At 46.3% G+C, this 144,179-nt stretch overlaps 2 protein-coding genes across 2 annotated transcripts in view; both read left to right on the top strand.

The window, feature by feature from the left end:
• Window positions 1–63,281, top strand: part of LOC8033096 (potassium channel subfamily K member 18) — a 66,890-nt gene extending 3,609 nt beyond the window's left edge. Inside the window, exon 2 of the mRNA XM_029993651.4 lies at window positions 55,166–63,281. Within this exon, the coding sequence (XP_029849511.1) occupies window positions 55,166–55,878 (713 nt within the window). The 3' untranslated portion in view covers window positions 55,879–63,281. The remainder of the gene's footprint in view (window positions 1–55,165) is intronic.
• Window positions 63,282–83,537: 20,256 nt separating this feature from the next.
• LOC8033098 (TWiK family of potassium channels protein 7) lies at window positions 83,538–138,392 on the top strand. Its single transcript, XM_029993650.3, has 3 exons — window positions 83,538–84,197; window positions 135,132–135,451; window positions 137,593–138,392. The coding sequence occupies exons 1-3, from the start codon at window positions 83,753–83,755 to the stop codon at window positions 137,995–137,997; spliced, it is 1,170 nt and encodes a 389-aa protein (XP_029849510.2). The 5' UTR covers window positions 83,538–83,752; the 3' UTR covers window positions 137,998–138,392.
• Window positions 138,393–144,179: the final 5,787 nt, after the last annotated feature.

Genomic DNA, 144,179 nt, shown 5'->3' with positions numbered 1-144,179 from the left:
CCTGGTGCCGTCGGTATGTGGAAAAGGTCCATCCACAGTTTTTTATTGCCCACTTCGTCGTGGCCGCGGCCGCGAGTGCAGTCACAAGAAAGTTTGAGTACGTTCTGAATGTCGCAGTGACGACAACGTCACGCGTGCGTTGCCCTCTCAGCTACGAAGAGTCGCAAATATCAACTCTAGCATGCTGAAATGAAATACTTGAATACATCGTTACCTTGAAATTCTTACTGGAGGATATTTTTTAAGCTCATTGCCTCCGCTAGGGGAATATATGAGGCTAGTGGTTGGTCACAATCACTGTATTGCTCTGGTCACAAGAGCTGTCAGTCATCGCGGCCAAGGTCATTGAAACCATTTCGGCCATTGACGTTCTCTTATTATCGCCCTATTCTTACCAATACGGTTCTGGGCCGAAGATCCCTGCCACGGTCGCCGTTGCCGCCCCAGCTCCTCTGGTTGTTCGGCGGCCTGCGCTGCTGGGCGATAGAGTACGCGGAGTTCGGACTTTAGCGTGGTTTCGCTGACTTTCGCCAGGCCGGGCCAAACGTCGGAGCGCGCGTCGTTCCATCACAGCGGCCTTTTACGTCCCGTATGGCGGAGAGAACAAAACGCGGAAATTTAACGACGCACTTTTACTGTGTATATACCACGGCGCCTGGCACGCGCCTCGAACCGGTGCTTTTACGACGCCTTTATTTCTGCTAACTCCATTTCCGGCTTGGTGAACGTCAGAATTGCGCAGTTCCCGCGCACCGCAGCTCGATCCGCGTTTGCTGGCCTTCTTCGTCGGTGCCTCTACGACACTGTATGTAGACGTGGAAACACCGCCCACACAAACGACATTCTGCAAACACTGCCTGAGATCTGTTCCTTTCTTGTATGTGCCGCATTGGTCGTGCAAGAACTGTCTACAGGCATATGAGCGAAGCGTACCCACTTATGAAGCAAACGTACTTCCAACCTGCTCCGCATATAATTGTTTTCGTCGTGTCTGCAGTAAACAGCGTCTCTTCTTTTGTGGAATTTTTCCGTGCCGAGGGACTGCGGCGTATACCGACAAGTCGCGCGGCAACAACTCCGAGCAGCATTGCACACCGGCTCCTGTGACGCATTCTGTTTCCGCTTGGGGGACACTCTGAGACACGCCGGCCGAAGTCGTGTTCCAGGTGCCACAGTTGGGGCTAAGGAATATTTCCGCCCAACTTTGTTTGGTGTGGCCGTATACACCTCTTTCCACCAGGGGCGCAGCCATCTTTGACGCCGTCACTTCTGGTACGCGGTGAAACATCGTTTTCATTTCTCCACGCCGCTGGAAGGTGTTTACGAAAAATGCGGGATTTTCACGCATTCTTGTTTTGCCTCGCCTATTTTTTCTCGCGTATTCCAGGTTGAAACGTTTTGATTTTTTCGTCCCGCATACCAGATACGGAACTCACGAGACATGAGAACAACAGGAAACAGGAAACATCTATAAGAAAGGTTCGAAAGCGAGCAAAGCACCCGCCGTGCGTCTAACCGCTGAAAACGGCACCACGGTAGGGAGCTCATGGGCTCACCACTCGTACAGGCTCGCGTCTAAATAGTGAATTATGCGGAACACAAGTTTGTCTGCCTCTTGCACGGGGATGGCGACGATGTCAGAACGCCAAGCTCTTATTGGCTCATTGAAAAAAACATAGTGGGTAGACCTCGAGGCATCTAGCATTGAGCTGTATACCCACTATTCTTTCAATCAGAGCCAATCATAGCTCGGCATCGCTCTGACGTCATCGCAATCCCTACGCAAGAGAATAGACGGCTCGCTCTCCGCATAACGCAGTCGGGTATTCGTTGACACCAAACGTCATGCGACAAACGAGCGAGGATCGCCGCCGAAACCAATACATGATGTCAAGGCGTCAGTTCCGTGGGCGATTCTTTTCGCGCAAAAATGACGCACTTGCAAACGATGAAAGCCCGAGTGGACTACGGACATACAACAACGTCAGCAAATAGGGTGTTCGCAAAATACGTTCGAACGGTTCGAATGTTGGTCCCAACTTCGGAGCCAGTCGGAAATCAGAGCCATGTCTTCGATCATATTGCTCGTGCCCCGCGACGGTCGTTGGCCCCGTATATAGTTGTGGACGCCGGGAGAAACAAAATGCAGCTCGCCTAGATCGGTGGCCAAGAGCCCGTAGACCGAGCCCGCATCGAGCGCCCGACCTGCATGCGCAGCTGCGAGAAACTCGTTGGTTTTAGAAAAAGATATACGCCATCTCTGAGGAAAAGGGTACAAATTAGTCGCGGGTGAATCCCGCTTTGAGGGCGCGCCCTGCCGTCACGGTATCACCCGGGCGCGCGCTTAACTGAAGCATGCTTCAAAGGGTCCTGTAGGGCGGTGCGCGGAAAGGTGTGCTAACAGTCCCCATTAACGGACCCAGCTAATATAAAACGTGTCTACAACATCCTTGAAGTCTTCATCCTTGTATACGAAACCATACAATTAAAAAAAAGAAGACGTTGATTTACCGAGTGTTTTATAAGCGAGGGATGAATGCATAGTTTCCCCACACTCCATCGTATCACCGAAAACGTTTTAATGACACACTAACCCCTCCCCCCTCCTTCCCCGTATCAAAGCAGAAAAAAAAAAGGTGTGGCGTGACACGTCTGCGCGCATGCGCGCAGACGTGTCACTTGACGCGGATCTGGTTCGTACGAACGCACAAAGCCCAGACGCGGTATGAGCAAACGCTGTGTTTCTATAGGGTCCTGCACTCAAGAAACGTGCGAAGTCTAAGCAAAACGAGGGGACCAGCGAGGAGGAACATGACAGACTCCTGATGTCACGGGTGTTGTATAGCTCCTCGTTAGACTGTGCGATCAAGATATATATATTTTTTTTTAAATCACGGGATTAACGTTGTTTCTTTTTTTTCTTTTGTAGTCATAAAAATCGCATTTGATGGATTTTAACGTCTTGCTATCAGTGAAGACATCGGACAGCTTATGCGAATAGCTTCTGGAACACTCCGAATGTTGCGTCGTCATCGCACATAACTCAGAAAGAAAAATGGGAAGGGGGAGGGAAAGGGAGGGGGGGGGGGGGGGGGGCGCGGATACAATGAGGAGCCTTTCTTGACCGGCGATCTTTCCCGCGGAGAAGAAACGCGATATTTGGGCCGCAAATATTCCCTCGAGAGTCAGTCCCATGCAGTCACGGGCACGTTGCTGCTAAAAAAAAGTAACTGTATTGCAGTTACAGTTACTCAAGGGGGAAAGAAAACAACCATATCTTTAAGTGGTGAATGATGTTGATTGAGGCGAAGTTCTGGTGGTGCTTGTCTGCGTAGACGCTGAACCGCAGCATGCCGAGCCTTACGCTCATTTTCATCCATGCGGTCAAATGCTCAAATGCGTATATAACCACGTTCCATAGCACACATTCTCTTTCTGACATGGATGAAAACGAACGAAAGGCTCGGCATGCTGCGGCTCACCGTCTACGCAGACAAGCACCACCAGAGCTTCGCCTCAATCAACATCATTCACCACGTGAAGATGCGGTTGTTTTTTTGTTTTTTGTTTTCGCCCTACACGAGAACGGGAGCACGTGCTCACGTGCTCGTGACCCGACATCGGACGGACATACGGACATGGCTAGCCGATAAGGAGCTTCGCCCCTAAAAGTAACCCTGTTACATTTACAGGTAAAGTGATTGAAAGGGTACCTTGTTACAGTTACAGTTGCTAAAAAAATGTTGCGCCGCTGGTTTTTTTTGCTTATGAAAAATGATTAAAACCTTACAAATATAATTCCATTATTATGTTTTTAAGATAGTGTAGACTGTAGATTGTTGGTAAAACTGTATGCTCTTCGTGCTAATAAATCACTTCTCTCTTTTTTTTTTCGGAAACAGAGTTTCCTTTTTATAATCAATATTTGCACGTTTAATTTCTACTGTTTCATTTTTTTACCGCAAATAAAACCCTGATTCAGATCTTCCCGGTAAATTCACTGCGTGACTAGACGTCGTAAAGCATTTCTAGTTCTTTTCTTTGGCAAAATTACGAACGACTTTAATTCTTCGCAATGATGGTTGATGATCCAGGATGCATCAAAATCCACCGAGCAAACCTCTCCATCTTTCCATCATCTCTATCACTCACGCATGAAAGCAAATTTTAAATAAGCGCGACCACCGTAAGGATGCACCTGTGACCGAAATATATGCTTGGGCTTATCCAAATGTGACAGTGTACAGGCAGTCAGTGAATAATAAGTGCGGATTTCATCAGTGAGAATATGTTAAACGAAAACAATACAAATCTTGCAAATCTGAGGTAAAAATATAATGTAAGCGTAAGTCATTGCGATCAAGCCACCCCGACCCATTCATTGGTCGGATCGTTTTCTACTGCGTGAATAAAATTTTTCATGAAACACGGAGCTTCTCTTGAAAACTAGGAAGTTTAAAGTTGCGTCAGTACTGCTCCCTCAAACACGCGTAAAGGAAGCACTTGTCATGCTACAGACGGTCAGTACGTGTAGAACTCTGCGATCTGGCTTGACACAATTTCCTCCACCAGTTCCTAACCAGGTCGGACACTTTAATTTGCACTCCATTCCAGCCCCCCCCCCCCCCCCCCCCCCCCCCCCCCCCCCCCAACTAGAGTAGACCACCAGGCTTACCCAGAACGCAGACATCTGTAAATCGGACTGGTTCCAAATGCTTCTGGTCCCGGCTAAAGGCGGTCTTTCATCTACGAAGAAACACGAGAAAGCAGGATGACTTGCGTGTCAAGCGAAGGCTTTTTCTCGAGTGACAGGACCTGGGAAGCAAATAAATGGGTTTGAGTCGGTGGCATACGGGAGAAGAGATGAGGCCGGTAATTGGCTAGGGGAAAAAAAGAAAAAAAAGAAAAGAGGAAGGTGGGTGGGGTGGGGTTAGAATAAGGCCGGAAGTCGTGATTCGTGAAAGCGCGTCTGGGAGTTGGGCACATCAAAATAGAGGGAAATATATGCTTAGTGGCAAAGGAATCTGTCCGTCTGTGCTTAGACCTCCGTCTGTTTTATTATTTCCACTGGGCCATACGCCACGGGCGTGTAAACAACGATAAAAAAAATTATTTTCAGGAAAAACATTTGCTCCCTCGGTCGGAAAAAAAGAAAAGATTTAAAGATGCCGCGTTTTGTTCCATCTTTGCGCGGCATCTTTAAAGCCTCTATCCATATCGTTGGTTTTTCAAAGATAATATAAAAAATAGATATGTCAAATAAAAGACTACCACGGCAGGAAAAAAAACAATTTTACCACAAACATGTTCCACACATCAATCATTTCTCTAACCAATGAGAGCCTAGAAACGGAGCGTAGCTAGCTAAGCACCTTTCGGTAATGGGCGGGACTTAGAGCAGAGCTACCTCCGCCTAATTGACGTCTGGCGGCGTAAATAATACGACATGCTGTATTTAATTTTATTTGCTTCGAATCTTCTTTATACAGAATACGTGTCTTACTTAAACCCTTCAATTTTTTTTAAAAGTTGCAGTCACACACGCTTGTACGTCGTAAAAAACAGGAAGAAAAAAAAATTGGTGTTTGTAGCCGACATTATGATAGTATTACCCGCAAACACGCCTCAAGTATGTTCAAAGCAAATTCAAATTAAAATTCATATTTAAATTCCGACTCATATTCTTTATTTTTCTTCCAAAGTGAAGAGAGGAGGGGGAGAAAAAAATCAATTTAGTATAGTTGCTTGGCAAAGCCTCTGCCTCCACCAACAACAGCAACAACAGCATATGAGAAAAGTAAGAAAACGCACAGTTTGACAGAATCGTAGACAGAAAGTATAAGAAAACAAATGAACATTGAATAGTAACGTGCATTCTGTTTGCATCATACTTCGGTAGTAATTCAATTACAGCAATTAAATCACTGTAATTTAATTACTTTTTTTGGTTATTTGTAATTGTACTTAATTACTTTGGGTTAAAGGGAATTGTAATTGTAATTTAATTACTTCCAAGCGCCAGTAATTGCAAAATGTCAGGCACAATTACAATTACTATCGCAAAACGTTGAGGCGCCAACGGAACCTCCCTGAAAGCCTCAGTGCCCGCACAAGCGGCCTAGCTCTAGGTGAACAACTCGCTTAAAGAGAGGCACTCACACACACGCACAACATAACCAGTGTCGCATTGTTTTTTTTTTGTTTTTTTTTTTGTTACTTACACTGCGGGCTGAGAAACAATCCTCTTTGGAGCCTACCTCAACGGCGCCGTGTAGCGCCGTCTGCTGTGCGAGCAGAAAACATTAGCGCAAACATGCCAAAATATTGAAAAAAAAAAAATTGAGCTTCAGCTTTTAGCCGAGGTTGGGATTTTTAATTGTCTATGTACTTACTTTTCTTTACTCTTTGCCAGATTTTTACGTCCCTCTTTTAGTGCTGTCGCATATTTGAATCTTTGTATTATTTTCAAGCTTATTTCCTGTTTGTTTTACTTTGTTTTTGGATACTATTTGCATAAGCATTTTGGAGACTGACCTCGCACCTGTAAATATTGTCACCCATGATTCGGGAGTGCCGATTCGTTTCCTATGTATTTCTGAGCTATTATAATTTCAATTCAATGTACACTCTGAAAAAATCCCGTGCGTCTTCTTTTCCGCGCAACACTCGGGGAGCCAATCACCGCAACCTACGGAGACAGCTCAGACAATGACGATACCGAAACATATGTTTAGACCAGAAAACGCCGTCTGAGTTGTGACATTAAGCAGTGCAAAACGTCACGCTTGCATTGCTTAATGTCACAACTCAGACTGCGTTTTTTGGTCTAACCATATGTTTCGGCATCGCAATTCGCTGAGCTGCCTCCGTAAGTTGCGCTGACTGGCTCTCCGAGTGTTGTGCGGGAAAGTATACGCACAGACTTTTTTAGAGTGATATGCAACTTGTTTAGTTATATGGCCTAAGTCGGGTCGCTCTCAGAAACAATTGTAAGTGTAAAGACATTGCATTACTTTTTAAAATTAATTTCTGTAGTTATAATTAATTACTTTTCACGTAGTAGTAATTGTAATTGTAGTTTAACTACTTTGTGAAGCCGAGTAATTGTAATTGTAATTAAATTACATTTTGAAAGTAATTTACCCTCGCATGGTTTGCATACAAGTACTTTTAACACTGGCAGATCCCTAGATGAATTGCGTGCGCGTAATTACAGACGTAAAATATAAGAAAACTAATTAACGTATAATCCTAGTAACACGTACATTCAGTTTGCATTCGAGTATTTAAACACTGACAGCCGTCCTAAATAAATAGCGTGCGTACATTTTTTCCTAGTTGCAGAAATGTTGTCTATGTTCGGTTTGTTCAGACGATTTAAAAGAATAAGGGTAGTGTTTATCTTAGCATTTCAATTGCAAAGTTTGTCCTGGAGGACGGCACTATTCATTTTTATGCACAGCGCGGGATTCGTAAACCAGTTCTCTTCGCTGAGGGCTGGCTATTGTTAAATAAACATTGTCGTTGTTTCGAAAGGTGTTTTTTTTTTTTTTTTTTTTTTTTTGTAAAAAAAAGAAAACGGCAAGGTTGTAATCGTAATTAGGGCTGGGCGTCGATTAAAAATGTTAACCGGATGAATCGCCCCCTTTTAGTCGATTAATCAACCTATGAATCGGTCTCATTCATTTCCAAGCAAAATATTTATTTTTAAAAGACAAAATTACACTTTTTTTTTTTGCTTCTGCTGAATATGCGATAAAGGGCGCAATATACAATTTTGATTATGAATCAACTTCGATACGTCGTTGAGACCAGTTAAAAACACTCTCACACATACAAATAATTAGATCAGCTGCATGAGGCAAAGAGGTTCGTTGATAATCTCCGGCAAGTGCGGCCTCCTTTGATTGTTCCCAATAGTCTTTGCTGCTCTAAACGGACACTCGCACGGCGTTGAAGTGGCCGGGACAGTGTAAGCTTCTGCACTTGTCTGGAGTTACAAATCTCACCCTTAAAGTTTACTTCACGTTATAATTTCACCCAAAGTTTGCCCTTCACATATTTGTATTCATCCATGTCTGCGTGGTGAAAGCATTTAATTTTTACTTTCTTTTGTTTCGTCAATATTTTACCGATTAACCGGTTAAAAAAATAATCGCGATTAAAGCATTAAACGATTAATCGGTAGGTTGATCGATCATTTGCCCACCCCTAGTCGTAATGACTCAGGCTTTGTACCGTATTAAATTTATTACGAATAGTGGCTTCGAGTGGCTGTCGTAATACCAGAAAACCGTTCGCGTGGTATTTGGTACGAATCACCTTTTTTTTGTGTAGATTTTGAATTTGTGCAATATTTGTGTACGTCGTCTTTCCCCAAACTAAAAAAGCGGTAGTTATAATGGGAGTAAGAATGATAATTATAGATGAGCGGCAAAACCGAAATGGGAGTATGTCACGACATTTATCCGTTATACCAACCCTGGAAAGCTTTTTATACATATATGTAGCACCGTTTCATCTCACATCATATAACGATTAAAGACTATACCAATAACTTTTACAGATTTTATTTACTATACCTATTTTATTTCGATCGAGAAAAATATTGACCATACGAAAGCTCTTTGTGTTCCGTTTTGTTCTTAGCCCGAGACAGAGGCAGGAAAAGAGGAAAGTTTCAAAGTAGAAGAAAAATGAACAGTCCTCTTTTCCTGCCTCAGTCTCGGGCAAAGAACAAAATGGTTAACATCCACGAGCTCGCCTGCCCAATCACTACATTGTCATTGTGTTCCGTGCTTTCAATAAAAACATCCTTCGTTTTGCTCGTATTTAGTTGCAATGACTTTGCTATCGTCAAAGCATACAGCCTATCAAGAAATTTATTTGAACTTTTTATAATTTGATTGGTGTGATTCCCTGAAAAAAAAAAGACACTTGTATCGTCGGCGTAGGTAATAAACCTTACATCACGATGTTTACAGTAGGCTCGTTCGATTTGCCTGCACCTGTGCACCAGTGCAGAAAAAAATGCAGGGCAATTTACTTCCGGTATGTGTATTGGGATACGACCGGAAGCTCTTATCCCAATACCCATACCGGAAGTATGTGTATTGTAGTGTAGGGCAATTGTACATATATCGTATATCACCCTACACTTTTCTGCACCGGTGCAGGCGATGCAGGTAAAGCGAACGAGCCCATTGTCGTTTACGTACAAATTCAAAAGAATAGGTCTCAGTATACTGCCTGGAGGTACCTCTGCCTTTTGTAGTCTTGAATCAAATAGTTGCTTATCAATGTCTACGCATTGCTTGAGGTCACGAAGATATTTTAAGCGCCTTCAGGCAATACCACAAGTACCATAAAGGTGTAACCTTTGGAGCAGCGTTTCGTGATTTAGGCAGTCAAAAGCCTTTGAGAAATCAATGAATGTACCCAGTGTTTCCAGCTTCTTTTCGATACCATTTAAAATTACCTTCTTTTGCTTCACGAGTGCAATTTCCGTCGAATGACCCTTCCTAAAATCATACTGACTGAAAGTCTTAAAAAATTGTTCACAAAAACTATTTAACGTTTGATTGATGACTTTCTAACAGTGTCGTAGGCCTTACCGAAGAAAACTAACGAAATAGGTTGCTCGTTACTTACAAATAAAAGGAACGCATTACCGACCTACGCTACCTCAAAATAAAAAGAACGCGTTACCGACCTACGGTACCTCAAAGTAAAAGGAACGCGTTACCGTTATTTTTACCGATAAAAAGTAACGCACATTCTTTTGCGTTACTTTTAAAATTATGAATTAACACAATTTAATTTTTTGACGGCACAAGAAACATTATGTTCATGCAGAAAAAAATATAATTACTTTATCTTCTTTACGGTTTCACATAAATACTCACAAGAACAGACGCAAAGAAAAACGCAAAAAGTCTCCCAAAAATTCACATTGTTTGACGCCTAAATACACGAAAACAATATGGAAGTATATTTTTTATTAAGTTTTGGGGAGAAGTAGAGTAACGTAACTACGTTAGCCATTACTCGAAATAAGTAACGCAAGTACGTTACCCGTTACTGTTTTGAACAAATGACGAGTCCGTTCTTACGTTACCGAAAAAAGTAACGCGTTACCGCCAACACTGATTTGTAGTCCTTTAGAAAATACCGGTAAAATGGAAACAAGTCTATAATTTCCCAAAATAGTTTTATCTCTGGCTTCGTAGAAACCAGATACCTTTGCTACCTTCTTTTTTTTCTTTTAATGGAGAGTTTGCTCAGTATTAGACTAAAAATATGCGTCACGCATGGAACGATTTACCGTAGTACATACTGAATTGGTTTAATTTGAAGATCATCAGTGTCGTAGCTTTTACTATATTTTAGATTTTGAAACACCGAAAGTAGATCATTTTAAACAGTAGGAAAAACAAGCAAACTATCTTTAGCACTCAGTATACATGTCTCGAAGCATCCTCTGAATGTATACATGCCTTGGACAAGCTCAACAAAATACTGCCTGATTTTTTTTTTCTGCTAAAGCCACGCCACTTGCTTCTAAGCCGTTACTTTTACTTTTTCTTGACCTCTCTTCTTTCGAGCTATGTTTGAAAAAGATTTTTATTTTTTTCCAAACAACATCCGTTTCTTTTATTACCTTCAAACAAATTAATGTAGCATTTTGTTTTATCCATATGCTTTCGATCGCGTTCCACACGCACAACTCATTCAAAAGCTAGTAGTCGCCGCTATAAATTTACCGGTATTTAGGGGGATCGAAAGCCTACCTCACTAATCATCCTCAGTTTGTAGAAGTTAACGGTGCTAGACCTAGTACACTAAAAGTCACGTCGGGGGTTCCCCAGGGGTCCGTGCTGGGACGGGTATTATTTTTAAGTTACATTAATGATATTGCAGTCAACATTAGCTCTAAAGTTACCACTCGCTTATTCGCAGACGACTGCTTAATTTATTCCAGAATTGTGTGGCCTGAAGATCAGATCACTTTGAACTTAGCGTTAGAAACTATAAATGACTGGTGCAAACTGTCAAAAATGCAAATTAACCCCCAAAAAACTGTATTCTCAAGAATCACAAATAAGATTAAAAACGTATTTGTTTTTGATTAGGAACTTGACGGTAGTCCACTAGCGTTTGCCAGTAATTTTAGATACCTAGGTGTAACCGTGTCTAGAGATATGAGCTGAAAATCCCATATCAACAACTTGACAAGCACCGCTGAAAACAAATGTGGTTCTTGAGACGTAACCTCAAATTATCAACTGAGGAAGCAAAATTAACTGCCTGCTTAACATTTATACGCCCCGTCTTGGAATATGCGAGCACCGTGTGGGACCCATACAGAAAAAAACAGATTGAAAAATTAGAAAAGGTACAAAGGAGAGCTGCCAGATTTATCACATCTAGATACCGAAGGACTGAGTCTGTCAGTGTGATGCTCACCCAACTAAACTTGCCGCCATTGGAAGAACAAATGAGTGTAGCGAGATTAAAACTTCTGTATTTGATACAAAGCAGAAGGTTAAACATAGATTCGCTGCGATATTAAAAGTCTCGCCCTATTAGAGGACTTCGGGGCGGTCATACCAAAATGCTGATGCCGATGAAAGCCCGAAACGACATTTTTAATTATTCTTTTTTTTTTTTTTTTTTCCGAGGACCATAGCTGAGTGTAACAACTTCCCGCAAGATGCTTTTGCATGTGACACCGTTGAAGGTTTTGAAGCCGACCTTAGAAGCCTCGCCCAACAACAAATATAATGTATTTTTCGTTCATTTTCTTTTATGTGTTCTTTAGTTCGCTTACATTTATATACGTTTCAATGCATCTGTGTCTGAACCATTCATGTGCTTATCATTCCTGGAAGTGTGCTTTAAAAATTTGCTTATTTTACTAATAACCCACTCCTGTAACTGCCAATAGGCCAACAGTAGGAATAAATAAATAAATAAATGTATGCTGCGAAGATGTCTGCCGCCCGTTTTTGTATAACCAATGTGACCGTCGTACAAGAAAGACCTCAGATAGTGACGGCAGGCTGTCTCTCGCGTGAGGCATTATCAGTGTGACCGCTTCTTTTGCCGAACGCTGCGTCAGAAACACGAACGAATAATTCGCGGTATCGTCGTCCTCATTGTGTTAGTTCTCAACTTAGCCGCTAGGGGCGCGACGGTATCTCCTCCCCAATAGCAGGGATCACTTCAAACAAAGAGAGGTCCGGTGCACTGCAGACTCGACAGGATGGGATATTCAACACGGGTAGACACAGGTCCCACCGTGTTCGAGGAAAGAGGTCGTTTGTGCGGCAGCGGGCCTGCCAGTAGTCGAGTATCACGGCGAGCACGGTCCGTAAACACATTCCCGAGACAAATAGGCTCGGCCAGATCGTCTCCTCGGGGTAAAGAAGCGACATCGTCTCCGTCGGAGCCCCGCGCGTGCGTCGCCTCGCCGAGTGGCCCCGCGCGTCAGCAAGGCATGGCACTGCATTACCATCGATCGCACGTCACACGGCCGCTGCGAGAGTCAACACACGCGCGGATCGGGAAGGGAGCGAACGGCTCGGCTCGCCGCAAGCTGCGTCCGCCCCATCGCGCGCCTGAAAGCGATGCGGTGCGGGCGAAAGGAAGCCGCGGAGGCCGTCCTTGTCTTTCCCGGCTGGTTTTGCCGAAAGCTAGTTGCACGACACTTCCGCCTGCCGCGTCCCCGGTTTTGCGGTCAGGCGAGAGACCGCGCATTGTTGCACGGGGTCGAGACGACGTCGCATCGGCGGCCATCGGGGTGCCGGCCTCCTTGCTGAGCGCGTATCATCTGCGGCGTACATTTCGGACCTTGATTTTACGTTTTCTCGGCAAGAACAAGTAGAAAGGACCACCGCGGCACGGCACGAATACGGCTCGCGCGAACCATCTACCCGTACTGTTATTTAAACCGTGAGATGCGGTGGTAGTGCGAAGACACGTGCGTCCCCTTCTTTGCAACGCTTGCAGTCGGCCGAGTGTGTACATGCGCTGCACAAAATAGAAACAACGCGAGAAACGTGAGGGCAGGCAGACAACGGCCATAGACGCGGCGCTGACGCTCCACTGTCGTTTTCGTTTCCTCCTTTTCCCGCATAAATTCCAGCTTTTCTTGCTTGTTTGTTTGTTTGAACCTTATGCTTCATGGCTTACAGTGTTCCGCAACGCCGCAATGGCAGGCCTCGTTCGAACGCAAACAACCAGTGTTCTCGACGCCTTTGTTATTTTATTGTTTTATTCTTCTTTTATAGTTAACACACCGGTCCGACAGAGGCGAACTAGTGCAGCGACGGCCAGTCCGACTGGTGCATTCGAAATTCCCGACTACTGGCGAGGCAACTGTTGCGCGGGTTCTTTCGGCGGGATGGCAGTGAACCGGAGTAACTGTAGCACATAGATAGAACCATCGTTGCAGGCCACGAGGTCACGGAAGCCTTCGCCGCACTAGTTGGGGTGACGTGCCAAATGCACATTGCTTTAGGAGAATTACACAGTAGGTGCAGCGATGCGATTGCTGCGCCAGTTGCGCAAAGTCGCCCCAAAGCATTAGCCTGCTACCAACATAAGCTTACACATCTTAACCAAAAATGAGAGGAATTTGCATCAACATTGCACCAAACGTTAATAATTTCACTCTATCATTACGAAAAGCAATGCGGACCACAAGTTCGTCTGCTACTTTCGCAGGGTTTGTGGTGACGTCAGAACGCCGAGCTCTGATTGGTCCTGATTAAAGGATAGTGTGTAGACCTCAAGGCAGCTTGCTTTGAGCTACCGACTATTCTTCAATCAGAGCCAATCAGAGCTTTGCGTTCTTACGTCACCACAACACCTGCAAAAGTAGCAGATGAACTTGCGCTTCCCATAGCTCTCGCGTCTCCAGACTGACAAATCCTTACAATAGGCGTGTGTGAGTTCTGAAAACTCTCCGTCATCGCATCGAATCGAATCAAGTAATATTTGATTTGATCTTGGCGTTAAACGCTCAGAGACCGTCCTCGTAGGTATCGCAATCTCCCTCCTCGTTCGTGGTGGGAATAACCAGAGCCGTATATGTTGAGAGTTTGGCCATTGTTGGGAAGTATAGAAGACAAATGAGGAGGCGCCATTGGTCGAAAGCGGGCTGGGCGTGTTCCAGGGCGTCTTCACAAATTCGAACGTGGCCAACCAGCAGCCGGAAATAATACCCTGGAGGTGGTCGCCAGAAACAAACCTAATAAGTGCGTCGGAGTAACTCTCGCTGACTGAAAATGTGGTGCACGTGATGTTTCAATCATGGTCATCCAAAATCATGGTGAAAGAGTGCGACTAGCGGAACGATCGATATAATTCCTACGCCAAGCGCCGAGGGCCGTGAATCTGCCGTCCGAGCGGTCACACTCTGTCCGAGCAAAACAGAGTTGAGCGGCGCGCATTCGTTTCTTATATCTTTCTGCATGATCATGATCGAAACATCACGTGCACCCTAATTTCAACCTTGAAGGGTTACCACACTTTACTTTTAAACACTTATTAAAACCATATACCAACATATACCTTTTATTAAAACAGTTTCTCGCTGCCACGGCTAGGGGATTCTTTTAGGCTTCTGGTTGGCCAAGGGAGCATGTCAAGCCCACTTTCTGCGTCTGGTGCACGGCCTGGGTCTGCCCGCACCTCCCTTTGACCCAGCCATGTACAAATTACTCAAAAAAGGTAGCTCAGTTAAGTTACTCAGTATCCACGCCAAAAGTAATTGGAGTAGAGCACAAATTACGCATTTGTAATAGTAATTGAGTAAACTACTAACTACTGTAAAAGTAGCGAGTTACTTTGAAGTTACTTTCGAAGTTACTTTTTTATATTTTTCAGGTAGCAAAATGAACAGCAGTTTTGATTTGCGAAAAACCCTGCGAGCCTAAAATAAATGCAGTCATTTTATGGGTTGCGTTTTTACCAAAATAGTTTATTTTCTCGTAAAAGTAATTGACTTTGAAAGTTCTTGATAGGAGGGTTTTTCCCAAGTCCTCCTGAAGACGTCCCCAGCCAATCTAAAAAGACGTTCCACCGTCGCGCTGGATGGAACGGCAGCGTTGAATTTGAGAAACATGCTGTGCAGGGTCGGGTAAGCGGGTGTCGGCATCTTAGATGTTCATGACGAAACATGTAAGGTTCGCCTCGGCTAAGAGGGTCTTTTATAACAAACGCTCCTCCTTTTTTTTTTCTGGCAATTTGAGATTATTATGGCTGGTCCCTCTTTATTCCCACAACGTTCGGAGAGTACGCTGAGCAAGTGCACCTGACCATCAAGGGTTTAAGACTCCCGCCGCGCCACGACGATGAGATCATCCGGACGACTGCGCGTCTCGTTGCAGTGCTAGTGCTACGATACTGACAAAAAAAACATATTTTTAAGGAAGTGTACTTCGCCGCTGACGCCGGGTCCAACAAAAGGATCTCCCAAGGGTGACCCGCAATCCTCGCCGGCGACTACGGTGTCCTGATGAGCCTGACACACCTGACAAGTAAATCGTTTTACACAAAGGGGTCTTCCTGGCGTGGAAGGTCGGAAGGACGCGAAGGATTACGTGAACAAGCATTGTCGCTCGTACAGTTGCAGCTGGAAGCGGGAACGTGCTCCCATGAGCGGATTATCCGTGTCTACGTTTGTGCGCGTGGGAGTTAGGCTTTGCAAAAGCGTAAGCGCTGACGACTAGGCGACCATGGGAACAGGCGCACAGCTGCGAGGTCATTCCAGTGGTGCCTCCCGTGGAACCCCCAAAATGCTTGAGTCAGAACTCAATAAAGGCAGACAACATGAAAACCACAACAACCCTCGGAGCGTCCTGTCTTTCACAGTTGCAGCTGGAGGCGCGGCGCCTACGTGCAATGCCGGATTAAGTTAATACCCGACCGCGGCTGTCAAGCTTGTCTTCCTGCGTTCGTGCGTGCCGGTGTTATGTTTTGGCTGCTCGTCGCCACGTTGGCCCAAGGACGCCTGTTATGCAGTTTGTACGGTTGCCGAGTATAACCGCCCAATTCAGAAACCTCACTCAAACTGCACTCAAACTGAAGGGCCCCTCCACTTCCACGAGGAAGGCGCGAGGGCCGGCGCTGGCCAATCGCGAGGACGGATCTGCCGTCGCGATTGGCCAGCGCCGGCCCTCGCGCCTTCCTCGAGGAAGTGGAGGGGCCCTTCAGTTTGAGTGCAGTTTGAGTGAGGTTTCTGAATTCGGCGGTAAGTGCATGGGAACGGAATGTGAGGGGGCCCCTTGTTCGGGAATGCCACTTCATGTGCCGGCGTCTCATTTATTTCTGCGCTCAAACTTTTGTGATGAGCAAAATTAGCACGAGATTACGAAAAGAGTTAGTAATTTGAGTAGAAGTTACCTGAAAAACGTAGTTAAATCAAACAACTAATTATTTTAATAAAGTTGTAATTGAAAGTTACCAAGTTACTCGAAAACGTAGTCAAACTACAGATAGTTTGAGTAGAGTATAGTTAAACCACGTCCAAGTCTGCGTTTGACCAAACTCTATACACGACTCCGGGAATAACTAGCTTCGTTGAGTGCGCTTCTCACCAGCATCGGTGGGCAGCGAAAAAGCAACACCCGCGGAGTAGGCCTCGAGATTCCGCGTGTCTAGCCTCCCCGCAGCGCAGTCGGGTGCCAAGGAGAAAAGCTCCGCTTCAGAGTGGAATTGGGAACGCGCGCGCGTCGGGGATCTAAATATAAATATTGAAATAAAAACTGGGTGAATCTTTTCGTGACAACCCTACCTTTGAGCAACTTTAGCGAGGAGATGTATGAACTTAATCGGGTGTGGCTAGGTAACGCCCGGTGGATTCAGTCAGTGAGAATACAACTACCAGCCAAACGTCTAATGGAACGTTTGAATCGTATCACTTTCCCTTCTATACTCCGTTTCAGCTTAGGTCGAGACTCAGCCGATGAGCTAATGGTACCAATCAAACTGCGTCAGAAGCACAAGTCGAGTGGCCTTTCATATTTATGATTGATTCACCGATGATAGAACACGTGTAGAAACACGGGAAAAACATGGCGCGCATTTGATACCGTCTGATTGGTCCCATCAGCCCGTGGCGTCGGCTGCATCTTGACTAATTAAGGACAAACGAAGCATAGCCAGCCAGCCATAATTTAGTTTGTAAAATGTATGCGCTGCATGAACCGTTGTTCGAATCCAGGGCGCGTCCCTTCATTTATCAGGAGTTTTTTTAATCGCACTCAAACGGCCGTCATCAGCTCTTCTTGCAGCCTCGCCGCATCCGACGACGACCGGCTCAAGTTTCAAACGCCGGCACTTAACAACACGACCCGCGATGAAATTGCTTTTCGAAAGAAAGTTAGCGAGTGTTCGCGCGCAACGAGACACCGCGTCAAATTCGCGACCCCTCGCAATAAGCGGATTATAAGTACACATGGCGCGCACCCTTTGAAGCGAACGTCTTCCCCGCTCCTCTTATTACCGCAATTTTCTACCTTTCTGTTTCACTCCCCCCATATTTTGGTGTTTTCTTCTCGTCATCGTGAAATCTTGAGCCGACCGCGCCAGCAAAAGCGAAAGCTAGAAGACATAAAACAAAAACAAAACGTAATGATTTTCAAGAAGCGGCCCTAGAAGCGACTCGTCAGCCCATTTGACAATAATGACACCTCGGTCATCCCCATCCCCCTCTCCCTCCTCCCTTCTTGCTCAGATCCCCGTCGGCGTCTTGTCTTCGCCGACCGAAGCCTCTTATTGTTTGGCCCCCGGCCCTCGATCGCCGAGAGCGACTCGACAAAAGTCCCGTACTGATCCCTAACCTTTCAATCGACTCGATTTTTCTTTTCTCTACTCTGTGGGCTGATTGATTTCTTCTTCTTTCGTCCCCCGTGAATTGTGCGTCTATACGTGCATTTTTCGTCTGCGATACTCTACAAAAAAATGTCCGAGCACACTGAAAACCAATCACAGCGACCTCAGGGGGACGGCTCGGCGAGTGACGGTGTCGAGAAAAAACGGTTATAGCTGAAAAAGAACATTCCGATATTTGCCATCTGCGCGCTGCCATGTTTGTCTACTCGGCTGTAGGGTGCGTTCTATACTCCGTTTCACCTCACTCACCCTCACTCGCCCTCACTCACCCTCACCCTCACAGCCACACTCACCTAAGCCCCTCACTCACCCTCACCCTCACAGCTACACTCATCTTCAGCCCCTCACTCACCCTCACCCTCACAATCACACTCACCTTCAGCCCTTCACTCACCCTCACTGCCCTCACGCATTCATCGCCCTCACGCCCCTCACGACCCTCACGCCCCTCACCGCCCTCACGGCCCTCACCGCCCTCACGGCCCTCACCGCCCTCACCGCCCTCACGGCCCTCACGCACTCATAGCCCTCACGCCACTCACCGCCCTCACGGCCCTCACGGCCCTCACCGCCCTCACGGCCCTCACCGCCCTCACGGCCCTCACGGCCCTCACGGACCTCACCGCCCTCACCGCCCTCACCGCCCTCACGGCCCTCACGCACTCACAGCCCTCACGCCACTCACCGCCCTCACGCCACTCACCGCCCTCACGGCCCTCACCGCCCTCACCGCACTCACGGCCCTCACCGCCCTCACCGCCCTCACGGCCCTCACGCCACTCACCGCCCTCACGCCACTCACCGCCCTCACGCCATTCACCGCCCTCACGCCCCTCACCGCCCATGCGGCCCTCACACCCCTCACGCCCCTCACGCACTCATGGCCCTCACGCCACTCAGGCCAGCTTCAGATGGGGCAATTTCACCCAGAAACTTTACGTCGCAACACCAGCAACACGGGCCGCCCGCGAGCACACGCAGCAACGAATTGCTGCAATTTGCCATCGTCATCATAACATTTTATTTTTCTTGCACTATTTAGACACAATTACGCGTTATAAACGTGTTTTTATGCATTTAAACCTCGTTAAGAATATTAATGCACCTTTCTGAAACAGTTTATTTCCAAAAAAAACGATCGATTTCAAACCAGAACCAAGTCATTCGGTGTCATCATCACCGGCACGAGGTATCGCGTGAAACTTTTGCGTCCCTGATTGGATGCAGCCGCTTCAAACGTATTCGAATTGCTACGAGTTGCTTGCTTATTTCGAGCCGGACCCGATCTCAGCAATTCGTGTCGATCTAGGGAAAGCTACACTCTTAGAAAAAAGGGTCAGTATAGTCCTCCCTAAAGGGAGGAACGCTCTTGACACATATGTTCCTTCAGAAAGGGAGAAACTTTCGTCCCTTAAGCAGGGGAGGAAAAGTTCCTCCGTCGACTGCATCTCATTATGGCGGCCACGAATCGAGCAAATCGAGCTCGGTAAGGCTTAACGAGAAGACTAAGTCTATTGCACGAAGCGAGAGGAGCAGGAAATAAAAACGTAACACGAGCTTTCCGCGAACTGTATTTATTTCCGAAGTTTCTTTACCCCTGCAGGTAAAGAAACTTACGTTTCGAAAGCATGCAGTCACTCAGTCTTCTCATCGTCAGCACTGCGATGTTCAACGGAGACAACCGGCACTCAATTCGCGCACTTCATGTCCTACCTTTGCTATTCCTCGAGCCACAATTCCTTCGTCAACCGTAGCGTCGACCGCACATCACGGAGGAGTGAAAATCATTCGCCCGCAAAACCAAAAGCCGCTCTCAAAAAAAAGCAAATCCGAAGCAACCTCTTGGCTTATCTCAGCACGGTAACACGAAATTATGGCGTAGCCGCGTAGCGTAAAAGGATGTTAAATCGCTTGCCACCAGATGGCAGGGTCAAGCAGAGTAATCGCACGTAGCTAGGCTAGGTGGCGCTAGGTACCGCCCAATTCATGTTTTGCAAAAAAATGTTTTTATTTTCTTACGCCACAATTGCATTTCCTTTTCTTCGGAATCTCTAACACATGTAGACACGTTGCGCACACTACAAACATCAGGTCAACATATATTGAACGCATACACAGGCATCGCACATACAAACATCAATACAACAGCACACTACCCCGATCACTAATAGCGAGCCCTGCGTTTCCGTCTTTTATAGTGGTCGTTTTGAACGTGCGGAATTTTTCGGTGACTCCCTAAGCAAAAAAAAATATTCCGAACATGTTCATTTTTTTCCAGCAATGTCATACATCTGAGGCTATTTTTAATGGCTCAGGGGATGAATCTCTTATTAAAAAGAAGACGCTCAATCATGCCATAATTATTTGAAAGCCAATAAATCGAGACGCTCCAATGTGGTTCCAAGCCATGAGTTTGTTTTCCCGCATGGCCCTTCGTAGCCAGTATTTATATTGTAGTGTTCGTTTTTCTATTTGTGCTGTTCGCGCAAAGCTGCAATTGCCGTCTTGAATTAATCTCTGTAGAGCGGATATCCACTCAGCTGGAAGTGATGCTTCACGGGCACAGAAATCGCTTTTCGATCAACTTGAATGCAGTCAAAGCCGCGACTTCCGACAACTGTTAAGTGTACGGAGCTGCGCCGTTGCGAGCTCGAAAACTTCTAGCGCTCATCCCAGCGCGCCACTTAGAGGGCAGTTTCTACAGGAACCGTAATATATTTAAACAGTAAAATAAAGGATAGCGTTTTTTTTTCGATTTTGCCTGTCTTTTTTTTTTCTATGCTAACTTCCATTATAAATATACGTACTTTCCGTCATACTTTCGTAGTGTTGTCTTTTCCCCAGAGCGCAATCGCTCTCGGGGACCGACAGTCACATTGGCCACTGTACGATAGGAGCTTACCGTTCAGACCAGCGTTCCAACATGACTATCCACACGTCGATCGACTGCACCTAATCCCTCAAGTGGTTTTAAACTCTTTAATGTAAAGCGGAATGTCATCCTGCGACACCCCGGCCCCTCCGATAACGGCCCGACCAGCGGCATCAATGCCCGACAGTTTACGTCATCTCATCTTGTTGTTACACCACTGATACGCGAACACACGGTCACATCGGCGATAATTCCAGTCTTCTGTTCACAACCCACAACACTGCCATCACGATGTCGCTGACACGAAGAAATACAGAACCACGTTGACGATGTTGCTGACACGCAGAAGAATCACGTTGAACGCCGGTTGGCACTCGGCTCGGGACAACGGAACCGAACTCAGCACGGAAGACACCCAGGCAGCCGGCAGGAAAACCTGCCTTCCTTGGACGCAGTTCCCGCGATTTCCATAACGTCGAAAACGTCGACACAGTTCCTCGTGGTTTCGCTGCTGTAGTTCCGCGTCTGTCCCGCAAATTGGAGACGGCCGTCTTACCCAGTGTATGTAGCACTGCTGGCACTGCTCCGGAACTTCGCTGTTTCTAGCGGCTTCGTTAGCTCATTTGATAAAATTAGTGGTAAAAACGTCAATGCAACCGAAACGTTCTGCACGTTTGGACTAGAAGACGGAATTACAGGCGGCCTTCGCTGCCGCTGAAGCTCAATCAACTCAACATTAATTTATTAAACAACGTGCGCGATGTGCTCGAAAAACGAAACCGAAAGAAGATGGGTCGGGAGGGCGAAAGCTTTCTCCGGTCTGCCTGGAGGAGGAAAACGTCTCGGAGAATAATAAGGACTTTAATTTTCCTTTCATCGGTCTGGGTTTGTTTATGTGTGTTTTGGTAAACACACAAAAAAAAAAAAAACTTTACAAAAAAGAAAAAAAAAAAAAAAAAACCCACTCTCCTGGGGATCGAACCGTTGACCACTTGGTCAGTAGCGCGATGTTCTACCCCTGCGCCAACTGAACAAGGAGGAACTTGCCCTCCTCCTTTCATCTGAACTGCCGTTCCTCCCTTCTCTGGGCAACTTGTCCGCAACAAGGAGGAACAGTCGCTTTTGCTACCTTTCTCCTCCCTTTTTTCTTAGAGTGTAGAGAACAACCCACCATTAACACCAAAATTGCTGAGAAAGATGCTCGATCTGAAGGGGGCCTCGCGCACTCACCGCCCTCACGCACTCATGGCCCTCACACACCTCATGCACTCACCGCCCTCACGGCCCTCACGGCCCTCACGCCTCTCATGCCACTCACTGCCCTCACGCACTCATGGCCCTCACACCCCTCACGCATTCACCGCCCTCACACCACTCACGCACTCATGGCCCTCACGCCACTCACCGCCCTCACGCCCCTCACGCACTCATGGCCCTCACCGCCCTCACGGCCCTCACCGCCCTCACGGCCCTCACGGCCCTCACCACCCTCACGGCCCTCACGGCCCTCACCGCCCTCACGGCCCTCACGGCCCTCACGGCCCTCACTCACCCTCACACTCATGAATTTTCCTGGTTCAGAAACTCACTCACCCTCACCTCACCAGTGAAGATGAGGGTGAGTGAGGGTGAGTGAGGGCCCTCATGAGTGAGGTTTGCCGAGGTATGGTTGTACCGCAGCGAAGGCTCGAAGCGCGAGCTCATAGCGTTGGCAGCTGCCCTTGGTGCACGAGAGCTTGTGCAGCCGAGATGTGCCATAGAGCAAGGAGCTCGCACTTGTAGACTTTCCTGTGGTACAACACAAGGTGAAACAGAGTATAGTTTTGGTTCTGTGACACCAATATATAGACGCTTTGCAGTAGCTGTGCATGGGCGCCGCCATAACTGACCTTCAGTTTTTGTTCCCCCTTATTACGGTTACTTCACTTCATTATTACCATAGCAGGCCAGGTTATTGACATCTTAGATTTTATTCTGTCTTGCTCCCCAGCATTGGCCTTTGTGGAGGCTCGTCCACACCAATTTCAGTGGCTCGGTATCTCGGTAAAACAAGAGAAGGTCAGCAATGGCGGCTGTATTCAGGCGCGTGTGTAAAGCGTCTATATATATATAGTGCGTTTAACATCACGGCAGGAGAGCATAAGCTAGCCAAGCTCGGTCACGTCGTGAACAAAATACCACTACTGCCACGGCGCTCTCTCCACCTTGGGAATACACCCAGCTAGGCGAACCCAAGCCGCTACCCAAAAAAAGCTGAACTCGGAGCAAACCGCACGGCGTAAGTCACACATCAAGAAACACCTCAGGTGGATACAATTCACCATAAGCAACGGTGAGCACCGCATAATATACACGGACGCGGCATGCCCCCCGGACGACTGAGGGTTCGCTACAGCATGGTGCAGCGCCAATGACGACTAACGGGGCAGAATGTTTTACTGACAGTCCCATTCATTGCACGCAGGCAGAGTCCATCGCCATCCTCGATTACACCAGGGATGCAGACGCGACGCTTCATACCGGCTAGCCTCTGCGCCAGCACGTCTTCACAGATTCACAGGCAGCATTCAGAGCCTGTGCTAATCCAAGACAGACATCCATTGCCATCAGCCACCTCCGTCTGTATGTTCATCAACTTCGAACGCTGTGACAGGAGTTCACAATACACTGAGTTCCCGAGCACAATGGCTCGCCCGGCCACGAGAAGGCTCGTCGCCTTGCACGAGCGCATTTATCCACCGTGCGATTTCGAGCCTCCGTTCACCAACAATTCGATTCCCAATCCGAAGACATCGAGACTTACCCCCCTGTCCCAGATCCCGCAGAAGATATCACTCGAGATAAACAATACCGGCAGTCTTACCTCTCTGCCATAGCAAACCCACTCTTCATTCCCTCTCCCCCTTCTCGACCGTTTACCCGCCGACAGAGCGTTACCTTCCGGCAAATCCAAACCGGCACCTTGCTGACTCTCTAACTTGTTGCAACGCTTCCACCACAACAACAGCAGTTGCAACGGGAGCAACACCAGCACTCGAGGAACAACGGCTCCTCTACCTCCGGCACGTGCGGGTTGTGCCATGTTAGGGCGGACCTGGAGCACCTGCTTTGGCAACGACCGCGGTACCCCGAATCCCGGACTCGAGCCATCGGCAGACTTGATCGAGACATCGGGCTCGCGGGCCTGTCCGGGACCCTCCACCACCTCAGCGGCAGCTCTGGAGCTCTGGCAGTCGCTGCTCGACTTCCTTTAGGACCCGGCACCTCCTCCGGTCGTCAACCGGCTTCGAGACTTCAAGCGTAAAAACATCGTGCTCAAGTCTATGCCCCAAGACACCACCTACATCTCCAGTGTCGCCGCCCCCAGGGAGTCATTTCAATATAAATAGACGCCTCTTCCATATACCCATAACCCTCCCCCCCCCCCCCCCCCCCCCGCTTTTTTTTCCCCCTACCACAGCTGCACCACAGGTGCATAAAAGTTGATTAAAGCGTGCCAGGGCGTCAAAAGTGCTTCGTCTCGGCGCTAGTCGTCTTTGTGCGTTCGCTATCATCGGTTAAAGCAACCAGGAACAGAAAAAAAATAAAGCGCGGAATTACGGCGGTGACTTTACGCTGCGTGACTGGTTTATCCGACGACAGCAAATTCACAAAAGACGGCGAGTGCCGTGACGAAGCACTTTTCATGCTGGCTGATTGGCTCCGCTGGATCGTATACCGTCGATTGCGGTCGGACTTGGAGTGAAGCAGGGTACTTGAAGAACACCGAGGTGCCATATTCTCGCGCAGTCGTATACCGCGTCACTGCGCCTCACCGAGGTGTATTGTTTTTCCTTGGGAAAATGTGTGTAGCTGCAGCTTATTGCGTTGGCGAGCGGTGTCGTTCGAACATCCAGACACGCCGAGACTTTTATTACCTTAGTGTCTCGCCCCTGAGATCAACATTCCTCCGCGGCGTGAGACTAGCAGACGACAAGCCGTTTCGGTCGGCCCTTGGGAGCAGTTCGCTCAAAGGCCATAGGCGGCAACTGCGTCGCCGGAAAGGGCGAATAAGCGTGTAGCTCGACTTTTCCGCAACGCTTGGCAGAGCTCAAACATTGAGAAGCTTGATTCTCGTTTCTGGCGTACCACTTCGCTGCGCTTTTCTGGCGTAAGACGTCTTGGGGAGCAACGGACTCCCGACACTGGGGCCGCCGTACCCTCGGCTAATTTACCAGACCTCGCGAGTGCATTGCAGGAGGACCGCGGTTTGGCGGTTTGTTTATTCACGCGCTCTTTTATTCATACAGTCTGCTTCGCTACGGCGTGCGACATGGAACCACAACACGCACACACACATTAGGCGACAAACATTACGTGGTTTGCACGGCGACGCACTAAAGGCTCGTTTGCACAATTGCGTCGGCTGCGTTGCATCGTGCAGCGCAGCGCCTCCTCATTGGCTTGTCGTAAGGGTCGCCAGAGTAACAGCTCTACTTAAGGAGTCTTAATGCAGTCAAAGGCAGGTGTCTGAACCGACCTTAAGGCCCGAGCAAGTTTGCGCGCTCCAATATAAAGCATTCGGGTGATCGTTGCAGAACCCGAACGTATGTATTTTAGGCAGATAGGGTCTCGCTGTCGCCACCAAAGGACGCCAGCGTAACACACCTGCGACAAAAAGCTTTGGTTTGCACGTATGCAGAGTTGATGGCGGTTGCCGGCATACGAGGGAACCGCGCCGCCTACGGTTCGAACCGCGGACTACGGATGTTAGGTTTAGCAATCGGGAGCTCCTGACTTTTGGAGAGTCCCAGGGGTATAGACACTTTGCAGCAGCTGTGCATGGACGCCGCCATAACTGACCTTCAATTTTTGTTTCCTCTTATTTCGTTTATTTCACTTCATCTTTACCATAGCAGGCCAGGTTATTGCCACATTAGATTCAACTGTGTCCTTCTCTAAAGCATCGGCCTTTGTAGAGGATCGTCAACTACCGTTTCAGCTGCTCGGCATCTCGGTAAGACAAGAGAAGGTCAGCAATGGCGGCTGTAATTTGGCGCGTGTGTAAAGGGTCTATACAGTTGCGCTGCCTAAATTGACGGGGCTTTAACCAATCTGATCTAGTTTTTATTTCAACGGATCCTGCTAATGGGTCAGTCATGTAGCGAAATTCTCAGAACTCTGGAGAGCTTCTTTTTAAGGTTTTCTTTTTTGTGTTATTATTCAACTCAACCCCTGCGATCAAATGAAATATGCACAGTCTTAAAAGTGAAGTTCACTTCTACAAATTCGCATGTGGTCAAAAGTCTCACGCCGAAAAGGCAAGCTTGTCACTGTCGAATGGCGAAGTGAAGATGTTCGGTCATTTTCACGTAGTAAAACAAGTTGAAGCCTTAAACGACGGACCCCAAGCCCTTTGTAAGAGCGGGACTAAAGAGGCATAGACAAGTTACTCTAGGACATACGCAATTTACTCGCAACTAAGTGACAACAGGTCTCCCCGGTACCCTGGATATTTTTGGGGACAGACAACATCGACAAAACAGCTCGAGCGTGACTTTTTAATACGTGTAACTTATTTATGTATTCGTGATGAGAACTTAACGGCATCTCCTACTAATTGCATATGTGAAGGCCTCACGGGCTCGGGCATAGGCTGATCTTCGTGTGCGCTCAGCGATGGTGACAGCGGCGATGGTCAAGCGACTGTATAGATTAAACACCAATGAACAAACGCATATGCTCTGGAACTGCAGGGGCCTAGAGTTCTTGAGACAAGGCGCGTGGAACTTGCTATAGACCTCTTTCGTGTACTCGCATCCCCAGCCACCTCAAAGGCGTATCCGGTAGGGGCCACGAAAATTAATACAACGTTTGAACCTGCAAATAGTAAAAAAAAAAAAAAAAAATAGAGGGGAGGCAAAACGAGAATGTGTGACGGTGAGGCTTATATCCTCAATGCCTTCTATTGGTATGGCGACGGCAAAACAACGTTTTCACCCATACTGGAAGTGACGACAATTCAAGATGGCGGCGCCCTTGTGAAGAAGGTCTATAGTCCGTTGCAACTCAAGAAGCTGGGGCGTGGGAAAGGAAGGCCGGGGAGGATGAAGCAGGCAAAACATCAGAGAGGAGGAGGTTTCCCCCTCTCCTCTCCAGCGTTCCGTCTGCTTCCTCCTCTCCGGCCTTCCTTCCTCTGGCCCTACCTTCTTGTAAGTTGAGTTACAACGGACTATAACAAGCGAGGAAAGATCAACGCAGCTGGGGCAGGCAAAATACGGAAAGCAAATCCTGGACTCCCCGATACGTTATATCAGGGTGTCTGGGGTTCATAATTTCATATGACGCACTTGGAATCGTAACTATCCTTCCCTTTCTAATCCCTCTGCCTCAGGACAACCAAGCCATAGGCAGGCAAACCTTTTCATAAGTGAATGCATGTTTTCAATCGCAGAGTTATTACAATAAACGCTAGAGGCTCAGCTGGCGCGAGTGCCTACGGCACCTCCGGTTGGAAATCGAAGCAGACAGCAACCAGTCTACTTTCCACTCTTCCTGTATATTCCTATGGGAAAACGTACATGATATTTTTCTCTTCGCCAGGGAATAATAGAAATAAGCGCAGTTTCTTTACTCGTAACAAGTACTATGTAGCTTTATTCGCATTATATATGCGTAATTTATTTAGTTAATGTTTTGTTTAACTACTGAGCGATGTTTAAGTTAGCAAAAATTGAAGCCCAGGAGGGTTGTACGGCATGATATGTCAATACAAGCTTTCAATTCAAGCAAAAAGAACAATTAAAAAGTGTATAGGGTTTATTCGAGCTCTAATAGTTTAAATAACCTGTAATAGTTTGTAACTAATCCAGTACCTGTTCTTCGTTCCATAACTCCATGCTTCGTTCTTCTCGTCTGGTGTGATTGTTTGATTTGGCATATATTAACATCCTTTTGGTGTTTTGTCAAGCTGATTCACTCTGTGTGCTTCATAGCATTGACTATATGCGTAAATACGTGCCCTGTAATAGCAGTCTACAACGTCAACAAGTATTATGCATGTGTATTGGGATGTTTTAGCGCAGTGTTCGACGCCATGAATTCTAAAGAAAAACGTTCTAACTGACACATATTTTTATACATCCGATTGTAAAATGTTCCAAACTCTTTATTCTGTCAACACCACTAAGCAATATTTCCTCTTATAATCGAGCGCGAAGAGAAAAAAGTATTTGCGTTTTCCCATAGGAATGCATTACCGGAAGTCATATTTAGACTGTTTTATGTCTGCTTCCAAATGCAACAGAAACACTAGGGCCACCTGAACCTCTAGCGCTTATTGTAATAACTCTATGTTTCCAATCAAACAAGCGCCAGGCACGTTGCGCGCTTTCGATTCTTTCAGTTCAAAGTTCGCATCAACTTATCCAATATTAAAATTAAAACGCTGTTTCAAACGTGCGTTCATACAAAATGCATCTAAAGCATCGGCGAATCATCTCGCGATCCTCTTCGACATGCGCTGGTTTCGCGTCTCCAGCTTGTTGCTCGCCCTCTCGCGGCGGAAGCACGAAGCGCTCTAGCGAGGGTCCCCCGGTTTTGCTCAGCGGGTGCGGAGGAACCTCTTGCGATCATGCCTCGCGAACAGCCGTTTCTGAATGCAAACCGCACTCTTCACTGTCTCAATGGAGTGCTGCAGCACGTATGAGGTTGGACCTTACTGCTTCGCCTGGTTTCCGACGCCACGAAACGTGCCGCAGTGAACATACGTGCAGGCGGGTAGAGGCGTTCCGTCGAACGGGAAAGGCCAATGGACGGCAGGTAAAAACACAAGGAAAATAAATGTTCTGGACATTTTTTGTCAATAACAAGCAAAAAAAGAAATCGGTCTCTTTTTTGTCGGTGCATTTGGTCCGAAAGGATCGGTCGCGATTTTCAGACTTTTGCCGATTGTCACAGGTCGCGACATTGACAAAACCATATTGCATTACACGCAGGTAATGCCTTTTTACGCAAAATTGTTATATTAGCTAGAGATTTTCCATTGATATTAGACTATTTTTTACATTATAACTCGTGAATTAACAATGCCACACCCGGTACTCGTGATGATAATTTGTCCCCTTTGGAATACCATAGCTGTTCGCGTGTTTAAAACTAGAGCATAAACAAGAAATTATATGAGATCTTGCAAAACTGTGCGTAATAGTATATCTTAATCTTATAATTATTAACACGAATTGCGATAACGTAGGCCTCCAATCAATGCAGCAATCAAAAATATACGGCGAACAAGTATTCTAAAATGCGTGGATCGGAACGCAAAGAGGGGCTCACCAATCAGGGGGCAACATTGAGAACGCGTAGAGAAAGCGCGTCGACGACGAGGCACAGCCAGGCTCGCGCCACCATTGGTTGAGGTCGGGGGGAAACAAATGCACGTGGGCGCATTTGGGGGGTAAACAAACGCACGAGCTGCGCAAGGAGCAGGTGATTTTGCACGCCGCATAGACAATTTAACCATAATGATCTTTACAGAAAGGTCTCTTTCTTTTTTTATGCGACAAACGCTTTCTAAACGAAACATTTTTTTTTAGAGAGGATCTGTTAAGGGCTGGTTCCCCCCGTATCGTGTCCGCCAGCAAACAAATGATGACACGAAACTCTGGACGGCTACCGCCATCCATGAGCGACGGCGGTAACCAGACAACCGGCTTGTAGGTTGTCTGGTTGCCGCCGTCGCTCATATGTGGCCGGCAACCTTTCCAGCCTTCCCGCTCTGTCTTGCCGACTTGCGGCCGGCCATTACTTCATTCCCAGAATAGTACACCTTCACTGGTCTTCCTTCTTTACCAGAGTGCAAAGGCTGAACGTTTTCTTGCTTTCTTTCTGCTTAGTGATCTCATGAACCGCTTACCGGATCTCAAAATTGAGAAGTACTGAGAAGTATACTAGCTGTCCAAACCATATGCGAAAGTTTCCCAACAAAACCGCATTGACTCATTCAAAAGTTTTCCGTTATTTTCGTTTAGGTGCATGTCGATTAGACACGCATGTCGATAAACACAATTTCTACGAACCATTTTTTTAGCTCAATAATTACGTCCTGAGACACATCTTGAGTTATGAGTGAAACCGAAATCAACGTCGATACTGAAGTGTTAAGGCCCGTTCACACTCTTGCGACTGCTTGCGACCTCTTAAACCTAAGTTCCTTAAAACTTCTTAAACCAGAGAACACACTGGCGCCATCTATTGGGAAGCAGTGTAAACTCGGCGGTCCGGCATATTTTTTTTTATTTCTCGCGCAATATCCTTTCTTTTTTGGCTCGAAAAACTTTTGTCAATGTTATAAACGAGCCTTTCTATGGGTATTACGCACATTTGACCTCGGAAATCCCGCAAAACCTTCGCTTTTGTGAAATGCAGTTCTAGGGTCACCGCATAGATGGCGCCACAATGTCAGTGTGTTCCCTCATTCTAGAAACATTTAAGAAGTTGTAAGAGATCTCGTCTCTCTCAGTCGTACTCGGTCGCAAGAGTGTGAACGGGCCTTTAAAGGCAAGCCATAAAAGTTCTTGAAAAGAAAAACAAGTTAATTATAAATTCTGCGTATATTTGTTCTGTGAATTTGAATATCACGAGCATTAAACCAAAACGTTTCGATAGACACGAAAACAAAGAAAACAGAAAATTAACCGCTGTGTGTGACGTCACGCACAAATTTTTCAGCTGCCTTGCACGTGCTGCTTGTGAGGGAACGCGTGCTGCGCTTTTGAGTGCTTGTGTAAGACTTGCAGAAAGCGCGAAGAATTGTGTTGTCTATATATTTAGACGGTCTGAACTACCTCATGTTCCGGAAGAAATGTCCTCGGAAGAAACGCCCCCCGGAAAAAAATGTCCCTGGAAAAATATCCCGCGGAAAATACGTTCCCGAAAAAAAAGGCCCCAGGTGGAAAGTAGAAAAAAATCTCCCCAACAAGGGTTCTCTATCGCTGGGTTTTCCCTGATTCTCACGGCCTTCGGGCGGTCCTGTCATTGTCCGGTCACAAATGACCTGACCCACCTAGAGGTAGAAAGAGTGACTGGGAGTCGCACAAAGCAACCGAAAAAATCTATTGTGGGGTATTTTGGAAACCAAATTATTCTGTTTGCCAAAACCAAATTATTGTGTTTCTTTTTTTTTCATTTGGGAAATAAATATTCATAAAACTTCTAGCCAAAACCAAACTATTGTGTTCGGGGAAATTCGATAGGCACTTGTGTAACCATTTCCAAATAGGTAAAAAGCACTGTTAACACGAACCAGCGATCGCTAGTTTTTTTTTTTTTTTTCTATTTTCTCCATAGGAACGAAAGGTCTTCATAAAAGTTATCATAGGTACTGCAACTGCTCATTTGTGGATAAAAAGCAGATGGTAAAATTTCGTTCCCACTTATACTCTTTCTAAGTAAAATGTGAAAATGCGCCGATGCATGTCGTGTTCGCGCTAACAGTTTCGCGATGTATGCCTCGGGAAATCGTATATTTCCTTATATGGTGGGGCCGTTTTTTCCTACTTGCCGCAGGGTGCCTTTTTTTTTCCAAGGACATATGACCGGACCGTCCAAAGGCCATCAGGATCAGGGAATTCGAGAGATAGAGAATCCTTTGGGGATATTTTTTTCTACTTCCCACCTGGGGCCTTTTTTCTCGGGGACATCTTTTCCGAGGACATTTTTTCCGGTGACATTTTTTCCTACACCCGGTGTGTGCTAGCCCACCCTGCCGCTGATCCCCCTGCGCGGAAAAGTTAAGATCTCTGTATAATACGCCATGATGTCCTCCTCGCACTGAACGCGACGGGAAGGAGGGGCTTCAGCGCTATTTTGAAAACGCTGTTGTGGTTACTCGGCCCCGTCAATTTTGATATTTGTGGCCCCGGAGACCAAAAAAAGACAATTTAAGTGTTTTATTATAAATACAGAACCACTCCAGTTATTCGTTAATTCCAAAATAGAAGTTATTTTCGGTTGTTATGATAGTGCAGTTAAGGAAAAGGCGCAAGCGAGCTGAGCAAGAATAACGGTCGCGCACCAGTCCCCTAGCTATGTTTGGAGACTTGTGTATGTCCTTTGTCACCCTCTTTGCGTTCTCCAGGAATTATCATCGTTAGTTTCGGTTTGGTTTTGATTACAATGTGTCGCCTGGCGTAAATATTACACTAAACACATTTTTCGTTCTTAGGATAAAGAGATGACCTGCGTGCGTGACGCTTACTCGCATAAGCGGAAATAGTTTGCGTCGTTCAGTGAAGCCGGTACAGGCAGGCAGGCTCATCACTGCAACAACTGGCATACCAGCACACATCTCCGACCCTCACCATATCCGAAATTTTGAAAAACGAGTGGCGCCATCTTGTAGACAGTTGGAGTCGCGAATAAGGCTCGTCAAGCGACATGTGTCCAATTTTTTCTCCACCCTTCCTCTCTTCTGGAGGAAAACATTAAATTTGATGTCAAAGATGAAGTCTAAATGCCCATGAAACGAAGTATTACATTCTGCGATGACGGTGTTGCCAGCCTTGTGACGGTCGTTGGGTATGGCGTCCTTGCAGCTACGTGGAGGCAGAAGCTGAAAGAGAAATTCCTGGACAGCTCGCGAGAGGAAAGAGGGGTAATACACGTAATCGTAATGTATCGTTATTCTAAAAATGAAATTGTTTCCTTCTTTACTAAAGAGGGAGAGAGATAGAGAGGGGGAAGAAAGAAACAAAAGTAGCGAAATAAAAACGGCACAAAACGAGGCGACGGTCAAGTCGAAGAAACGCACACACCAGGCGCTTCTTCGACCTCTTTCCACGCTGTTCTATTTTTTCTTCTTTATTTTTTAATTTTTTTTACGCGTTCTATGTTTGCTTTATTTACACTTTTCTTCAGCAAAAGAGAATTTCGGGGCTTACGTGTCCATCCAACGAAGGACATCTGGCAAGCCTCACTAAAACCCAGAAAGAGAGAAAGAGAGAGACGCGGAAGAGAGACCGCATGAACGAAAGAACAACAAATAAATTTAGTACAAAGACGTACTTCACAATTCTAGGCGTACAAGGAAACCTAAACGAAAAGTAACAAGCGCTCTTTGTAAGTGGAGTGGGTAATCATTTCAGGCGCGGATTCACCGAACATACCCGCAATCACTGCTATTATTAGACCACCGCGCGCACATACATGCACATGCACTCTTCCAGCTGAATCTTGAATACTCATACATATTTCTAGTGGCATTTAGAAGGTCTCAAAAAACGACCAGGTATTATTATTATTTTTTTTTTATTTTTTTTTGCTTTCTGGGCGTTGGCCAGAGTTTTACGACACTTTGGCCAGATATAGAGGTCCGTCATCTGCATCTACACACGTGTCCTGTTCGTTGCACTCGCCATCCACGGGAGGATTTTCGGCACATTTTGAAATTGGTAGACAACCGCGCGCATATGTCTATAAAAACTACGCAACTAAAAGAAAAAAATGTTGACAGCGACTTTTATGACTAAAGGCTCGTTCACACAGACCCACTTTCTTACGTTACGTTAGGAAAAGACACCGGGAAATTTGTGCTTCGTATTAAGCGTGGCTACCAATTCAAGGGGATAGCCTGGCCCTAGTGATGGACCGAATCTGCCGAACTTCAAATTCGGCAAAGTTCGGTAAATGCCGAACTTTGGAAGGAAAGTTTGGCAAAGATTCGGCGAAAATTCGGGAAATGTCTGCGCAGCCGCGAGAACGCGACGGGGCCATGGATAGCAAATGGACGCCGTGCAGTCATGCGGTTACCATCGTGCAGTGTAGTACAACCAGCGGTTACGGCGTGGTGAAAAGTAGGCAACACGGTAACTGCGCGTTTGTGAGCCGAGTATGGTCCTCTTCAATATTTTCTGCCTCAAAAATAGAAGATCGACTAGTAATTTACGCCATCCACTTCGCAAGTGACAAATGATGCGGTACATTCTGGATAACGTAATTTTCATTAGACCTTCCCAGTGATGCAACGAGGTAGTTGAAACATTGACCGACAATTACTTTAAAACACTCCTCGCAGTTATAACAATCCTGTTTTCAGCTCAGAAGTAGTGTGTGCAACAACAAAATAATAATGATTTTTCAGGGAGAGTTATTTTGCGATTTTCATATATCTGCATAAAACTAAACACACAACTACAATGCTGGACGTTGCACATCCAACATTTTCTATCTTCCTAAACGTCCGTGTGTGTCCTAACATCCGAAACAGGCATTTTAAGGGTTAAAAACGAGACGTTGCGAATATGGAACGCACACTTTCACGCAAAGCTGACGTCAAGTGACTCAAATCGAGAAACAGGCATATTTACAATAATATTGTTATCTCTTCCGGTAAAGGCTGAACAACCGTTGCATTCGTTTTCGCGCATGAAACGGTGACTCCCAAAAAAGCAAGAACGTAGTGGTATTGGTGGTATTGCTTTTATTTTAACAACGTGCACACACTTGCAGGCTTGCGCTGATGATGCATCAAAACCAAAACTCTCTTTGCGTGCTTCGTGAATGCGCTACGCTTGCTACTACCCAACCTCGTTGTCACGCCACTTCTGCAAGAAGTCACTGTAAACTTGCCAGTAAACGCACAAAAACGACACCGATACAATTATCGTGTAGAATATCGCCTTATTTAGTAATAACTGTGTCAATATGCACTGCACGTTGCTTTTAAGTTAAAAAAAGTGTATAAAACCTTGTTTCGCCAGAAAAAACTAAATATCAACTTTAACTCTGGTAACAATCTGTTTTTGCCGAATCTTTGCCAAATCTACCAAATCTTTAGAAAAGTTCGTCAAAAGTTTGGCCTTGTCGAATCCCAAGATTCGGCGCCGAACTTTCGATTCGGCAAAAGTTCGGCCCATGGGCACGCGACATTCGAGAGACGAATGTTTCGGTGGCGAGGAGTTAGGACGGTGTGTTACCGTGGCAACCAAGGACACAAGGCTCGTCGTAACGTAACGTAAGGAGTTCAGCTCGGTTCAACTTTTCGCACACGACATTCGAATGTCGCGTGCCAGGCGATCTCCTTGAATTGGTAGCCACGCTAAATACGAAGCACAGATTTCCCGGTGACTTTTCGTAACGTAACGTAAGAAAACGGGTCTGTGTGAACGAGCCTTTATGAATTTTCCCCGGTGGAAAGGTCATGTGACGTCGATTTACCCGCTAAATATAGAGCGAAAAAAAATTTCTCGTGACGTCAGGTCACGTGACATCTATTTCCCCGCCGAATTGAGTATGGAATCTATATCGGCTGTAGAGGTCACGTTGCATCAAATTGCCGCTAAATTTAGCGGAACATGCACCAACGAACGGTGGGACGGATAAAATATTGAGATTGGGGGGATCCGTTAAAAGAATGTCATGGTTTAAAAGAAAGAAAGTCATACTCCCCGACAGGAGGACAACGACAGGCATGTTCATTGAGTCGTCCCGCGTCCAGCACGAGCTTCTTACCTTCGATGACGCTTCAGCGTCCTCTCGTGAGCCAAGAGCATGGAGTAAACGCACGACAGAAGGCAAGGAGCGCGTGCAGGAGAGGCCGGATATCCCCAAGAGACTCCCCCGCCGTTCTTCCCATCCTGCCCTGGACCACAGTTAATTAAAGGCAGTTCGGGTCGGAAACGAATAATTAATGCGCCAGCTTCTTTCTCTTCGTGCGGTATGCGTGCGGTGCAAGTTCGAGATCCATTTCGATGTGCACGGTATACCCTGAGATAGAGCCACTAAATGAGCTACGCTTAGAGTATCGGCACTCTGTTCAGCGAATATTGTTGTGGGCGCCGCCATCTTGATGCTTGTGCAGAGCAGACGCCACTAACGATCGTCGTCATTCAAAAGTGCGACTTCCTCGGCATTAGATTCAATTTTACGAAGCTCGTGTAATATTGCTTTGCTCTGTCGCGAACTTTTTAAACATCTGCGGAGGACGGAAAAGCGTTTCCTGTGATTGCAGATAAAGCTTCAGATAACTGGCAACCATGATGTTAAGCCAGAAGACGAGTAAGTGTCGCTACTCTGAAGCGTAGCTTATTTAGTGGCACATACACCCTGAGAGGCCGTCGGTCACGCCGCTAATGCATGATACAAAAGACAGTCTGCACACATGCTCCAAGCACACATGTGTGCACGAACCAAACACGCGCTTCGTGCAAACATTAAAGAGTTTTAGGGAACCGTTTTTTTTTTTTTTTGCTCATCCAATACGGTACAATGGGCCTTCCGGTACGAACTGCGCATGCGCGAGTCTTCTGCGGTATCGGTTGCGCAGTTCGTACCGGAAAGCCCATTGTACCCTATCGGATGTGCAAAAGAACTGGTTCCTTAAAACTCTCTACTGTGTTTCTCTTGTACGATGTGTGAGCAGGGCGACGGCTTCTCTGGATGCCTGCTGTATACGAGAAGCTTTCACTCTTGAGGAACGAGGTTTGTGCGTCGGTTCTTGTTTTATATCTTATTACCGCTGTAGGACGCCCGGCGAACATTTGTCTCAATGCACAACGAACGCGGAGAGAAAAAAAAAGTGCGTATATATATGTTTAATGCGGGTAAATACAGACAAACGTTCGCATTGCTTTTTTTATTTCTTCGTGAATCAAAAAAACTAAATAAAAGTCTTACACATCACGAGTAAGTACCTCAAACCTTTTCTCTAATTCGAGTGCCTCTTTGTCATTTCCGTCTTCCTCCTGACCTTCCACCACCTCCGCGCGCTTTCGCTCTCTTCTTTCTTTCTTTCTCCTTCCCTTGACTTTCCATCCCAAAAATTCCGCTACGAAAAAAAAAAAAAAAAATAAAAAAAATAAAAAATAAACGTGGCGACAACAAGTCAGTGTGGATATGTGACACAATAGTTGCTTTTCCTCTCGGTAAAAATAAGTGGATGAAGAATACGAAAAGAGAGGTGAAAAAAAAATCTCGGGTTCTCCTAAGGGGAAAAGAAATGGGTCCTTTGGATCATCGTGAGCGGATGATTCTCGGCTCGGCGGTGACACACGATCGATGACAGTGCACTTCTCCGACTGCTGGCGACGGCAGAACCAGCTTCATTCGAGAGACACCAACTTTCATATCGACCAGGAAATATTTCTCGCGCTCCGTTGGCAGCTCGAACCCCCCTCTCTCTCTCTTTTTCATTTTCTTTTTTCTTGACGCCTTTTTTGTTTTACATATTGTTCGGATTTTCTTTTCGGCGACGTGGGCGCCACCTCTCTGCGCGTTATCGAACCAGTTTACCAATAATCGTGAAGAGGGGGCAAAGAGAGAGCTTGTAATCTCGATGCCGCGAGAAAATATCATAATTACAAAAGAGTTCGGGAAGTGAAATGGTCTTTCAACGTGAACAAACATCAAGACTTTCCTCTTTATGTTTGCGTTGGACACGGGCAAGCTTTTATATATTTGTTTATTTATTGTCAAGAGCGACGGCCCTTTGAACACTTGGCAAACACGCCGGTCCCACATGTAAACACGTGAGGGTATAGAGCGTACTCTTTTGAAAGGAAAACAAACATTTCACCGAGTACATAGATATGTTCCTAAATTTGCATTGCAAATGAAAGAATATGAAATATCGGGTCTTTACGCCGCAAAGCAACCGAGACAACGAGTAACGCCCGTCGGAAAGCGTTTTCCCGGCTACCGTATACACAACCCTTCATGGTCTTCAATTGAGAAGCCAGCTGCCGTGTCAGATTTTGTTAAACCAATAGCTTAGTTCCTGTGGCAAACTTTGCGATAAATAGATAAAAAAAAAAAAAAAGCTCCGAGTAAGCAGCACTGTCAAGCAGAAGACGTCGGATCCAAACAACGGTTCCAGATTATCCATGCAATTGAATTGCTTTCGTCCCTGTTGTGCTGGCCTTTTCTTTTTCTTTTTTTTATTTCTAAGATAAATGCTTAAGCGAGCCTTTAAGAACCCAGAAATCCTGGGTTCAACACCCTAACTTTCACTTTTTTCGCGTTTTGACCTGTATGAGCTTCGTACAATCGTCATATTATACTACGCTGGCTTAATCTCTCATATACAACGTGTCACATGTATTTCATCGCCTTGCTCTGGCATGTATGTACCGAATGTCAAATCTGTATTGTTATTTTTTTTTTTCTTTAGCTTACAAAAGACTTTTCGGATCTTCGAGAAAATGATGCAAGTTCACTTTCTCGCGGAACCCGGGAGTCAGCCAATAAATATCTTTTTCAGACATACGCGCCATCTAGAAGCTGCTACTCCAGTCATTCGCCATTGTTTGGCAGGCACGTATACATACTTTGATCATGTACTGGAGACGAGAGCTGCGCGGCAACGTTCGGCTATGACTCGGATACGATCGCACGCCTCGTGCCCAACAAATGGCGACCGCCAATGTTGCCTGATGAGCTTTTGAAAGTTTATTACGGCGAACACAAGAAGGATCTGACCAAATGCCCAAGCATGGAAATACGATTGGACCAAAAAGTGTCACATTTGAATGCGCGCAGGGTGGCGTTTCATTTTCTCGAATCGTTCCTGTGCGCATCACTTTTTTCTTTTCTTTTTTTCATATTGTATTTTGCAGCTTCGTTGTTCGCTGGGATCCTTCTATTGTTCGCCGTACTTGGCTGTATTCATTTCCTGCCAAAAAGTTAGCACACAAACTTTTTTTCTTTTTGTATAACAGAGTTGGTTTAAATGAGTGAATTGAACAGTATGTGTGCCCAGAACTCAGATTTGATTAATCCACAGCTGTCTGCTTTGAGATTTGAACCTTTTAGGTATCTTCTCCTCGTATTTTTCACCTTAAAGGCGTACCTACTGAATCGTCTTCTGCCAGGCAGAAGACCGGTTCCCCGTTTCCTTCTCTCCACCTCTCTACTCCCTCTCGCACTCCTCTCTCCTCCTCTCCCCACAGAAAGGAGGAAGAAGAAAAAGGTAAGGGCAGGAGGAGAAAACAGAGAGGTTAACCAAGGCGGCCTGCCTCGGTTGGCTACTCTGAGTTGGGGAAAGGGATGAGGGGATAAAAGAAGGAGAAAAGAAAAAGCAGAAAGGAGGAAGACTTTTCTCTTTCTCGAATGAAAAGCAGAAATTGAGTGGGAGTTACCTCCTTTCCGACGGCTCGTCGGCCTTTATCGTATAGGCACCAGCTGGTGATAAGTTCGCGCTGAAGACAAGCTATTATATTATGATCAAATGGTCTTCAAACAAATCCCCAAATCTATGCGAAAGAAAACACCTTGGTATTTTCTTTGAGTTGTAGTTACAAGTATCTTTTGGTATGCAGCTACTACATTCACGGTGCAGTTGCTTTTGCCGTGCGAGAGTCACAAACGAAAATGGGAGCATCCTATATTTTGTCTTTGCCTTTTGCCAGCTGGTAGCCTTCTGCGATGCCTAGTGTAATCATTTCTAAGGGGTGTCAACTGCGCGACCGGCCGATTTACCAGCGACTCGATGTTTAATACCCGCGAGCAAAGAAAGTAATCCCTCAGGGTGTGAGGAGGAAAACGTGCGCTTAGCATAACAAAATCAAATTAGTCTTTAGATGTTTCGACAGCGTGAGTTTCATCTGCCAGGGTTTGCGGTGACATGGTTACACGCTGTAGGCGAGAAATTTAGCCAGTGCATTACGAGTGCTAGCATGGGTTCTTCAAAGGATGGTTCACATATTTGCGACTACTTACGACCGGAGGTGCTTAAACACTCGGTTTAAGCTTATTTTGACTGCTTACGTTCGGCTGTGCTGCCGCGCAGACCGGTCGTGAGCAGTCACAAGAGGTTTCGCCAAGAAATTTATAACATCTTCAGATGGTGAAGAGACTCGCTAGAGCGTCGGTTGTTGATCGGGTACGTAATCAACAATGGTGACAATGATGATGACGATTGCGACGACGATTAAGTTGACCCTTAGCGAAAGGCCGACTGTATACTTCGGAACCCCTCCGGGAAATCGGCGCTTTTGTCGGTCTCCTCCCGGGGAATGTTATCATTCTATCATTGCAGTGCCAGGAACGCAGAAAACACCTCAGGGGGGGGTCGACCTGGTCACGTGATATCAGGGACGGCGCTATACAAAGACCAGCTGGAGGTGCCGGAATTAACCTTCGACGAGCAGATCAAGATAGGAGCCAATATAGACGCGGTGGCGACGAAGGGCTAAACGGATGCCGGGGAAAAGAGAGCCCGGGGGGATTGTTCGAGGTGCGCTAAGCTCGACTCGCTGATTGAAAGGAAGCGTCGTAACAATTCAGTCTGATCTCGGAGGAAAGAGGGCTCGTGGATAACGCATTGCTTTTCCGGCTAAACAAACTTTCTGGCAACAAACCTGCCTCTTTACTTTCGGAGCAATCAAGGAGTTGCAATAATTCGTTGGACTTTCCAATGAACGTGTACCCTTCTTGTCCTCATCCCTGCTAGCACTGTATCTGAGTCACAATTCAGAAGCCCCGAGGCACCTCCGAAATTGGACAGCATGGCTGCGCCTGTACATTCTACATGTCCATTTTAATCGATTGTTCCTGACGATTGCCCCTCGCGAGACTGAACAGAAGTAACGCAGGGGTTTGTTCTTTCCACCCGTCAGTCGTTTGCTTTTGCTCTCTGTATCTCATCTGTGATTGTGCTAGTTTGATTGTGCTTGCTTTATTTTTTCCCCCGTTGTTCATCGAACTCGCAAATATGTATTTCCCCATTTCTGGGTGCATTCCGGGTTTTGCCTCACGCAGAGTATGAGTCATGTAGCTCAAATGCACTAGATTGTATAGTGGTTGGTAAGTATTTGTATTGTGTGTTGGTTGCAATGACAAATATTTTTTTCCCTTTATATTTCGGACATGAAATCCCAGTCCTACAACACCTATGAAGATAAGGTAGTATCTGTAAAGAAATAACTAAACAAACCCTTCCCTTTCTAGCGTCGCAGCAGCCACCGTATACCTTTAAGAACAACTTCAAACGTAACGCGTAATTATTAAGATAAAGGAACACGTTCGTTCGAAATCTCGACTAATGCACTCCGTCAGTGTATGAGCAACAAAAGAGCAACGATACTTAATGATAATAATGCCTGGAGAAGGGGAACAAGGGGGACAAAGGACGAATACAAATCTCCAAACAATACAGTACTTAGCTACATAGATAGATAGATCGAACGTTTTTTTTTGTGATGTGTGCAATCGGCGCAGCGAACATGAGTACGCCTTTTTTTCTTTCATTTTAAAATTGCACAGACGGAGCAACGAAGAACTTATTTTAGCACCCACGCTGCACTGGATTGATCACATCCCAGAGAGTGAGTATGTAGCGTTAACTCTCGGCCACCGTGCGTCCCAGCTGTTAGAGAAAAGAAAAAAAAAAGACGTTCAAAACGAAAAAACGAAAACCAGAAACAACCCTCCGATGCTGTTTGTTCACGCTGCAAAGTGTACCATCGCTCTCAATGCGCGAACGGCCTCGCCAACTTCCAACATCGGCGTCGCCTCAGCGAATTCGGCGGGGTCCCTCCCGTATACATTGGCGGCACATATTTCCGGTCCCTCTTTTAAATGTAACTACGTGCCAGGTTCCGGAGTGAGAGCGCGGGGTGGTGTCGGTCCGCGTGTGATTTACCGGCGACGGGGGGCGGGAGAAACCGGCGGCCGAATCCTTATCTGGTCGCCGGCGCATCGACCGGTCCGCTGCCATCGATCGGAGAGCGCCCAGGCACGGCCGGGAGGCTGCAGCCTGGGCTAGAGTGGGGGACCCGGGCCTGCACCGGGGCGGCCCGCTTAATGTGACATCCTCCAGTGGTTTCACACGCGAGGGGGAAATGGACGAGGGAGAAAGGGAAAAGGGGTCCAATTGAAGGGCACAGTTGGGAAGGTACTCGACAACACCAGTGACGTAAGCAGGATTTCTTCTTTGTTGGTGGTTGGCCGGGGGGGGGGGGGGGGGGGGGCGGGGGGGGGGAAGAGGGAGGAAGGTGCATCTGTATATCATAATTCATAGGGTCGGCTGAATTTCGGGGGAGGGGGGGGGGAGGGGGGTCGGGAAGGAGCTGAAACCCTATTCACTGTTTTTTATTTGTTGAACAACGCTGTCAAATCTGCTGGCGACAGCATGGGGTTTGATTTCGCCGATCATCTGCACGCGTTCTCGCACAGGCGAAAACGTAGATGAAGCCACGTTCTCGCCCCAGTAGCCTTGGCAGCGGTGTATACTATGTGGAGGCAAAGGCTGTCCTTGTCTCCACTGTACTCGCTGAACGTATTCGAATGCGAAAGCAAAACGCTGGACGCCGGCGTTTCGCATTCTAACGCGTCCGACGAGGGCAGTGGAGACAATAGCAGCTAGCTTTTGCTATACCGACCAGTGGCGTAGCCAGGAATTGTTTTCAGGGGGGGGGGGGGGGGGGGGGGGCTATGGTGGCTGGAATGTCCATTACTTGGGGTGCAAAAGGAAGGAGGAAAGGAGGAGGGGGTCAAAATTTATGCGTATATTATAGGGTCGGCTGAATTTCGGGGGAGGGGGTGGGGGAGGGGGCTGAAGCCACATAAGCTTCCCCCCCTGGTCTTGCCATTGCTTTACTTTGTCACCCACTAATTCTTTCAATCACACTCTAAAAAAAGTTTGTGCGTTTAGTTTCCCGCACAATGCTTGGAGAGCCAATCACCGCAACATACGGAGGCAGCTCAGCGAATAACGGTGCCGAAACATATGTTTACACCAAAAAAAACCGTCCCTTTTTCTGTCCCAGTCTCGGGGTTTTTGTCGAAATGTTTAACCACCACCAGCTCGTTTGCGCCCTTACCTTTTGTTCACCAAGTCTGAGTTGTGACATTAAGCAATGGGAGCGTGACGTTTTGCATTGCTTAATGTCACAACTCAGACTGCGTTTTTTGGTCTAAACAGATGTTTCGGCATCGTCATTCGCTGAGCTGCCTCCGTAAGTTGTAGTGATTGGCTCTTCGAGCGTTGTTCGGGAAAGTAGACGCACGGGCTTTTTTTTAAGAGTGCAGACCTCGGTGTTCGGACGTCCGCGCACGCTCTCGTCTCCCCCTCTCCGTCAGTTTCTCGACTCAAAAGCCCTGCTTTTCTCATACAGTTGTATATGTCGTGTCGTCTTCCTAGTCCCATCGTCTTTTTTTTTTCTTTTTGTAATCCTTTGCACGAGTATTAGCCGAATGACGTAAAAAATTCAGCACTACGGCCTCATTATCTGTGATTGGCTCTCGCGGTCACGTGATACGCGCCACTCGGCTGTTCTGACCTGTGGTGGATGAGAACCAATCACAGAACCCTCCCCAATCCCCCCGTTCTCTTTTTGTTTCTCCCTCGCGCGCGAAACCATAACATGAAGCGATAGGCAGCCCGCACTCCGACGAGCCACCACTGGTCGGCCACTCGTCGATGAAGACAGCGACGCGCTGCTGCTGCGAACGCCACCTGGCCGCCCGACGACGACGACGACAGCGGTTCGCCTCGCGCCTAATTCCATCTCCTCCGACGCCTATTGCGGCCGCAAATAGAACGGCAAATCCTGCCGCGGCTTTTGTACCCTCGCCTTCTCCCTCCCCGCTGTGCCTCCTGCCGCTTCCTGGGCCGATGGCCCGAGTCCGGGGCTAAAGTCGCCGGATAAAAGGCGCATTATAAAGACACTGCGAACCTGTTCACGCCAGAAATCTTTTTTTTTTTTTTTTTTTTTTTATGCTATGAAAATTGTTCTTATCGTTTGGTTAAAGAGGCCCCACAAATACTTGAGTGCGTTCAGTAAACAACGCTTAGATTTAATTGTCGACCCTTTATAAACAACAACACACGCGTTTGATTTTTTCTCCGCGCAGTGGCAGTTGCAGAAAACATTTGAAAGAGGCGAGCAGCGTTCACCCGACTGATCTCTACTAGATATCTACGACCTCCCAGGGATTCTGGGTTCAATCCCCACCCATGCCTGTTTTGATCTGGATGAGCATCGTACCGGCGTGCGGTCGTGTATCACTACTGCGTGGTGCACGTTGAAGACCTCAGGCTAGCGGTTGTACCGCACTGGCTAAATTGCTCAACAGCTGAGACACCAGACGCCCACTGAGGCAGAATAGCTTCCGGCCGTATAAACGTACACATACTTTTTGTTAACGATTTTTATGACAGTTGGCTGGATCGCGCATCTCCGCTTGGTCGCTGCCAACGTTTCTAGATTACCTCAGTTGTGGCAGAGCCGTATATGTAGAGAGTTTGGTCAATGGGAGGCGCAGGCAAACCTAGGGCGTGCGGCAAACTCGGAAAGAGGGCTTGGCATGCTCTCTTGACCAACCAGAAGCCGAAAAGAATCCCCTAACGGTGGTAGCGAGAACCAGTTCTGATCAAAGGTCTATGTTCGTATATGGTTTTAATAATTGCGTAAGAGTGAAGTGTAGTAACTGTTTGTGGTTGAAAATAGGGTGCACGTGTTGTTTTGATCATGATCATGCAGAAAGATGTAAGAAACGAATGCGCCGCTCAACTCTCTTTTGCGCGGACAGAGTGTGACCGCTCGGACGGCAGATTCCCGGCCCTCGGCGTTTGGCGTACGTATTATGTCGATCGTTCCGCTAGTCGCACTCTTCCACCATCATTTTGGATGAGCGTGATTGAAACATCACGTGTACCATATTTTCAGTCATCGAGAGTTACTCCAATGCAGTTATAAGGTTTGTTTCTCGCGACCACCGCTCTACATATACGGTTCTGAGTTGTGGCACTCCCGTGGAGGAGGGCGCCTCCCTCCTCACTCACTTCAATCCGTCTCTCGTCGTTTGAAGCGCCATCTAGATTGTCGTTTCAAAATCGTGTGTTTCATAGAATAGAGTGCCTGCATACACACGCGCGCTTTTGCTTGAGTGGTGACATCTCAGTCATTTTTCCGCCCAATCGTTTTCTTATGCATTTTGAACTGCGTGCCCTCCGGTGTCACTCAGCTCGAGCGCGTAGCTTTGGCTAATGCATGGACGCCATTTTACCGCCCAAGTCACGCACCGAGTGCGCGAGAGCGTCACGCGCTGGCACATTCAGGACAACAATGGATGTCTTCACCCTGAGACAGACAGACATGTAGGCACCCTATCATAGAACACGGTGGAACGCCATCTAGACGCTGTGCTTTGAAGCGCACGTATTCCATAAAACTAACGTTGCATAAAGCACGCTCCAGTTACCATAGTAGCCGTCCGGCGCGTCGAACCAGTTGAGGCAAGAGCAGTGATGAGCAAGCACTGATCTCGGTTGTAGAGGCTGGATTGCGGATCGGGAGCCCGTCAGTGGCACCGCCGGTGGCCACTACTTGACTCCGGGTAATACACGCAAGTTTATGGGAGAAACACACGAAAGTAGGAATATTGAAGCTTGTACGCTGTGCTTGACGGCGAGTATTTTATAATGTGCTGCGATCATTTTATCGGGTGGAGATGGAATCGGTATTTGCCAAACGTCCGAACGCACATTAGAAGAGCCAAACATGCCTGAGCAGCCATGGCTGAGCAGGCAAGCTTGCTCTCGTAGTGGAGTAAACAAAGGAACTTGCCGTTAATAAGACCGTCGTCGGCGAAGCCCAGACGTTGATGAATGTCGAAAAAGTTCAATCCTGACAGACAGCGGCTTTCCGTCGTCTACTAAACCTAACTCATCGAAACCGCCACCGACTCCGCGGTAACTCTAGGTAACTCTACAGCCTCATTGAGCTGCACTACATTTTCACCCAGCGGAGTCACTCTTGGCCACAAAACATGTATTTATAAGAACTTCGAGGGTTGTCAGTTTTAATGTTTGTACACAAGCGATTTGGCATGGTTCCCGAAAAGCAGACAACAAGTTTCAATGCCCACAACAGCTTAGAAACGAGAGAAACGGCACTTCTTAGTTTTTACTAATTTTTTCCCATGGGGTCCCACGGATTGGCTGGTGTCAATTGACGGCTACCGGTGATTCCACTCGACCCCAGCAGACAACCCTCGATCCGCGATCCAGCCTACTACACTAGAGATCAATGGCGGTGAGGGAGCGGAGTACTGCAACGTCTATGAGCAGTTCCGTAACTGAGCTAATCTAATAACGTGAGTTGCTGCAGCGCAAGTGCGGCCACCGGAAATTTTGAGTCGGCCATCTTGGCTCTGTGTAGAGATATGCTCGGTGAAGCTTTGCAAAGCTTTGCAGCTGGTTGCTGAAACAGATGTTTTCTGCTCGTTCGCCGTCATTCGCCGAAGATGTTCTTGAAAACCCTGTTATAGCTGCCTTTGAGAGCCCGTGACATGTTTTACCAAAACGCAGCACCGCAGAAAAAAGACACAACTGGTCGAACGCAAATCTCGCGGTCAGGCGACGGGATCAAAGGGCATGCCTTGGTACGGACGACGAAGGGCTGCGTCTCTGTGCCTTCGCACGCTTGGGTACCAACCAATATTCGACACCGTGTTAACCATTTGAAAGAAAAACAATTTTTTTCCCCGAGTGCAACGTGCGTGAAGGGGCATGTGCTCCTGTAGCAGCGTTTTACTTTACTTCGACGACTGTATTTCTAACTTGCGGCACTCGCGGGCCAAAAACGAGTTTGCTTAAGTGGCGTTCGAAAACTTATCTCCCGTCCATTGCTGCACCATTGTGTTTCTTTGTCTCTGTTGCCGTGTGGCAGGAGTAATTTGGATTCAGTCGAGCAGATTTTTAACGTATCCATGACTGATAATTCATAATAGAAGCAAACATTTTTTTTCTTTACTGATAGCAATACATGATCAGTGATAGCAATTCGCCAGAATATCTGGACAATTCAGAACTCCGTGCGTGCCAAGGTATGTCCTTTGATCACACTGCCATACTGAAAAACTCGCGTTAAAGGAATTGTGCATTTTTCTTGTGGTGCTGCACTTTCATAAAAAAAATCCATGAGTTCTCGAGGGCAGGATGTTTAAACCATCCTGCCCTCGAGTTCACAAGGACCGGATGAAAGAGGACACACAATCGCTGAAGGCATCATGAATAAAATGTACAGCACAGAAATACAGGACAGAAGAAAGAGGAGCCACAATCGTAACAAAGGCAGCTACGACCGTTTACACAAAGCTTAAAAAAAAAAACTACTATTTATGGCGAACGAGCAGAAAACGTGTCTTTTAGCACGCAGCCGCCCAGCCTCTGCAACGCTTCACCGGGCAGATTTACTCAGGCACAAGATGGCCCATTTGGAACTTCCGGTGGCTGCATTCGTGGAGCAGTGAAGCGCAATCCAGCAAATCCTCATAGGGATCAGTGGATCACCCCTTCAACTCGAAGCCGGAACAAGCGATCACGTGATATAGTGCCGATTACTCGCTGCCAAGGTTCATCGTAGAAACATGCTTGGGTTGTCGAAGCACATGGCATCTGCCAAGCCTACGCTGAGCTTCACACATTGGGCTCATTCAAACTTTACCTGCATCATGTCTACACCTGCACGGAAAAGAGTAGCGCGGTGCAGCAAAGTGCAGGGCAGTGTATTTCCGGTACCTGTTCTAAGATAGGCTGCACTTTTAAATCAAATATGGAGGTGCGCACCGAGTGTATGCTGGTACAGCGATCACCAAACTTATCTGCAACGCGCGAACGGTGTCTTATACTATGGGAGCGTTATCCTATCGGCAACCGAATAACGACTTCTTGATGTAGCGCTCAGCACGTCACAAATTTTCGCAAAGAACAAACTGAGAGTAATAGTACGTTTTCAAATTGTCACCATGAAAAGAAGCTTTTGTGCCCCTGTTGTGTCTAGTGTAACACTCGGGTCACACTAGCGCCAGTATCTGCTTCCGTGCAGCAAGAACCAGCCCAACCCAATACTTTTGCACGGCCCCTCTGAGGAGAAACACAAGGGATATGCCAGCGCACAACCATACCCTCATTCGTGGAAGATGTTGCGTCTTGATCGTCACGACCGTTATCTGCGTTATTCCTCGATAGATACTTTTGGTAGATCACACGCTGAGGATTGCGGACACTGCAGGGACACCCGTTCCAATCCGAGCTTCAAATGACTGCACGAGCTCTTCCGTACTCTTGGAGTACTCTTGGCAGGAAAATGAGAAACTCCAAGCGTCTCTTTTGGATGACCGCGGCGTCCAGTCCGTGCTCGTTGCCATCCAACGTGCTTTGTTGCACGTTCAAGTTCGAAGCCCTCGAGACGCCCGAGTGTCATCGAAGATAGGCGGCTGGTGCTGGAAGCGGGACCTCACCGCCGTACCCACCTTGTCACTAACCGAACAAGTAGTGGCAGAAAAGAGTTATTTTGAGGTCTTACAACCAACGAAGTGCGTCCGGCAGGCCCCGGGGAAGTGAGCGTTTACTGCCCGTCCCATTTTAGAAGGATCTAGTACAGACTCGGCATCGTGCACAGGTATTCGCAACTCCAAAGGAGGCGACGCCATCTAGCGTAAAAGGCACGAAAGAGAGAAGCGGGAAGTCATCGCCCCTCCAAGTGTACAGCGAAAACTAGCGCAGTTCATCGGCTCTGGCGGCGAAAGTGTGATCCACAAGAACGGGAAGAGGAACGGGTTCGAAACGCGCGCCGTCGAAGTTTCGAATATCTGGGAGCTTTAGTAGATCACTCCGATACCTCCCATAACGATACGGTGCACGCGCAAAGGCCTCAGAGAAGTGTCGGGAATCGTTATCGGAGCTATTGGAACGATGTACCAATACTCCTTACTTTTTTTTAATTTATTTTTGGACTTAATGGACTGCGAGCCGCGGAGCTTGTGGGGACCCATTCGGTATGATTAAAAATCTAACGTCAGTCTTATTTGCATAGGTCAACAAATGTGTGACTTCAAACGCTAAAATAGAAATATAAGCTACAAGCACACACGAGCGACCTCAAAACTCCTTAGAAAAATCGTTGGGTGTCTGCGCTGTCGATGGGCAATTAAGCCAGTGCTGCACGACTGGCGTTTTTTTTTTTTTTTTTTTTTTTTTTTTGTTAACGTACGTTACGCGGCGGTGTTCACACGTCCACACGCAAGTACGGTACTCATACGATTAGAAAAGAGAAGGGACGGGGTTCGAGCCCAGGTTCGGCAGCGCGAGCTTTCACTCCACAAACCAAACTGTAAAGTCGAATAAATGCGCGAGGCCAAAGTAAAGAGGGCAGTTCCAGTAATCAATCAAATGGTGTAAATTGCTTCGAATTTATATATTTATCCACTTTCGAGTTTCTTTCGGACCAAAAAGACGGATAAGGGGAAAAAATGCCGAGTAAAGTAGTTGTATACAACATGGTCATGCGATAAAATCTCACGCACTTGCATATAGCCACTCGTAAAACTAACAAGAAAGGAAAAAAAAAGAAGAAAAGCTTGACGCTGAGTAAAAGAAAAAAAAAAAAAAAATGAATACAAACTACGCTATCAAAAACGATATATCGTCTGTCGTAACCCCGTTGGAGTGACCCATTGGATAAACAGAATTCGCGTAAAAATAAAATCTCGACGAAACCAGACTGCGTTTTAGGAATTGAGTTACTGCGGAATTTAGCCTTCCTACATTTGTCTTGTTTTGTTTATCTGATTTTGGGAGTTTGTTTGCGTGAGTCCCGGGCACGCTCGTCGTCGTCTACCAAAGCGGTCGCACTCCGAAATCCGAGCAGACTTTTCGTTTGTATATAAAAACAATTTCGAATAAACTTGGGGCGGGGGCGAGGCGGGAAGGGGGAGGGGGGGGGGGGGGGGAATCTGCAAACCCTCTTTTTTTTTTTTCTAGAGGGCTTTCAGATTGCCTTTATCCGAAATCTTGTTACGAAAAGCGGTGTAGCGAAAACCGATAGAATGCCTGAAAAGTGGGGATTTTTTATTTACTTTTCTACTGTTGTCGTTTCTTTGGCATCTTGGCACTTACCCAACGAGGGAATCGGCCAGGGGCGCTGTGTTCGCCCATTGGGAAGGAGATTCAACCGTCGCGCCCCTAGTGGCTGAATTGAGAACTACACCGACGAGGACATGGCCTCCGAGATTTTTCCCGCGCTCTGCTCTGGCCTTTCCAAACGCTCGGCTGCCCAGCAGAAAAAGCGAGCCGAGCCAGTTGTCTAGATCTCCGTATGCGGCGCTTAGAACCAAACCTGACACGGAAACAGAATCGCCTCAGATCAGGCTGTCAAGTGTCAGCCCGCGGCATAAAGGTAACATCCTCATGGTTCTCACCATCCGAATAGAGCAAGGGAAGCCGATCTCTGTTGATTCGTAATTTTCATTCGCTGGTCCGGTCCTTGCGTTGTTTCGATGGATGATACCTCAGAATGCAAAATTGGAAGAAGAGGAGGCCAGCTGGGGCGTAAGACCTGTTTTCCTCGCCGGACCAGTGGCACACGCAATGGCTTCGGTTGATAGGGTGGTCACGCTGAATGGTTGCAAGCTCGTCAGCAAGCTGGGAAACTTCAGAGCTCACTTTCGCAAAAACCCCCGGCCATCCGCCCCCCCTCCCCCCCCCCCCCCTCCCCCCCGGTAAACACCGGTGCCAGCCGCTGGAGCCCCACCAGGGGTGTGGTGGACGTCCGTGCGTTGCCGGAAATTCCTGCGGCCCGTCTGCGAGTCGTGGACGCAGGGAGCCTTCCTCAGGTGCTCAAGACCGGCTCGCTAGAAGTCCTCTGTCGGCCCCACGAAGACCACCGTCACGATGACCACTGCAAGCCTAACGCTCTTCACCTTCTTCAACCGCAACATCAACCCCTCACCCGCTTCCACAAGCTCCATCTAAACCATCATCACCATTTCTTCTAAAAGTTCATCTGTGCAATACTATCTCATCATCGTTGGACATGGCGCCGTGGATCTTGACAGTATGGGCGACTTGCCTTTTGCGTGGGCCGAAATAAATCACTACCACTATCACTATTTAGTGCCAATATATATTTTGACTCGCCTTCATGATTTCGATTGGCTCAATTTCCTATTTTTTACTGAACTAATAGACGCGCAGTTTGTTTCAAAACAAAGCAGTGAATATTTGTTATATTCCTTTCGCGCTTCGAAAAGATGAACCTTCAAATTTCGATCAACTTCTTCCCCGCCAAAGGTCCGTGTGGTGCGGCGAAAGGCGGAGAGCACATTTCGCGCTGCTCCTAAGCACCGTAGACCGACGATAATGGTGATGATGATAATTCGCGGCTATTCCTTTATGTTTGGTTTAGTTGCGAGCGCCAGCAAGGCGCCTCGCAGGAAGTCTGTACCGTGCGAAAGCAATGGCCGAAGCAGCGAAAAATATCGGAGGCCGTGACGGAAACAATCAGGGACAACAACATCGTAAATGATTTGTTCGTGTTTTGACGTAGCGCTCGACCCTCGAAGCCGAATATTACGTCTGTGTTCGTCTCGCGTCAAACGCAAACGCAGCAAAGAAAAAAAAAATGGCCGCGAGTTGTGTTTAATGTTTGCCCCGCGCTCAATTGAGAAGGATGAAATAAGGAATCTAGTGCGCGCGCCTTGTGTTTGTAAACACAGTTCACTCTAACACAAAACTCTGGGGGAAAATCAGCTGGACGTTGGATCTCCTCGCCAATCACAGCAATGAATATATACACTCTTTGCAGCAGCTGTGCGTGGACCTCGCCATAACCGACCTTCATTTTTTTCCCTCTTAATACGTTTGCTTCGTCGTGACCCCAGCAGGCCAGGTTATTGCCATTTTAGATTATACGTTGTTCTTCTCCCAGGCCTTTGTAGAAGCTCGGTAACGCCCGCTTCACGGCATCTGGGTAAGGCAAGAGGAGGTCAGCAAGGACGGCTGTAAATTAGGCTCATGTGCAAAGCGCCTATCCGTGTTACACGTTTTGCTCACGTTGAGATTTCATATTAAAGACCATCTTTAACCGTGAATATTTTCTTTTAAAATTACCTAACTTTTTTTTTATTCAGCCTATTTAGTGCTGAGGCGCTGCAAAGGAATTCAGTTACAATGAACTAAACAAAAAAAAAAAAAAAAATGGTGCCCGTGCTTTACATTGTAGCAAGCGCTGTTCAGGGCATACGGATAAAATGTGATCTTGCGTCAATCCGGCTGTGTTTCTGGGTCACGATTGAAGGCAATTCAACTACACAATTGTGCATTCGGGCCTCATATACTGGGAAGAGGGACAGTCTCTCCGCAGCAGCAGGCAACATATGGCACGGATTTCTCGTTAATATTCCTCACATTATATTTTGCTCGTTTCTTTTGGTGCGTTTATTTTTTTATTTTTTTTATGCGTGTGGAAACTACAATTTTTAGATAAAAAGTTGGAATGCAAGCGAAATTAAACTCCGATTACGCTGACTTTCTAAAAATTAAAAATTTAACTGAAGGATGTACGAATCGTGGTTCGAATCCAGTACCGCATCATCAATCATAGATTTCGCAATACAAGAGAAAGTCACGGCAATGATCGACTTTTTCTACAATGTTCAAGCTAAAGATTGCACCTGAGCCGTGTGATTCAAACCGCAATTCGCAAAAGTTACCTCCAATCAACGCCAGATTTGTGATAATAACAAACATTAACTCCGAAAACGTTCCATTACAATTAAACTCGAAAATCCCGGAATCTTACACCTACCGGGAACGTTTTTTGTCTTTTTGCGAGTACTACTTACACCGGAGTCCTTCAATATGCCCTGCTTATGCATTCGAACTAAATAAATATATATATATATAACGCATGAAAAACATGCGATTTTCGGAAGGAACGAATCCTGCAGAAGCGAAGGTATGCTGAAAAGATAGAGTGGCCACCGCTCCGGTTTTTTTTCAGCCTGAACGCGGTTATGTACCAACCCCCCCCCCCCCCCCCCCCTCTTTTTTCCTTTTCATCCAACGCCAACAAAACAATTATATTAAACTATCCACCGTTGAAAATGCGTAGAGAGGCACCCGTTTTTTTACGAGGAATGTAGCCGATATCATGTTCCCCGAAAATCCTCCCCGTTCTCGCTTTGATGGTTGTTTGCTTCCTTTCGGCGACGGGAATGCCGGATCTCTTTCAGCGACGATCATTCGTTAAAAGGGGGCTTTCCGGCGCTACATCTCCCGGAAGCGTCGTATCAGCCTTCATAAAATAAACGTTATCCGTAAAAATAGCGAAAATTTCTTTCTCTTTCCATCTTTCGCTCTCTCTTTCTTTGTATATCTCTTTCTCTCTCCGCCGTTCCTCGGTTTGATTGATCTTTTGTTTTTTGGGTAGATTGAAGCTTCATAAAAATTACGCTAACGCTAATCAACGCTATCTCACTGAGTTTCCGATGGAATATGCTGGGCGAGTCAACATTAAATGGAATCGTTGATAATGAAAAAATTCTTCTCGGTAAAACTGAGTCTTAGTAACTTTTGTTTTTTTCTTGATTTGGAAACGTATTTTGACCGGAAACTCGCGCTTGTTTTTATCGTTATTTTTATCTATCCTTTACTACTCCGTTTCGCTTTTTTTAGTACCTCCTCTTAATTATTGTGATTTTAAGACACGTTGCCTTACTATATGCGAATTCGATTTATCCTCTTCTGGAGAAAACAGTGCAAAAATATATATATAGTCATCACCTGCTATTATTGGTCAATCATATGGCAGACAATATATTTGACACTTTATTAAGATTCGTACACCGTTTTGACGTTGAATGTCGCGACTATCGGGATGTAAATTTACTTTCAAGGTTAGTCTAAAGGTATAAGCATCGCGCAGTCAGGCCTCTGTCTATAGAGGCGATACTTCGGGGCAATGGTTCGTGTGACCTAAAACAAAAATAGTATTTTTTGTTTTTTATTGCGAGAAAGGCAGTACTTGGAAGCGTGGATGACCTCGTCAAGGCATAGGTCAAAGTAAAGTAATAATAAAACCACCATACACTTAAGAATTAGTTTTGGCCCACTAGAATGATGTCAAACATTAAATTGTTATCATTCGACATTTCAATTAATCAATTTCGCCTATACTTTTGATAAGCCGATGGGGCTTTAAAGATACTGCGAGCTTGACAAAATCTGAAGATCCGCCATATTATTGGATAGCCCAATCACAAAAGTTGGATCTGCATATATTTGAAATTTTTAAACATTTTGCAAATATTGTTTTTTTTTTATATTTTTTTTATTTGCAGCATACTTTTATTGTTAGAAGCGTTCGATTTCTTGGAATATTTAGAGATGACAAATGATCTTCGACATTCCCCATTTTCTGGCGTCGAGCTTCATCGCTTCGCAACGGCGCGCTCGCGCGTCGAGCTTCACTGTTTTACACCAGCGCGCTCGGGGAAATCGCTGACTCGGAGGAGCTTCTCCCTTGGTTCCATGCTCTGGGGATTTTTGCTCGCTAACGTAGATCAACTTATTTGTTTATTTGGTCACGATTATAGTTCATTTTAATTTTAAAACACAGTGCTGGAAAAATAATTCCAGCATAAGTTTCAATAAATAAGGTAGTCATTGCTTTGCATGCTATGTCACACTTTTTAACCCAAACTTATCGAAGACTTATTTTTTTTTTTTTTAAATTGAACACAAGTGCGTGAAATGTTTCCGTGCTCTGCCCAAGTTAAATGTAAAATATTCGTATTCTAAAACGTTCCCTTCAATTCGCAGCCAATTCTTAACATTTGTGTTCGAATTCGCCAACAAACATTTTATATTAACACAACTCTACACAAAATATGTACGAAAAAAAAAAAAAAAACTTTCAGCCTTTTTATAGCGTATCCCAGCGAGTTCTTCTGGAATTGCACTTCACCAGCTTTACAAGAAGTGACAACCGACACGCATGACAAAGCCCATTTCTAAAACCTGCACCATCACCGCAAAGAATTTCGCTACTCTTAATAATCAAGAGTGCTCCTTTTAGAAGCAACCAAAATGCCTCTATGAACTGTACCTTAAAATAAACCTCCTGGTAGCCTAAAACTGCAGTCAAACTGTTCGTGCATATACACAAGACACTCGTTACGGATATGATGACAGAATTACCTGTGGAGACTGCCATAGCATGATCGAAGCATCTTTGCTTCATACACATGTATGTATGCTTCAAAGATGTCTGTAGGCGGTTTTGTATGAGCAATGTGACGCTACCGTCGTACAAGGAAGATACACTCTTCAAACAGTGTGCGCAGTTTGTCTTTTTTATTCTGTATTTGTAGCGTGACCCTGGCTTCAGAGTAATCGCCTACCTTGCTGTAACACCATCCTCAGGGCTCTTAGAAGCGCTTCGCTATGTCTCTTAGGGAAACGTCAGCCGCCATTTCCTAGCCTTTTGGGAGATGTCTTTTCAAGTATCTTCCTACGAGCTTCGATTTTATCTTACTGCTGTTGTTGTTCTGCGAACTCTACACGTCATAATAACGTGCACCAAACCTCGGAGGAAACCATCCTCAATCCCCAACGCCTGTTCTGCGCAGGTTACGGCAACATCGCACCACGGACCAACTGGGGCAAGATGGTGACCATCCTGTACGCCATCGTGGGCATCCCGCTTATGCTGCTCTACCTGACCAACATCGGCGACATCCTGGCCAAGGCCTTCCGCTACGTGTACGGCAAGCTGTGCACCTGCAGGCCGGCCCAGCACCCGCAGCGCCGCCGCCGGCAGCCGCTGCCACTGCACAACCACCTACAGCGCAACGCGGCCGTCGAAAACTACCGCGTCCACCACATCGTCGGCCACAACTCGGTGGACCTGCAGGACGGCAAGCTCCGGGACGACCCCGTGCGCGTGGAGAGCCTCGCCGACGACGACGTGTACGAGGGCGGCGCCAAGCCCCGCGTTTCGGTGCCAATCACCCTCTGCTTCGTCATCATGATCGGTTACATCTCGGGCGGAGCTGTCATCTTCAGCCTCTGGGAAGGCTGGGAGTTCCTCGACGGCTCCTACTTCTGCTTCGTCACGCTCAGCACCATTGGCTTCGGAGACCTGGTGCCAGGGGACACCGTGGTCTCGGACAGCGGGTCCCAGGAGAAGCTGGTCATCTGCTCGCTCTACCTGCTTGTCGGCATGGCCTTGATCGCCATGTGCTTCAACCTCATGCAGGAGGAGGTCATCTACAAAGTGCGGAACTGCGGCAAGCGCATCGGTATCATCAAGGACGCCGACGACGACGAAAACTTTTCTTGAGGCTCGGCGCACGCGTCGCCTTCGGTGGAACTGTGCGTGTGTGTGCTCTTCCTTCTTTTTTTTTAAGATGAATGTTGGGGGTATGCCCCGTGGGACGGTGCTAATCCCGCGAGAGCGGCTCACGTATACATAACTTGATGCTATACATCTCCGCGTTACGGCAAACGTTTTCCCAGCTGTGCTGAAAGAGGAGTTGGGCGAAAGATTAGGTATTTAGGTATACTGAGAAGAACCTTCGGTATGTGGTGCCTGAGACGTGTCACCAACCGATCTGTTTGATCGCATCTTTATTTTGACATTCGTTCTGAAGCAGCCGTCCAGTTGACGGAAACTCCGGGAGAAAGAAGTTGGGATGGACGACTGCGTACAACTGAATCTTTTACGTGGGCGGTGGCTTGTGCCACCTAGCAGTGCTTTTGATATCAGCGGGTAATTTCCACCTACTATACAAAACATTGAAGTTAAGCCTTCCAATAGTAATACTGCTCTCCGAATGCCTCGCGACAACGGCGATGCCCGTGGCGGCTCGTCTTCCTTCGCCGTCTCCCCTACAACCAACTGCCAGGCACGCAACAACCGTAGAGGTACATGGCTCCTCCTGCGGTGCCTTTTGTCAACATTTTGGGGCACGCACCGTTAAATGGCCTCGTATACACCTTTCCGTGTCTGCCCGGGCACAAAATGGCGAGTCACTGCGATGTGAACGCATGCGCGGCGTCAAATACCCCGCAGAAGGGAGTTATACTTTTTATTCCCGAGCCACAGCTCGGGAATAAAAAGATGGCCGCGCGCAGAAAGCGGTTGCGGGAATGGTCTATACGGACAAATCCTTCTGCGCCCTTCCATCTTTGTCAGCTGGGCTGCGGAAGACGGCGCGCATGCGTCCATGGCCAATACCACCTAGAGGACAAGGCCCACGCATCATGTCACTGTTAGTGGACCCCCGCCCCGCCCTAAGCGGCATACACGCCGAAGCTCGACGAGAATTACCGTAAAGCGGTAAACGCGTCCGTCTTGGCGTCTCCGCCTGCTAGCGTCGCGCTTCTTGTGAGACGCTGCGTGATCGCGCTCTAGGTGATATATCGCTATAACCCAGTGACTCAGCATTTTTTTGCCTGGACGGTAAACGCTGGAAAGGTGTTTGGAACACTGCTAAAACGAACCAAACGGGGACGCGTTCCACGCTCAGTACTCTGTTTTGACATCTCTCCCACCGGCTGAGAAGTCCGAAGTTGACTCAGGTATTGGAGCTCTTTTAGGACACAGTCAACAAGCAAAACCAAAACAAAACAAAAGCGAGAGGGAGCAGCGTGACAACTCACGAACGCACGAGATATAAGTGTTTGTGCATTTTCTTTTATATGGAATTGCTGAAGGACTCATATTTACAGCAGGACCAGCTCTAAGTAATGAGGTCCTACCTGACCCCGACAAGATAAAAAGTTGGGAGCATTAAAAGAACAATGCCATCGATATATAAAATGCAGCGCGGCAGCGCTATGTAGCCTAATTACCTTACTCGCCCAAAGGCGAACGTTTTTTTTTAATCTTTTTTTTTTTTGAAGATATCGAAGCACTTCATTTTTTATAACGTAATTAGAAATTTAAAGCAGGGTGAAGACGAAGATTGTGTAGATTACTCCTTCCCCATTAGCACTGAATAAGAAACCAAAAACTTAACTGAAATAAAACGACTTGCGTGCCAAATTTTATTCATTGTCGATCGAAATGTAAGAAAATTAATGGAGGTAAATAAAAAAAAAAACTGCTTGCGGTTAAACGAGGAATTTAATATTAGATTATTTGTTTAATATGTTAGTTATGGTCGTATATCATTAAAAACGTTCGGCATTCCAGGACAAGATGAGTTTTCAATTTCGTGGAAATTTCTTGTGTTTTTTTTTTTCAGAAAATACAGAAAAAACATTTGTCAGAGGTGTTTTTATTTTGTAACTTTACTAGTCTGGTGGTGCTTTTTATATTGATGGTGGTGCAGCATCGACCACTTTATCTGCCGTCTGTCGGATTGCCGCCCACCTCAAGGTTCCATAGCGAGAGACCGCTTTTTATTCTTCTCTTTTTTATGAACGAAGATCTAGGAGTTTTTAATCAGCCTCGCCTCCACAAAATCGCTATCTCCGCGTTTGCTGGTTACACAGAAATCGATCGAGGTTCGGAATCCAGCAAATAAGCCGAATAAAAAAAAGAAAGACGCGCGTGCATTTATGATGAACGCTACAATGTTTTCTTACTCTGAACTTTGGCAATACTAGCGCAGTCATTAAAACGACGATTATCTCTTTCTATAAGTGCAGGGCTTTCCAAAAGTTAGTGAAAACAACCGTTAAACCAGCTCGCTTGACCGGAAGATATGTCCGCGTGTGTTCGCTTTCCCCGCAGTGCTCTTTGACTGAAAGCCAATAATCGCAATCTACGGAGGGAGATCGGTCAATCAGGTGGGCAAAAAAATGTTAAGTCCTAAAAGTAGGGGTTTCGAATCGAACAACGGATTGTCATTTCTAGCTTCAACGTCGTAAAGAGAGCAGAGATCCCGTCGTGGTCTTATCCTCACTCTATAAACGCTTTGAAGGACGCAGAGCTATTCGACACTGCGACGTTTATGAATGGATCAGAGCTTCACATAATCACCACTATGAATAAAACAGGTATATCGTTCTCTCACACTGCGAAAGCTATAAATGACGCAGAGGTATTTGACTCTGCGAAACCCATGAATAACTCAGAGCCATTCGACACGGGGAAGGCTATCAATGACGCAGAGCTATTTAACACTGCGAAACCGAATAATGGCTAAGGGCTACTCGACACGGGGAAGGCTATAAAGACGCAAAGCTATTTGACATTGCGAGACCTATTAATAACTTGCAGCTCTTCGAGACGAGGAAGGCTATGCATGACGCAGAACTATTTGAAACAGCGAAACCCATGAATGACTCAGAGCTATTTGACACGGGGCAAGGCTATGAATGATGCAGAGCTATTTGAGACTGCGAAACCTATGAATGACTAAGGGCTAGTTGATACGGGGAAGGCTATGAATGACCCAGAGCTATTTGACGCAGTGAAACCTATTATGACCCACAAATCTTCGACACGGAGAAGGCCATGAATGACGCAGAGCTATTTGACACTGCAAAACCTATTAAATGACTAAGGGCTAGTTGATACGGGGAAGGCTATGAATAACGCAGAGCTATTTGACGCAGCGAAACCTATTATGACTCACAGCTCTTCGACACGAGAAGGCCAAGAATGACGCAGGGCTATTTGACACTGCGAAGCCTATTAATGACTCACAGCTCTTTGACATGGGGAAGGCCATGAATGACGCAGAGCTATTTTACACTGCGAAACCTACGAATGACTTAGGGCTATTCGACACGGGAGAAGGCTATTATTGACGCAGAGCTATTTGACACTGCGAAACCTATGAATGAGTCAGAGCTATTCGACACGGGGGAAGGCTATAAATATTGTGACGCAGAGCTATCTGACACTGCGAAACTTCTGAATGACTCAAAGCTATTCGACACGGGGAAGATTATGAATGATGCAGAGCTATTTGACATTACAAAATCTATGAATGACGAAGGGCCATTCGACACAGGGAAGGCTATAAAGGATGCAGCGCTATTTGGCACTGCAAAACCTATTAATGACTCAGAGCTATTAGACACGGGGAAGGCCGTGCATGATGGTGAGCTTTTTGACACTGCGAAATCTATGTCTCCCTCGGAGCTATTCGACCCGGGGAAGGCTATGAATGACGCTGAGTAATTCGATTCGTACGCAAGCACGGTGTGAGCATATGTGACATGATCTCACATGGCTGACTTAATTTTTTTAGGTCTCAACGTATTTTGCGTCCTCGTCATTAACCGCTCTCCCTCCGAAGATCGCTGCTTTGCAAGTGCGCTGCGAAAAGTAGACGCACGTGCAAGTTTAGAGAATAAACCGAGAGATTAAAGTATTCAGCTCCTTATTTAGTAGGTACGGAAACATCAATTAAACAAGCTGTTTCCGGCAGCTGAGGCGTCAAGGTTATCAGCGACTCGCAGGTTTTTTTAAACGTCGTCACTAGAATGTTTTCCCATTGTTCTAATTACCCGAGTTTCATAACTTCCCTGCCACAACCACCAAAATAAAAATTCTTCGAAACTTCCCGTGCGGTTTATTTGCTTTCAAAGCACTCGGGAAGTCAATCATCGCAAACTATACAAAAGGGCTCAGCATATGGCAAAACTAGCCTAGCAAAAAAAAAAAGTTTTTTTTTTTTTTTTTTTTAATGAAGTGAATGAAAGGGCGCAAACGAACTGTTTTAGATTGAACATGACATAAACCCCGAGGCAATTTCTTTGTCGCGTAATGAAGTCTGCTCATGACACTGATTATAGTGTTTTACATGTGACATGCCTCTTCAGCGCTACGAGTCGAACACCACTTTACGGTCAAAAAAATTTTTTTCTGACCCGCTCGGTCACTTTTGTTTTTCCGTCGATGGTAGCGAGCGTGTTGCGGCAAAGTAAAGGGGCAGGCATATTTTTGCGTTAGGTTGAAGCGAGCGTCACTCACTACTTGGGGAAACCAAAAATTAACATTTTTATATTCCCCCTTCAACACGCTTGTGCCATCTGGGATTTCGCAAGCAATATATACCACTCCGATTGGGGCCTACTGAATACTAGCAGAGCTCTAGTTCCGAGTTGAACAAAATTTCCTTACGTAGTCTCTGATCAGGATTCGCACGTTGCGCCGGTGACTAATAGGGCGGCCGTCCTGCCTTGACTTGGACGCCTTTCGACATGGAGCTGCAGCGCGCCCGCCTAATTGCCTCTTCGGTGGTGCCGGACGCTTCGATAGAAGATTAAGCTCGCAGCCTCCATCCCTCCTCGTGTCACCGTATTGCTTGAGCAACCGGATCGTTAATAAATGAGACGCCGGTGCATCGAGTAGCTTCGAAGTCTGCTCACTCATCTAGTATTCCGCTAAATGCAGAATGCGCACCATTAGTGACCGGGAGTTTCTTAGAAAAAAAAAAGAAAAGAGGGAAAAACTTGCGAGCAGTATAAATGCGCAGACAAGCTACTCGTACATTTTCATTATTAAAAAGGTAAGACACACAAAAAGAGCAAACTGGGAGATTGTTAAAAGAGAAAGAGCTTGCATCCTCGCTTCATTTTTGTGGATTTTAGTTATTGATAAGCTACGGTACAACCTTTTTTTCTTCTTCTCATTTTTGTAGTTCATTAATATTCCAATTTGTAACCGGTACTGCATGTAGTAGTAGTAGTAGTGCTGCCCCTCAATGCACTCGGACATCAATCATGGGTCAGTTTTAAATCGGTCTAGAGCCAATAGGAAGGGCGATCGGTTTTGCGTGCCCCACTGGCTACTTCTCAATGACAAAAAGGCGTTCACGAATTTCGCCCCCCGGCTTGCTTTGTTTGCTCTATTTGCTTTGTTTTATTAGTCTTTATTAGGTGCTACTAATCTGAATGTCTCATTTTCTTTCGTCCCTTTAAAATGGTTCATATGTATATATGAACATTGCTCTATATATTAAAATTGTCTTCGAGGAATCTCTAATTTGCGCGAAAGGCTCAACTCCACTCCCGTGATTTCCTCCTATTCTCTACTTGGATCGTAATATATCGCTCTTACCAGAACCACCAATGGCCGTCCCTAACTTTGTACCGCTTGCCTAAAGTTTGCTTAAGTATATATTTGTGAACGTTCTTAGTATATTGCAATCGTGTTTTCAGGCTTTTTAGGTTTTTTGTTTCCCACTTCCCCTCGTGTAATATACATTCCTAGGAATGTCCTTGACGGCAATGAACTCCACCGTGAGACCGCATGGCTATCGAAGCATACGACACCGGTCCCTTCTCCCGTATATGTCTAGCCGATTACAGGAGAGCCAGCGATTGGCGTTTCTAGCACAAGAGCTTCTAGTCTCTGATGGCTTAAAAGAAGCGCAGGGTGTGGCCTATTATGTTCGCATTTCTTCGCGATTCGTTCTTTCGGCCTCCTGATCGGCTAATATCGCAATCTCATTGACTGAGGAGCGACTAGAAGATCCTCAAACCTCTCCAAGCTCTGCTTTTCTTAGGACCTCAGAGACTCTATATGCGGAGCTCAAGTCCGTCTGCTCGTCTGCTTCTTGCACAGGGGTTGCAGTGACTTCAGAACGCCGAGCTGTGATTGGCCCTGAGTAGAAGGATAGTAGGTAGACCTCAAAGCAGCTAGCATTGAGGACTACCCACTATTCTTCTAATGGGATCCAATCAGAGCTCGGCGTTTTGATGTCAGCGCAACCCCTGCGTACGAAGCAGACGAACTTGCGCTCCGCGCATAGAGTGTATAATCGGGGATCTGCTGACTCCATCGGCCGACAGATCTTGAAAACGCTGCGCAATACCACGTCGAGCTACTCAGCCTTTTTTTTGAACATGACAAACAAAAGTCTTCAATCTTCAATTTTGCTTTTTTTTTTCTAGAGAACTTGATTTACATATAGAACAAATGTATAGACCTTTGCATCGCTCACCCCCCCCCCCCCCCCCCCTTCCCCCGGGCTGGCGAAAAATGCTGAGTCACTGAGCTGTGGACGCACGCGCAGCGTCCGATCTACCGCGCAGCAGAGCAACAGCGCATGCTCAGAAGATGTTCCACAGCCCAGCAGACAAAGATGGCAGCTCGCAGAAGGGAATTTTTTTGCAAAGGTCTATTATACTCGAGCGAAACTTATAAGACTTCCAACCTTGATGTGTCAGAGACGTCAGACTCAAAGAAATGTTGTCTGAACATCGGAGGCTTGTCGCCAAACGAAGCGCTGCTGCAGTGTGTTGTTGCAGCGCGAACTTACCGCTCCAGTGATGCACATTGCGCCGAGTGTGATATACTGTATAGACAAAGAAGACCTCTCATATAGTGGCAATGACGTCGAAATGAACAAGAACCTATATACAATTTTTCTTTTCGCCGAGAAGGTGGTGCGAGAGTCACTGCCCTTACCCTGCGTGCGAACGAGTACGTATATACGGGAAAACATTTTTAAAGTGTTTTGTAAAAAAGAAAACAAACAAAAAAGACTACTAGGTTATATGTCGGGTGGTAGCAAATATTCGTTTTGTTGAGGCTTATTCGTACGAGTAATATACGATGCCCTTGTCCTGCGGAGCACAGCTGGCCTAACACAAACCGGCCCTCAATGGCCTCACTGAATATGGGCCCGAGTGAGGCGTTCAAGAAGCGCGTCTTCCGGGGTTTCGCGCGAAGATATGTGCACGTATCTTCTTCAAATAAGGGGCTTCGTCCTGCGTAGTCATTTGTACATGTATAAAACAGTGCGGTTTGATAAAGCTGTTGAGCAAGACTCGTCATCCGACTCGTCTTCATTGATGGCCTGTAACACAAACTTCAAGTGTTTAGTATTGGACATGAATATCAGATCGTAATGCAGAGCAGTGTAACAAAAATGAAAACACTCAGCTTTTGTTTTTGCGATAATTTATTTTTGTTACATTCTGCATAAATTCTAAAAAGCCTAGTTATGCGGCTCGTGTGTTCCTAAAGCTAGAGATGCGATGGAATTACGCAGCAGAATAAAGCCTCGCGCTTCAAGAAGAATAACAGAACCGAAGACAGATTTTGAGTTGGGGGTTGCATGTAAAACACTAAAAACTAATTGTCCCCATCGTCGGCTCCCGCTGTCAGTCACTGCAGACTTAAAGCCAATTCAATCTACACCACCAGAACAGACGAGCTTCTTAGCATTCACATCTACAGACTCCGACAAAAAATAAGATAAAAAAAAGAAGCACGCTCTGGCGCCGTGATCAATTCGGATCAGTGCGATTCAGCAATACAACCTAGAATAATCGAGGCCTGCGAATGACCTCCTCTTCTTCTAAAGAAAGACATCACGGTCCGGCGGCGCCGACTCAGCCATTGGATCCGAGCCCGATGCCGAGCCTCCTTCGATGCGTTCATTGGACACGAGGCCCGACCGAGCTCTGATGCACCACTCGTATCCAATCGGTGTCTTCGCTCGATCTCACTGTGATGACGTCAAAAATCTAGAGCACGGGCTTCGATTATTCTGCGTTGGTGTTGGCTATCGAGGAACCATTTGGTATCAATAAATCGCATCTTTGGTCAAGCATTGGAAGAGAAACGTATCAATAATAATATTGTTATGTGTGTACCATATGCTAGCGGGAGGATCACTGCGTGCACGCGAAGAGACAAAAGGAGCGCGCGCTTAAAAATAAAGAAGTTGTTCTTGCTGCTGGCACTGATCGTGAACGCACTATCTTTACATGGTGTCAGAAGTCCAAAGGTAAAACATCATGACAGATCTTCGACCTCCGGAACCGCTGCAACTTGGCGACAACGCGGCGGAGTCGTGGCTAAGGTTCAAGCAGCGCATTGAGCTTTACCTCCTAGCAACGGAACCCACGAAGCCTCGTAGTAAGTAACAGAAGGCCGCCATATTTCTACATATCGCGGGCCAGGAAGCTATAGACGTGTTTAACACACTGAATTTGACATCAGAGGAGCAAGCCGACTATGACGTACTAGTCAAGACTCTTGAAGACTACTGCCTGCCCAAATGTAACGAAACGTACGAGCGCTACGTGTTTCGCACGCGTCGGCAAGCTCAAGGAGAACCGTTTGAACAATTTTTTAGAGACCTGCAACTGAAAGCAAGGACGTGCAACTTTGCAGGTTTGAAAGAATCTCTCCTCCGAGATCAGATTGTTTACGGGATTTCGAGCACGATGTTGCGAGAAAAGCTGCTTCGAAAAAAAAAACCTAACCCTGGAAGTAGCAGTAGAGTGCTGCAAGGCTGAGGAGCGTGTCGAAGCACAGAACAAAGCGTGGGATGGCGAAACTGTGAAAATTGACCCCGTTCAACAAGGACAAGCCAAACAGCGTGAGCAAAGAAGATGCACTTATTGTAACTTATCTCATCCGCCGAGGAAGTGCCCAGCGTATGGAAAGACATGTGCCAAGTGCACCAAACGGAATCACTTCGCAGTCTGCTGCAGGAGTAAAAGGGCAGTGGTACACGACGTGGCCGAAGGGGATGAAAGCGATGGTGACTCCGACGTTCTTGAAATTTTGGCAACCGGGAACGAGCGCTCTTCCTCCAATCGCGACTGGATTGTCACCACACGCATCGAGGGTACCGTGGTGAAAATCAAGGTCGACACGGGGGCGCAGGCAAACTTATTGCCCAGAGCGTTGTTTGAGAAGCTCAGGACGAAGCAGAAACCCCGTCCAACCAGAAGCATTCTTCGCCACTACAGAGGCGGCGAAATTCAACACAGCGGAAAGGTTCGTCTGTCGGTGCAGCTCGACAAGCGACCAGTGCAGCTCGATTTCTTTGTGGTGAAAAGGAACCAAGCTATCCTAGGTCTCCGTGCATGCGAGCGACTGGGCCTCGTGAACCGAGTAAGTTCAGTGGAGAACAAGGCCTCCAACCCCAGCATAGAGTCGGAATTCCCGGGGCTGTTCTCCGGTATTGGCAAGACACGACGGGAGTACAAGATGGTACTCCGAGATGACGCCGTACCAGTGGTCCAGCCCGCCAGACGAGTGCCGCACGCACTTAGGGAACCCCTCAAGAAAGAACTGGAACGCATGGAGGCCGCAGGCATTATTGCAAAGGTTAAGAAACCCTCCGACTGGGTGAGTCCCTTAGTCATCGTACGGAAAAAAAATGGCAAATTAAGAATCTGCATGGACCCTCGAAACGTGAATCGGGCACTGAAAAGAGAACATTTTCAGCTCCCACGGCGCGAGGAAATCGAGAGCGAGCTAGCGCGTGCCAAGTATTTCAGTCGCCTTAACGCCAACAGTGGATTTCATCAGATTCCGCTTGATGAACAGACCTCAGAGATCTGCACGTTCAACAGTCCGTTTGGTCGTTACAGATATCTAAGGCTACCCTTCGGAATCGCTTCAGCTCCGGAAGTATTCCAAAGCACAATGAGCCAGATATTCGACGATCTCCCTGGTGTGCGTGTGTACATAGATGATGTACTGGTGTGGGGCGCCACACGAGAACATGACAAAAGGCTTCGCCAGGCGTTGGCAACAGCACAAGCTGAGGGACTGACGCTGAATGCGGACAAATGCACCTTTGGCCAAAAGGAAATAAACTTTCTTGGCGACAGAATCAGTTCCAACGGAATTGAACCGCACCCGGACTTGATAAGCTGCGTTGTACGGCACCCTACTCCAACGACAAAAAAGGAAGTTCAACGCCTCCTTGGTGCAGTGAACTACTTCGTGAAATATTTACCACACCTGTCGTGTCAAACGGAGGCCCTACGCAGTCTAGTTAGGAACGACACCATTTTTGAATGGACCAGCGTACATGATCGTCAGTGGGAGCACCTAAAACAAATGCTGACGCAAACCCCAGTTCTAGCAATCTATGATCCCGAGTTGCCCAGCAAGTTGTCAACTGATGCGTCCGCATTTGCTCTATTGGCTGCGTTGCTTCAGCAGCATGGAATGGACTGGCGTGCGGTAGGCTACGCGTCTCGGGTGCTCACCGATACTGAACGCCGGTATGCTCAGATTGAAAAAGAGGCCTTGGGCATAGCCTTCGGTTGCGAAAAGTTTAACGACTACGTACTGGGAAAACATATCGCCGTCGAAACAGACCATCATCCGCTGTTGGCCATTTCAAAAAAAGAAATAGGAGACATGCCTCCTCGTCTCCAACGACTATTTTTACGACTACTGAAGTATGATTTCGAGTTGCAGTTTGTCCCAGGTAATAAGTTGGTGGTTGCCGACACTTTATCGAGGATTCCATCAGATCCATCTCAGGGAGAGGCCACGACGGATGTAGAAGTGCATGCGGTGGGCGTCCTCTCTGAGGTAGTGGGCCAAGGCACACTAGCTCGCCTACAGGAGGCGACAGCCAGCGATCTCGCTCTCCAGCGAGTCATCACCTGCCTCCAATCATCGAAACCTGTGGAAGGTGAGCTGAAGCGGTTTACACCAGAACTTTCGGTGGTTAGCGGAGTACTGCTAAAAGGAAAGAAAGCAGTCATTCCGACAGCTATGCGAAGAGAGATGCTGAAACGACTACATCAAGGCCATCTGGGGCTGGGTAAATGCCTGTCCAAGGCCCGAAGATTGATGTATTGGCCAGCAATGACCGCCGATATTACCGCTTTCATCGACAGATGTGAAACTTGCAAGAAGTTTGCCTACAGACAGCCAGACGAGCCTCTCTCGATCCGCACCGTTCCCAACCATCCCTGGTCCAGGGTAGCTGCGGATCTCTTCCAACACTCCGGTGAACACTACTTGGCTGTATACGACGCCTATTCAAATTATTCAGAAGTGGAACACCTTCGAGAAACCACAGCAAGGGTGGTCATTGACAAGTTAGCTCAAATATTTGCCCGCTATGGTTTACCTCTTGAAGTTTACACGGATGGGGGCCCACAATTTTCCTCGAAAGAATTTAAGGATTTTGCTGCGCGTTATGATTTTCGGCATACTGTTTCAAGTCCAATATTTCCAAGGTCCAACGGTCTGGCTGAAAAAGGTGTACAAGTTGTAAAGCGTATACTACGAAAAACGGAGAGTGCCAAAGAAGACTTTTGGTTGGGCCTCCTCAACTACCGGGCAGCTCCCCTTGAAGATGGCCGCTCACCCGCAGAACTACTGATGGGTCGAGAACTACGAACCCTACTTCCCGACTTCCCCGCGTCTCCCGCATCTCCGGTCAAAAAGCACGTCCAGAACGAGACGAAAGGAAGACAGCTAGCTCCTCTTCAGCAGGGAGACATCGTGCGAATCCTTAACAACGGGCGATGGGAGCGTAAAGCACAAGTGCAAGACTTGGTGGCCCCAAGGTCATACACGGTGCTTACCGAGGACGGCCGGATCCTCCGCCGTAACCGACAGCATCTTCGAAAGACACCGGAAGGTTTCTTCATCTCCATCAACGACAGCGACTCAGAGGACGACAACGGCGATTGCTTGCCACCATCAAGAGATGGATCACAGCCTCCCTCAGGATCACGGCCTCCCTCACCACCAGAGCCTCCTCGAAACCAGGTGTCGCCTCACCCACCGACCTTACCCGCTCTTGAGCAGGCGTCATCAGGAGCAGGACCTCCGTCCAAGAGACCTAGAAGGCTACCACAACGCCTGGGCTACATAAAAGGCTTCCAACAGGCAGAACTAATCTAAACGAGTACAGCCCGCTTCACGCGCTGCTTGTGGTTGTTGTGTACATCTTTGTTCCCTCAAAGAAAGGAGGATGTACCATATGCTAGCGGGAGGATCACTGCGTGCACGCGAAGAGACAAAAGGAGCGCGCGCTTAAAAAATAAAGAAGTTGTTCTTGCTGCTGGCACTGATCGTGAACGCACTATCTTTACGATGTGTAAGTTTATACAGCCGGAAGTTAGCCTCAATGGTCATCTGGCGTCTCAGCTGAGGCAAATGTAGCCAGTGCAGTACAACCTCTAGCCTGGGGTCATTAACGTGCGCGACGCAGTAGTGATACACGACCGCACGAAGGTATAGACGCTTTCAGACAAGTCTGCATGGGCGCCGCCATAACCGACCTTCAGTTTTTGTTCGCTCTTATTCCGTTCGCTCCACTTCATCAATACCACAGCAGGACAGGTTATTGCCATTTTAAGTGTTACTGCGTCGTTCTCCCCAGCATAGGCCCTTGTGGAGTCTCGTCAACGCCCGCTTCAGTGGCTCGGCATCTCGGTAAGACAAAAGAAGGTCGGCTATGGCGGCTCAATCTGGCGCGCGCTGAAAGCGTCTATAGGAGGTATTTACTGGACGCCATATTTGAGGGCGATGTTTAGAGCGCATGCTCAGAACGAGCTCGCATTAATAGCCTGCTAAGACCGACAATCTTGATGGTGCTAAATGCACGCTCCAAAAGGACTGCGGAAGCTCGCCGTCAGCACGCGCTCAGCAGCAGCGCACATGGATATGGCCGCCAGTGAATACTCCCTATAGACTATTGCAAATAGGGCATCTGGAAGCCGCCATGCCTCTACTCGTGCGGGCAAGTGCGTGCAATTGCAAGCTTGCCAAAAGCTTTGTTCACGCGCACTCTCCAGGTTCACGCACGCATGGACACCAGTCGGGCGCCGTGCTTGCAATTGTCTATACGATGCTCATCCATATCGAAACTGGCAGGGGTGGGGATTGAATCCACGATCCCTGGGTTCTGCAGCGCGAGATTTCGCTCCACGTGCTCCCAGCTAGTGTGCGGTAAAATGCGCGCTAGCCTACTCGGCCACCGATCCCCCCGGAAGATAAACCACTACAAAAACGATCCATAGAAATGCCGCAATATTGTTTTTATTACACCGTTTTCAATTTTTAACGCCTTCGACGTCTTTCGTCGGATCGGGATTCTTGGGTAAAAACATGTGGTCTAGATTCGATACTTTCCCACGGGCGGTACTTTCTTCGAGGGATTTCTGAGACGCCGCTATCACGACCTCCATTTTTCTTTTTCGACGGCATAAAAGAATTACAATATTTCTTCGTCAATAATTTCGTCCTAACCAAAATAAATATCTAACATGTCAGCCCGAATTCTCGCGCAATAAAAAAAAAGAGAGCGCCATACAACACGCTCGGCCCGATTTTTCCGCAAGGAAGGACGAATACGATACGATCGCTATACATTCAACAAATCGAGCCATGGTTTTATTGGTCGGGGCTCGCTGGAACCAGACTCGATATACATACACATTCGTATACCCGGCATATTTCTATGAATCTTTCATGAGAGCAAATGCAACGTCCGCCGCCAAGTTTTCGGATATACAGCCGGCAGAACAGGCCAACGGTCCCGAACGCAAAGCAAGCAGGCACACAGCAGAGCATCGGACCAAGACGTGAACAGCGTGGAAAGTGTGGTGCATCTGGCGCGCGTGGGTTGATTTGCTGTCCGTATGAGGAAGGGCTCATACAAGATACGTAAGCTCAGTTACTCAAGACAATTATCGAGGTACTGTCAATCCACTAAATATGATATACTCAAAGAGTTACGAAGAAGACGTTACTTGTCGAAAAGTCACAGAAGGAGCGAGCCATTTTACTTTTAAGTTGACGCGTTACATTTCCTTCTTTACTTCTTAAGTTAAAGTAACTAGAGGCCGATGCAAGGGAAGACAATTCGTTATGGAGTAAAGTTAACTTGAAAACGAAATTTTTAATAAGTAAAAAGGAGCGATGCAGTGAAAGAAAAAAAATAGCTGACCAATCAATCCAACGAAGTCCGTTTAATTTTTCTCGCTCTCACCCACTAAACTAACAATATATATTGTTAGACTAACACCATAAATGTTCTTTATTTTTTGGAGATAAAAATAACCGCCACCCAACTTATAAGATTACTATCAAGATTGCGTAAAACAAAACAGGCTAAGCTATCAAGCTTATCTATAACACGAGGGTAAGAGCACGTCTGCACATATATATCAATATTCGATATCAATACCAAGTGCATCGAGACAACGCCTGTTATTTGTCAACATGTTATACGTGGCCATTTTTGGTTACTCGTAATACAGTAAAACACCAGTTAAGACTGCGCCATAAGCTCCGCCTCCAGCGTAAGCACTCTACTTTCGGCAATACTTCGAGGTCTAGGGAGCACTCCCAGTCAAAGCACGACGGAAGGCGACAAGCGCGTACTGGAGACAGAGCTTCTGGATTCGTCACCAGCACCAAACTTGACGCCCAACTTAGTGCAAGTAGAGGTTTCAGCGTACAATGGAGGTAAGCTTGAATTAATCTTTGTTTCATGAGAATCACGAAAGCTCCACATGTTGCTAAGCCACTCTTTTCTTAAAGGCGTTCTTATAAAATTGCTGGCTGATGTTAATTTGTGTGTGTCGTTGATTTCTCTCTCTCTCTCTTTTTTTTTTTTAGAATTAAAAAATCCCAAGACAAAGTTTGTATTTCTAATTATATTTATTATATTGTTATAAAATTAACTTACAACTGCAGTTGAGTCCCGTCTTTTCGTGGAAAAACGACACAAATTTGAACAAAAAGAGCTAAACGATAAATATTAAAAAAAAAATATATATATATATTTATAAACAAAAAAAAGTAGTTATGCACTTTTCTCTCTGGTGTCTATTTTTGGAAATAGTTGAAACTTTTAGAATCTTACAAAGGACCTGGCAGATCCTTCTTCTTCTTCTAGATTCACGAAAATAATCCCTGGAGAAGGGGAACAAGAGGGACACAGGACAAACATCGTCATTCTTTTCCAGCTCGCTTGCACCTTTGCATTTAATTGCATTATAATTGTAGATTCCTTTTCAGTCGACTGACGAAGAATCTACTAGATCTGAAACTTTACGACGATTTCCAAGATTTGAGAGGCAAAATGAGGCCTTGAAGGGCTTTTGAATGTAGAACCTTGGCTATGTAGGAAAAGACAACATAACAAAAAGCGACCAGCACCAAGCACGTGGTCACCATCCGCTCGCCGGTCAAATTTAGCGAATTTCGTTGACTCAACGTACGAAAGACTTGTATGCCTTCTACGTAAGGTGACTCAACGTACGTACAAGAATTTTGTCAGGCATGACAAAAATATGCAGCAGCATTTTTATACATAGTGTTTTTTTTTTAACATTACCAGATTTGTTTAAAAAAAATGCAGGTGAAAACTACACTAATTAGGTTTATGCTGGCGAGTTAAACGGCCAGGGGGGGGGGGGGGGCATAATAAGTGGAACTGATGGTCACGATAAGGCGAATAATTACCTAAAATCTGTGAATTACGTTTTTTATTAGAGAAAATATACGTATTGTTCCCATTAGAACTTGCTGAGCGTCATCGAAAATAAGCAAAAATTGACATTTTTTAGAAAGATTTTGAGCGCGCGGGAAGCGCAGTTGTGCGCTGAAGTTGCGACTCATGCAGCAGGCACAAGCTTGGCTGGGGTGAGAAAAGGCGGATGATATCAGACGAAAAAACCGCGCGTGTGTGTTATCGTGCCGGTGGCCTTGCTCTTGGATTGGATTGGATTGGATTGTGGTAACTTTTCCCTTTGTATCGGATCAGCAGAGTTCGAGCTTTTGTTGCACGAGTGGCAACTTTAACGCTCCACCGTGCTGGTGCTGCCCACGTCCTCGAAGTCTTTCGAATACAGACTGATTTGATTCAATGGTTTTAACGCGAAAGCGTTAAGGAGCTCGTGTCGCAGAAAAGCCGTCGTCCGTGGTGTTGTGACAGAAACATCCTGATTGGCCGATTAGATCATGACGTCACAGTCACATGACCTCGCCCGGGAATTTCAAACAACCCACAACAAAACGTGACGTACGTCACGCGTGTAACGAATGTGATTTAAAACGGCGTGTAACGGCGAATTAAATGTCGCCGCATGTCTCAAAATATCTTACTTCAAAAAGTTACTCATTTGCCTTATAGGAAAAAATTGAAGCATGCTAGGTGGAATTCGAACCCAAGACCCTTCGGTTGCCAGCGAGACAAGCTACTGACTAGGCCAGGCAGAGACTTTTTTTTTCTTTATTGGACACAACCATTGCAGCATAAAATGCAATGTCAGTATTGCCACAGATCGCCCAAGCACTTCTGGGTTCACTAAAACTCTTTCAAGTTTTTGATTGCACGGAACAAATGCGCCCAGTCGGGTGCAGTGTCGGCAAACCTACAGTACACAGACTGGGCTTGAGAGACAACATCAATGAAGTGTCTACGTACATGTTAGATATGCGTTTTGGCATGTCGGAACTCCAGTCGTGTTTTCCGTGTGCTGAATAAGCCAAGCAACATGAATAGGTCATAAGGGACAGTGTCGCCTTTCTCGACTGGTAGGTAACAAATTGTCACACTGGTTATGCACATATCTTTTTTGAACGTTCGTTGCAGAATGTCCCAGAAAAAGACCGCGTCCCAACAGTAGATAAAAATATGTTCAATAGTTTCGGGCGCCTTGCATAGGAGGCAATCAACAGACCACGGCACAAAGATCACCTTCTCCTTGAGCCAAGGTTTAACCGGCAATGTGCCACTGTGCAGCTTAAAAAAGAAAAACTTAACAGCTGGCGGGACGCACATTTTCTTCACTCGACATAGCATATCTCGTTCTGGACGCAGGCTGTAAAGTGAACGATGTAAAGGCGCAGGGAAACGAAGCTCCACCAGGTCGCGAGCTAGCCTTTTTTTCGTGACATCGCCAAGGTACTGCATTTAAAACCTCGCTTGTAAAAACATGGTGGCATCTCTTACTTCTTTCAAAAACCCGAAGAGACTTTGAGGTCCAGAACAGTCACTCGTGACCAACATAGCAGTTAGGGAGTTCACCAGTTTCACCTGGATTGCTGTGCGCAAAAAGGAGTGATTCTGGTCACGTAGAAAAAATAATCGCGAAACTAGCTGCCTCACAAAGAGATGCGTGAATCCCAGTCCACTTGACTTGGCACGACGAAAAAGGTTGTCCCTCCGCATTCTTTCCCAGCCCGATTTCTATATGAAGGTTGCGAATACCCTATGAAATTTCTGGATGTTTGTACGCCCATATGCGAGAACTTGCAACACATACTAGAGTCTCGCAACCAGAAATATGTTGCAAACTGTGGCCCGAGCAAATATGGATAAATTGCGATTAGCCCAGGTTGACACGCTTGATTTTAGATCTGTTGCCATTTCAGTCGACTACAGTGTACTAGTCCTGTAATATTGCCCAGGTACTCCGAGATAGGTGGAGGGAGTACTACTCCACCTTATTCCTGCATATGTAGGAGGTTTTGAGGCCCAATCCCCATGCCAGAATCCACAGCATTTCTGCCAGTTTACAGCAGCTCCTGTCACTTCACAGTACTCCTTTGTAGCCTCTACCATTTCGATTACACTCTTTTTTGCCAGTGCAAATAATGGCAACGTCATCAGCGTACGCCGAAACTTTTATCTCTACCATGTTTAAAGTATATTTTCTAATAGTTTTACTCGCCTTCAGTCTTAAACAGAAGGGTTCTAAGTACAAGGAAAACAAAAAGGGCGACAAGGGACAGCCCTTTCTCACTGATGACAATACCGGCATACTTTTTGATACATTGTTGTTTAACACAAGCCTAGTAGCACATCCTCTGTACGTCATAATTACACCTTTCGTGATAACATCCCCCACACTGACATGTGTCAGAATCCTTTCTAGCACGTCATGTCGCACACGATCAAATGCTTTTTCCAAGTCGAGTTGAATTATGGCCGCTTGGCCGTCCTCCTCTGAAGATTCTAATAGGCTTCTTGCAACGTGTATGTCAGTCTGTATTGATCATCCTTTTATACCGCAGATTTGACGGACGCCGATACGACTGCATATAACGCTTTGAAGTCTGCGCGTAAGGACTTTCGTACATATTTTATAATCTATGTTACATGACGTGATCGGTCTGTAACACATAACGCTACGTCTCTTGACTGTGTCATCCGACTGGGGAATCAAGACTGTGTGGGCTCCAGCAAATGAGCGCGGCAGTTTCTGTTTATCGTATGCCTCTCTAAAGGTAAGAAATAATAAAGAGCTAATTTCTTTTTTGAAACAATTGCTAGAACTCCGCGCAAAGACTGTCAGGACCCGGTGTCTCTTGCCGTACTAACGAGTCGATTTCTTGTTCAACTTCACCTATGGTTATACCTCCTTCCAGCCATGTTTTCTTGTCATCAGTTAGTTGAGGCATGAGCAAAAGAAATTCGTCTAGTTTTGAAAACCCTCTTGGAGATGGTTTTTTACCAAATAGTTGCCCGTAATATTCATCAAAGGCGCTCTTAATAACATCTTTATCACTACTGATCTCCCCATTATATTCTATTTCGTAAATTGCTTTAGAGAGGGCATACTTTTTTAGTCAGCCAAGGCTCTCTTGGTCGGTTGCTCCCCTAGAAGGAACTTTTTGGACCGCGAACCGGACAACTGCCCCTTTATATTTCTCTTGGTATAACTTTTCTAATTCTGACTTCAGAAATCTTATATCCTCAATGCCTGCGCCGGGATTTGCGCCCTCTGTTTGGTAAAGGGACTGTAAGTTTCTTTGCAGTTGACGCATCGCGAGCTCTAAGCTGAGATTTAATATTGCTAGACAGACCTTTCGATTGCGGCCAATTTAACTTTTCCTTAAAATTTCTCAAGATTCATCGAGGCCGATGTCTGTTTCCCCCACCTCTTTTAGGAGCTCGGATACAATGGCCACAAAGTGTTCATCTTTTAGAAGTGCGGTGTTGATTTTCCAAAGCCTCCAGTTGAATATGGAGTTCATGTTTTTTTGTTCCCTATATGAACGGTTACAAGACAGTGATCGGTAAAAAATATAGGTTTAACGCGATATCCGTGTACTTGCCGTATAATGTCAACGGACACATAAATGCGGTCAAGCCGGGCGCATGATGAGGCTTGAAAATGAGTGTATCGATATTCATTCCTTGCTTCGTTCAAGGTGCCTACGTCATCGAGCCCACATGAGTCGACGATATCTTTTAGGAAGGCCCCACTACTGTCGCTTCTCGTCGACGGCGAGGCTCTATCCCGTTCATCGCAGACACAGTTAAAATCACCATTAAAACCACAAACTTATCGCATTCCACATAATCACGCACGAATCTAAAAGAAACTGTTCTCGTTCCCGCACATTATTAGGTGCATAAACATATATTATCCGCCACTGGTCGCCTGACACTGTAAAATCACAACATGAAACGACCGCACTCGTCTGTAATTACATGGAGGTTTGATAGTTCCACAGACTTTTTTAGGAAAAAAAAAAACCTACGGCGTGACTCACGCACACTTCGTATCAAAAGAGAAAGAGCTTCAGCGCTTCAGCAATGTCGTTATTTGCCTCCATTTTCATCTCTTGCACTGCAAGAAAATCTGGTTGCTCATCAGATAAAACATGTTGCAACTGATACTGCTTTCTTCTCGAATTTAACCCCCGAAAATTAAAGGTTGCGAAACTGAGAGCCATGCTAATTTTGTTGGAATCGACCCAGCCCCGAAAAGGTAGCATAGCAAGTATTAAACAAATGGATCGCACATGGCACAAACTAAACCGCAATTTCCGTCCGTCTTACTTGCATTGTGACACAGGTTCCAGGAGCCACAGCTGCGATACAGTTCACCGCGGGTCCCTAGATGTTTTACAAACCGATGGGGCTTCAGGTTTGTCGTTATAACGGACTCTCTTGGCCATCGCCGTCCACCATCTCTCTTGCACCGTCGCCTGAAGACTCGTCGATTGGCCGCTGCGTTGCTGGTGGTTCCATAGTTCGTTTTGCAGAGCTGTTCAAAGCTTTCATGTCGTCAGCGGTGTCCTCTTTGTTTTCCTTGTCCACGAAGACCTCTGATACTGCTTGTGAGCCGTCGCCTTTTGGACTATATAGGTTCAAGGGGCAAAAGGCGGCGTCCTGGCTCGCTGCCTGCTGGTTGAGCGACAGCCATGACCGTTGGCGATTCCGAGTCGAACGAGGTTGTCGGGGGATGGACAGAAGTGCCTGCGGTTGCGCTGTCCCGGCTGAGTGGCTCGATGCTTTCAGGGGCTTCACCTGCCGCTTCTTCAGCTTCTGCCTGGTCCATAACGTGCTCTGCCATGTCGTCCTCTATTACGGAGTGCGCCACGTCTACGTACGTCCTCACGCACTCCGCCTCGGTGTGCCCAAAGCGTCGGCAGCTCTCGCAGCGAAGAACGCGGCATTCCTTGCGGATATGGCCTGTCCTTCGGCAACAAAGGCAGAGTGGTGCTCTTCCTGGTGCCAGTACTATAGGGCAGTGCATCCGGGCAGTCGAAGTTGGTGCGGCAGCTGTTCAGTGGTGACGCCGTTCTTTAGCGTTAACCTCACAGTCCTTGTGGTCGACTGCACCCCCTCGAACCCGGTGACACGCCATGTCTCCCTGATGACTTCTTCAACCTTGCCGAACGGTTCTAGGGCTTTTTTAACGTTTTCATCTGGCAGATGACAAGGTATCCAATGCAACTTGAGCCTCACCTCCGATTTATTCGGATCAATCACCAGATAACGCCTCCCCTTCACCTCTAAGGTTTGGGCGTTCAGCAACCTTTGCTTGGCAGAGAGCGACTTGAGGGTCACCATCCATACGTGGTTCATTTGGTAAGAACCACATGCCTCGATGTCTCCAAGCACTCCGGCGTTCTTGAGCCCCTTCTTAAAATCCTCGATGCGGTAGGGGCGTGCACCAATATCGCAGTGCAGAAAAACGGAGTTTAAGGCGTGAACGCCCATTGGCAATGTTGGCAAATGATCCGATAACCCCCGTTGCTTCGCTGAGCCGAGATACCACGGCTATCAGTAACCGTTAGAACCGTTCATACGGAGCTCATGACGATACGTCTTTCCCCTTCGGAAACCGGAAGACGAATCAGGCCACGCAGAGACGCTGGCACGGCGTGGGAACGAGCGGGAATTTATATGTTTAGCCATCGCGTTCCAGTCTTAAAGGCAAAGCTTAAGCGTCCTCCAAGTTTTCGATGACGATCAGTAAGTCTAATGGGAACCACATGTTTATTTTCAATATTTAAAACGTTAATCAATGCACTGTAGTTAATCAGCAGGCTGATCGTAACGATCAACCCACTACATTATGTTCCACTTGCCGTATATTGCTCTCCTGCACAAATCACATTAGTGTAGCTTTCACGGCTTTTGAAAGCATCAAATGCTTGCTAGAGGAACCTCCAATCCCAAACATTTGTTCGTCCGCCCGTCCGGTCGTACATTTCCCGCTAAATTTAGCTGGGACATATACGTCACCTGTCCAATACACTAATTCAATTTCCGCACAAAATTTAGAAGAAAAATTGATATCACGTAACCTGACGCCACGAGACTTACAGATAATTTCAGTTTCCCCGTTAAATTTAGTGGGAACACTGACGTCTCCGGTCCTATACACATATTCAGTTTTCTCGCTAAATTTGGCGGGGAAGTTGATTTGACGCGACCTGACGTCGCGAGACCCATACACCAATTCACACTCTCCGCTAAATTTAGCAGGAAAATTGATGTGACGAGACCTGAGGTCACGTCACCTATTACACTACTTCAGTTCCCCGCTAAATTTAGCTGCTAAATGGACGTCACGTGACATTTGCACGAAATAATTTTTCCTACTAAATTTACCAGAAACATTTGGAAGTTTTCGTAGATCGTTTTCGCCATCCCGCAAAGCTCTCCGCAACCCGCTACGATACCCAGAACTCTACAGCCAAGGCCATCGGCACGCAGGCCCAGTAGCAGCTTCTTCGTTGCAGAGGGCTTAGCGGTGGGGGAAACGCGGTCTAGGAAAACTCCCTATTAATAAAGAAATAACTTCTTCATCATTCCCCAAAACGACTATTGAGTGCCTTGTAATCTAATTTAAACGATCGCTCCTCAAATACTGCACTTTGTGCATTACAGGGCTTTGAAGATAGAGGTCGCCGTCAATATTTTTAAACATATCTGTTAAGCATAAAGCAGCGATGCAATTATTTTGTGCTTTGCGCAAATACCGCTCAGAGCGTATTTGCGCGAACCTATGAAGGACGCGTGCATTTTTCACCACACGCAATAAAAGTCGCATAAAAAAATAAGAAAGAAGAACGAGCAGCGTTCACATTCTCAACTCGCAGCCAGAACAAGCGGCCAACTGATCGGGAGCCAATTATATGCCACCTATGTTGATCATAGCCGCGCACTGAGTTCCAGATATTGTTATGGTTCGGCTATTGTCGTCATTGCAGCGATTTGACACAAGCAACTTTCTCGTCGAGCTATTGATTATCACGAGCGCAAATCGAGTGCCCACGCAATGTCCAATCTATTAGCCGCATTTAAATATCGTCACTGGGATATACCGCGACCCCCCCCCCCCCCCCCACTACGTCATGAACTAATTTTTATTAACTAACTTTTGCCTATAACAATATGGGATTGGAACGGTTCGCCATCCTCAGTGATTAACATTGTTCCTAACGATATGTTTTATTTTGCACTAACCTCACTGTGTTTCGTGAACCGAATTTAAGAAGCCTGAACCTTGTTGTGAGACTGAAATATCTATGAGATGTTACTTTTGTTTTCTTAGCTTTTGTATAACTACTTACATTTCTTATTGTCAACTCCTCCTCCCTCCTTTTTACTGTAAGGCCCCATTGCACTGTAGGTATCTGAATAAAAAAATAATGAAGTTTTGCTAGGAGAGACTGTAAAAAAACTCGGTTTTTTCCTTGAAATGACATTGCAACAAATGAGTTTCTCGGTCAGTGGCGTTGCATGCGCGTATACTTGGGTCCCACTAGTGCCAGTAAGCTCGTGTGAAGTGAAAAACATTCCAAGCGAACATCGTAGCGCACGGCCTTTTTAAAAAGAAACCTTCTACATATTTAGTATTTGCAAGTTCATCCTTTATACACCGGTTGAGTTGTTCCGACCACATTCAAAATCACAACGCAAAAAGAAGACAGAGAGAGAGAAAGGCACTTCACATTAGTTTCGCTTGAGCGCCCGGTCAGCGCGGTCCTGACGAGGGGTCACAGGCTTTTCTCTAACCGAGCATGATTAATTTAATGCGAAAGTATTAACTGTCCCTGGAGCGAACCGGCGTTATCAGCTTTTGAAGCCGCACCAAACGGCACCTAAACCCCCGCGTACTCTAAACAATGCCTGGGCGTCTACTTACCCGCAAAACCCTCAAAAAGCCAATCTCTGCGATACCCGAAATCAGCTCACCGAATGATGAGGTGGAACATACGCTTAGACCTAAAAATAAAGTCTGCGCTGTGGCATTACGCAGTGCAAAGCGCCATGCTTGCATTTCGTAATTCAACAACGCAGACTTAATTTTGAGGTCTAAACAGATGTTCCGCCTCATGATTCGCTGAACTGATTTCGTAGATCGCAGTGATTGGCTCTTCGAGTGTTTTGCGGGGAAGTAGACGCGCATGCATTTGTTAGAGTGTGTTTCAAAAGGCCGAAGCCTGTTCTCTGTAGCAGAGATTTGATGGATAGGCTCCCATTGGGTGGCGCGCGGCGTAGTTCTAAGAAACGCCACCACACAGAGGGGCCCTCTCCATGGCGGCGCTGCGGCCCGGCCGCCGGTAAGAGGGAGCGGCTGGCCGCAGAGCCAGCAGAGCCCGCCCGGGCAGACTCCGGAGTGGCTGCACGGCCGAACTCAGCGCGGCGCGGCCACTTCACGAGAGCGCGCGCTCGGCCGTCGGCCGCAACCTCGGCAGTACCGAAACGTGGCCGTCCACGCCAGTACACCGCAGACGAACTAAGGGAGCGGAAGACCGACATTCATGCTTTCGCATTCACAATCCATAAATAGTGCTTAGGTGTCCTCGGAATTTTTTTTTTTTTAATCTACCCGCATTTAACGCATTTTCGCCATACCCAGGCCTTACTCTCCCTGGCGTGCTATTTATTAACCATAAGTTCGAGATGGCTTTTGAGAAAAGAGGAAATTAATGCTATGCCTAAAAGAACATTCAAATTTTTCCGCGCTCTTCAATGGGGTGACGTAACATCTGCAACTTGCAGGTCGAGCAGGCAGTCTAAAACACAATATTTTGCCTGTTATTTCTTTTTTTTTTTGCGTGAGTTTAGCTTGCGTTCATATCACACCATCATACATCTTGCGACCCGTAAGAAATAAGCTGTACTTCCCCCATATTGCAAATCTGACGTCACGTTTTCAGTTTTGCCCAGTGTGGTGGTGAGGCCTACAGAGATAGCGACGGTCGCGTTCTTCTCTATCAAGTACCCCATGACGGCATCCTCGGAAGACCCCGGGCGCAGCGGGGGCCGATACCCGGCCTGCCGCTTGGGACCGGCGCCCTCCCTTTGGTCAACTGAGCGATCCGATGCGAGGAGATGCCGGGAAAGGGCTATGCACACAAGACCACGGACAAGCCTACATACACTAGGCGAGACGACTTGGGACCAGCGGCCGGGACAGACGTCGACATCGCGTCTTCGTCGTTATTTTAAATTTGGCCATATTACAATCAGCTAAAAATAAACAAGGTATTTTAGTAGAGTGCATTTCTAAATAATCAATATTATCGCAACAACAAACAAATCGTAACTTGTAATTTAAGTTTTTTTGTTCATGTGTGTCTGTTTAACCCGTTAAACCAATTTGCAGGCAAATCGGTTACTATAAAATAATTTTCGCCGAAGTTCTCTATAAGCGAATGATGATTATGGGCAACTTCAGTTCGGGATAAAGGATCAACGTTGCTGTGTACATCTGTATTATAACCGAGGCCAGTCTAATGATAGTTTTTGAAGCCATTGCGGTTCTGAGTTTATACTCTATCATTTGGACTATTAACTGGAAGGAGGTGGCAGTGTTTTTGATAAATGGGGGTAGCCATGGCCTGGCTGATTTACACAGAGCTTGTTTAAGGATAGGGTTGCATAAAATATGTTATAAAAAAAAGGTGGAACGCTAAATCGTGTAAATTTATAGAACCTATAAATTTAGCGGCAAGTGTTTTCCTAGCGAAATGAGTGGGTAAATTGAATTAGCTTAAATTCAAAGATAAAAAATGATTTAAAAAAACAATGCAGTTTTAAACATTCCGGCCCCTCTGCGTACGCTGGCTTTATCACTAAGATTAAGTAACACTGCATTTTTTTTTATATTGCTCATTGCCTTTTGTTTTAAAGCTGTTTCTGCACGGCCCCTACTTTTTTTTAGATCCATACTTTTATATTTATTTTCTGTGTTTTTAATGCACTCGCGAATGGCTGCTATTTTTTATTAATTTATTATGTCTGTCATGAGTTGCAATTTTTTACATGTAATTAAATTAATATAAAATAAACTCTGAATTTCCGAGAATTTAGCAAGCTTGATTTCAATAAACGTCAAATTTGCTATCTTGCAAAAAATAAAAAATAACATCTTTAAAGCATGAAGTCTTGCTTTTTCTGTCGGCTTCTATCTTCCCAAAATCTACTTTTGATTTGAATTATTTGTACGCATAGTAGAACACATGACAGCACAAGCTGTTAACGTGTTTTATAAGTTGTAAGATGGTTGTCAAGTACCCAACTTATGAAAATCAGTGTCGTGCAACTGCGAATATAACTAAAAAATTATCATTTGAGAATTGCCTAATTAATGCCCTATCGTTCCCTCTTGCTCTTCATTATTTCAGTGCCGAGCGCAAAGAAACGTGCCAACCAAATTTTGCAAAAAGACGCTGCAACACACCCCCCCCCCCCCCAAAAAAAAAAACAAAAAAACAATCCGATTAATAACTGAGGTGGGATGTATTGTATAAGGCAATCCATATGTATATCTGTTCAAGTGATAGATATTGAATAACTTTACATGCTCGTTGAAAATTGTGGTGTGATAAGGAATGTGACATCTAAAAGACCGAACTTGTTTGACTGATCGTGTGACATTTCAAGTGGACTCAATGTAACCAAATAATTGGCTGTTTTTTGTTTGCGGGAAAACCCTTGTGTGTGTGTGTGGGGGGGGGGGGGGGGGGGGGGGGGGGGAGATTGTACACAGGGTTTTGTGGAATGTTCCCACTTTTTTTTTTGTACAGAGTAACTGAATGTGGAGTAGCCGGGCATGCCCCTTCACGGCAGCCAACATCTCTAATTCTTTTTTTTTTTGTCATTTAATAAAGAAAGAAGAAATGAAAAATCAAAATATGCAGGCATCAAGAGAGCGGAGGCGTTCTCCCACCCCCTTGCCGTTGCCATATTTTTCGTAGATGTGTGCGAATACGATTTATTTTACTGCGAATAGAATGCGCATATTAAGAATTGACAGTTAATCCTATCGAACATTTATGAATACAAATGTTTTACATTTAGAGCAAAGTGAGCATGTATACCTAAATAGTTATACAATATAGTTATACAATACAATCTAAACAATCTTTTTCAGAAGACACGACATTGAAAACAAACGGTTTTATAGCACGAGGAACATTTAACAGGCTTGCGTTTAATAAAAAAAAGAGGTGCCTGATAAAACGAGTCGGGGAAAACAATATGTAACGTGGCAAGCAAAGCAATGACTACCTTACTTATTCGAGTATAGGTTGACATTGTTTTTACGCCACTGTCCTTTAAAATTAGGGTTGACTATAATCGAAACCAAAGAAGCTTAACCTCCGACACTGAGCAAAATGTCGGAGCCGATCGAACCAAAGGACGTGCTGCTCCGCGTCAGCAGTTTCTCCGAGCGCACCGGTGCAAAGCAGTGAAGCATGACTCGCGCGCGCCGCTGCGAAGGGGTGGAGCTTGACGCGAGAACGCCAGTGCGATGCGGCGAAGCTTGATCCGAATGCTCCGCATCCAATGCGATTGTGGCGCCGCTAAGAACGGCCACGAACCATGAGGCGTGAGAACAACGGGTCGCGCGTCCTGCGTTTCATAAGCCTTCGGTGATCACACAAGGTGATGTTCTGAAATCAGCCGAAGGATTAAAGCGGTTAAACGACTTCTTCCGCGACCCGTGGCGAGCGATTCGGGCGCCCAAACCTCGGCGGTCCCGTGACCCGGGGACAGATGGCGGCAGGAGCATGTTGCCCTTCGCCGCCGCGCGGGCAGTCGATGAACTTCTCGCCGAGCTCGCGGTTCGACGCCGCGGCGGCAGTGAACGCTGCGATGGTGGCCGGGCGGGAGCGTGGATCGGGAGGCGAGCAGGGTCGGGCCGGGGTCCGGGACGGATCCCTGTGCCCGCTCGCCACCGGAGCGTAACCGCGGGGCGGGAAGAACGTCGGAACCGCGGGTCTCCTCGGGGCGGCGGCGGCGGCGGCGCCCATGCCGCTCGAGCGCAAGCGGTCGTCGCGGCGCGGGCGAGCGCCCCAGCGCAAGCGACCTCCCGAGAACCGCTGCAAGACGTGCTGCAAGGACTTCACCGCCTTCCTCTTCTCGCACGTCGGGCTGTGCGCGCTCGTGGTGGGGTACAGCGTCCTCGGCGCGTTTGCCTTCAAGGCGCTCGAGGGACCCTACGAGGTGCAGAAGGCCAGCCAGGTCCGGACCCTTCGGGAGGCCATGGTGTCGCGTATCTGGGACGTGACCCTGCAGCTGAACGTGCTCTACCGGGAGAACTGGACGGCCTTGGTGAACGACGAGATCCGCCAGTTTCAGCTGCAGCTGGTCGCAGCCGTCAAGGACGGCTACGACGGCAAGGAGTCCCGCACCAGCCAGCAGTGGTCCTTCTCGGGTGCCTTCCTCTACTCGCTCACCGTCATCACCACAATCGGTGAGGGACACGCGCCTCGGTCCAGGAAACTCACTTTTTACTGCGATGCGCGGCGGCAGGTCCTCGAACGTCTCTTTTACTGAGACTGTTCTTCGGAAGAGCACGCCGTGCAAGGGTCGTTGATGCTAACCTCACGGCAACAATAGTACTCGCCACGACTGCGTATATCGTGTAATACCGCGACTAGAGCATCATCTTGCCACAGTTGCGACGCTGTGGGGTGCCGAGAGAAGCAGAGTCTGAGCGATTTTAGGGAGAAAAATTCAATTTCACACCATTTATGAATTAGCTGTACACCTGAAAAAAGTATAGACACATCACAAATTGTGTGGTTTTGCAGTGCAGTCTATGCGGAGCGCAAGTTCGTCTGCTTCTTGCGCAGCAGGTTTCGGTGACGTCAGAACACCGAGCTCTGGTTGACTCTGATTGAAGGATAGTGGGTAGACCGCAGAGCAGCTAACATTCGTCCAATCAGAACCAGTCAGAGCTCGGCGTTCTGACGTCACTGCAACCCCTGCGCAACAAGCAGACAAACTTGCGTTCCGCATATACTCTTTCTGCAACAAGCAGCGAAGAGGTTGCTAACTTATAGTCGCTGTATTACACTATATTTGACTTCGAAGAGATTTATTTCAAACCACTCGTAAGAGATGCGCTAATATGGTTTGTGCAGGTGTGTTATACGGCCAGGGGGACATTACATGTGTAGCTAATCTTTGTGATCAATCGGATACGTAACTAAACCTCCTTAATTAACTTTTCAAATCGTAAAATTAATTATATGGTTTCCATTACAAAAATGCTGAACATAATCGTAAATCACTGCACCAATCTAATTTAAAACGACTTGAAGCTCGTAGTAAAGTCGGGGTCTCACCAAAGCTACCCCTTGTGCAGCAGGTACAAGGTTAGCTGTTGCGGAACGCGAATGATTAGATTATCATCGCGTTCCGCCACTGCTAACTTTGCTCCTGCTGCACGAGCGGTAACTTTGGTGCGCCCACAAAATTCCCACGAGCATCAAATCGTTCTAAAATTGACTGATAGAGTGGTTTTCGATCACGCTCAGAATGTTCCCAATGGAAACCATATGATTATTTTACTAACTAAAATTTTAATTAAGGACATTTAGTTAATTATTTGACTTATCGCAAAGATCAGCCACGTATATGATGTCCCCCTGGCCATATATCTCACCTGCCCAAACTGTATTAGTGCATATTTTACGAAAGTTTTCTAATAAATCGGTTCGAATTAAAATGAAACACACCATATATGCAGTTATTATGAGCGGTAGCGCCGTGGGAACAACATGCACTACTGCGCGCTAGCCGCGTTGCATTCGATTTCCTAAAGCGGCCAGTAAGTTATGTCGCTTTTTCGCTTTTTCTCGCCCCAAATATTTCCGCGCGAATGCTGTACCGTTGAACTCGCGCGGGGCGGAATTCCAAGCACTGCGGATTATGAACTGGAGATTGAGAGCCTCGCGATTCATGAGGCGGAGAGAACAGCCCCCCCCCCCCCCCCCCCCCCCCTTCCCAACGCTGCGTCGGCACACAAAGTATTGATAGTGTGACAAAGTACTGAAACGTTGGGAATTGTCTCTCAATCTCCAACTTTAGGATTGGGATCCCCAACTTTGGGATTGAGAGACAACCGAAATGCTAAGTCGTCCAATGAGCGACAGCTGAAATATACTTAAAACCAGAACATTCTCATTTAGGGTAGATTAATTAATTTTCATCGTGATAAACAGCCCTTCTAAATTTAAAAGGAGCCATGGTGAAATCCATAATTTGTAGCAGCCGACGTTCTGCAAAGAGCCTTGGCTTCTTTAGCAAGTTTGGCTAGTAAAACGTCAGTCGCAACTCTTAGGTTTTCATCTGCCGCGTTAGCATAAAATAGTGATAAAAAGTTTATTGGGTTCGTCTACATGGGAAGGGCGTGATGCAACTAACTCTTTCTAAAATATTATATTTATACATTAAATGGTTAAAATACACGGTCCTTGTCGAATCCGTAGGTTCACCACTGTGTTCAGAAGGGAATCAGTGGCACCGGAGCTTGGAACGCGTGGAGCGAAAGTTCGCGCTGCAGAACTCGGTCATCCTGGGTTCAATCCCCAACTATGACCGTTTCGAACTAGATGAGTATCGTACCGGCCTGCGGTCGTGCGTGTCGCACGTTAAAAACTCTATAGATATCAGTGGTGCTGCAATGGTTGCCACGATGAATATAAGGCACGCCTAATATAAATCGCGGAGAGTCTCGGTGACTCTCGACGGAAGTGGACGTAACCTTCCGTAACGTAGCGTGACGTAAGCAAACGGTGCTCTGTGAACCTGCCTTAAAGGTGCGGTGCAAGCATTTTTGTACTTTGCGCGAATACCGTTTACAATGAATCCCTGGCGAGTATGACCAATGAAACAGCCGTTTGTTTTCCTCCCCACACAATAAACCTCGCAAAAAAAAAATAAAAAATTAACGGAAAATGAGCCGCGTTCACCCCCTCAACTCGAAGCCGGAACAAGATGCCACGTGACCTGGAGCCGATTATATGCCACCAATGTTGATCCTATAGCCCCGCGCCGAGGTTATAAAAGCACAGGACACGCGCTGAGTTCCACATATTGCTAGGATCCGGCTATTGTCGTCATTGCTGCGATTGGACTCGGGCAACTACCGGAATGTTTGTCGAGCTATTAACGAGTCCAGATCGAGTGCTCACGCAGTGCTCGGGTTCAATGTATGAGCCGCATTCAAATATACTCACTGGGGGATACTGTCATCCCCCAGATACGTCATCAAGTTTTGCGAAGGAGAGATTGAAAGAAAACGTTCGTTTTTATCCTTGAAATTACTCCGCAACAAAGAGGTTTCTTGGTTAATGGCGTTGCGTGCGAGTATACTTGGGCTCCAGTAGTGCCAGTAAGATCGTGCAAACTGAAACACATTCCAATTGACTATCGTTGCACCGCCCCTTTAGTCTTTCGGCTGTCTAAACATACACACAACACGATTATTACTGTGCTCAGAAGCAACTTAATCGCATGTTAAGGGTTTGCATTTTCATTATAAACTTAACATCCTGGACAGACTGCGGGAACTAACTTTAGTTCACATAAAAAGTTTACAATTCTGAAGTTAAAAAATGCACTTTGAGAAAATTGAGCTACTTTGGGTGTCTTAAAAATGGCAGAGTTCTGCTTTAAGCAGGGCCATCTTCTTATACGCCTGCAACCGTGAGTAACCGGGAAGTATTCCGGAGGGTCGTATAAGGTACGACCCCATGACCGATGACGGTTGGGCCAGTTGGTAATAATTCGTTTGTTTGTTGTATTATTGTTTTAAGTCAAGCAGAAAACGAGGACAAAAACCACGCACACACGTCAAACACGGGTTCTTACACACGACTGAGGAGTTCGAAACCGAAAACAACACGAAAACATTCTCCCGGGAGCCCGCAGGCGTGGACCTAACCCTAGTTTTTTCCTTGAACTCCTTGGGACCAGGTTGGCGAAGCAGCTCCAAGTCATCAATCGGTAATGCGATATAAGGATGACTTATGCATCACTCTTCCAACAGGGTTAATGTAAGATATGAAGAGCTAGATTGAGACTTCTCATGGCCTCTGCTCCCTGAATCGATCCGGATTTTCAAATTGACAAAAATTATAGGGAGAGTGAAAACGGGAAAGCAGACACGTAATGGCTAGACTTCATAAAAAAAATGAGGCAAGAAAGAAAAAAAAAGCACGAGGAGACGCAGTGCGGAGAGCACGTCGTGTGCTTTTTACGCAGGAGTTGCAGTGACGTCGACAGAACCCGAGCTCTGATTGGATCGGATTAAAGGATATTATTTTTTATAATCGGCGAACGATGTCACTCTTCGCTATAGTTAAGGCCCGAACCCTTGTTCCGCAGCTGCTGTGTGAATTGAAAGACGATTTTAAGCGAAATAACAATGGAAAGAAATGTGAAGTGTGTTCAAGGTTTTCCATCGTAACGGTGACTCTTATATATTGCTAATATGCCTGTCCTGTCACTATATAGAAATTACCCCGTCGCGCTTGCATCTTCACGGGCGGTTAAAAACATTAAAAATGTAAATAATAAAGTATGTGGGCCCAGACACGTAGCCAGGGGGGGGGGGGGGGGGGCATGGGGACCGCCCCCTCCCGCCTCCCCCCCGAAATCTTCCATTTTGCTGGGGCCTCCTGTCCCCACACGTAGCGAGGGAGGGGGGGGGGGCATGGGGCCCAGCCCTCTTTCCTCCCCCCCCCCCCCCCCCCCGAAATCTTCCATTTTGCTGGGGCCTCCTGTCCCCCCTCTCCCTCACACAGCATTTTTTCATGGGCGCCCCCCCCCCCCCCCCCTCCCCGAAACAAAATCCTGGCTACGTGCCTGATGCGGGGTATGAAAGGTGTCTAGATTTATAATTTCTTACGTCGGGCAGCTTTTATCTGGCATGTTATCTGGCTTCTCCATATTTTCAAAGATTTCGAGCGTGCAGCGGGTCATGTTTTGAACGCAAAACAAGAATCTTACCGCACATGTACGATCAGAGAGAATAAAGCAATAGTTACTTGTTGCAAATTTGACTATATTACTTGGCCTCCACTTTATTTTGATCGACTACATGAACAGGCAGTTGCTGATCCAGTGTTACTGCGTAGTTCTTAGCATCTCTCTTGGTTTTTCATACGCCCATCGGGATCGTTTGGCACGCTTCTGGAGGTGACATGACCCCACCAGAGGTGAAGTCGGAAGTCTGGAATGACACACCTCCAACGACGACCAACCAAAACAGCTGTGGTTTTGGGTCATGTTTGTGGCCGTGTTTCTTTGTGGTTTTTGGGCGCGTTTCTTTACACTTCTAACTTCGCTTCCGGTGGCGTCATGCCGCCTCCAGAAGCTCCCTATCTCCGTGCAGAAAAAAGTAGACGCCGCGTTCACGTAGCAGTGACCGACAGTGCACAGTAGTGCATGTATGAAGCTCTTTCAGCACTGTGTTTAATGTCAAGAATTCAAAATAAAAACACTTTAGTTCATCAATATCTTAATTTGCGCGATCAAAAATATTTCAAGCTATTTACTACGTTATGATTATTTGTAATATTTGGTCTTATAATCAAGCGCAGAGGAAAAAAAAACTGCGCCCGCCTTTTCCCGTAGAAATGCATTACCGGAAGTCAATGTTTGACTGCTTGCTGTCTGCGTATATTTGGAACACCACACTAGCTCCAGCTGAACTTTGAACGTACATTGTAACAGCCTCCAAGATTTTCAACGTGCAGGTATGGTCCCTAGAAAAAATGGCCAGTCCCCCGTTCGAGCGCCTCTCTCCACGCAGCGAGATGGCAGAGCTGTGGATGCAAATCCAGGGAGCACTGCGCGCAATAGGCGTGCTGTTGTAGCTGCTACTTTTCTCACTTACCACCTTCTTCAGTGTAAACAAGCTTAATGAAAAAAAGCATTATTGACTCCTTTGCCTTCTTAGCAAAGACAAATTTCCCTTTGTTAGGCTTTGATGGGCATGCAGCGGCGATAACAGCAAGCATACTCAAATTCTTCATCCTCCTCCTTTTTCACCTTTACACCAAATCAATGAAGAACGAGAGGGCAGCAAGACGATTACAGCTAAAGCTTCCGAAGGCCAGGAGTTGTAAATACTTCATCCGCAATCTGATCGTTTGCTTGTGTCTGTCGTATTTTCTCCAGATTTATTTTGATGGCTTGGTAGCTGTCCAATTCTGACACGCCGATCTCTCGCACCGCCGCCACGCACTTTCATTCCGGAGAAATTGCCAACAGGGGTAGTGGACGGAAGGCTAGCCAGTAGTGATGGAAAACTATCGATAGCACTATCGATTCTATTAATAGTGGAAGCAAAATTTAATTATCTATAGTGAAAAAGAAAACTGTCGATAGTGGTATCAATAATCGACCATCTTAAAACTATCGATACTGCTATCGATAGTAGACTATCGTTCAACTATTGATAGGCGACTATCGTGAAATTATTTATGGTCGAATATTAAGAAACTATCGATATTCCACTGTCGAAATGCTATCCATGCAGCTTTATTAGGTGACGAACGAAGAACGCCCAAGAAATGTTGCGTAACTCGGAGAAAACCGCAGTTGCAATTAGAGATTTTCGAATAATTATTCAGAAACAATCTGAAACCTATTCGAAAACAATCACAAAACGGTAAAAATCCTTTTTGGACACTATTTACCATAAACTATTAAAATATGTATTGTATACTATTAAAAAAAACTATGAATCAAAAATATCAAATTGATAGGTTGTCAGGGATTTCTACTGTTTTAGATTGATATCCGAGGTGAGCCCATCGCTTTTTTTTTTTTTTAGCTCAGTCAGAAAAATGAATACCTCTGTCGCTTCTGATAAGTAAACCCTATATGTGTTGCATAATTTAGGAACCCTGCTGGTATATAAAGCTAGCGATGGAGATCAAATGCGAAACTATAGGGATATGACTTTACCCACATGAAAAGATAAATCTGGCGCTTTTTTATTTTTTTTTTTAACTAACAGGTTGCGAGGAAGAATGGAAACAATGTTGTTTTTCGAATTCACACGCCTTTTTTACTGAAATAATGCCTTATTGCCAACAATATCGTCACTTGAATGACAAGAAATTTTCATTTATCATTTTTTTTTTTATCCAGTTAACGTTATGTTCCCGAATTTATGGTATTTGAAGAAGGAAAAAACTAAAAGCATCAGGAACTATGTTTTCTTGGTATAAACTTTTTGTCTGGCTGTCTAATTCTAAGTCTGCACAACAAAACCACTGTTACGTTTAATGATTCAAATATATTTATTTGTAGATGATGTGACGGCTTTGGTATTTGGAAGTTGTTTTTTATACACAGGTACATATTTTCCCAACCACCGTTATTAAACTGTGCCAAAATGGAACCAAACAAAAAGTGACAACATATCATGGCATAAAAGCCTAAGTGCTTTCTGCAACAGCTAATTCCCGATCCTCGGGAATTCGCTACAAATGGTCATCGGGATGAAAGAAAAAAGAAAATTATGATCCCCATCAGAGTGCTTATTTCCAGCTGTCCCTGGTCAAGTCTCTGAAAAGGAGTATGTGTCAATTTAATAATAGAGGAAGCAGAAGCACGAGTCAAACTTGTGAAAACCCTGATGCTAAATGTCTTCATCGTGTTTTCCCTAGCTCCAAGGCAAAAAAAATAAAAAAAATAAAAAAATACGGAATCGACCTGAATAGTCTTAGAAATGCGGGCATACTAAAGTGTGAAGAATGATATTCGAAACCTCGTGAATGTACAAAATATGTGCGCAGGAAAACTGGCCAATCGCCATTTCTGTTTGACATCTATATTAATTGTACGATAATGCAATTCTACCTTGTGTTTCCTTTTAATTTTAAGTTCTTCTCAAAACCACGCGTTGCCTGCCCGTACATATCTGTCGTCATTCCCTTTATAAGTAGTGCTTTAATTTTCCTAACATGATTGTTTCCTAAAGCGGACTTTTGATAGTGTCGATAGTCGACTAAGAGTCAACTATGGATAGTACTATTGATCGACTGCACTATCTCTAGTACTATCGATGGCCAACCATTGATAATACTATCAATGGTTACTAACGACAGTCAACTATCAATAGTACTATCGATATCCGACTATCGATAGTCACCTATCGATAGGACTATCTTTAGTACTATAGATAGTCAACTATTGAAGATACTATCGATGGTACTATATTTAGTACTATAGATAGTCAACTATTGAAGATACTATCGATGGTACTATCGATAGTCAACTAACGATATCCGACTATCGATAGGTGACTATCGATAGTCGGATATCTATCTATAGTATTATTGACTGTTCACAATCGATCATTTCTTACACTATCGATAGTACGATAGTTAATTTTTCGATAGTTTCGCATCGCTACTAGCCAGTGTTTCTAGGGACCGTAGTGCAGGGCTCTCCTGAGGCCGTTCCATTCGCCGGAAGGGACTGAAAAAATAGGTGGTGAGAGCCTGTGTTAAAGACAGTGTCCAACTGCTCGTTCAGAGTCACGTGGTTTGTGGGCCGCGTTTGCAATAAGAGCTGCGAGGAGGTGCCGAAACCGTTGATCGTCTGCAAACGCCTCCCCCTTTCCGCCTGCTTTCCTCCTCGCCACGCAAAAACGCAGCGCATGCGCGCTTGGAACGAATCTCCGCAGGAGGCGTCCGCCATTAAATTGCAAAACGATCCCCTTTGTCCCCCGTTGTCCGAGATGGGCCCTCTCTATAATTACTATAATCTAGGCTCTCTAATAGGTGGCCACGCATGCTGCTTCGCCGTGCGGCGAAAATAGCCGCGAGCTGCTTCCTTTTTTTTCTTATCAGGCCTGTTCGCTTGGATGCCCGCACTAATGAAACGCGGTCTCGTGTCGCGGGGCTCTCCTGTCGAGTGCTCTGCTGTCGCGGCGCTCTGCTGTCGTGCGTTCTCGTGTCGTGCGCTCTTGTGGCGCCCTCCCGTAGTACGTTTGCCGGGTGCAGAGTGAAAATGCGCTCGTTTGCGGGAATCCATACTCGTTGCTTGCTGCAGATGACCTTGCTGCAGGTGACCAGGGCCAGTTTACTAGAAACTGAAACAAAAGCCTGCCACGCCGAAGGGCGCCAGCGCTTTAAGCGTCAAACACACGGGCTTCGCGCCCCTGAGCTTCGTAACCACGACAACCGTTCGTTGCTCTCATTGGTGGTTTTTATAGTTGCGCCGCGCGGGGGTGCGATGCGACGCTATTTTTGCTCACATGTGCTTCACGCTTTAAGGTCGGTTCACACAGGGGCGCTTTCCTACGTTACGTTACGTTACGACCGCTTACGTCGTGAGTCTTCGGGACATCCGTGCGTCGAGTGAATCGTGTCGACCGGTTCGAGGAACACCTTCGCACGCGACATACGAAACACGAATGTCCCGGTGACTCCTCAGGTAACGTAAGAAATCGTAAGCAAACGCCCCTGTATGAACAGACTTTGGACTCGAGTTCAGATGCTACACCGCTTGTGCCTTACCATAGCCTCCCCTATACGGAGAGGAGGCCATAGCCTCCTCTCCGTATAGAGGAGGCTATGGCCTTACCCTTGGCCAAGCGTTTTTTTTTTTTTTTTGTTGCATTTTGCCGCGTGCGTAAATTTTATCTTTGTAACGTTGGTGTGGCCACGAACTTACCCCACTTTACGGAGCTCTGGAGAAGCTGTGCTATACGCTCCTTTTGCTTTTAGCCGAGCGTTTGGAAAAAGGCTTTGCCGCCAAGAATCTCGGAGGCCATGCTCACACGTCATACAAGAGACTGCAGACACGATGGCAGAAGTATTTGCGGACACTCCTCACGCATATTCGAAGCATGTTTGCTTTATACATACATATCTACATATATAAATATATATATATGCAGACATATCCATATGTCTGCAGACAATTGTTGTGTGATCAATGTGAGCAGCAATGTTTCAGAGACTTCCATCTGCGCTATCTCAAGTTAGATTCCCTTTATAATTTTAGTGTAAGATGCTGTTGAATGGAATATACTTCATTCTTTAAAAGAATATCGCGGTAGAAGAGCCCATGCATTTTCTACGGCAACTGTTTGGTTCTTATTCTCAGCAACTACTGAACCTTTTGATGAAACTTTGCCCGTGCACACCATGTTGCTATCAAAGTGTAAAAAGTATCTGGATGAGCATCGTACCGGCGTGCGGTCGTGCATCACTACTGCGTGATGCACGTTAAAGACTTCAGGCTAGCAGTTGTACTGCACTGGCTAAATTTCTCATCTACAGCTGGGAGACTCGACGCCCGTTGAGGCAGGCCAAGTTCTAGGCTGCATAAACATACACACAACCCAAATTTTGTAAAAAAAATATCTGAATGTTTTCATCTCAATTCAAGCAGACTTTTGGGGTCAATATGTAAAGTTTTACAAAAATATACAATGTTTAAGTCCTTCTTGAAATGAAAAAAAAAAAAAAACCGCAAACAGCACACTTAACTTTTCTTTTTTTTTAATTGGCTGGGGTTAGATTTGACGTCTCCTCCACCTGTCGGAGTCACAAGTTTGACCGCTTGCTATTTTCTGACTTCTCAAGCAACGCACTAGGACTCTTCTCTGACGCTTTGGAAATAGATTTCATATTGTAAACGAAATAAAAATAAAATATTGTATTTTAAAATATTAGAATAATATGTCTAACAATTTCCCGTTGGGGATTTTTGGCAAAGTACTGAAGTTCTTACGTCAGAACTATTGAAGATACTTTACTTACCTTGATATCACCAGAAAGCTCAAATGAAGCCATCTTTATTTAATATAACTTTGATCATATTTGTACAAATTAAAATGTCTTATATACATTTGCCTCATTTACCAAGGTATTATCGTGATGTATCATGAAATGTAAATAGAATATAGTATTTTGTTTACATAACCGGAAATAAAGCTTGAATATTTTTAAATATGCGTTGGAAAAGGGAAAGATTTATTGCGCGCTAAAATAACTTCTACATTTGATTGAGCACAATGTCAGATGTTTTTAGGCATGCGTGTTAAGTAATATTTTTAGATAGTTAAACATATTAATGCCACAATATTGACCAGAATATCACCTATGCGAGAGCGCTGTAACCAGGCACTACTGGAAAGTTCCAAGTTTCAAGTACGGTCATATAAACAAAATGCAATATTTTCTATTTCTATTTTCTGATAAAGCACAATCATATATTGTACCAGCTAAACAAAAATCAAATTAAGAAAAAGCTTTTTTTTAAAGAAAATATTAGATTTGCTAGGTTTGCGCATTCAAATATACAGCCTTTACCCACCAAATATTTACTTATTTTCACCGCGAAAATTAACAACGCATCGCTGAACGTTTATTCTACACCCAAATGTAGCTCCAGCGGTCTGAAAAATACGCCGAAGTTTCAGCACTAACCGTTATCTTATTCAGAAGTTATAAGTAATCTTCTAAGAATTTCAATGAGAAAATTGGGCCATTTCCGCTTGTTTTCGGTAACTGGCACCACAAGATGTATTCAAGAGGTCTGTCGGTCGGTGTTTGTTTTTCATTAAAAATTTAGGAAAAATATTGTCGAATAAAGTAACGTTTAGTGCTGAAACTTTGGCATGTGGTTCAGAGCGCTAGCGCTACATTTGGGCGAAACCCCGTTGTGATGAGAAGTGGAAGCTACGCTTCTCTGACGCCATACTTGACCTGCACTTTCACCTCTCCCACGAGATACACGGGTTTGCTGAGTGTAAGTTCCGACCCTTTCGCGGCAAAACTAATTATATTTTTGCGCTGAAAAAAAATAAAAGCTGATAATATTTTGGGGGCCAACTTGTATATAACGGATTTTTTTTACATATATTATTGAATTTATAGGCACTGAAAGAGCAAGGTTAAATCTTTTTGGTGATATGGGGTTCCTTAAAATACATTATGTAGGTCACATGTAAGAACTTTCCATACTTTGCCGAAATTCATTAAAGGGAGAAGTTTTCGACTTAATTTTTTTTTCGGAATTATTCTAAGATGCTACATTTTAAATTTTATTTTAATGCTGAATATTTGTAATGCTCAGTCAGGTCCCAGAAGCCCCTTCTTGTTTTGACCTGACTCGATATTCTACTTGGAGGTCGGTGCATTTGTGAATAAATTATTATTATTATTATTATTATTATTAAGCGTCATAAAATCTATTTGAAAGCGTCACAGAAGGATTCTAGTGCAGCAATGTGAAAAGTGGAAGCACAGCGAGCGGTCAAACATGTGATCTCCGACAGGTGGGAAGAAACGTCCGTTTCCGCCTTAACCGCTACAATAGACAATAACTTCAAAACAAAAACAAAAATCTGCCAAACTTGCAGCTTGCGCTCTCGTTCATGTCAAAAATTAGCCTAGGACATATTTTTTTAATAAATTAAAAAAATGGTCTTTAAAGTCTGCATTGAGATAAAAAAAAACAGTAATCTTCTGAAATTGTTTCATGATGAAAAAACGCTTACTAATATTCCCAACGGAAAGTCTTATGCGGATACGAAGAATTTGGGGCAAACAAGTTATATTGATGTGCAGAAAAGCCTAGCTCAGCATTTCGCACTATTCCAACTGCCCCTGCTCCACGCAAGCTAATCCTAATGGCTCCTTTAAGATTTTTTGTCTTTGTTTAAACTTTTAGGAAATGAAAACTGGCATGCATCCCGGGAAAGTAGAGTGTTCGGGACCTTAATTTAAAGCCGACACGAGATGGTTCGTTTTTGGCGTTTTTTGTGCTCTTTCTGGGTTTACTGGTCGATTTGCGCGGTGAAGTCTTGACTCCCCGATCACAACTCAGCGTGTCGAGTTATCGACCGAACGTCCCCCGAATGAAAGTCAACTTCTTTCTGAACAAGGTCGGCGTGTAAATATTGTACGTTTGGAGTAATGTCATGCTAAACCTACGCAAGATCGAAGTTAGTTTCAAGTAGCACTGCATGCGAGGACCGGTTTTCTCTAAAGCCCCTCTATCCTGGGAAAAGTGGCGCCATTTATTGTTGTGGAAATGCTCGAGACACTTGCCACGCGCCACTTCTGGGAAGAACATGACGTCTGAAATCTAGCTCAGTGCTGCGCTATGCCGCCATGATCTTCCCAAGGCCTGCACGTTGCACGTACCTCTTGCATCCATCCACCTTGCGCTACTTTTAAAACATAAAGGGGATTTAATTTTTCCACGCCGCCAAGTATCTCTCATAGTGAAGCTTCTGATGGCGTTTTCACACGACGGAGATTTCTTCCACAGAGAGAAGCAAACGCCATTGCGCTTCGAGGTCGCGTGCGCCCCTTTATGGATGTATACTTGATGGGCGAGGATTGCGCCATAGCTCCGACAAAAAAAAGAAGATGGCGACAAACGATAAGTCCGATGGCGTGTGCAAAAAGCATGTGGGACGCTTGAAGCCGTCGCATTCTTACACAGACAGCGTCAAGGTTGACAGTCTAGCATTGCTCTTCTGGCGTACCCACACGACGGAGATGTTCTACAGGTAGACGCATATACGTCACAGTGTTCTGAGGTTATGTGGGTCATTTCACGGACGCTTGCTAATCCCCGTACTTTGCAGGAAGCCGAGGTCAAACTCTTTCCTTCCTGCAGATTGTACCATCGCTCCGGCGATAAAGGAAAATAGCGTCGAACGATGAGTTTGAATAGTTTGGTGTGCGTGAAAAGCATGGTGGATGCTTGAAGTCGCTGCGTTCTTAAACCAACATCGTCAAAGTTAACAGGCCGACGCTGCTCCTATTTTCGTCGATGAAAGAAAAATTAATTCCAATATCAGACTGTCAACCTTGGTGCTATTGGGGCAAGAGGGCAAGGACTTCAAACTTACACGGTACTTTTTACAGACGACATCGAACTTGTCGTTCGACGCCATGTTGTTTTCTTGCCGGAACGGTGGGACGATCCCCAGTTCTTGGCCGAGTGGCGTAGTACAGGGAATAGCAAACATTCACGAAGTGGCGCTCGTGACCTCAAAAGGCGATGGCGTCTGCTCCCTTCTGTGTAAGAAACCGAAATATGCGAATGCACCGTAAGTATAATTTGTTGTTAGATGTTTAGTCAGCGGAAAGATAAACTACCCCAAGAGACGCCCGGTGTCTTTGATGTGGGTGAGGAATTCAGCGCGCCGGTATGATGCTCATCCAGATCGAAACGGGCGGCGGCGTGGTTGGAGTCGTTGATTACTGTGTTCTGCGGCGCAAGTTTTTCCTCCGCGGTATTCTCCTGACGTGTTTAGGTTTGACGCCAAGTGTACTAATGAACAAGCGCCTGCCTCGATCAGCAGTTGGAGGAACCTTGGCCGGGCTAGAGTGAACAGGCGCGATATCTTACGGCCTTTGCACGAGAAGTTGTTGCTCCGTGCGGCGTCAGCTCGAAGAGGTCGCTGTAACCCTATTTTTTCTAAAGCGCTTCGATTCCTTCTTTGAGGCACCTCCTCCCCACCGTGTCGTCCTCTTTGTTAGGGGGTTCAGTTGAAGGAGTTTCTAGAGTAATTAGAACCACAGGACATGAGGCCGGTTGCCTACAGGGATTTGTGCGGAACACCTCATTCTCTTCGTTTCATCAAAAAAAGAGTTTTTACAGATGTTTCTACTGTTTACAAAAACCAGTCCAGCCAGCTTACGCCAGAAGGTGTGCGTGCCTAACACACGAACACAACAATGAACGCTCGCTCGAACGATTTTATGGAAAGGTGTATAGACATGCATGCTAATTATCGTCAGCCAAAACTTATTTCAATCGGTTCATACAGTTTTTTTTTAAATAACTATATTGACAAACATTTTCAATCGCAGCAATCGGGGACAGTTGTTCAGGATGACTCAGGTGGTGTTCGGCTTGGGAGAGAGGAGAGTGAAGGCCGCAAAGAAAACCGCTCTCTATCACGGCCATAGAAGAATATCGCAGAGCAGTACTGAGCATCTCGCTTGATTTTATTTTGCAAGTCTGATTGCGGGCACTTGCAAGAACGAAGAGAAGCGCGAGGAAACTTCACGTTTGGGATCCTGAGCCGGCTTGCTAGAACAGCGTCTCAGCTGAGACTATAGACGCTTTACACACGCGCCAGATTACAGCCGCCATTGCTGACCTTCTCTTGTCTTATGGAGATACCAAGCCACTGAAATGGGTTTTGACGAGCCTCCAGAAAGGCCAATGCTGGGTAGAAGGACGCAATAGAATTTAAGATGGCCATAACCTGTCCTGCTATGGTAATGATGAAGGGTAGAAAATTCAATAAGAGGAAACAAAAACTGAAGGTTAGTTATGGCGGCGCCCATGCACAGCTGCTGCAAAACGTCTATAGTGAAAGGAAGCAGTGCAAAAGGTGGGGTGTGCGAGAGTGTCTTGAGACGCGCCTTGAGTCCCACTCACCTCGTGCGCTGGCTTTGGCATTGCTTTCTTTCCCCCATTCTCAGCTGAGTCGCTCTTTCTAGCAAGTTGGCCCAGGCTGCTTATCATTAGTTGAAAAGGACAAAAATGATTGGGGGTGTAAAGTGCAAAGTGGAAGCTTGGAGTCGTTGCATCAATAAACCAACACCGTGAAAGTTGATTATCTGACATTAGTCTCAATTCAGTAAATAAAATTAAAATTAATCTAAAGAAAGACGACCTGGGGAGGGTTTCGCCCATAGGCAACGCTCCTGACAGTGCACTCCACGAGGAAGATGCTTATTAGACCATTTTCCTGAGCTTCAGATTTGAGTCACGATAACTGGCTTTTTGTTGCCTTATCGTGAGGCTCAGTCACTACGTTTTGGACATTACACTCTCTGTGAGTTGTCTACGAGTAGAGTAACGTTGAAACTGAAGATCTCAAATCCTTGCACGATGGCGGACAGATCAGAACCGGCGCGATTGGAAAATTATATAAAGCTATGGTCTATGTTTTATGCACTTAAAAAATATATTTTGCTTATGTAGGAGTGAAGGCAAATAAATTTCACTTCGTCGTCGCTATAATATGTAATTCAATATTTGCACCTTTCGTGGTGTCGGGACATGGCGGGCGGCATTGAATAACTTATTGATAGGCACTAGGTGTTTTTGAAAACTTGCTCGTGACACTTGTGACGCGCCTCTCCCTTCGTTTTTTTTTTTTTTTTTTTTTCTTGCAAGACTAACTTTGATTCACTGCAAGAACGAGGAAGAAGCGCGATAAAATGTTAGAGACAAGAATCATCTGCGTCTGTGACATAAGCTGCGCCACTTGAACTTCTCAACCTCGAATTTCAGCCACCTTTCAAGAGATGGCGCAAGGGCTAGTTGTCTTCTAAAACACAAGTCCTTTTTTTCATATATTTAGGACAATTAATACGCTTTCAAAAAATTACAATAACAAAACGTGCTTTTAATTAGAACGAGAAAAGCTGTAACTAGAGAATCGTTGTTTAAATAGCTGTCCTCTTCTCTGAAACCGGTTTCTTGGATACACAGTCGAGCTTTAAAATAGTCCCATGACTTAACATTATTTGAAACAGATCTTAATATGAATACAACCCAACCAGTCCTACAGAGAATCAGCATAATTCTTCTAGCGTACATTTAAAAAAAAAATTAGATAAGATGCTAGAAATATATTTAAGAAAACCAAGGGCGCGTGAAGGAAATTTTTGAAATTTTACATAATCAAGTGACGTTCAAGGAAAAAATCTGCCGGCGTTGCACTTCGAATAGTTTTCATGTTGAATTCCTATGTTAACTATGAGCATGCCCTTAAATCTCGTTGCTGACTTATGATATGAAAGTGAGTTATGATACTTCATATCGTAAAAAAGGGCATTTTTTTAATAAATATTTTTAAAAAATGTGAGTGAAATAACTAAGAAAGAAACGTAAGTACAGAACTACACGAGTCCTTTATCTCTTCATTAAAAGAAGAAAAACGCGACTTGGATGCATTACAAGTCTATGCTCCATCTCACAAATGTTTGCAGTAAAGCCAAGCGCGTGAGCCTAGCTGGGCAGAATGCTTTCGTTTGTACGAGAACTCGTGGATAGGAGCCTAGGAGGCACTGTCCTAAGTCACGCGCTCGTGCCCATGTCCTTGTCTGCACTGCAGATGTTTGTGAGATGGAGTTATAGAAACTTGAAATGCTTAAAGGCATGTCTTTGAATATATAAAAACTTGCATTTTTTTTATTGTGGGTTAAGTTTTGACAAATGCATGTCACAATTTGCGCTAAGACACTAATAATAAATCTTGTGAAAAAAAAAAAAAAAAAACGTGGCACGCGCAGGACATGCGCACTGCAAACAGGAGCGTTAGGACAGCTTCCACCGGTATTATGGTTGGGGCAGTGCGACCGTCGCCTTAAAGGGAAACTTCAACAAATTTTGAAATATACCCGTCTTGTTTAGAAATAGGCTGAATATGATCTACAGTATCCATAAATGACAATCGCACGTTTGCATTTTGAGCCTGATAACCATATTTTTCGTTATAAACGGCCCACTCTGGAAAGCGCTCGGAGAGCAGCCAGCGGAGAGCACGTCACATCCGGCGCAATCGTGACGTAGTTTGTCTCGGGACGAGCAAAGCTGTAGCGAGGCTGACGTCGTCAGGATGCCCTAGCCGTTCCAGCCACCGAAGCGGTCGAAGATCGCCAACAATCGGGCCACCGCTACTAACCGCAAACCTGCTTGTGTGTGAATTTTGAGTGACAGGTTAATCTTCTATAGTTTTGTAGAGGGAGAATAGCGACGTCTGGGGCACCCCAAAGAGAGTCCCATTGAGTGGGAAGTTCCTCTGGCCGTAGAGCTGTTGGGATGACGGCAGGTTCAAAGCATGAACCTGCCGTCATCCCAGTTCTAGGCGAGACAGTTATCGTCACTACTTGTCAAGGTTCCTAGACGGGCATTACAAACGAGGCTTTAGCGACATCCACCAGGTGCTCTTTGCTAATCGTTAGTTTGTTTTAATATTTCTTTTCGTGTCTTTTTTAACAAGATATTGGTGTGCCCGATGTGATACTGTTCCTTTTAACACGTATAGACCAAAAAATAAGTGCCGAAATTTTGTTGTATAGTATCTTTTAACGGGTAAACGAAGTATACACCTTTCCGTAAAGGCGTTTGAGGGCGCGTTCATTACTGTGTTTCTTTGTTATGAACGCGGGCTTTCTGGCTGGATTGCGGGCGAGCTCTGGCTGGACTATGATTTAGCACGTATGGACCGTGATTCTGTAAACAGTGGAAACGTCTATACTGCGTGAAAGGATTCACAAGAAGCCTCTTCAAATATTCCAAGCTCGTTGCTTTCTGGACTGCGAACATTTACTGGAGGTACACAGTGTAAAACTATTAACTCAATTTTGCTCCTTTAAAACACACATTAGCCGCATATTGTGTCATAGCATTTTGGGAATAAGCCGGATTATGTGCCCACAATACTGTCTATGGCACCCTGTGCCAAAATAAACAGGAATAATTGGGCGACGGAACAGCGGAAGCAATGTTGTAAGCGTTACGATAGAAAGTAACAAAATACGCTATTCGCTACTTGCAAATAAAAGGTACGCGTTGCTGAGCTAGGCGACTTCAGAATGTAAGGAACGCGTTACCGATACTGATAAAAAGTAACACAAGTTATTTTGTGTGACTTTTTATATATGAAATTGCTGTTTGACGCTACAGGTATGCATAAGCGCTACATTTCAAGAAATATTAGGTTCATGCAGAAACTTAAGATAATTACCTTATCTTTTTAATGTTTATGCTTTTGAATGTATGTGGGATGGGGGGGGGGGGGGGAGTGCAAGAATTCATATAAATGGCACCTAGAAACGCAAAAAGTTTAATTGAAGTTTGTTTGAATCTTTGGGAATGCGTAAGGAGTAACAAAAACTGCGTCACCCGTTACTCAGAATATGTGATGCAAGTTACTGCTTTCAAAACACAACGAACACGTTACTACGTTACGGGGAAAAGGAACGCGTTGCATGTAACGCGTCACCTGTAACGCCGTTGTAGCGCGTTACCGCGAACACTGAGCAGAAGGCGCTTTTGTCGCCCATTCGTAGCCAGTGCATGACTTTGAACTAGATACATTATCATATATTAAAATACTCATTCATTAGTGTGACAATGGGCGCAACTGAAGGGACCTCAGTTAATGTCTATTCATTTTTATATAACTTTACTCATTTAACATAGCTTCACTCAAGTCGTGATGGGGAGCTCCTTCGGTGAGCATGAGACGTAACATGGTTATTGGTGCAAGATTTACCAAAAACGACGCGAAGATTTCGTACTACAAAAATTGTCTCTAGCTGAACTCGTGGTAAGTTATAATTACAGAAATCAGAAAGCGTGTGATAATTTCAATGATTTACCGCAGGGTGCTGAGACGAGTGCCAGTCGTAAGATTAACTCAAATATCCAATATTAGTTAACTAAAAACACGTTGACACAGTTATACTCCGTGTTACTAGTTCGGTGCAGTGCAGGCGAAGGCAAAGCCAGGTGCAGACAGAAAGGACTAGCACTAGGAAGGCGGAACGAGAGGACGGCGAGTGAAGAAAGGGAGAGCACTGGGAACGTTAGAAAGGAGAGAAGGTTTCTCACTTCTTTCCCTGTCTTCCCATTGCTTGCCCTTCCTTCCCTCGCCTGGCATTGCCTTCGTCTGCATTGCACGCAGCTAGTGTCACGGAGCATAGGTTTTATTTATTTAAACGAAATTAATTTTATTGGATTAAAATTTATTTGAACTGAAATTTATATTATTTTATTTAGTTTATCTACAAAATATAGCCTTTCTTTTTATGTTTTTTAAAGTGTGGAATAGTGTGAAAAAATAAATTAACTGAAAATGCATTTCTGCCGTAATCTCTCCGTTTAATGTATACACTAATGTATGTCTCTCTACATCTTGTTGAAGCAGAAGTAGGTTGGTATTTTTACTCAATGAAGACTTTTTATTAGCATCAACATCAACATTATACATCAACATTTTTTTTTTCCATCAAGGGGAGAGTTGGTCGTGGTTCTCACGGCCCCGGTTACGGCGGTCGCAAGTAGTTTGTGCGCTAAAATCTCTTGAACTTGGCTACAAAAGTTTACCAGCCAATCGCCGCAGATTATTTATTGTTTTCTTCAAACGTGAGTCCGAGGGTCCGGCGCGCATCGGACAAATCAATGGCAACCCTTATCTGCTCATCGACAAAGTTTCATATAACGATACACATGTGCTTTACGATAGCTTGCCAGCCGTCGTACGGCCTTTGAGATTTTCCCCGCAAAATAAAGCAAAAGTCTACGTTTTGGCACATCGACGATTTGATGTGACGAAAGGAGGAACATCGTTTTGGCTTCTCTTGGAAGAATTGTTTACGAACACTCTGTTTCTACATTTGAGGTCAAAACTGATTTGTGGTCTTTGAGGCAATGTCAGTAACCGGCAGGGGGAGAGGGGGGGGGGGGGGTGCTTTTTTTGGTGTCGTGCCGGGTGCCGCATAAGACTGGCTTGCGGGCCGTGGGTGGCCGACCCCTGGTTTACAGAAACTGTTTTAACTCCGAAAGCATTTTTTTTCGCCACCGTGAGGTCAGCCTTCCCTTCCCTTCACCAGTTTACGTGTTAAGTGGGCAATTTAGCCAGTGAGGTATATTTCCTAGCCTTCACTAACACGACCGGACGTCGGTGTATGTTTATAATTGCTTCAACAAGCGTGCAACGCCCACACTCCAGAACGCTCGTGTTAATTGCTATGGAAAGCAAGTTAAAACGCGTCATATACGCAAAAGCTGAAAATGAACCCGACCAGAAGCTCTTTAGTGAACGGGGCACAGCTCGGAGACAGCTATCTTGGACAACGAAGCAAGCTATTGCCGCCGAGTGCACGTCCGCCTCGAGCGCCGATCAAGGTCTTGCACACACCGTCTTCACTTCTGAATTCCCACTCAAGTTGTCCCCAAAACATAACGCGGCGACTCAACATAAAAAAAAAACCACCAGGCGGAAGATGAGTAGACATCTTTTGAATTCGAAGCGACCCTAGCGGCGTAGTACTGCGCAAAGCACCTTGAAATCCTAATGGCAAAAATTTCGGTTTCGGTTTTCCAATCTTCTTTCACGACATCCCGTCACGACCAAATACAGTGCTTGCATTTTCGAGTATGTGACTTTCCTTAAATTTATAATTAAGACTGCGAGTTGGACTCGTTGGTTCTGATACATGATGGGAACTACGCCAGAAAACGGGACAGAGAAGAGAGGCACACAGGACAGGGCGTAGCTTGCACCTGAATTTTAATAGATTTGAAAGGAGTAGAATTATCGGAAACTCTAATTCCCCGGAATGGAATTGGAATGGAAGGGGGGTGTCCATTCTGCAAAACTGCTTAGTTCTATAAAACTCCGGTTGGCATTCACATATATCGCAGTGTACAGTCAAATGGCCAGACGGAGATTGCCTGGTGGCTGCTGAGTGCTCTTTAATTCTATCATTGATGCACCTCCCCGTCTGGCCCACGTAAACCCTACCGCATGACAGGGGAATTCCATAGTTGACCCCCAAGGTGCACTCACGAGACTTAGTGGCATGACGTTTGATCCGTTTGATGAACTCCTTCCGCCTCCCTTGCATCTTCTTTCTTCTTCTTATTTTTTTACATAGCACAGAAAGTTTGTTTGGCACGGAAAAAAAACACCGGAATGCTAAACCTATTCGCACGCTTTTACAGGTTATGGAAAACCTTGTGCACATATGGCATGACAAACAGGTCTGACCTTTCGCCTCGCCCTCTCAGCCTGCTCTCCTCTGCCAAGTCACTTCAGCTTTTTGACCAAAGCCTTTGCAACATCACAAAGAACATGGGGTGGGAAACCAACATCCTACAATCGAACTAACTGTGACCGGAAAGTAGAACTCATCTTGTGAGGGCAAGGTTTCCTCAAAGAGGCAGCCAGGCAACTGGACTCCTCTCTTTACGAGCTTCGAAGGGGCCGAGTTACTGTAAAACCCCTAATGTTTGCGAGCCCCCCATTTTTGAGAATTTCGGGAATAGAAAATTTCGCGAAATTTAAGGACACGCCAAAAATTTCGGTCCTTAAGTGTTTCAATGCAGGTAGGTGTCTGGAATTTCCGAAATTTAGGGCCGCGATTTTGTCCCCTGTGACCGATCCGTGAAAAATGGGGGTCACGAAAATGAAGAATTTTACAGTATAGGGAAGTCACTTTTTCTTGGAACGAAGCTCATATGCGCCCAATAGACATGGTCGCCCTCAAAGAAAAAACCCAAGTCCGGAAATTGCAAGCGCCCGGAGCCCGCGGTTTCATGTGTAAACATTAAGCCCACCGCACAGCTCTTAAATACCTCGAACACTTCACAAACCACATTTTCTTTGTTCAGCTCTAGATAATCTCCGTTCAAAACAAGAAAATCGTCAACGTATCTAAAAATCCGAAGCCTGAGGTTCTGTTGCAACACTTTTTCAATTACCCTAACACACGAAGCAAGAAAAATATCGCAGAGTACCGGCGCTACCCTCGATCCGACGCAAATGCCTCGTTTTTGTACAAACAGCTCCCCTTCGAAAGAGGCCAAAGTGCTTCGGAGGTAGTGAGTTAGAACCTCCAAAAACCCCTCTCCGGTGATGCCAGTAGAACTATGGAATTGCACCTCCCCGTTCTCTTCAATACATATTTGCATAACCGTCAGCAAAAGTTCATGTGGCACGGAATAAAATAAATTCTCAACATCTAACGAAAAGCCTTCTGTCCCCCTCAAGACACCGCTGTGCAGAAACTCAATTATCTCTTCCGAGTTTCTTACAAGGAAAGGATCCCCCAATTTCAAATTTCAAAGATGTTTACAAAGGCAGCCGCCTACCTCCCTTTCAGTGACGATAGCCCTGAACGGGCACCTAGTCTTATTTATCTTTTGCCGTGGAAAAAACTGAATTAAGTTTCTCTGAAGCTTGATTTATTAGTTATTTTAAGTACGTTGACGATCTTCTTGTTTTGAACAGAGATTCTGTAGAGGTCAACGAAGAAAATGTGGTTTCTGAAGTGCTCAAGGTATTTAAGACCAGTGCGGCGGGCTTAGGTTTCACACATGAAACCGTGAGCTCTAGGCGCTTGCGGTTCTTGAACTTGGGTCTTTTTTTCGAGGGTGGCCGTGTGTGTTGGGCATATAAGCCTCGTTTTAAGAAAAGGCCCCCTTCGATACTTGTAAAGAGGAGTATTGCCTCCATGATTGATAATGCAATTAAATGCAAAGGTGCAATCGAGCTGGACATAATGACGAAAATAATCCCTGGAGAGGGGGAACAAGAGGGACAAAGAATAAACACAAATCTCCAAACAGAGCTAGGTGACTGGTGCGTGACCGAAAAAATCCACCTAGTCCTGGCATCTAACCAGGGACCTCTCCATTTCCATGCAGTGTAGCGCACCACCAACTGAGCTAACCAGGAGTTAGACGTCAGTAGAGCAAACGGTTTTATCAGCTGCCACCAGACTAACACCAACAAAGGTGAACGGCTTGCCTTTTTAAGGTTATGATTGATAATGCAATTAAAGGTCAAGGTGAAAGCGAGCTGGACAATAATGACGAAATTAATCCCTGGAGAAAGGCTGAGAGGACGAGGCGAAAGGTCGGACATGTTTTCATACCATATGTGCACAAGGTTTCCCATAACCTGAAAAAGTTGGCGAAAAAGTTTAGCAGCCCGTTCTTCTTTACCGCGCCAAACAAACTCTCTGTGTTATGTAAAAGAATAAACAAAAAAGAAGGAGATTCACGGGAGGCGGAAGGAGTGTGCATCGAACGTCATGCCACTAAGTTTCGTGAGTGCGCCATTGGGGTCACCTCTGAAATTCCCCTGTCATGCGGTAGAGTTTACGTGGGCCAGACGGGGAGGTGATCAACGATAGAATTAGAGAGCACTCAGCTGCAACCAGGCAATCCCAGTCTGGCCACTGCGATAACTTTGATTGCCAACCTGAGTTTCATATAACTATATAAGCAATGTTGGGGAATGGACACCCACATTCCAGTACACGCACACGAAGATTGGCTCTTTAGTCTTTCGGCATAGGCTGATATATTTTGTTTCACTGCGATGGACGCAGCGACCTACACGAGCCAATCCACAGTTTCTAGCTTGTCTCGTGATTTCGTGCTCCCCGCGAGACATCCTCCTAGCTATGAATTGGCTCGGGTGGCTGGCAGCGTCCTTTGCGGTCCAAGGTATGGTGAAAGAAAAGTATTATAGAATTGTAAGCGTCCTCACCGACGCCAATTCGTGCTGCACATAGACGTGAAATATACCTCTTTGTTTCATTATTTTTTTGGCTGTCTCCATGTTGTCGCTGCCATTTGTTTAATCAAAACTGAGCCACTCACGCCACCGTCGCGCATATATAATTGAAATGGCGCCACCACCGGCGAAAAGGCGCGGCTCAAATTTTATTGCGCCAAACCGTTTCCAATGAACCGCGGTAACGCCGCACGAAATTACGGTTCCCGTTCCGGTTCGGATTCAATATAAAGTCTTTGATTTGGTTCACAGTTTTGTTCCGGTTGAGTTAAAAATATCGGTTTTGCTCCGGTTTTTCGTTCGGGTTAGGTTCGATACCCTGGTTTAAAGGTACAAGCAAATCTCGCATGATTACAACAGCTGCTTTGTCGCATCTCGCGGTGCCAGGAACGACACCCTGTCTGTTTACGACTATTCAGTCCTGGTTTCTTCACTGAGGGTGCGCCATTTTAATCCTCGACGGAGCATAAGCCAGTGAGACAATCAGGCCATCAGTCACCTCCAGCGCAATGATGCTGTTTCAAGAGCCACGTAGCATGCACTAACAAATTGCGGCATCAGCCCGTATGCCCTAGAAGATAATCGACAAACCTCGCATACAAAGCGAGCCAATTCCATTCCCACTATATTCCGGGCCAAACGTATCATATTCCATTCCCATTCCATTCCTCACAGCGATGCCGGCATTCTATTTCCATTCATATTAAAAATAGCGCAAAAAAGGAAACGGGACAAAAAGACGAAGAAGCACACAGGACAAGGCGCTAACTGGCAACTAAAATTTATTGTGCTTCCAACTTTGCTGTCGCCGTGCACGCGCTAGTATCGTCTCAACAAAAGCACGGCGTACCGCCAAATCAACATTTTTTGCGCTATTTTTATTATGAATGTCCAGTACCAACATGCCCAGCAAACCAAGCTTTTACATTTCCATTCCATTCCGGGGTCGCGAAAATGCGGAATGATTCCGGAATCATTCCAATTTCGGAGTGGCAACTCCACAACACTGGAACTAAGGTTGCGGGGAGATTCAAAACGCAACTGGAACGTGAAATACATGAGGCCTTCATGGTAAAGGCCCATGGTTCGAATGTTTGCATCAGCGCTTCTTCTATCACCCTCTCTGATAAGGAGCGGGCTTTTACCAGTCAAGCTTCAGACACCCGCAGTGACGCCTACCTTCTTTCTTTTTCTTTTTTTTAATCTAAATGTGTACTTTGGGCGCATATGCGGTTCTAATCTTTCTATGTGCGTGTTCTATTAAAATTCAGTTGCAAGTTACGCCCTGTCGTGTGTCTCTCTTCTCTGCCCTCGTTTGTTGCTTTTTTCGCGTATTTCTTTTTATTATAAAGTTTGTAATACCGTTCGTATTTCCTACCAACACGGACAATATGCTAAAACACTTCTTTTTTTTTTTCTTTTTTTTTTTGTGCTCCGACGCACTACAGTTTGTGCGACGGTAAACACAGAACAACGATCACCCTGTTTAATTGTCTCCTCAAGGTCCTGGTTAAATGACCCGTGAGCCGGGAGACTAATGCTGTACTCTGGAGCGGTAGCCAGGCATCCAGAAAGGTATGGGACGTTGCCAACCGCAATCCTATCACCTCTCGAAGTCTAGACAGGTCCTTACGGCCACTGGAGGTCCGCACTTCAACGGAGGCTTTCACGAAGATGAATGGGAGCAATGCCAGCGAGCAGCACTGACTTCATTTTCATACAGTTCTGAGGTTCACAGCTTCCGCCACGGGGCAATCAAAACGGAAGCCACGCCACTCTTTATCCATGACCAATGAGGTCATATAATGCAACGCGCGCAGTGTTGCGTGCATGGATTTTCGGAAGTAGTCTATTGGGGTTATTTCGTGCAGTCAGCGAAAGCGGAAACAGCTATGCCAGATTGGCCTGGCTCGTGAGGCCTCATTTGCAAAGCCAGAAGGGTGGCGCCGTCTAGGTTCGTACACATCTTGAATCGGAAATAAAATTATACTGGGACATCCCCTCTAAGGTTGTAAACAGGGCCTGGAAAAGGTGTCACGATGCAATACGACAAAGCGACAATATACCGGCTTCAAACAGGCTTAGCGGATGGTTTTAGCGACTACGTCGATAAGTCTTGCCCGTAGCTATGTATTTTAATGAGATCTAAACTGATCTAAACTTCGTAAACCTCAACAAAGTACGGTTTGTCGATAAAATATTAACGCAAAAAAAGGCGCCCTACTTGCAACCGTAATAATTGCTTACGCGAACATCGTGGATTGAGTAAACGTTTCGGTTGTTGAACATATACTACATCAAGCATGTAGATGGAGAAATCAACAGGACGGTGACACGGGTCACTAATATAATTCGTGGCGCTTGTATTTTATTTTTATTTTTGTGTTTATGTATACGCGGTGCTTGTATGTTGGCACGCCAAGTGCCAGGGAGTCGCAAAATATCACTAAAAAACCACTAAAATCGTCTCGTCCCCCTTTTTTTTTTTTTTTTTTTTTTTAGGGGGGGGCGGGGGAGGACGGGGACGGAGCGATCTCCATTAAGAAAGGGGTGATATTTCCGATTCTAGGTGATTGCACTTTTCGGAGTATAAAGGTTCTTAGTGCGAAAGCCTTTGGGGGAAAATTGTTTTTTTCCCAGAATATTCCCTCCATGAAATCCAGCGCTCATTCACCCCAATCATATCTATATGTTTGTAAAAAAAACTCACTACTGTCAAGACCGGTTATAACGAAGTCAACGGGAATCGGAAATCACTTCGCTATATCCGATATTTCGTTATAACCGATTTCGGTTATAACGAAGTGCGAAAGGGAATGGGAAATCGTGATCGCTTCGCTGTAGCCACTATTTCGTTATAACCGACTTCGTTATAACCGGTCTCGACAGCACCGCTTCTTTTCGGCGAACCACGGTGTGCTTCTGGTTTTATTATTTTTATTCTTGTTTCTAGCTCTTTTTTTTTAATTATCTTGCTCGAAACGTGGAGGATCAGTGGGCGAGTGTGTTAATGCACCGCAGCTCGGTCGGCTCCCTGCAAAACCCAGGGGTCCTGGGTTTAATTCCCGAGTCCCGAACGCCTCATTATCCCTTCTGAGCCACGTTATCCGACAAGAACGCCGCTGAACGAATCAAAAAGCAAAGAGCGGGATCGTATAGGAAGCCACGCCATGCATTTCTAAAGCTGTCAATGACCATAATCTCTCGTTCTTTTTGTTTTATGCTCTATACGCGTTCAGGCCTTTTTACGAACGTGTTGCGGTTATTAGTGCCTCAAAAAAAAAAACGCAGCCTTTCCAGATCCTTGAGCGCTGTAGAAGAGCCACAGAGACGCCATTGGATGTCCGAATGCCGCGATCCCAAAATACATCACACAAAAGACAGTCTCCGCGAATACTGTCAGCGGAGGCGTCTTTCTTCCTTGTATGACTGTCGTGTCTTTTGTATAATGCATGAGCGGTGTGGTCCCGGCTTAAAGGGACACTGACAGGGTACTTATGCTCGCCGAGGTTTTTAGTTGTACATAACGTATGAGAGCCCAACTACCTAGAACAGAATTCGCGGCTCGAAATTTCGGTTTCTTTCCGCCCGAAAACCGCCGATCGAGAACTGGCCGGTTTGAGTCGCGCTCACTCTCCTCTCCCTGGTCACGGGCCGTTTTCTAAGGTTCAGACATAATTAACAAATATAATCAAGGTCGCAGGTCATCGAAGGCACGCACACAATATTAAAAATAGAACAGAAATATGATACTCATTTTTTGGGGGCTTCTAAAAAGCTGCAAATGCGTTGTTTCAGGGGGGGGGGGGGGGGGGGGGGTATCACAGGCCACGTGACTTCCGCCACCTCTCGCCTCGTCTTTACTTCTTCCTCCCCAGTCCAGTGTCGATTTCAGTTTTGGGCAGTTGCTTTTTTTTTTTTTTTTTGCTTTATACTTTATTAAAAATATACGTGACGCTATAGCAAAATATTGATTGGGTAGTCTTCTCACATCATAATAAATCACCTGGCAAAAAAAATAAAAAAAAAATTGAGGGGCACGAGGCGGTTTTTCTACTTTCGCTTAACTTAGAATCACTACCTAAGGTTAATAAAATAATAAACTTCCATTCCTTTTTTGTGAGCATCGTGCATCCCCTAAACTCGGAGCCAAAACAAGTGGCCATGTGGCCCGGTGCCTGTCCTATGCCGCCAACTTTAATCGTGTACCCCCCAGCTGGGGTCGGCAAAATTGAAAAGGCGTGCTGAACTCCAGGCATGTTCGGCTCTTCTCATCACCGCAGTAGTTGGACAGAAGCCACAACCCGAGTGAACACCGAGGCATAGTGACTCTTACGAGGCGAAATCGAGTGCTCACGCAGTTTTCGTGCTCAATCCATGAGCCACCGTTAAAAGGGGCCGTGTAACGATATTCAGTTGGAATGTTTTTTTTTTTTTTTTTTTTACTTCACACGAGTCTATTGGCACTGGTGGGACTCAAGTAGACTCGCACGCAACGTCATTGATCAACAAACTCCTGTGTAGCGGTGTTATTTCAAGAACAAAATCTAGAGTTTTATAATTGCCCCCTCTATATACTCACAAAGCCTGGCAGTTCGATGACGGAGCCATAGAGTGCCCGGTCGCAGATTTGGAGCGCGAGGATCTGGTAGCACAGAGCATTTTTCGAGGAGTCTGGTATTCAGAGCACAGCTTTTGCAGCGGTGAGGAACCCAATGATGGTTTTCAAACCCGACGAGAAACGAAGCGGTAGCCCGACGAACGCAAGAAGCACGAGCGGACATTCCATCGCTCGGGACAAATGTGTTTCGGCGTCTCGCCGCAGCGGGGCACCTGTTACATGACTCTTGTCTGCCGCTCCACCTTTTCACTTTCGACGGCCGCGTCTTGTGGCAATATGCCAGGCTCTTTTATGCCTTAAAAGTTAAAAACAGCGCGCAAAAAAGACGAGAACAACGAGAGTAGAGCACAGGACAAGCGGTGACTATTAACTGAAATTTTATTAAAAACGGCTCAAACAAGAAAACACCACCAGGCCAATTAACACCGAAACAACCATAATGGCGTGTCGCTTACCATGCATCTATAAAATCGATCTCTTTTTCGTGAAGATAAACCGAAGGCTGGCTGACGCAGTGCCCCGAGCCAGCTTTTTCGAGCATGCGCCTGCAGCACCTCTCTTTGCACTTTTGTGCGCCCCCCTGCCAATGATTATGGTAACTTTGAAGACCGGGTGACACAAGCAGTCTCTGGAGTGTACGTATAAGTGACCTCCTGTCATTGCAGGCGCATGCCATCGAAAAAGCTGGCTCGGGGCACTGCGTCCGCCAGCCTTCGGTTTATCTTCACAAAAAATAGATCGATTTTATAGATCCATGGTGAGCGACACGCCATTGGTTGTTTCGGCGTTGGTTGGCCTTGTGGTGTCTTCTTGTTTGAGCCGTTTTAAAAAAAAATTTCAGTTAATAGTCAGCGCTTGTCCTGTGCTCTACTTTCGTTGTCCTCGTCTTTTTTGCGCTCTGTTCCCAATTTCTGAAGTCATGAACCAACTCGCCTGTATCGCCACCTTAATTCAGGCTTTTTCAGTATAGAGGAGGCTATGGTTTTATCCAATCTCTCCTTCGCAAAACTTGATGACGTAGTTGGGGGATGGCAGTATCCCCCAGTGACGATATTTGAGTGCGGCTCATCGATTGGACCCGAGCATTGCGTGAACACTCAATTTGGGCTCGTGACAATCAACAGCTGGAAATGCATTCGGTTAGTGGCCCGTGTCCAGTCGCTGCACAGTGACAGTAGCCGAACCATAACAATGTCTGGAGCTCCGCGCGTGTCATGTGCTTTGCCAACCCCCGCCCGTGGCTAGGATTAACATTGGCGGTATATAATCGACTCCAGATCACGTGGTCGCTTGTTCTGGCTGCGAGTTGAGGGGGTGGACGCTTCTCGCTTTTCTTTATTTTTATATTCTGTGTGTTTTATTGCGTGTGGTGGAGAACGAACTTTCCTAAGTCATTAGCGTCAGGGATTCTTTCTAAGCGGTACTTGCGTAAAATTCATATATTCTTGTATCACCCCTTTGAAGACCTTAGGCTAGCAGTTGTACTGCAGTGGCTAAATTCGTCATCTACAGTGGAGAGACAAGTCGCCCATTGAGGCAGACTAAGTTCAGTCTGTATGAACATGCCCCCCCCCCCTAATTTGTGTGTCTGTTTTTTTGTTTTTTGTTTCATGAGCCGCATTTGATTGTTGTCAAGCGGGTTGTTTCGATCTAACGTTGTTTCGATCACGTGGTTTTGATCCCACAATTACGTAATCAAACTTTGCAAGGCAAAGCTGAAAAAAATATACCCCTTTTATCCTCTCAATTTTACCGCGAAAAAGAAGCTTCTGAATCAGTGGTGTTCTGTACGAGTATACTTGGGCCAGACTAAAACCAGTACGCGTTTTCAAACTCATGAGCATTCCAAGCCGATATCATTTCCTGACCCTTTTAAAGGGGCACAAAATACCGAGGGGCCCACGTGCTATCATCTCACACAAAACACGGTGAAAAGTAGTGTTTCACAGAACATATCCCAAACCGCTTTCCGCGTCTGGCCAACGCGCCGCGCTCGTGTCAGTCGACAGGGTCCTTCTGCCTGTAGAGAAGGTGCGCTGTTCTCGAGTACTTATAAATTATAACGCGTTAAGATGTACTTTTTTTTTTCTCACGAACATGACTAGGGAGTGATGTTCTGTTATCCAACCAGTCATTGGACCTGGGCCAATTACCTCGTGAGGCAATTGGTACCAAAAAAACAGCGAAAGAAATTTCTTTAGTAACTACGCATAAAACTTTCAACTCACTGACCCCACGACGCACGTAATAGACAAGCACACCCCCCGTTCCTACGGTTACAGCGAAGGATCTTCACGACGTGTGTCGCCAGAAAGCTGATCCGTAGCGAGGGGCTTTAATTCTATTATTCATATTGCGCGCGCGCGCGCGCGAGTGTGTTAGGCCGCAGCTCTGTAGGTGACACCAATTCAATATTCCAAGTACTTCTTTGGGTATTCAGTGGCAGCCATTGCTGATTCCAGGGCTGCTGAGCGTGCGCCCACGATGACATTTCCAACCTGTCAGGGTTGGCGTTCGTGTCAGTCGACAGGGTCCTTCTGGGTATATGCGCCGTGCACAACGGACTGAAAAATAACGTCCAGTGAATAAGCGTGCGGTTTCTGCGTGCTACAGTGGTTATTGTTTGTTGTGTCCTGATATTTGTTTCCATTCTTGAAAATGCTGACGACCAACTGGCTGGCGAGCGCTTCCAGTGAATATCTGAACGAAAACCGCACTCTCTAAAGCATCGACAGGGGAGGCCACATGCCTTTTTCATTCAACGCTTACTGCATAAGGATGCCAATAACGTCATTGCTCAACGTCCGACGCTGTGCTACACGTGTGCGAAAACCGAACAGAAAATCACACTATATTCGAAGCATAGGAAAAGTTTTACACACTGTATTTTTTTTTGTGAGGTCCTTTATTGAACGTAAATCACAAGTTATGTTCTGTTAAAATGTTTATTTTGCGATTTTTGTGCGCAAATCAGCGTGGTATTTTGTATGCAGAAAAAGGGTGGAAACAATATCATGCTCCCAATTTAGTGCAATTTACGGTTCCAACCGGAAATCGCAAAAATGTTAGTATGCGAAAACGTTTCCCGCTATTTTCGAAAAACGTTGCCGTTTTCTACAAATATACAGTAAATAGAGATTTGTTAAAAACACATTTGGGATGATTTTTGAGCAGTCAATGGATACGAGGGGTTGGTTTCTCAAAAATCGTAGAAACTGTTTTCTCGTGTTCTGAATTTCTTGCGGTATATGGATTTTCCGCGCATGTGCTACAACCTTTAACCATTAATCAGCGCGTCATTCCAAACCGCTCGTTCTTGTTTTTGCTTTTTACCCTTTGCAGGGCCCCTTTGGACACTCGAGTATAAAATAAAATAAAATACCATTGTCCTTCCGACACAGTAACAAAGCTCGCAAAATGTCTACCTTCGCAGAATCACTAACAGAAACGTCGACAATCTTCACCGCAAAATCAGCGGTCTGGTGCTCTTCTTTTTTCCCCAATTTATTGCCTCAACTCAGGTGGTCTCAAAAGTTAAACGACGTGTCCTATTCTTGCCAAAAAGACGTTATTCTATATAAACCAGACGATGTTTGCGCAAAAGTTGTATTTATATTGAGCAAACTTTTTGTTTAAGAGTGTCATCCTGTCTGTTAAATTTACAGTTGACTGAAGGAGCCAAGTCTCGTAGCGAAACATGCATGCAACGACGCGGACGTTTTCAGCCGTCGGCTTTTCCGCAGTGCAGCACACTATAATACGCTGTTGGCGAAACGCGTCCCACCCGTTGTCCACTGAAGCGACCATTAGAAATTGCCTCGCACTCTCAGAGTTCCCGCGAGGGCTTACCAATCCGCGAGTCCTTCGAAGCTCCAATGAGGGCTATTTTCTCGAGGAGTTCAGGCAGTGTGATCGTGTTTATGTTCCAGTGTCCAGTCTCTGTTTCAGAGAAGACGAACGCGAACTGAGACCACACGACCACTGATTGGCGCGATAGCGATGTCCTTGTCATACGTGGAACCGATATGAGGAAGACCAATATGTATTGGTACATCAAGTTAATCCTCAGGGACTCCTGAGTGTATGCAGCCCGCGGTTACCATGCGTGCTCTTAGGATTGCACTGTTTGTGCTGTGCGTATGTTTATTCAGTGGACGTCTTGTACCTTCGCTGTACGTATGAGAACTTTAGCCAGTGTAGCTCCACGGCAAGCCTGGGGTTTTGGACGTGCACCACGCAATAGTGATGCAGACGACCGCGCGCTGCTAGGATATTTAATCGAACAAGGGGGGGGGGGGGTTGATTTCGGATTCCTGGGTTCGTCAAGCGGGACCTGAAGAAGATTAAGTACCCCGTATTCAGCGTGGCGGTTCAACCAACACCACCTATACTCCTTGTCACCCCCCCCCCCCCCCCCCCCCCAAGAAAAAAAAAAGAAAAAGGTTTTGCGCTATGTTTATACGTGGCGCGAAGTATATACTTCTTAAAACTTTTGGTTGTCGGAGGCATAGGGTAATGTACGGTAGAGGTTCAACTGGCGCTAGCGTGCTGTTGCAAATCAAAGCAGACACCAACCGGTCGAAAGTTCACTTCCGGCGATGCATTTTTATGGGAAAAGGTGGGTTCAGTTTCTCCCTGCGCTGGATTATAAGAACAAATATCACGAATAATTCGTACGTATATTAAATAGCTTGCAACATTTCTCAGTTACGCAGGCTAAACTATTGGTCAATCACGGCGCTTTTATTTCAAACAAACGGTTTTATACACACTGTCGGACACTGTTACCGCGAACACGGCGTCGGTGCTTTTCAGAATAAAGGATATACGTGCCAAACGGAAAAAGGACACCTGGAAAACCAAGAGAGACGGCAAGAGCTAAGCAGTAACACTGAATCAGTAACTCCTTGTGCATTTAGACGATCAAAATTAAGTGGAAGCCACGTAATATAGTTCAATTTACAATGAGAAAGTACCGCTTTATTTTTTATGCTCATATATGTGTGAAGATGCTCATTCTGATAAAACCGCACGTCAAGGGAACAATAAAAATAAACACCTCTCATAGCCCACGTACTTTATACTTTACGTTTTGAATGTTTTTAACCGCTCGTGAAGATACACGACGGGGTCACTTTCATATTGTGAGAGGACGGACTTATTAGCATTATAGAAACGCCACCGGAATGCTGGCGAACCTTGAACACGTTCTACATTCCTTTCGGTTGCTATTTTGCTTAGAATCGTTCCTCGCTTTTACACAACTGCTATGGAACAGAGGTTCGGGATATAGCGAAGTTTAAAGTATAAAGGCACTTATACCATTGAGTACGACCGAAATACCAGAAGTGATCAATGTCATTTTCTGACGGAGAAACCAAATGCAGGCGCGTTTTCCCATGGGAATGCACATGAGCAAGGCAAAAGTACAGTGGTTCCTATCTGGCATAGACACTAGGGCCAGTCGAAGAAGAAACAATGGTTTTATCTTTTGAAACGCTGAGGTCTTGATAATATAACATGGATCTAATCTGAAATGCACCTTCCATATACAGTATATTTTAATTATCCCCATAAAGGTGGTATTTAGTGATGCTCCGCGAGGAACCGGACTTTTTTTCGCTACATTTCTTGATGTGATAATAAGTAAAGAGGTCAGGACCTGCGCATGAGGTTTGGGTGATCCCGAACCCGCCCCAAGAGGCATACACGCCGAAGCATTTGAAACACCCGCGTCGTCCAAACCGCGAGACCCCCGAGCCTTCAGGGTCGCCGCACGTGACGGCTCATCCTGCAGCGACGCGCAGTCCGGCGCGGGCAGCCAGCGGAGGCTCGCCGGGGTCTCGCCGGCGTGCACCCTTGGTGCGTTGCTGCCGCCCGCTTGTTCCCGCATCCAGTGTTGTGCGACGCTATTCTTGGGGCCCACCGACGCGCTGTTGGGACAGCTATTTTGGAAACGGTTTTTTTTTTCAGTTCCCTTCCCCGTTTACCTCGAGGTGCCACCCGGGTTCCTTTGGTCCTGAGCCTGGCACCCATCGCCGAGGCTCTCTGACCGCCACTCCGGAATCGCTGTCAATTAAGGGCCCCCTTACATTCTCGCTAAAACTGTTATATCGACTCCTCCATTTTTTTTTTTCTCTCTTTCTTTTGGATGTAGAACTGCGTCTTTCTCCGCTCTTGGATGGCGGTACAAAGTTGGCAAGTCAGTTTCACGAAACTTGGAAACGGGTGTAACGTCACCGAGGTACCACCGGGCAGCGCGCACGCGCGTCCTTTCTTATCTGCTGAATTGCTCGTTTGCTCGCTTCAAAGCGACGCGCTCCTGTCTGAATGAAACGGCGATAAACACCCTTTCGGCAGCCGTGCTTCCGCAATTGGGGTGTGGGTATGTTCATGCAGCCTTAACTTAGTCGCCTCAACGGGCGGCTTGTCTCTCAGCTGTAGATGAGAAATTTAGTCAATGCAGTACAACCGCTATCCTGGGGTTTTTGACTTGCATCAAACAGTAGTGATACACGACCGCACGCCGGTACGATGCTCATCCAGATCGAAACGGGCAGGGGTGGGGATTGAACCCAGGATCCCTGGCTTCTGCAGCGCGATCTTTCGCTCCACATACTCCGAGGTACTGTGCGCTGGGTCTCTAAACTCGTCGAACACAAAGTTGGGGCCAAAGTTGAGGGAGCGCAGTGATTGGCCCAACACGACGATGACTTCGCGCCTTTTTCGGCAACGTCCAATCGGGGCGCTTTGCGAACTTTCGGCTCCAACTTTGTGTTTGACGAGTTTAGGGTCCCTGGAGTCACTGTATGTTGCCTCTTGGCGACGTGAGCGATCAAAAGCTTCGCTGTGGTCGGCCTTCCACGATTGGCCGAATGCTGACTGTACACTATATATGTGCGTCTACTTTCACGCACAACACTCGGAGAGCCAATCAGCGCAACTTAAGGGGGATCCACACGAAGGAGAAATCCGCCACGTTCCTCCGCGGATCGCGCATCACGTGAGACATACGTCATCCCTTTTTAACGCCTCGCGGCGCGTTCTCCTCCGTGGCGGAGATGCGGAGGCTTTGTGCTGACAGCACGAAAGCTCCGCAAGTGCACGCGGCGGAGCCGGGGACGGAGTTTCCCGGGATGTTGACGTCACGACATCCGTCCGCGGAGTTCTCCTTCGTGTGGATACCCCTTTAAGGGGTATCCACACGAAGGAGAAATCCTCCACTTTCCTCCGCGGAGCGCGCATCACGTGAGACATACATCATTCCTTTTTGACGCCTCGCGGCGACGTTCTCCCAGTTCTCCTCCGTGGCGGAGGCGCGGAGGCTTCGTATTTTAGCATGAGAGCTCCCCAGGTGCACGCGGCGGAGCCGGGGACGGAGTTTCCCGGGTTGTTGACGTCACGACATCCGTCCGCGGAGTTCTCCTTCGTGTGGATACCCCATTAGGGAGGCAGCTCAGCGAATGAAGGTGCCGAGACATATGTGTAGACCAAAAAGCGCAGTCATTTTGCACTGCTTAAGGGGTATCCACACGAAGGAGAAATCCGCCCCTTTCCTCCGCGGAGCGCGCATCACGTGAGACATACGTCATCTCTTTTTGACGCCTCGCGGCCTCGCGCCGCCGTTCTCCTCCGTGGCGGAGGCGCGGAGGCCTCGTAGTTTTAGCATGAGAGCTCCGCAGGTGCACGCGGCGGAGCCGGGGACGGAGTTTAATGGGTTGTTGACGTCACGACATCCGTCCGCGGAGTTCTCCTTCGTGTGGATACCGGTATCCACACGAAGGAGAACTCCGCGGACGGATGTCGTGACGTCAACAACCCGGGAAACTCCGTCCCCGGCTCCGCCGCGTGCACCTGCGGAGCTTTCGTGCTGACAGAACGAAGCCTCCGCGCCTCCGCCACGGAGGAGAACGCGCCGCGAGGCGTCAGAAAGGGATGACGTATGTCTCACGTGATGCGCGCTCCGCGGAGGAAAGGGGCGGATTTCTCCCGTGTGGATACCCCATTAACGTCCCAACTCAGACTGCGTTTTTGTGGTCTAAACAGATGTTTCGGCATCGTCATTCGCTGAGCTGCCTCCGTATGTTTCGCTGATTGGCTCTCCGAGTGTTGTGAGTGAAAATAGACGCACAGGCATTGTTTAGAGTGTAACGTCAGCAAAAGATTATTCATCGGTGGAAATAAGAAGAATGTAAGAACTTCAATTTTGACGCTGTTGCCAGAGCTGCTTTGAGAGCGCAATCATTCCAAGCTTCCACTATGCTCTTTACAAACACCATAGCACTTGTTGTTCGCAAATTAATGACGACACGACAGGACACCATAGGAGGGCTCCACCAAAACATCTCGCCGCTACTAGTGTGCGCTAGCACATTCGGCCACCGATCCCACTAGCCGTGATTGCGCAATCTTCGCTTATCGCTCTGGGCAGCGGCCTAGTGGCCGAGCTCGCGTGCTCTGCAGCGCGGACAGTTCACGCGACTCTCTAGCGTGACTTGGCGAAGCGTTAAAAACAATCGCACGCCATTCCTCGTATACGCCTCGAAGGTGGCGGCTCGGGAGGCTGCACATTTGCCTCTAACGGACTCCGAGCCACGGTCATTCGCTTCTGGCGCACCCGACATCGTCATGCTGACAGGAGCCCGTGGGCGTTGTATCAGCTGCGGTTGTAGTTCTACGGAAATTTATGCAGCATAGTTAACCTATGCACGGATCAATTCTAATTTTTTGTTGTTGTTTTTTTGCTTTGCCAACAAGCTTGGCGGCGCTATTAATCGGGTACCCCCAGGGCACCCCTAGCACACTTTCTGTCCACGCATATTCCCTCATTTTTTTAACGCATCATCCCTGCACCATAAGCGCCGTCCACACACTTGCAACCGAGTGAGACCGAGAGAGACAAGGCCGGTTTTTAAACACCGCGTAGGACCTGCTCTGCAGCAGCGCATCTGGTCTTCCGCGGTCGCAAGAGGCTTAGAAACCGGTCTTGTCTCTCTCGGTCGTACTCGGTTGCACAGGTGTGAATGGGCCTTTAGAGTAAATTACGTCTTACTGTGCTTCTCTCGGCCAGCAAGCCCGCCCGTATAAGACGCCCATGCGATGCTTGCATCGAGCACAAAGCGCCACTGCAGCGTTCGATTATGCTCGCACCACATATGTTTACACGCATGCGTCAGCATTTGTTGACGCGCTGTGAAGGAAGAGCGTCTGCACTCTAAAAAAAAGCACGTGCGCCTACTTTCACCTGGAAAGCCAATCACCGCAACTTACGGAGGCAGCTTAGCGAATGACGATGTCGAAACATAAATTGAGTTGTGACATTAAGCAATGCAAGCATGACGTTTTGCAGTGTTTAATGTTAAAACTCAGACTGCGTTTTCTGGTCTAAACATATGCTTCAGCATCGTCATTTGCTGAGCTGCCTCCGTAAGTTGCGCTGATTGGCTCTCCGAGTGTTGTGCGTGAAAGTAAACGAACAGACTTTTTTAGTGTGAATGAAGGAGCTACAAAAGGTTTAAAGAAACAAGAAAAATGCACCTTGCGCTGTCCTATCAAAACGTCAAGAAGTGATTTTCTTTTAACTCTTCTTTGTTCTTGTCGTTTACCCGAAAAGTTTTATCCACCAATGAAATTCTGCCAGCCTACACTCTAAAAAACGTCTGTGCGTATACTTTCACCCACAGCACTCGGAGAGCCACTCACGGCAACTCACGGAGGCAGCTCAGCAAATGACGTCCGAAACATATGTTTAGACCAAAAAAGCGCAGTTTGAGTTGTGACATTAAGCAATACAAAACGTCACGCTTGCATTGCTTAATGTCACAATTCAGAGTGCGTTTTTTGGTCTAAACATATGTTTCGGCATCGTCATTCGCTAAGCTGCCTCCGTGAGTTGCGGTGATTGGCTCTCCGAGTGCTGGGCGGGAAAGTATACGCGCATACTTTTTTTTAGACTGTATAGTCCTTTGCATCGCCTATCACCCGGGTGTGAAATGCTGAGTCACTTAGCTGTGGACGCATGCGCAGCGTCCGATATACCGCCCAGGAGATCAACAGCGCACGCTCATAAGGCGTTCCACAGCCCAGCAGACAAAGATGACCGCGCGCACTAGGCGATTTTTTGCAAAGGTCTATACAGTCCACGAGAAACATGAAAAAGTGCAATGACGCGCAGCAAAAATATCGCCAGGGAAGTATTCGATTTCGCTCGCCTGAGGCGCTGCCCAAACTTGAAAGCTACAGTCCCGTAATAGACTCAAAAATGGCGCGTGAGGATCTGATCTCGCAAACACAGCAAAGCCAACCGTCTAGCTCGAAAACCGGAAGTCTTTAATTAAGGGCCATTCGCACATTAGCGCCAGCCCGTCTCAATACACGCGAGAAAGAGCGCATAACGCATCTGCAGTGCTGACAAAGGCATCCATGGACACGAGCGCGTGGCGGTGAATGGGCCGCGATCCTGCGTATTTTTCTGTGCGCCCTGATTGGTCTAGACGGCGACGAGCGCCATGACAATGCACTTTTTTTGCTGCTTTATTAACTCTATCGGGTTATATATGTTCATTCAAGTTAACTCCATGAGGGTAGAACGAGTATAGAAATGAAAAATCGGTTTTGGGTATTGTAACGCAAATTACCAGACAAGAAACGTAACTAAACGAAGATTAATGGTGCAGTTTCACAACGGTGGCTGCTCGTTCAGTGTGTGCAGTGAAAAACCTGTGTCTTTTTTTTTTACATTTAATTTGTGTTTTAAGAAAAACTCCGGGATTCAAAACCAATGTTTATAGCCTGGCAGCTATGCAGGCAGTTCGGCTGACACGCTTTCCCTGGGCACAACTTCTACTACTCACATCAAAACAAAGTGCAGTTGCAGACGGTATAACTTAAATTTCTCATAAGCCTAATTGTTTATGCTAACGCGCATCATTAGTTTATAACACGGGTCGGGTATTTGAAAAATTAAAAATGCGAACGTTCAAATAACACACTGCTCTTCGAGGTGCCGTGCCCCATCGACAAAAACCGCTTACTAACCTTTTTCTTTTTTTTAGCCTTGTTCTTTCTGCACTCAATTGTTTACTTTCGATATCTCAAAATAGCTGCCTTCTTTTCCTAGACGCATTATTGTTGCTTTCTGCGAATGTCAAACTTAATCCTGACCCTTCTATAGTGTAGAAAAATTAAGCATACTTGTAGAAAACGTTGCGTCGGCGAATGACAAATACCAGAAAGAAACCCGCGATAAACTTAGCGCTATCAGTACAGGTATTGACAAACTCAAGCAGAACGTCAGTTCTAGAGAAGCAAATGCAAGAAATTACTGACATTAAAGAAAGCCTCGCTATAGTTGAATCTACTATGAATGACGTTCGAGGAGATATTGGCAACTCGCGCGATAAAATATTCAACTTAAACTCGGGTATCAACGACCTTAACAACAGAAGGACAAGGATCATAATTAATAAAACTAAACCTTGGCGTAGAGGTTGGAGAGCTTGAACGCACATATCGCATTGGCCGCGGGCATGGTAAGTTAGCGCGACCTATCGTGGTACGGCTCATAGGCTACCGTAGTAAACAAAGCGTGCTGAATAATGCCAACAAACAGAAACATTTACCCTCTCTGAAAGTGTCCATATTCGAAGACTTTACGCCTGGGGTTTGCCATCACCGTGGCAAATTGTGAGAGTTTAGTGCGCAGTTCAGGGAAAAATACGTTAAAGTGAAACTCGTGTATAACAAGCTTTGTGCTGACGGAAAGCAGTACACGCGTATTGTTCTGAAGCCGATGAACGTTATTCTGCTTAAGAATTTTTAAGCCGAAGATTCAGAGATGATTTCACAAATCTAGGACAACATGCAGAGATGGGTGTGTTGATCTCGGGGTGCTTGTCTCAAACTTTCATGATCTTTTGCCTAAGCAAGATCTTGTTTTATCAATCATGAATGTGTCAGGTGCCAAAATCATTATTTGAACCGAAACATGGCTTCACCCTGAAATAAGCGATGGCGAAGTACTTTCTAGTCAGTCATATTTGTCTCGTAAAGATCGTGCGAATTCCTCTGGTGGTAGTAGTCAACTTCCTCGCCGGGACCTCGTGGTATGGGGGTGGGCGCGTCCTGGTCCGGATGGTGACGACCGATGATGGTGCTCACCCGATGACAGCCCCCGGGAAGTTTATAATAAAAAAAATACTAAAAGTTGTTCGATCCCGCTGAACACATTGCGACGTTGGTTGGCTTTACACTGGCCAGTGTGGCCACGTTTATTATGAAACAAAACAATTCAACAGTGAGTTAAAATCCCAGAATTAAACCCCGTACTTTTGTTTCCAGTCTCCCAAAATCGAATCGAAACCAATCCTCCAGAATCCTCTCGGGGATCCTTTTGTAGACTCGTAAGGGCCTCCTTTCCCCTCAGGGACCGATCAATCCCTTCAAATTTCACCCCTCCCACGTTGTACACTGTTCTCCAATGGTCGGCGAGCTGTCAGCCTGGCGCTCCAACCGCCAAATTCAAATTCTTTCTAGAGTCAACCCCTGCATTTTACGCAGACTGGTTGGCGCCAACAGCTAAATTCTTACATCGGGTAAAAAGTGACAATTTTACACTAAGCGGCTAAACCCTCTATATACAGGCACATTCGGCTAAAAGCTACAAGCATCTCCAAGCAAGGGCTCTCCCAGTCCCGGTCCGAGCAGACTCCCGAAACTCGAGACGCTTCTTAACGACCGCGGGGGAAACCCTCCCACCTCGGCCGCGATGCGTCCGCACATGCTCCCCCAAAGCACCGACACCAACATAGAAAGTTTAAAAAAAAACCAACAATGCCGACGCAACTCTGAAAAGAGCAACTTTTCTGCCAAAAATCACCTTAACTAATAAGCAGGATTCCTACAAATTTAACAGTAATGTTCTCATAGTTATCAGCAAAACTATTAATGCGAAAGCACTAACTGTCCCATGGAGCGAAGCCGGCGTTGTCTGTAACCGTCTGTAGCAGCGAAACGGCAGTTGAATTCCCATTGGCCAGCGAAACGGCAGTTAAATTTCCATTGGCCAGAAGCACAGCAACGCAGATGCATCGTCACGGAAGCCGTGGAGCCCGCGAGACCGCGCCTGCGCACTGGGGAAGCGTGATGTCACCGCCGGTGCGCCGTGTGCAAAAGGAAGACGTTGCGTGCCGTTTGTAGGAATGCGCTGCACGTAGGCATTCCTATACGTAAGCAGTCTTAATTGTCCTCTATAATCTTTTATTACATCCCTCTTATCAGTATATTAAGAACTTGAAATTTTATCGGTACTCTTAGGACATCGTTCATTATCTGCCATTGGTGGCGCCTGTTACCGCCCTTCTGGCCGTGACAGTGCTTTTCTTGAAAAGCTGTACACTTGCGTGGAGCACATTTTTTCTTTATTTCCTCGTAGTACCGTCATTCTTGGTGGTGATTTTGCTTGTCCGGGTGTTGACTGGAAGGAAGAGAGTTTTGCCGTCTTGTGTTGCTCCAGCAGTATAGTGTCCACATTTATTGAGGCAATGAATAGCTGCAGTCTATCCCAAATAGTTCTAGAACCTACAAGAATATATTTTGTTTTGAATTGTGTTTTTACCTCGAATGCTGATCAGGTGATACCGGTTCGTGTTCTCGATAAAATAAGCGACCATAACTTAGTCCTGGTTGAAATGTCCCTTCGAATAGTAAGTAAAACATGACCCCTAAACTTATCAATGTTTATAACAAAGGTATGCGGGCTGAACTTTACTGAAAGAACAGTCAAGCCAAATTGAAGAAACATTTTAAAAATTGATGTCAGCATTGTACCTCATATTGTATTAAAAGCGAAGGCTGATCGATCGAGACACTCGAGACTAAGGCTGATCAATCGAGACTATAATATGAGTGTCTTCCTTGGATATACCGGCCCTTCAGTAGCCAACCGCGGTCAAGTAGACACTATTTATTTTGACATGTCAAAGGCTTTCGACAGGGTTTCGCACAACATACTTTTGTCAAAATTTAAAAAATATGGCTTATGCCCTACTTACTGTTCATGGTTTTCCAGCTACCTGAGAAACCGCCAGAATCAAGTCAGTTTCTCAGATTGTTTGTCCGGGCCGTTTTTATCATTATCTGGTGTGCCCCAGGGCTCTAACCTTGGGCCGTTGTTATTTTTAGTGTTCATCAGCGACTTGCCGTCGCAGGTGCTGCACTCCAAAGCATTATTGTACGCAGATGACTTGAAGCTGTTCAGGAGGGTAGAGAACGTACAGGATTGTCTGTTGTTACAAAACGACGTATGTTCAATTGAGCAGTGGTGCATAACAAATAGACTACAACTTAATCTCAAGAAGACTTCAGTCATGTCAATCAGCAGGAAACACGAGAGCATAGTGTTCAGCTACAACCTTTCCGGAGGGCACATAAAGCGTGTATCTCTTGTACGGGATCTTGGTGTTCAAGTGGACTCCAGGCTGTTTTTTCATCAACATGTGTCACAGATAGTTAATCAAGGCCTGCGATGTCTTGGTGCGGTGTCACGGATAACTAGAAAATTTAGAAGCCCTCATTGTGTTCTCTCTTTATATTGTTCACTTGTCCGGCCGCGTTTAGAGTTCGCATCCGTAATATGGAACTCTGTTTCTCTCGGCTACAGCAATGTAATCGAAGAGGTACAGCGGAAATTTATTCGTATTGTATACGATAGGCACATTGGTCGTCGGCGTTTTTACAGCCATAGCTCGGTATTAGCAGACATAGGCCTCCAGTCTCTTCACGACAGGAGGCTTGCACATGATATGAACTTTTTGAGAAAAGTTGTGCATGGCACTCTTGATTGCGACGAGTTGTTGTCATCATTGTGCTTCCGTGTCCCATCTGGGAAGGCGTGTAAATGTATTCACACATTTTATACAGATATTCATTCAAAGTGTCCAATGACTCGGTTACAAGATACATACAATTCAATGTTTTTACAAGATGACATATTCACTTGACTTTATCTTAGTGTGCCCGTGGCAACCACTTTTATTTTTAACTAACTAGGATTTGATGACGCGTCAGATTAATTTCTATTGTGCTCCTCGGCAACCACACTGTCCTATGTAATACCCTTTTTATTGTTAACGCCACTGTGCGAAACATGACAAAGTGTACTGTCCTGTAGGCCTCACGGCTGTTGACCGGCACTAAATAAACTATCTATCTATCTATCTATCTATCTATCTATCTATCTATCTATCTATCTATCTATCTATCTATCTATCTAACTCTGGTTTACGTATACACTCAGAAAATTGAATAATAAAAAAGAAACGTCTCATTGTTAAACCTAAAACGACCAATATTCGGTATTATTTTAAAAATATTCAAATTGCGTAAGATAATTTAAATGCAACATTAAGAAAGTGAAAGATAAATTTTACAAGCAAGTTCTTTATAGCCTATTAATATCCAATCCTCGTACATTTTGGAAAATTACACATCCCAGGAAAAGATGACTCCCTTCCTAAGCTATGCAATGAGCTCAACCAAGTGCTAACTAACCTGGAATCAACTACCGTCTTTAAAAAGTTATTTTCATTATTGTTTACCTTAGTACAGTTGCCACTATTAAAGGTCAGATATGTAGCGTGCCTAATTTTCAGTGTGAACCAGTTATCTTCTACCCGAACAATATCTTGAATGTAATAGAAAAACTCTCCCCAAGCTCAGCTCCCGGTGCCGACAATATCTGTTCAAAACTTCTCAAGTTAATAAAGCTCATATCCTCCAACCTTTTTTTTTTTTTTTCAACAATTTTTTTTAATTAGTTACCTTACCCGCGCACTGGAGATTTGGGAGTGTGTCACCCATCTTGAAATCCAGAAACAAAAATTATTGTTTAAATTACAGACCCATTTCCTTAACTAGTGTGCCTTGCAAAATAATGGAACATGTCATCCACTCTCAAATTATGAATTATTTGTCAGAAAATAATTTAATATGAAATAATCAGCATGGTGTCCAAAGGAGTTATTTTCGTGAGACCCATCTTTTCGAATTTCTTACTGACCTGCATTACAGCTTTCACTCATCTAAACCTACCGATGCCATTTTTATTGATTTTTCAAAAGCATTCACCCCGTTCTTCACCAACGACTTTTGTATAAGCTTTCTGAACTAAAATTTTATCCTTCTATTATACCCTGGATAGCTGAATTCTTAACGAACTGGACTCAAGCAGTATGTCTTGGCCAGGACAAATCATCCATCCTTCCGGTAATATCTGGTGTTCCCAACGCAGCGTTCTGGGATCGGTTCTATCCCTTATATAACTTAATGATCTTCTTCTTCATCTAATATCGTCCATCAAACTTTTGCGGACGATTGTGTTATTTATTGTTGTACTACTAACCCCGATGACTCAGGATTTCAAAAACCTCTGAAACGCCGAAAAAAAAAGATTTTTTTTTCATGCTAGGCGTTGAATTGGCATATCAGGACATTACAAAAAAATTGTTTCACAATGGAGTTGCGTAGTTCTTTTTATAAAAAATAGAAATACGAGGCCAAATTCAAAGTTCCCGCCAGTGGACTGTGACGTAACAGTGTACCGCATGGCGTCGGGCGGTCACGGCGGTCAGAAGGGAGGCATCGCCGGAAGTCACGTGAGTTGTATCCCTCCTCGTGTTTACCGCGACCGCGTGTAATAATTTTTTTTAATATTTTTGCTATTCTCCGCACCTCCACGAGCTATCCAAGCAGACAAGGTTTCTTTTATTTGCTTTTCATCGCCTAACATTGCTGTAAAGGAATAAGAAGAGGAGTCAGTGAATTGACGTGATCAACTACAATGCCTAGAAGGTGCTGTGTGAGGGACTGTCCCGGTATTTCAGCTACTGAAGAAGAGATCACACTGCAGGCATTTCCGAGAGACATACAAGAGATGGACCGGTGGCTGACTGCAGTTCCCGCAGGACAGCTATTAGAATGCGTGGGTAAGCGATGGATATGCTCGATGCACTTTAGTGATGAAGATTACAACCCTAGGCGAAGTTTACTAAAGCTGCCCAGCCTGCCCACACCCAGCGTACGAACCGCCGGTATGCCGTGTACCGGTATTTCCTAAAAGTACAGCAAATTGAAAATGTCAAGGTAATTCCTGCGCGGTGATTGTCTTTCAACTCCAGCTTGAACTTGTAGACTGTAGGCAACAAATGTAGACTAACTTGTGATTAACCCGGGGCATTGGAAACTTCCTGTCGTGAAGTTCGAAGTATGCAATCTTGAGCATTGTTATATTCAAGCAAACGAGTGGGAATTCTTCGTGTGATGTTATGCAACCTATCGGCTGCAAGTCTGCAAGTTTCCTGCCCATCTCCCTGCAGCAGCGGCACTCAAGAGTCTTGAATTAGGCACCACGACGCATCGGCTGCATGTGCACCTAGTGAACAAGTTCTACACATGTTCTAGACAGAGAGAAAGAGAGAAAAAACTTTTAATAAACAATTAGTTGGGCTCTTCCGAGGCGAGAGGAGCCCTCATGCCAGGACCCCTGTAGCTGTCGCTGCGGTTCGGGCCCGCAAGACCAGATTACGCTGGTCGTCCGGATCCCAGCCGGACAGCGCAGCTTCTCACTGCTCGGCGTTTGGGTTGGGAACTGGGGCAGCAGCCTGAATCTTAGGGCATGCCCACGTGATGTGATATAATGAAGCCTTTTCGATGCACAGGGGACATTTGTTTGTCGGGTATACTGTAGGGAACATGGCATGCAAAAGACTGAGGTAAGGAAAAGTTTTTTTTTTTTTTTTTTTTTCGTAACATGCGCCGATCTACGGCGTCCTTTCTCGTTAGAGATTCGTGCGGCGGAGGAAGGGTGCGGCGACTCAATTGCAGATGTTGAAGGATGTCACGATAGGTAAGGGGAATCGGGATGGGGACCAGGGATCGTTCTTCCTACGGTGGCGGGACCCGGAGGGTTAAAGCTCGGGCTGACGCGTGTGCGCGTTCGTTCCCGCTCAGGGAATTAGGCCCCGGCGTCCATATCAAGGATACTGTAGGGAGTTGTTCAGGGGGGTGATAAGTTAAAATTCGATGAGCAAGTTTGGAGAGGCGACCGTTGCCAAAACTACGGCAAGCTGCCTGCGAGTCAGTAACTATTGAAAGAGATGTGATAGCTGGGGTGAACGTAATAGCGAGCTTCTGCCTCGAGTGGGAGAGAGGTAGGAACGGTCGCGAGTGGTCACTTCCCGCATGTCTTTGTCGATTACGCTCACGGCCATGGCCAGTCGACCCGGGTAACTGGCGGCGCTAGTGTATCTGACGTGGCGGGTATATTGAAGTTTCTTCTTAAGAGCGCGGGCGCGAGCCTGTCGTCTCCCCTGATGGAACTCGGGGTGCATGTTTTTGGGTATTGGGGCAACAGAAATTTTGGTGCGATAAACAGCAGTGAGGGGAATCGTTTCACTGTGGCCCAAGGTTTGAATCGGATAGCCCAGACGAGTTAGAACCTGCCCGCATGCAGGTGTTAGCTTGAGACGTTCGCGTTGACCTATGAGGTGCGCTTTAATGTGCTCTTCGACGGTATTGTGAATGCCGAGAGACAGGAGACGTGGTGTCGAGGTGCCTGGTGGAAGACCGAGGGCTTGTTTGTAAGACCGGCGAATTAGTACTTCGAGTTTTTCTTGTTCCCGAGGCTTGAGGGTCAGATAGGGGGCAGAGTAGGTTGCACGGCTAATGATGAGTGCCTGGATGAGACGGGTAGCGTCTTCCTCTTTCAGGCCGTGTCGTCTGTTGGCAATTCGTCCCATCATACGAAGAATTTGATTCCTGGTATGCGTGAGACGTTGAAGCGCGTGTGATCCTCCTCCGCCGTCTTGTTGGAGAAAGAGGCCGAGAATCCTAATGCACGTCACTTGAGGAATGACTTGATTCTCGAGTGGGAGAGTAAGCTGTGACGGGTCATGGGGAATGACAAAACATGCACTTTATGCTCGACGTTTACTTGTACTAGGTACACTCACCAGTTCGTATTCTTTAGGCCGCAGGCATCTTCAGCCTGGAGAGTATCCGATGATTCAACGACCTCGGTGTCTGAACCTTCAACAATCCGATCGGGCGTGTCATACGCTAGCAATTCTAATCTCCGCGAGCGTTCTCAAATTTTTCTTTTCAAAACTTGATAGCTTGTTTTGTGCCCAGTATAGTTCTGTATTTTCGGACTGACGGCATGCACTCGTACACTGGCTTGTACTCGCAGCGCTTTCATCATTGACCTCCATCATGTCGATCCACTGACTCTCCGTCCTCAACTTTTACAGCACGCAAACTAACCAACGGTGCAGCGATAAAGAGAACTGAAACTTTTTTCTACGATCGCTCATACAAAGAGCAGAATAAAAAAACAAAAAAGTCTTAGGCACAGTCGCGGAGAGCACGAGGAGTGTAACTCACATGACTTCCGGCGAACTCCCTTTTAGTGACGTAGGTCAATGCCTCCCTTCTGACCGCCCCGACACCTTGCGGTACACTGTTACATCACAGCGCACTGGCGGGAACTTTGAATTGGGCCTCGTATTTCTATTTTTTATTAAAAAAAAAACTACGCAACTCTATAGGGAAAGAATTTTGATTTAATGTCCTGATATGCCGATTCAACGCCTATAGCATGAAACAAAATTTTTTTTGGCGTGTCAGAGGCCCTTTAAATATATTTTCACAGTGTTGCGATATGCGGCAAATGAAAGTAATATTTAAAAAGTGTAAGCGATCAACCCGGTCAACGTAATTCACCAATGAGTAACTATTCCTTACTAATGATGTCCCTTGAAAGAAGTGTCAAACTATTAATATCTAGGCGTAGCATTTTCTGACGACCTCACTTGGGCTACTCATATTAATACTATAGTGGCTAGTACATGTTAATCCTTTGTATGTATTAAACGTAACTCATACCTCACACCCTTTGTGTTGAACTAACTGTTGAAAACACTTTTGCAAGATCTAAATTGGACCATGCTTACTTTATTTGGTGGCCTCATCAAACCTTTCTTATTTACAAGCTATAAATCTGTTCAAAACATGGTGATTCGTTTTATATCACATGATTACTTTCGAAAAAGTCAGTATATTTACACTAAACTCGGCACTTGACTTGTGCCCATTGTCTGAAAGAACTAATCTCTCCCGTTTTGTTATCTTCCACAAACTAATCTTTTCCTCCTCTTCTTTTCGTGACCTTTACTTATAACCACCATCACACATTTCCATGCGCCTGGATCTTAACCTAAAAATAAATCCATTCGCGAGGAGTAATAAATTTAAGAGCTCCCCAGTGGGTCTTGCAATTAATAACTGCAATTATCTTCCTCAATTAATTGTAAATGAAACTAATGAGGATGAATTCAGAGACCTTTGCAAGGCACACCTCCAAACTGTTAATAATTACCATATTTAGCTAACACCACCTATTGCTCCCTTTTGCTTCTTTTTTGCATTTTTGTCGATATTTATATAATTAATCAACTGTTTTTTTTTTGTTTTATTTACCTGTTGTTCAAATTTACCGTGTAATGCCCTGTTCACGTACCTTTCAGGGATAATAAAATGGAATGAAATTAAATGTACCGTCCTCACATAATTCTTAACGGCCCAGCCACTGATATTCCATCTGGTTTCAGTCCCTCGGCGGTTGGATGGGGATTTAAACAGCGCTCCTTCATTATCGCCGTGTCATTTGCATTTGCGCAAAGAACGAAAACAAAAAAAGAAAAAAGAAAGAAGTCTGGCTTTCATTGAGCGAGCCAATTACCATTTCTTTCTGCTTTATTGGAGTTTGCTACTTTAGAAAGTCACGGTCTCTAGCCGGTGGCCGTAATCAGCTCTTCTGGCGCCGCTTGGAAGCAATTGAATTTGACAGTGCCTTTTGGCTCGCTCGAATAGTGCCTCTAAAACTGTTTTGGCTGCCGGAAATTGTACTCCTTAGCAGCCTGCAAGAGGATAAGCGGTCTTTTCACCCAATAGCCAAGAACTTAAAGTGCAACGTATACACGAATCGATCACGCATTTGTATGCATACTATTACAATGGAACCCTGAGTACTATGGTGATCAAACATGCTCATACCATCACGATTGTTGTTGTTATAAACAGAAACACGTGTGTTAGCATGCAATTTGTGTTAATTATTTATCAGACTTAAGATTGTGTTTTTTTTTAGAAATAAGATAATTCATAAGAATAAATGTTTGCTATGAAACATCACACCGGCTCCTTGCGTTTTAATAGTAGACTTTCGTGGGCGTACCAAACGGGGTGAAGGGGGCAAGGGGCGCTTGCCCCTCCCATTTCTCAGGGGGGGGGGGGGGGGGGAGGGGGGGGAGGGCATGGCATGTGTTTTGCCCCCCCTTCTGAAACAGCCGCCACTGGGCAGGGCAAACACTGGCCGGCGGCGCCCAAGAGATACCAAGGGCACCAACCCCCGGCCCTGGGGTGTGGGAGGGGGGTTTGCTCTCTCAGTCAAAAACAAGTTGATACGCCACTATAGACTTGGTCGAAATATAAAGAAGATGCAATCTGTAAGAGTTAAAACTTTGTACTTCTGGATTCCCAGATTCTTGGGGGACTTGCTTAAATTTACGCGAAAACAACAAAGCAACCAATAAACCAAAAGCTCGCCTTGCGTGTCCCGTGAAAAGGCGAGCCAGCTGAAGTAATGAACTATTGGCCTCAAAATCTCAACAGCGGCGCCAAGAAATATTAGGATTGTTTCTGTGAACAAGCTGCTGCATTAGAGTCGAAGCAGTGTTCAGCGACTATAGTCCCATCAATTTAAGATCCACATATAGCTCCTGGCTTCAACCTTTTTTCTACGTTAAAATAAACAATACGATTTCTTCTAGGAGTATCGCGAGTTCGGGAAGTAAACTTAATTGAACAAGTTTCACGTTACCCGAAAATGCGACCGAGTTACAGTTACTCAAAGTATAAGTTTTAACTAAGTATTATAATTTGTAACTTCAAACTGTTCATCATCTTCCTTTTCTGACTTCATGTTAGCCTTTAAATTACTTTAAGTCGGAAACTGTCGACGAATATTGACGCCTTACCTCCAGGTTGTATGGGAACCCGTTCTAGTAACGCTTTCAGTTACTAATTGAGCAAGTCACGAAGGCTTCTAAGTCACGTTTCTTGGTAGCGTGTACGTGTCCGCTGTCCGCCTGCGGATGACCATATATAATCCACTCGTGGATATAAAAACTGAGAGCTACTGCATGAATACTAATTGATGTGCAAGACAAGGTACTCAAGCCCCCCCCCCCCCCCCCCCCCCACCCCTTTTTCCACCAACCGCAAAAAAAACGGTGTTTTTTGTGATGTTCAAGCAGCGTGCCTGCGGCAGACTCGGACATGGCATCACAACCCTCTGACTGTACGTCCGCTTTCCGTCCGATGCTTGCTTGCAGGCTACGGCAACATCGCCCCCAAGACCAACTGGGGCAAGATGGTGACCATCTTGTACGCCATCGTGGGCATCCCGCTAATGCTGCTCTACCTGACCAACATCGGCGACATCCTGGCCCGGGCCTTCAAGTACGTGTACGGACAGCTGTGCAGCTGCGACCAGCGGGACTCGCGCCAGCAGCAGTACCTGAGGGCCTCGGGCGACCGCTGCCGCGTCAACCGGCTCCTTGTCGAAGAGAACGGGCTCCAGCGTCCCGGACTCGGCGCACCCGGTCAGGGGCTCGCCCTCGTCGGCCGCTCGGGCCGGGGTATCGAGGAGGACGTACGTGGCGAGGCTTCCTCGGTTTTTAACTTATCGATGTTTATTCGCCTAAAAGGTTGGTTCACACGCTTGCGAGGTTGCTTACGACCGAGTTTTTTTTTATCTCTTACGGCGAGCGTCCTCTCTCGTCATAAGAGATCACAAGGGGTTGTAATGCACTTGGTCACAAGCAGTCGCAATTGTGTGAACCATTTAGCCTTTAGGCCTTCTAACGTTTACATTCTAAAAAAAAAAAAGCGTCTATTAGTTCACTTTCCTGCAGAACAATGAGACAGCCAATCACAACGAACAACCGAAAGATCCCAGCGAATGACGAAGCTCAAAATACGATGATGTCACAAAATAAGTCGATGTGCGCAGGGATAATGAGCGAGTGAAACGTCACGCTCATGTGGCCCTGCGCACATCGCTGTATTTTTGTCTCGTTGTATTCCGAGCTTCGTGAGTCGTTGAGATGTCCTTCTATTGTTCGTAGTGATTGGCTGTCTCCGTATCGGGAAAGTGAACATCCTCTTTATATGGTGTAGAATGAATTATAAGCGACGTCTATACTTCGCTTTACCTTACCGTGAACTACAGCGGAACGAGCTATTCCAGCCAATCCGGCGCGTACCACGTGACTATGCGCCCTGAGCGTCGCTGCACCCCTCCCGAAGGACACGTGACACTCACACGGAGTTGCATTGGCTCAATGGTTCGGATGCGCTGCGTTTCAGCAATTGCAGGCTTAGCCCCCCCCCCCCCCCCCCCCCCCCCCCCTCCCCTCCGACTGATGCCCCACGGGCATCAGCAAGCGAAGGCTCGCACGTGTAGAGACATGGCGGGAGCCAGATGCCCTGCTTGCTGGGGGGATTGTATGTCTGTAATGTATTCCGCCTCGCGATGCAGCAAAAAGGGTGAGCGCAGGTGTTCCCACTCAGCGAAGAATAGGAATTGCAACCTCGCAACTGTCCGTACTGTTGTCTTCGAAGACCCTATCTTTTTTCCCGGATGTCGGTGGTTTCGCGCAAACGGCGTCGTCGCTGCTCCTCGGTTTTACGTTGTCGCGTACGTTGTGCCACCGCCACGGCCTTTCCCGCTCCCACGGCGCGTCGTTGGAAGCGTGCCGGAAGACGTTTCCTGTTACATAAGAGGGAAAGTGAACGTAATCGGCGAACGGGCGGAGCGAAAGAGCACGGCGGGAACCGCGCCGCGGCCTCACGAAACCCTGTCAAGTCCAAACCACGACCGTTCAAACGAAAGACGGCTGCATGCACCAGGGCAATATATTCTAACACATTCAAAATCATTATTCGTGTTCCCATATATACATTTTGGTGCGGTACACGCTTAGGGACCCGTGAGAGTGGGGAAGGTATACCTCAGACAGAATAGCGTAAATTTCGTTATGCCGATATATTTTACAGAGCCCAGAGGAAATGTGCCCGAAAGGCCTTTTACACCTCCTGCTATGAAGGGGAATACTGAGAATAGAAGCGAATTCTTGAAGTCGCGGTCACATTGCTATCATACAAAAGACACTCTGCCAACACTGTCCGATGGAGGTTTCCTTCTTCTATGGCGGTTGTGTCAGTATGGTTATGCAAAAACTCTGCAGACATCTTTGAATCATGTATATGTATGAACAAAACATATGCTTTGAACATACTCGATACCTGTCCGCAGATACCTCTATCATCCTGTCTGTAGTGAGTCTTTGTGTGATATGTAACTACGGCTTCACCTAGGTTTCAGAAGCACACTTTCCTTCCTTACCTGTGACCTCGTTTGTTTGTTTGTTTTCTTCTTTTTCTTTTTTTTTATCATATTCAACATTGTTTACCCAGTGCCAACTAGGGTGCCTCAATGTCCTTCTGTTTAGGGTGATGCCACCCTTTGTGGTACCACACGCCGACAGCACGCGCTCACGGGAAAAATACAAAGAAATTGACGAAAACAAAATGTCGCCAAAGCACAGTCAGCGCCACAAGCGCGTGCAGGGACACGCTCTGTCACGCGCTCCTTAACAAAAAATAAAAATAAACGTGTGTGACAAAATGGCGAGATGCCACCACCCTAAGCAAAGCGCACATGAAGGCACCCTAGTGCCAACATCTCCACTGGTTTCCAAATCTTAAAGAACTTATTCACCCGCACCGCAGGCGAAGATGGACGGGTTCGCCGGTGCTTACTTCGACGACGTAGACTTCGAAGAGCGGCCGCGCGTGACCGTGCCCATCCTGCTGTGCATGACCATCATCTCGGGATACATCTGCGGCGGTGCCGTGCTCTTCTCCATTTGGGAGGACTGGAACTACCTGGACGGCTCCTACTTCTGCTTCGTCACGCTCAGCACCATCGGCTTCGGCGACCTGGTGCCCGGTGACACCGTGGTCTCGGACAGCGGCTCCCAGGAGAAGCTGGTCATCTGCTCGCTCTACCTGCTCGTGGGACTGGCGCTCATCGCCATGTGTTTCAACCTGGTGCAGGAGGAAGTGGTGCACAAGCTCCGCTCGGTGGGACACAAGCTGGGCGTCATCAGTGACTCGGACGACTCGGACGAATGACGGTGGCCGGCCGCTGCCGAAGTGCCGTTCGTCGCGGTGGCCCCGAGCACCCTGCTCGCCACCAGAGCGCGCCGCGCGGGCAGGGCCCTGTTCGCCCACGGCCGCGCAAAAGGGGCCGGATAAGCGCGGGCTAGCGCCGACCATCGAGGGAGCACGTGCGCTTGCAGCGGCTGCGCTGGCCGTCGAGGCATCCACCCTCAAACCCCGCTGGCAGTCCGCTTTGAGGGGACACTGAAGCCGAATCCAACCTTTTCTTATGGTTAAGGTATCTTGCGATTCCGATGAGTTTATTAGGAAGACAACTTAATTTTTTTGCCTTTAGAAACTTTTAGCCGAATGTTGTGGGAAGAGATGGGGGTTTGTAAAAAAATGTACTTGCGAAGCTGATTCTTGTCTTCTTGAAGTGTTTCTACAACAAGCAGTCGACTGGGACGATACGGTCGAGTCACTGATGTTGAACGTTTCAGCAGAGAACGCCAGTGTTTAGACCGTCTTTACATTTAGACCGCGTTGCCAAGGCAGGTTCTATCCACGGTAGGCCCGTTTCCACTGATTTCTGACGCTCTGGAGCCCATCTTGTATACACACTGAATCGGCAGTTCTGGGCGGGAAACAAGCATCCATCGTCAATCGTAAGTTCGCAATTCACTTCAGTGTCCCTTTGAACCACACCGTCGTCAGTCGCCAAATGCAGGCAACCGTTCAGACTCCAGGGTGACCGTTAGAACAGCGGCGATCAAGTGTCACGTCACTGATAACACGCCCTTCCCCCTAAAACACGACGGCAACCCCACCGATAACTTCCGTTCCGCCCACCACAAAACGCGAACGCAGTGGTCCCAGTCTATAGACACTGAGTGCGTAACACAAGCAGGGTGAACAAACCTCTTGATTTGCTCGGCGACCTCCTTGTCGGGCAATGCCGAAACCTTATTGGCTGCGGAATTATGAGATGCTCGTGAATTTTCAGGCCTTGCGCCCCTTTGGTTGTCAGTGGCTACAGACGTGTGATGATGATGATGATAATGATGATGATGATAAAACAGCGTCCGACTGATTGCAGTAGGCAGTTCCGCTGGCGTTGGAAACACGTTCGTCACATACCGTGGCTCTAAAGAAATAAATGTCCGCACGTCTGTCTTGCCTGCGGAAAACGGCACACTCGTTGAACCAATTACAAGGATCTAAGAAAGGATATTTTAGCGAATCACGAGGCCGAAAAAGAAACACTTCGACTTGCACTGTTTTAACGAGACATGTTGTTGGGCTACACTCTAAAAAATGGCTGTAAGTCTACTTTCACGCACAACACTCGGAGAGCAATCACCGCAACTTACAGAGGCAGCTCAGCGAATGACGATGCGGAAACATATGTTTAGACCAAAAAACGCAGTCTGAGTTGTGACATTAAGCAATGAAAAACGTCACGCTTGCATTGCTTAATGTCACAACTCAGACTGCGTTCTTTGGTCTAAAGAGATGTTTGCCCATCGTCATTCGCTGAGCTGCCTCCGTAAGTTGCGGTGATTGGCTCTCCGTGTGGTGTGCGTGAAAGTAGACGCACAGACTTTTTTTAGAGTGTATGTTGATGAGTGATTCCCAGGGGACCTGTAAGCGCAAAGACGGATTCGAAGAAGGGGACACGAACAAACTTTGGCTCGGGTCATCTTATTCGCAGTCGCCCCTTTTCGCGCTTACAAGATTCTTAAGCTATGGTATGTCACAACGTAATAACTACATAAAACAAAAAGCTTCCCTCTCCCTCCTCGGTAAGTTCCCAGACAAAATAGACCTTCCTTCAAAGGACGCAGCGCCGTCGGCGGCAGCGAAAAGAATGCCGGGGACTGCCTTTATAGAACCTGCTATAGCAGACGACGGAGTCGACGATGGCGAGCGAACAAGGGCAGGTGCAGATGTTGTCGTGGCCTTTCGAATTTCCCGCAGCTGGTCTATTGGCATGCGCCTTTGAGTTAACATATCATTTCCGTGACGTCAAGGACATGGTGGACAATCCGCCAGGGCTCTTTTTCAAAATGGGCGCCCACAAAAGCTAATCTCGTCCTACTGCCCCTCGTCTCGGCCCTTGTCCTAATGGGCAAGCTAGGAGTGTAGCATCTTATTTGTGGGAGGAGCCTCTATCGCAGCTCTTATATGGCGGAAAAAACACAAACCCACTTTTAGCTGTGACATTGAACTCTGGACGTGAGCTTGCGAAACGTCATGCTTGGCTTGATAACGCGCACTTAAGTTATACTTAATTTCAGCTCAGGCTCAAGTCCAGATGCAGCCGACGCTACGAGCTGACGCGACCACTCAGACAGCGTCAGGAGGGCACCATCATCATACTCGTCATTTTTCTTTATGTGTTCTACTATCCCTGAGCTAATCGTAAACAGAAAAGTTCGTTTCAACTCAAGAGGGTAGGGCGAGGGTAAGACGGGCCGGGCAGGAGGAAGCAGACGAAACGCTGGAGAAGAGACGGGGAAACCTCCTTCTTTCTTTAGCGCTCCGCGTCTGCCTCCTCATCCCAGGCCCTTTTTACCCTCGCCCTACCTTCTTGAGTTGCAACGGACTATAGTGACTTGCGCTTTCGACGCTGCTTGGTTGGGCATTAACTTGTAGCGAGACTTGAGCCGGGACTTCAGCTTAAACTAAGTATTTGCGACCTGCGCGACCGAAAGCGTCGCTGTTGTCGAAGTTCGCGATTGGCCAAACCTTCCTGTATACTCATAATGCCCGCCCGATCGTCGGTTCACGGCGTGGAAAATCCTGCCAATCACGGCGAGGCAAATCCTGTTCGTGACTTCACGAACGGACACCCTACGAGGGCGTCGCCGAAACATACCGGCGCTAATATATCTAAACAAGTTCTGGGCCTCGTCATTCGCCAAACTCCCTTTTAAACGATTCAAATAACCGCCTTCTGCGTGCTGCCATCTTTGTCTACTGGGCTGTGGAATGCCTACTGCGCATGCGCTGCAGCCCTCTGCTGCGAAGCATTCGAAGCCGCGGATCCGTCCACTGTCCAGTGACTTGGCCTTTCTTACCCGGGTGATATAAATGTGTATAGATCACTGTGACTGGTTCTTCGCGCGATCTGCAGGTAAGCAGACGGGGGCATTTACTTAAAGGGGCGGTGCAACGATATTTAATTGGAATGTTTTTCACTTTACACGAGCTTACTGGCACTAGTGGGGCTCAAGGATACTCGAACGCAACGCCACTGACCAAGAAACTCCTTTGTTGCACTGTGATTTCGAGGACAAAACCGAGCGTTTTCATTCAATCTCTCCTTCGCAAAACCTGATGACGTAGCTGGGCGGTAGCAGTACCGCCCAGTGACGATATTTGAATGCGGCTCATGTATTGGACCCGAGCATTGCGTTGGCATCCGATTTGGGCTCGTGATAATTACTAGCTCGAGAAGCATTCGGGTAGTGTCCTGTGTCCAATCGCTGCAATGACGACAACAGCCGAACCATAACAAAGTCTAGAACTCAGCGCGTGTCCTGTGCTTTGCCAACCCCAGCGCCCGGCTCTGATCAACATTGACGGCATATAATCGGCTCCAGATCACGTGGTCGCTTGTTCTGGCTGCGAGTTGAGGTGGTGAACTCTGCTTGTTTTTTCTTTATTTTTTTCTGCGACTTCGATTGCGTGTGGTGAAAAACGAATGGGTATTTCACAGGTCATTAACGTCAGGGATCCGCTCTAAGCGGTATTTCCGCAAAATACAAAACTCGTTGCATCGCCCCTTTAAAGGGACCATGAAATGATTTTTTTAACTTCGTCCTTAGCTTTAATGCTCAACTCTAAAGCGAAATGAGAAATCACGCGGTCGCGACGTGCTTTGGCACCCAAGGCGATAACTCCAAGCTTCCACCGTGTTTTTTAAGCACACCATGGAACTTGTCTTTCTCAAGCGATATGTGCCGTCACGGCACTCATCTGCCACGAACGCGAATTCAGATATTCGTCGACGGATTGATTGTTGACAAGCGCATACGTCCGGGTGACGCTGTGCTCGTGCCCGATACGTGAGCTGGGTTCGGCTGACGTGTTTGGGCACCAAGGATGCATAGTGAAAAGGCAGAGAACTTTCGAAGGAGAGGAGGTACAAAATAGACCGCCATATTTTCGAATTTTGTATCGAAAAGCTGGCTTTATAAGGTTTCTACGCTCGTGCACTAGTTTTATTTTGACCCACTAAACAATATGCGATTAGTAAAATTCCCAATTTATCCCCGCCGAAAAATTATTTCATGGTCCTTTTAATGGCCGAGTCCCACTGGAGCGACAAACAAAAACAACCAACACCGACAAGCCTCGTTGACGTGTGAAGGTATAGGAGGTATTCACTGGAGGCCATATTTGAGGGCGATGTTTAGAGCGCATGCTCAGAACCAGGTCACATTAATAGCCTGCTAAGACCGGCAACCTTAAAGGGGTTATGAAACGATTTTCCTACTTCTTCCTCCTTAGCTTTAATCCTCAACTCTAATGCGAATTGTGAAATCACGTGGTAGTGACATTCCTTCGGCACCGGTGCGATGAATCCTAGCTTCCACCGTGCTTTTTATGCACACCATAGAACTTGTCATTCCCCAGTGACGATAAGTTCCGTGTGGGCGCTCATTGGCCACGAACGTGAATCCAAATATTCGTCGACGGATTGATTGTTGACGAGCGCATACGTCCGAGTGACGCAGTTCTCGTGTCCAATGCGTGAGCTGGGCTCTGATGACGTCAGTTTGGCGCCGGTGACGCGCTTTCGGAACCGCGGATGTATCATAGTGAAAAGGCGGAGAGCTTTCGAAGGCAAGAAGGTACAAAATAGTCCGCTATATTTTCAAATGTTCGAACCGAAAAGCTGGCTTTTGACTTTCTAGCCTCTTTCTTTTGGCCAACTAAATGATATGCGATTAGTAAAGTCCCAATTTAAAATTAATCATCCCAACCCAAAATTCGTTTCATGGGCCCTTTAAAGGCCGGTTCTCACATGCAGCGAAGCGCTGATGTAGCGCTCCTCACGTGCCGTCAGCTACTTATCGTATGCCATGAGCAACAGTTTTGACGGTGCGATACAAAGCAGGTGAACGCTCCCGTCAGCACGCGCTTAGCGCGAGGTAAGTGCTTGTAGCGCTCCACTGCATGTGTGAACAGGCCTTAATGGTGCTAAATGGACGCTCCAAAAGGACTGCGGAAGCTCGCCGTCAGCTCGCGCTCAGCAGCAGCGCACACGGATATGGCCGCCAGTGAATACACCCTATACATTCGTCAGGCTTGGAATCTCTCGGCGCTTGTTGAAGAACGTACGAGTGATTGAAAGCCTGAAAAAGATACCTTCGCGAGCATGCCGCACGCGCACGAGGCTTGTCAGTGTCGGGTGTTTGTCGCTCCAGTGAATCTCGGGCATTAAAGTGTGCTTCATTTATGTTGAAGGGGCGACACCAAGGTCAGCGAAGCAATGAGGGCAACAGAAACAGGCACAGTCGTTCAGGTCTCTCTTTTGCAGCTCGGCTGTCCTACAGTGCTGTCAATCCCGGTGGGAGCGAAAGTTCACGGAGCGACCGTTGTGAGTGTTAACGAGCCTGGTGGCGCTAGCCGCGCTACTCATCGCAAGCGGTGGCCGGCGGAGAAGGAACGTGAGAGATGCGAGGCACGAGCAACGCAAATACGAGTCTTGAATCTTGAAATCGCAGCAGTGAGTAACGCCACCACAAGAAACAAAACATCACTAAGGAGCAAAATGTTGTTTGGCATAAAACAAAAACCGAAGAAACTGATCGACAGAGAGGTTTACACAATGATCATCGTATTGACGTGAATTTTATTGCAGACCCAAAAATACGCCAGTTCTCGCTAAAATTTAGAGCGAAGCTACCTATCACCAAGTTTTACGAGGAAGTTGTCTAGGTCGGACAGCTGAGGGAAGCCGATCCCAGAAATGTTGCTGGTTTTGTTTCGCACTACGCGCCCTTTACGCCGTCTGTCGCCAGGTGATTCGTTCGCGTTGAGCAGCGCCTCTGGCGGTGAACTCGCGAACTTCAGCTGGAACGCGCTGATCATTTCAGGATGGTCATCCGGCGAGCCATCGAAGGGTCGGGGGTAGGACGGTTATCGTTGACACTTTGCAACTATTTAGCTTGGGGCTGCCTTCCTTACCTATCCGGTTTAGTGCC

This window comes from Ixodes scapularis, unplaced genomic scaffold, assembly GCF_016920785.2.
Source record: "Ixodes scapularis isolate PalLabHiFi unplaced genomic scaffold, ASM1692078v2 PGA_scaffold1__304_contigs__length_218370807, whole genome shotgun sequence".
In the NCBI taxonomy this organism is placed as follows: Eukaryota; Metazoa; Arthropoda; class Arachnida; order Ixodida; family Ixodidae; genus Ixodes; species Ixodes scapularis.
Note: the sequence above shows the minus strand (reverse complement) of the source record. Positions and strands in the feature narration are given on the sequence as shown.

Excerpts from the sequence above, each read along its gene's own strand:
- LOC8033098 (XM_029993650.3), top strand. The coding sequence starts at position 83,753 with ATGCCGCTCGAGCGCAAGCGGTCGTCGCGGCGCGGGCGAGCGCCCCAG. Across the intron at positions 84,198-135,131 it reads CACCGTCATCACCACAATCG|GCTACGGCAACATCGCCCCC; the intron begins GTGAGGGACACG and ends GCTTGCTTGCAG. Across the intron at positions 135,452-137,592 it reads GCCGGGGTATCGAGGAGGAC|GCGAAGATGGACGGGTTCGC; the intron begins GTACGTGGCGAG and ends CCCGCACCGCAG.